This window comes from Argopecten irradians, chromosome 13 (genome assembly GCF_041381155.1).
Source record: "Argopecten irradians isolate NY chromosome 13, Ai_NY, whole genome shotgun sequence".
NCBI lineage: Eukaryota > Metazoa > Mollusca > Bivalvia > Pectinida > Pectinidae > Argopecten > Argopecten irradians.
This window is the reverse complement of record NC_091146.1, coordinates 27,619,517-27,763,695: the sequence shown is the minus strand read 5'-3', so window position 1 is coordinate 27,763,695 and position 144,179 is coordinate 27,619,517. Positions and strand designations below refer to the sequence as shown.

General features: G+C 34.9%; 2 protein-coding genes across 3 annotated transcripts in view; both read right to left on the bottom strand.

The window, feature by feature from the left end:
* Positions 1-33,682: 33,682 nt before the first annotated feature.
* Positions 33,683-99,244, bottom strand: LOC138305556 (uncharacterized). Its single transcript, XM_069245847.1, is given in 50 exon segments — positions 33,683-34,474; positions 35,248-35,280; positions 35,682-35,708; positions 35,991-36,023; positions 36,803-36,826; positions 37,327-37,350; positions 37,805-37,837; positions 38,377-38,418; positions 38,684-38,704; positions 41,893-41,913; positions 42,773-42,871; positions 43,113-43,781; positions 45,084-45,170; positions 47,044-47,061; positions 48,524-48,559; positions 49,623-49,640; positions 50,615-50,659; positions 51,892-51,942; positions 52,201-52,242; positions 52,541-52,741; positions 53,939-53,980; positions 55,199-55,222; positions 56,340-56,393; positions 56,945-56,986; positions 59,208-59,228; positions 59,683-59,760; positions 60,732-60,767; positions 61,552-61,605; positions 63,958-64,017; positions 64,327-64,377; positions 65,604-65,657; positions 66,362-66,406; positions 66,739-66,831; positions 67,404-67,448; positions 67,913-68,032; positions 70,179-70,232; positions 71,485-71,655; positions 72,318-72,595; positions 72,597-73,374; positions 73,377-74,066; positions 74,786-74,845; positions 77,555-77,620; positions 77,980-78,072; positions 82,302-82,442; positions 83,355-83,444; positions 84,562-84,840; positions 85,572-85,613; positions 87,152-87,226; positions 96,863-96,880; positions 99,089-99,244. Coding segments are annotated over 50 exon segments (5,211 nt in total). The 5' UTR covers positions 99,117-99,244; the 3' UTR covers positions 33,683-34,469.
* Positions 99,245-124,625: 25,381 nt separating this feature from the next.
* LOC138305481 (NAD(P)H-hydrate epimerase-like) overlaps positions 124,626-144,179 on the bottom strand; it is a 125,675-nt gene continuing 106,121 nt past the window's right edge. For both annotated transcript variants that reach the window (XM_069245720.1, XM_069245719.1), the window contains exons 5-6: positions 137,975-138,239; positions 124,626-127,150 (exon numbers count right to left, since the gene is read on the bottom strand). In XM_069245720.1, the coding sequence (XP_069101821.1) occupies positions 126,885-127,150; positions 137,975-138,239 (531 nt within the window). In that variant the 3' untranslated portion in view covers positions 124,626-126,884. The remainder of the gene's footprint in view (positions 127,151-137,974; positions 138,240-144,179) is intronic.

Genomic DNA, 144,179 nt, shown 5'->3' with positions numbered 1-144,179 from the left:
TCTACCGGGCACTTATTAGATCAAAGCTTGACTACGGCTCGATTGTCTATGGATCGGCTCGCAGCTCCTATCTACAGATGCTTGACCCTATCCAGAATCAGGGACTGCGTCTGGCACTTGGAGCTTTTCGAACAACACCTGTGAAGAGTCTCCATGTGGAAGCTAATGAGCCATCTCTAGACGATCGACGAAAGAAATTATCCTTACAGTATGCTGCCCAACTGAAATCCAATCCCAAAAACCCCGCATTCGATCTTGTATTTAATCCACAACACCAGGACATATTCAGACAAAATCAAAAGCTCATACCAACATTTGGCATCAGAATTTCAAAGTTTTTGCAGGAACTAAATATAAATTTCGACGCCATTGACGAGTACACCATATCGGATGTACCACCATGGCTCATTCAAACACCTGATATCAATTTATCTTTGCATGAGAGGGCAAAGTCCAGTGCATTACCCGAAGAACATAAATCCTCCTTTCGGGAGTGCAGCAGAGCTTTCCCTGATCATGTTAAGATCTACACTGACGGCTCAAAAGATGGTGATAAAGTTGCGGCAGCATGCTGTACATCTAATCACTGTTCCTCTATCCGACTTCCAGATGTTGCATCCATTTTCTCTGCGGAAGCTTGTGCTATCGGTCTGGCTCTTGACCACATCGAAGAACACCGCATTGAAAAGGCAATCATCTGTTCAGACTCTCTTTCGGTTCTTCAGGCTTTGAAATCAAGATGCCCTAGAAATACTCTAATCCAAAATCTTTTAATCCGAACATTTCGATTATCTTCTAAAACTCAAATTACTTATCTCTGGATTCCCAGTCATGTGGGTATAAAGGGGAATGAACAGGCTGATAAAGCAGCTAAGACTGCTCTCGCCTAGCACAAACAGATTTGAAACTACCATACACCGACATCAAACCTTCAATTCAGTCAGCCATCAAACACCATTGGCAACAAAGGTGGTCTACCGAAACAAACAATAAACTGTTTAAAATTCAACATACACTTAATCCTAAACTGTCCAGTCGGAGAGACCGCAGAGAGGAAGTTGTTCTCTCTCGGCTCCCAACTGGACACACATATTTTACACATTCCTATCTATTGAGAGGGGAGGATCCTCCCACATGCCATGCATGTGATTCTCCTCTCACAGTGGAGCATATTTTAGTGCACTGTATTGATTTTAAGCACATACGAGATAAGCACTACGATGTCTCCGACATGTACACTTTGTTTCATGCCGTGAGACATAATCGTATTTTTAATTATCTCAAAGAAATCGGTATTTTAGATAAAATATGAACGTTTTTCTTATCATATCATCGTATCAACTCAACATTTCATCGTGTCAACTCAACATTTCATCGTTTCATCAACTTTTTGCATGAGTTTTCTCGTGTGTTTTAGCCGAAACTTTTATCCCATGCAAACCTTTTTTATCAAATAAACGTTTACAATCTGTGTTTTAATCTTTACTTGCCTTTTCTTACCCTGACCTTTTATCCTGACTTGTAGTTTGGCCCTAAATGACCTTAGTTGTCGATGGGCCGTAAAACTCAAACAAACAAACAAACAAAATCAATGGGCAGAAACGCACATTTGCTGAGGAAATGATTTTCAGGTCTTCCTGCAGTTTTGCATAAACAAACTTTGGTAGGAAGTGTATTGTTTGACCTTGTGCTACGCTCGTAGGTTTGCGTGATTGATTAGAGAAAACGACTGACAGCAGCTCTCATGACTTTAGCATCATCAGACGCTTGGGAGTTCTTCTAGTAATGATGAGAGTGCCTGTGAAATTTCAGGTTTGATCGAAGCGAGATCGGAGTTCGGTACCGTAACCATGTTAACATGACAAGATTTTCTAATGTGGGAGACAATTCCTCATCTTCAATCTAGATGCTGGCCATGATGAGAGATACCCATACCTTGACGAAGTAAATTATCGTCGACTAAGGCGACAAGCCGTTGACACAAATCCTCAGGTCTTTCGCCTGGTTCAAGTCAAATAGAACTTAAGTCAATTAAATGTGCACCTGTTGTTTTGATAAGTAATTTGAGTTTTAGAAGATAATCGAAATGATCTTTTAATCCGAACATTTCGATTATCTACTAAAACTCAAATTACTTATCTCTGGAATCCTAGTCATGTGGGTATAAAGGGGAATGAACAGGCTGATAAAGCAGCTAAGACTGCTCTTCGCCTAGCACAAACAGATTTGAAACTACCATACACCGACATCAAACCTTCAATTCAGTCAGCCATCAAACACCATTGGCAAACAAAGGTGGTCTACCGAAACAAACAACAAACTGTTTAAACATTCAACCTACACTTAATCCTAAAACTATCCAGTCGGAGAGAACGCAGAGGAAGTTGTTCTCTCTCGGCTCCGAACTGGACACTTATATTTTACACATTCCTATTTATTGAGAGGGGAGGATCCTTCCACATGCAATGCATGTGATTCTCCTCTCACAGTGGAGCATATTTTAGGGCACTGTATTGATTTTAAGCACATACGAGATAAGTACTATGATGTCTCCGACATGTACACTTTGTTCAATGTCGTGAGACATAATCGTATTTTTAATTATCTCAAAGAAATCCGTATCTTAGATAAAAAATGAAAATTTTCTCATCATATCATCGTATCAAGGTCTCCATGAAAGCTGGGTCCACGTCCCGAGACTGGGTGCACTGGTCTCTTGCGGATGCACACCACTTTTGGGGGTGTGATGTGCGTCCGCGTGATATCAGTGTAGCTGAAGGCTTTCACAGTAGCTCCAATTTGAGCCAACCTGTTTGCCGTGGGTTGCATCTCGTATCCGGGGGAAGAAGGTCCTGGTGGTTGAATAGGTTTTGCTCTTTTTTCTTCCTTTTTTTACTGCTACACACTACTTTGGCTTCAGACTCCGGTTAGACGAGAGGTAATATGGGCCCTGTATTATCAATCGGCTGGTCATGCCGAGCCCTTGGTTCGTAGATTTCCAAGAAGGCGGTGGCTTAGGGTCAATCGTGAGTTTAATTTGGATTGTCTTGATTCTGATCGAGCTTGTGGATGTACAATCTTACGAGCGTGCTGTCGCAAGCTTGATTTGAATTATGTTTGTTCGAAATATTCTTCCGAGTATACTATCTGTGTAACCCTGACACTTTGACATTGGATATCCATGTCATCATGAGTGTCCCCCTGTTGGGCTCCGAGGTGGGTGGGGGCACAGCTAGCGAATTGTAATTAACTCTAAAAGATGGCTTCCAAAAACAAACAAAATGAACTACAACCAAAATCTCCCCAAAAGGAATCAACCACAAATCAACAAACAAAAAGCGGTACAACAAACACATTCCCACAGTTTCTGGTCATGTCCTCTACACAGAGTGGCAAGACCACTGCAGGTTTATCACCCTTAATATTGCGAAAGGGCATCAAAGGCATTGCTGGAGATGTCAAATCTGTGAAGCCTTTGGGATCGGGTGATCTCCTAATAGAGGTTTTCCGCAAGCAACAAGCGGAGAACCTCCTTGGAACCAACAGTTTTGCCGGCCTCAGTGTGTGTGTAAAACCACACTCATCATTAAATTGCAGCAAGGGGGTAATCAGGTGCCCAGCCTTGCGCAATGACAATGAGGCTGACATACTGTCATACTTCCAAGAGGAGAACATTCCGGTCTCTCATGTTAAACGCATCATGACGCGAAAAAGTGGGAGCTTGGTCCCAACACACACTTTTATCTTAACATTCGCTACACCAACATTACCACAGAGCGTAACTGTTGGATACCAACGTTACAATGTCACTGTCTACATCCCTAATCCATTGAGGTGCCGTAACTGCCAGAGGTACGGCCATCATGAGAACAATTGTAGACGGAAAATGGTATGTCAGTACTGTGGCCGTGAAGGTCACGACGAAAAAGACGAATGTGACATTGTCAACCGTCACTGCGTCAATTGCGGGGGTGACCATGCTGCGTCTGCTCGCACCTGTCCCGCCTGGACTCGGGAGAGGGAGATATTACGGGTCAAATATACCCAAGGTGTCTCTTTCCCCGAGGCTAGGAGGATAGTCGAGCGTTCAGACCTGAATGTGGCAACCTATGCTCAGATCACCCGCGCAAAGACGCCTGTTGACAGTGTCACCGTCAAACATGCGTCGGTCCAGGCCTTGGTTGACAAGCCTAACTGGGACAATGATGTCCCAGATATGGCTGATGCTAAGACCTGCAAAATAATCATGGGGGACCCGAACAGGTTCAAGTCTGGTCCATATAAGCCCCAACACAAACCACAACAAAAACCACAACAAAAACCACCTGGAGCTAAAACGCCAATCCCACCGGCGTCTCCAGAACTTACACAACACCAAACACCGAACATTAGAAAAAAAGTTACCGCCGCTCGTCATAGACGTGCTACATCTTCACCGTCTATTGACGTAAAAAAAAAAACCTGAGAAAGCCAAGCGACCAGCAAATACACCACCGCAGGAGCAACGCCAGACAAAAACCACCAAGGTAAAGCTGGCGAGGCTCCCTGCACTAAACAACAAACCCAGTAAGGGATCAGATGACCCTATCCTTGGACGGAACATCTATGATGTTCTATCGGACGACAGCGAGTTTGGTGACAACACATTTATCGCCACCAAACAACCTACTTCAAGTAGTCCTGTCGGTCCGACAAACTATCCTCAGGGACCAACATAGAGACAAACACTATCATACAATGGAACATACGCGGATTTAAAGCGAACATAGAAGAATTAAAACATCTTATACAAACAAAAAACCCATCCATATTCTGCCTTCAAGAAATAATGCTGAAAGACACCATCAATCTCCGACAATTTACACTATACACCAAAACTCCAACAACAGGTGGCCGCCCATCAGGTGGTGTGGCGGTGGCGGTGCATAAAAACGTTCCTCACAGACACATTCAGCTAAATACCACCTTACAAGCTGTTGCTATAAGCGCAACTCTTCACCGAAAAATAACAGTCTGTTCTATATATTTACCTCCAAATACTCCATTTAGTTGTGATGAACTGAGTAACATCGTATCACAACTACCAGTGCCATATATTATCATGGGTGACTTTAACGGTCATAATAGCCTCTGGGGCTCCCCAGGCACTGACGATAGAGGTAGACGTATCGAAGATTTTATTAATAAAAACAGCTTATGTCTTTATAACACCAATGCCCCAACATATTTACACCCTGCCTCTGGCTCGCTTACCCACATTGATTTATCGTTGTGCCATCCATCAATTCTTCTGGATTATGATTGGATGGTCAACGGTGATCTCTGTGGGAGCGATCACTTTCCAATTATACTTAAAAACATAGGGTCACCAAAACTTGAGGAGCCTATTCCTCGTTGGAATCTACATAAGGCGGACTGGGTTCAATTTAAAAATTTGTGCGCAGAGGAGCTCATTGAGGATAAATTTTTGAACCTCGATGACCCCATTAAAATTTTCACAGAAGCGCTCACTTCTATCGCTACAAAAACCATACCAAAATCCGTGCCAAAACCTACAAGTTTCTTCTCTCAAATGATTCATTTATCAATAGATCTGGTAGAAATTCCGCTCTGAGGCGGTACTTGGCTTCGCCAACCGTCTCAAACTATAAAATTTTAAAATTTGGAGAGCAAAAGCTCGAAGGTCTATCAAATCCGACAAGAAAAGTACTTGGAAAGAGTACGTCTCAAAAATTAATTCCAATACATCTTCGAAGAAAGTTTGGGAAATGATTGGAAAAATCAGTGGGAAAAGAAAAGCAACACCATCCTCCCACCTCATTAACAACAATAAAATATTTTCTTCAAAATCCGAAATAGCTGACGCCTTTGCCAAAAATTTTGCTAAAAATTCATCCATCAAAAATCATTCCAAAAAATTTCAAAAATTTAAAAAGGAAAAGGAAAAGAGACGTCTTAATTTTAAATCCTCCAATAGTGAAAGTTACAATAGGCCTTTCGAGATACCAGAATTGCTCGAGTCCCTTGAGAAATCAAAGGACTCGGCAGCTGGACCAGACGAAATTCCATATATGTTTTTAAAACAATTACCAGACTCTTCACTAAAATGTCTTTTAACTATATTTAATCAAGTTTACTCTTCTGGCAAAATTCCCGAGTCTTGGAAGGAATCTACTATTATACCCCTTCCGAAGCCCGGGAAAGATGCTACTGATGCCAATAACTATCGTCCTATTTCATTGACGAGTTGTATTTGTAAAAACTCTAGAACGTATGATAAGTACTAGATTAGTTTGGTTCCTGGAATCAAACAATATTTTAAGTCCTTTGCAAAGCGGCTTTAGAAACCGCAGGGGAACGGTAGACCACTTAGTTAGACTAGAAACATTTATACGAGAAGCATTTGCCAAGAAAGAACATCTTGTGGCCGTATTCTTTGACCTTGAAAAGGCATACGACACAACTTGGCAATATGGAATCATGAACGATCTCCATGATATCGGTATACGTGGTAATTTGCCAAAGTTTATATCAAATTTTATATCTGACAGGCATTTCAAAGTTCGAACGGGTTCAACTTATTCAGAAACAGAAACACAGGAGATGGGCGTCCCTCAGGGTGGTATCTTGTCCGTCACACTTTTTGGACTAAAAATTAACAGCATAACCAAATGTCTTGGCCAATCTACGGAAGGGTCTCTATTTGTGGATGATTTCTTGATCTGTTACAGATCAAAAAAACATGCACACTATAGAACGACAACTACAACAATGTTTAGGCAAATTACAAAATTGGGCTGACGAAAATGGCTTCAGATTTTCAAGATCAAAAACTGTCTGTATGCACTTCTGTCAAAAACGAAAACCACACAATGATCCTGACCTCACACTCAATGGAATTAAAATTCCAGTAGTTGAACAAACTAAATTTCTTGGACTAATATTTGATTCGAAACTGTCCTTTGTTCCACATATCAAACATCTGAAGGATAAGTGCTCGAAGGCGCTGAACATTCTACGAGTTCTTTCCCATTCTGATTGGGGTGCAGACCGTGAAATGCTTCTACGTATCTATCGGGCACTTATTAGATCAAAACTTGACTACGGCTCTATTGTCTATGGATCGGCTCGCAGCTCCTATCTACAGATGCTTGACCCTATACAGAATCAGGGACTGCGTCTGGCACTTGGAGCTTTTCGAACAACACCTGTGAAGAGTCTCCATGTGGAAGCTAATGAGCCATCTCTAGACGATCGACGGAAGAAATTATCCTTACAGTATGCTGCTCAACTGAAATCCAACCCCAAAAATCCTGCATTTAACCTTGTATTCAATCCACAACACCAAGAAATATTTACACAAAATCAAAAGCTCATACCAACATTTGGCATCAGAATTTCAAAATTTTTGCTGGAACTTAATATAACTTTCGACACCATTGACGAGTACACCGTATCGGATGTACCACCATGGCTCATTCAAACACCTGATATCAATTTATCTCTACATGAGAGGGCAAAATCCAGTGCATTACCCGAAGAACACAAATCCTCCTTTCGGGAGTGCATTAGGGCTTTCCCTGACCATGTTCAGATCTACACTGACGGATCAAAAGATGGTGATAAAGTTGCGGCAGCATGCTGTACATCTAATCACTGCTCCTCTATCCGACTCCCGGATATTGCCTCCATTTTCTCTGCGGAAGCATGTGCTATCGGTCTGGCGCTTGACCATATCGAAGAACACCGCATTGAAAAGGCAATCATCTGTTCAGACTCTCTTTCGGTTCTTCAGGCTTTGAAATCAAGAAGCCCTAGAAATACTCTAATCCAAAATCTTTTAATCCGAACATTTCGATTATCTTCTAAAACTCAAATTACTTATCTCTGGATTCCCAGTCATGTGGGTATAAAGGGGAATGAACAGGCTGATGAAGCAGCTAAGACTGCTCTTCGCCTAGCACAAACAGATTTGAAACTACCATACACCGACATCAAACCTTCAATTCAGTCAGCCATCAAACACCATTGGCAACAAAGGTGGTCTACCGAAACAAACAATAAACTGTTTAAAATTCAACCTACACTTAATCCTAAACTGTCCAGTCGGAGAGACCGCAGAGAGGAAGTTGTACTCTCTCGGCTCCGAACTGGACACACATATTTTACACATTCCTATCTATTGAGAGGGGAGGATCCTCCTACATGCCATGCATGTGATTCTCCTCTCACAGTGGAGCATATTTTATTGCATTGTATTGATTTTAAACACATACGAGATAAATACTACGATGTCTCCGACATGTACACTTTGTTTCATGCCGTGAGACATAATCGTATTTTTAATTATCTCAAAGAGATCGGTATTTTAAGCAAAATATGAACGTTTTCTCATCATATACATCGTATCAACTCAACATTTCATCGTTTCATCAACATTGTGCATGAGTTTTCTCATGTGTTTTTAGCCAAATTTATTTTATCCCATGCAAACCTTTTTTTTTATCAAATTAACGTTTACAATCTGTGTTTTAGTCCTTACTTGCTTTTTCTTACCCTGAACTTTTATCCTGATATTAATGCATGACTTGTAGTTTGGCCCTAAATGACCTTAGTTGTCGATGGGCCGTAAAACTCAAACAAACAAACAAACAAACCTCTGTTGCCCCTATTTGGCTTTCAACCCTCCTCCCCAAGGAGTTTCTGACAAATTTGATTGTAAGCCATGAAGAGAACTCTACAACTATAAGCAGTTTAAAGGACGGACGAACAAACGACAGATGTAACGCCATGGCATAAGCTCACTGGCACTTTGGACAGGTAAGCAAAGGATAAAGCAGATCTTATTTTTTTCTTTCATTTGTGTGTTCTCAATAAAAAAGCATTTTTACTTAGTTAATTTCAAGTGCTTGTTATTTCTTTTATCTTGTGCATTTTTTTTTCATATTCACATTGGACTTTACATTGTGTGTTTCCATCCATTTCAAGCTTATTGTTTTCAATGACACATTGGAATGTAATGATAATATATGCTACATATATCGTTTGCATGTCTCTCTTATTGATTAAATTACTGTTAAGTTGAAAAGTCCAAGTTTGCCGCATGGTTTTTTGCAAAATGTAAACTGAGTTCCCTTCAAGATTCCAAGGAAAACCTGTCCTCCATTATATTCAACAAGTTGCACATGTATAATTTTGTTGAGTCTTGGTGTTTTCTGCAGCAATCTAGAATGCAAAAAAAAAAAAAAAAAAAAAAAAACAATGTCTATGTTTTCAATTTAATTACTGTAGAATAGTATGAATCATTTTGTAAAATGTGGAATTGTTGATTGTTACCGAGAGTGATTAAAATCAAGGAATCCATTTGTTTAGTGCTAGAGGTTGGCGACCAACTGAATTGTATTGTGTAACCCAACTTACCTTTCACAGTCTGATAAGAGACATATAACAGTCCCATATAATACAGTTTTAAAGTAACATATAGGAGAGTTACAGGTTATGGTCCAATAATCCAGGAGTTAACAGGTTATGGTCCAATAATCCAGGAGTTAAAGTACCAAAACAATAATAAATGTTTATCACAGTTTTAAGTAATGGATAATTTCCGAAACCTGTCCATTATTAGAGAGAATGGATAGTACCGAGCCCGCAGATTTGGTTCTCCTGGGATTTTTCCATATACAACAACATCATCAAAGATACTTTTGACACCTGGCAGTCCTTCAAACATTTATTGTATCACTTTATTGTACATCTCGGGTGCACAACTCTAAAATTTAAACGTTTATAACGATAGGTACCCTTGTGTTGCATTAATGTCGTGAGTGGGACGACTGGATTTGCCCGTTGTCAGTATAATGTGACCGGGTGGGGTGTGTTGCTTGGTGTCTTCGGCCGCATGCTTCAGTGATATAGCACTATAAAAAAGGGCAACAGTTCCACTATACAAGAAGACACAACACGAACATACGCAGTCTCCCAGTACACTCACCTCGCACAACATACACGCAACACACCGCATACAGGGGAGGCCGTCCTTACATGACCATAGCTGTTAATAGGACGTTAATAAATCAAACAAACAAACAAAATGATCTCGCGTGACTCTGGTGTTAATTCCAGTTGATGGTATGCCCATTTGATATCTAGCTTGGTGAACACCTGGCTCTGGTTAAGGTCCTTTAGAATCTCGTCGATAATTGGTATAGGATAACGTTCCCTCGTATTACAGCAGAATTTGCACGACGCATATCTACACACAATCTGATATCACCATTAGGTTTCGGCACGACAACAACTGGTGAAATCCATTCATTTGGGCATTCCACTTTCTCTATGATGTCTAACTTTTCCAGCTCATCCAGCTTGTTTTCTAATTTCTCCCTTAAGTGGTGTAAGGAATTCTTCTGACAGGTTGAACAACAGGTGTTACATCTTTGTTTATAGGAATGTTCAATTGGAAATCTTTGAGTTTCCCTAACACCTTTACACAAATCAGGATATTTTTCCCAAAATTTGTTACTTTTTTTTCTTGGTCATTCTTCACCACGTTGATCTGTGGCACTGTAATGTTCAGAATTCCTAACTTTTGCGCAGTTTCCTTACCTAATAAAGCTTGTCCGTTTTCCACCCACAACATAGAATTCAGCTCGTTCCTCTTCTACTAGGAATACAAATGTCAGCTGTGAAACAACCTGCTACTGTTAAAGGTTTCTCGTTGCCGTAAGCAAATATGTTTCTTGTTTGTTAAACGTGTATCACCCTTAATATCTTTCTGTTTCATACTTTCCCATAGTTCTCAATCAATCACATTCACTGATGCGCCTGAATCTACGACAACTGACTCCTCAGTATCGTCATGTTCAAAAACTGCTTTCACTGATGATTTTCGTGATTTTTTTCCGATGAAATTTTGGTTTTACACACGTTTTCAAAAATGTCCAATCTTTTGACATCTGTTACATTTTTTCCCTTTGGCTGGGCAATGTGAATCTTTTCGGAAATGTCACATGCTTAGCATGACCGCTTCACCGCGTGCTGTTTGTCACGTGACCCTGTGTTATTTTTGGAATAGCCATTGTTGCCTTTACGTTTTTCATATTTGTGTTTCGCCGATTTTGTTGACATTTTCTCTCTCTGGCCCTGCAGGTAGGGCGTTAGAATTGTACCTGCTGCCCCTATTGCATAATCGTAAAAGGCGACTAAATTTAGGATCTTATCTTTTCTCTTCTTCCTTAATGACTTTATCTTTCCTAATGCCTCCCTTGGCACCGCCTCACTTTTGGCCTTGATTTGAGCGTTCGCCCCTGTGAGGAAGGCTCTGGGTTCTGTCCCCTGGCCGAGACACACCAAAGTCTATAAAAGTGGTAGTTTCTGCTCCTGCTTAGCGTTCAGCATACAGGGAGTGGGACGACTGGTTCGCCCGTTGTCAGTATAATGTGACCGGGTGGGGTGTGTTGCTTGGTGTCTTCGGCGGCATGCTTCAGTGATATAGCACTATAAAAAGGGCAACAGTTTCCACTATACAAGACACAACACGAACATACCGCAGTCTCCCGGTGCACTCACCTCGCACAACATACACGCAACACACCGCATACAAGGGAGGCCGTCCTTACATGACCATAGCTGTTAATAGGACGTTAATAAATCAAACAAACAAACAAACAATGACATTTTCTCTCGGATTTTGTTCAATAGACATAGCTCTGGTTTCCGATATTTCCAGTGACTGTGCTAGGTTCAATTAATTGTCGTAGATTGACATTTTTTTCGCTCAAAATTTTCCTTCTCAGTCGCTGCTATGCACATTTTTCAATGACTTGGTCCCTAATGCTCTCATTAACGTTATGAAATCCACAATGGACTGCTTTTTGACGAAGTTCAAAACCACGCCGCCAACGTTCCCACCTTGTTCCGACTGTGTTTACGTCTCCATACACATCACATTTTGCAATGCCACCCACATCCGTGTTAACGGGAATTGCCTACGCCATCCTCGTCGCCAATATGTGGTGTCCCCGTTCTGGGATGTACCGGATTTAACACTATGAATCCCCAGCTTCACAAACGTGACAACGCCATATTGGATTTACGAATTTAATAACAAAACCAAAGTGGGAGTTACCTCCCTTGGATCAGTACATGTACACTACAGGGACGAAATTGTTTGAAAAAGATGTAAGAATTATTTTCGTTTCGAAGTCATCTCGCCCAAAGAGTACAATAAAGCTAATTGCATATGTATAGTGGGACGAAATGGTGTTGTAAATTGATTTAGCAAAGTGTATCTGAAGTACACATGGTACAAAGGTCATCTGAACATGACCCCTTATGGCATGTTGTCGGATCCTCCATTGAACGGAGTGGTTATAAAGATCTATATTTCAATCAGATTTGGTGTGTGTTGATTTGGCATCGTTATTGTGATCAGCTGTTTCCTATTTCTCTGAGAGAACGGGGTAGAGTGCGAAGTCCGTGAACAAAGTTGCCACGTGTTTACTTTGGAAATTTCCTATGACCAGACTTAACTTGTCAATGAAAGATCATGTACTACTAAGTCTGGTCATAGGAAAAACTTTAATGTTGCTGTCCCTAAGAAATTGTAACCACATTCAATGCGAACTGACATTGATAGTCATGAAATTTTGGTCCGTAAATGTTGGAAATTTCATTGATGTGGGCCACGTATGTGTCTAATTCTGTCCTACTTTCCCGATATTTAGAGCACATTGTCCGTTTGTACTTTCAAAAAGCTGTGAAAAATTCAGCTACGGTCAACGATTTGTTCAGACGTTCATCTTTTTGGTCGTTAAAATTGATGAAAATCCATTTCCTAATGTGCTCCTCTGACCTCCTTGCTGTCATAATCTAATAATTCCTAAAATCCTCTTTTTATTGTAATCTGATACAATATCTAGATGAGGCACATTTTCAGGGTAAATCAGTAATGAATAATTGGTTTGTGTTGGCGCCTAGTTTCTGTTTACACTGTCTCATGGCAGCGTATGTTGTTGAAAAATAGAATTTGCCATTGTCACTTGGTTTGATTTTCACGACTGTTATCAACGTCATGACTGTCTGTTGATATCAACGTCATGACTGTCTGTTGATATCAACGTCATGACTGTCTGTTGAATGCCCATGGCTGTTTGCTGCATAAACTGTGTCAATGGCAACATGCTGTGTCACTGTTGTCAATAGGTGCCATATTATTTACCTCTGGCACCTCTGTCACAGGTTGCCCACGTACTCAATTTATCGAAGTGCATTGACACTGGCAGACGGAGCTTCCGGTGCAGAGCAGAATGTAGTCTGCTTGGGATTGTAATTTCATTAACAATCGAACTAATAATTTCGATGGCCGATATGGGCCCTGGCAAAACTTGTATCATAATTACAAAAATGTCAGACAAATTTCATAACCAAACAAATGTGTCCGACATATTGGTATTACTAGTTTACAAAACTGCCCAGCATAGATTTTGGCAACAACAAGACTACCTGGCAAAAATATATTGCGGCAATGCAAAAGTGTTCGGCATTCTTTCGACAGAAAAGCTGCCTGGCAAAGTATAAGGAAGACAATGTGAAAAGTGCTGGCATTTTTTATTGGACAAAAACTGTCAATGATTTTTTAGCCCACCATAATCAGATCCGGCGGCCATCTTGGATTTTGATAAGTTAAAGTCTGTTATCGCTATTACCCAGAAAGTACTGAAGGGTATCTTTCTCAAATTTTCTTATTGTTAGTTCCCCTAGGACACTAGTTATGCATATTGCATTTTGGAACAGATCGGTAAACCAGATGGCTGACCGGCGGCCATCTTGGATTTTGATAGTTAAAGTTTGTTACCGCTATTTCTCAGAAAGTACTGAAGGGGTCTGTCTCAAATTTCACACGCAGGTTATCCTCTAGGGCCCTAGTTGTGCATATTGCATTTTGGGACTGATCGGTAAACAAGATGTCCGACAGAAACGCCATCTTGGATTTTGACAATTGAAGTTTGTTACCGCTATTCCCTCAGAAAGTTCTAAAGGGATTTGTCTCCAAATTTCATGTGCAGGTTCCCCTAGGTCCCTTGTTGTGCATATTGCATTTTGGAACCAATCATTGAACAGGATGGCGGACAGGCAGCCATGTTGGATTTTGACACAATTGAAGTTTGTTACCGCTATTTCTCAGACAGTACTGAAGGGGTCTGTCTCAAATTTCACACGCAGGTTCCTCTAGGCCCTAGTTGTGCATATTGCATTTTGGGACTGATCGGTAAACAAGATGTCCGACAGAACGCCATCATAAGTTTGTTACCGCTATTCCTCAGAAAGTACTGAAGGGATCTGTCTCAAATTTCATGTGCAGGTTCCCCTAAAGGTCTAGTTGTGGAACAAAGGACAGTTTCGAATCAAATATTAGTCCAAGAAATTTAGTTTGTTCAACTACTAGAATTTTTTATTTAATTCCATTGAGTGTGAGGTCAGGATCATTGTGTGGTTTTTCGTTTTTGACAGAAGGCATACAGACAGTTTTTGATCTTGAAAATCTAAAGTAAAGCCATTTTTCGTCAGCACCAATTTTTGTAATTTGCCTAAACAGTTCGTTGTAGTTGCCTGTTCTATAGTGTGCATGTTTTTTGACTTCTGTAATTCTGGAAAAAAAAAAATCAAGAAATCAACCACAAATAGAGACCCTTCCCGATAGATTTGGCCCAAGACATTTAGTAATAGCTTTGTTCCACATATCAAACCATCTGAAGGATAAGTGCTCGGAAGGCGCTAGAATCATTCTTACGAGTACTTTCCCCTTCTGACTTTGGGTGTGCAGACCCGTGAAATGCTTCTAAACTTATCTAGTCGGGCATTTTATTAGATCCAAGAGCTATGACTACGGCCTTCGATTGTCTAATGAGGATCGGCTCGCAGCTAGCTCCTATCTAACAGATGGCTTGAACCTATCCAGAATCAGGGACTGCGTCTGGCAACTTGGAGCTTATTCGACAAACAACCACACTGTGTAAGGAGTCTCTCCATGTGGAAGACTAATGAGCCATCTCTAGACGATCGACGAAAAAAATTAACCTTACAGTATGCTGCCCAACTGAAATCCAATCCCAAAAACCCCGCATTCGATCTTGTATTTAATCCACAACACCAGGACATAATCAGACCAAAATCAAAAAGCTCAATACCAACATTTGGTCATCAGAATTTTCAAAGTTTTTTGCAGGAACTAAATATAAATTTCGACGCCATTGGACGAGTACTCACCATTAACGGATGTACCAACCATGGCTCATTCAAACACCTGATATCAATTTATCTTTGCATGAGAGGGCAAACAAGTCCAGTGCATTACCCAAGAACATAAATCCCTCCTTTCGGGGGAGTGCATCAGAGCTTTCCCTGATCATGTTAAGATCTACACTGACGGCTCAAAAGATGGTGATAAAGTTGCGGCAGCATGCTGTACATCTAATCACTGTTCCTCTATCCGACTTCCAGATGTTGCATCCATTTTTCTCTGCGGAAGCTTGTGCTATCGGTCTAGCTCTTGACCACATCGAAGAACACCGCATTGAAAAGCAATCATCTGTTCAGACTCCTCTTTCGGTTCTTCAGGCTTTGAAATCAAGATGCCCCTAGAAATACTCTAATCCAAAATCTTTTAATCCGAACATTTCGATTATCTTCTAAAACTCAAATTACTTATCTCTGCGATTCCCAGTCATGTGGGTTATAAAAGGGGAAATGAACAGGCTGATAAAGCAGCTAAGACTGCTCTTCGCCTAGCACAAACAGATTTGAAACTACCATACACCGACATCAAACCTTCAATTCCAGTCAGCCATCAAACACACAATTGGCAACAAAGGTGGTCTAACCGAAACAAACAATAAACTGTTTAAAATTCAACATACACTTAATCCTAAACTGTCCATTCGGAGAGACCGCAGAGAGGAAGTTGTTCTCTCTCGGCTCCGAACTGGACACACATATTTTACACATTCCTATATATTGAGAGGGGAGGATCCTCCCACATGCCATGCATGTGATTCTCCTCTCACAGTGGAGCATATTTTAGTGCACTGTATTGATTTTAAGCACATACGAGATAAGCACTACGATGTCTCCGACATGTACAAACTTTGTTTCATGCCGTGAGACATAAATCGTATTTTTAATTATCTCAAAGAAATCGGTATTTTAGATAAAATATGAACGTTTTTCTTATCATATCATCGTATCAACTCAACATTTCATCGTTTCATCAACATTGTCCATGAGTTTTTCTCATGTGTTTTAGCCAAATTTATTTTATCCCATGCAAACCTTTTTTATATCAAATAAACGTTTACAATCTGTTGTATTTTAGGTCCTTACTTGCTTTTCTTACCCTGAACTTTTATCCTGATAATGAATGCATGACTTGTAGATTGCTGGCCCTAAATGACCTTCATGTTGTCGATGGGCCGTAAAACTCCAACAAACAAACAAACAGACTTGGTCGAAAAATGGTTAAAGCAATTACGTGATTGTGTGACTACAATGTGATCCTACCAACCAAATTGATTAATATTATTGCATAACTCGTTTAAATTAAAAAGAAACAACCAAATCTACTTACCGAACACTTCTCTGGTATATTTAATGAAGAGGCGTCTGGTAATATTTAATGAAGAGGCGGTACATTCTTTCCTGTTCGGCCCTTCTGGTACTCCCCTCTGTCGCTGAAAGAGGAAAAAACAAACATACTAACAAGTCGATTAACCGTCATAGTGTTGTCTCACTGAGAGTGACCTTAACAGAATACTTTACAGATTGCTTTCACTCTATTAATGGAAAAATATATAAGTGCAAAAATTCATATTGTTTATAAATTTATAAATCTTGCCTAAAAAAATAGCTGGTTATTCATATTATTCTTTTATGTATACCTGTCATAAATCCCAACGCGTATGAAACTCCATTCTTCAATTGGTCGGAACACAACTCCGTTATACCCTCACTGAGGATCCCTTCCACAAAGTTGGACATGGCCCGAAGTGCAGTATACTCAGTCCTTCAGATATGTGATAAATGTATTATGCATTGCCGGTACTTGATGCATTACCATAATTTCGGCGAACCTCAACGCCATTTACATTATCGAATTCAAATGCAAATATATAAGAATTAATATATTATAAATTCCGACTTAAGAGACTTAAGTGATTTCAAGACAACCCCAACATATACGTTTTGAAATACATGTAACTTTTAAATGAAGGATTAGTTATATTTATTTAACCATGCATCGAAATAAAACAAAAATTAAAAATAAGAATACTAGATGTAAATGGATTGAAAATTAAAAACTTAAAAATATAGGCGTAAATTATTTTATGCATAAACGTACCCAATTAATAAGTCCACGTAGTAGTACTTAATGTTGGACAAGGTTTGGCAGAGTTTTGATCTATTCGATCTCGCCATTATCGTGCTCCTTGATGAGAAAATCTTTGATAGACTTCAAAGCCGCCCGAAAAAATCTCCATGCAAGTTGGACTCTGGGGAATCTGATAATTAATCGGCCCTCAGACAATTCCCAGCGATTGCATCCGTCAAGCACCATATCTCTTGAAATGAAAATAGAAGTAGTTCTCCCCTTCCACCACGTTTCATTTCTCGGAGACAACATCCAATGCTCTTCCTCTGTTAAAAACATCCCGCGTTAACTTTAAAGGTATTGGTTTGGTATCCCTCTGAAAATGACTTTATCTTTTCCTAATGCCTCCTTGGCATCGCCCACTTTTGGCCCTTGAGTTGAGCGTTCGCCCCTGTGAGGAAGGCTCTGGGTTCTGTCCCCTGGCCAAGACAACCAAAGTCTATAAAAGTGGTAGTTTCTACTCCTGCTTAGCGCTCAGCACACAGGGAGTTTGACGACTGGTTCACCCGTTTTTCAGTATAATGTGACCGGGTGGGGTGTGTTGCTTGGTGCCTGTCGGCAGCATGCTTCAGTGATATAACACTATAAAAAAGGACATTTCCACTATATCAAGAATACACAACATGAATATACCGCAGTCCTCCCAAAAACGTACTTCGCACAACACATACACCGAAACACAGGATGCCGTCCTTACAATGTAAGAACTGTAATCAAATATAAAACCTAGGCTGAATGACACTAGGGAATATCTACAAATTTAATGACATTTCAGCTAAATTTCACCTTCTACGGAATTTCCCATGTGAAAAAATATTATGGCAATACATGTACATTGGTATTTGATTTAAAAATATTATTAATACATTTAAATACATATATGTTTGTTTTTTACATGAGAAGAGACCAGCGACTTTACAATTATCTCCAAAGTGTTTTGTGCTTTGGTTTCTTAGCTTCACTGGCCCAAAGGGCCGGTGAGCTTATGTCATGGGGCCACGTTCGCTAGCGTCCGTCGTCCGTCAACATTTCCTTTAAATCGCTACTTGTCATAGAGTTCTGCATGGATTGTAACCAAATTTGGCCACAAATATCCTTGGGGGAAGGGGGGAACAGATACTTGCATAAATTTTAGGCTCTGACCCCCCCCTCCCCCATCCCCCGGGGGGGGGGGGGGGGGCAGGAGGGGGGGGGGCCCAATAGGGGGAAATAGATGTAAATCCTATAAAGTCGCTACTTTGTCCTAGAGTTTCTACATGGATTTGTAACCGAATTTTGGCCACAAACATCCTTGGGGAAGGGGAGAGCAGAAACTTATATACATTTTTTGGGCTCTGATCCCCTCAGGGGGAGGCAGGCAGGGCGGGGGGTCTAATAGGGGAAATGGAGGTAAATCCTATAAATCGCTACTTGTCCTAGAGTTCTGCATGGATTGTAAACCAAATTTGGTCACAAACAAACCTTGGGGGAATTGAACAGAACTTGTCATAAATTTTGGCTCTGACCCCCCGGGGGTCAGGAGGGGCCGGGGCCAAAATGGGGAAATAGGAGGTTAAATCCTATAAATCGCTGACTTGTCCTAAGATTCTGAGCCATGGATTGTAAACCAAATGTGCCCACCATACAACATTCTTGGGGGAAAGAGAACAGGAACTTGTATAAAATTTTGGCTCAGATCCATCGTTGGGCAATGGAGGGGCGGGGCCCCCCCACTATGGGGAAAATAGAGGCTAAAATCCTTCTAAATCCGCCTTACTTGTCCTTTAGTTTCTGCAAGGAATTGTAACCGACGTTTGGCTCACAAGACATCCTTGGGGGGAGGGGCACAGAGACCTTGTAATAAATTTTGGGCTTCTGACCCGGGGCGCCGGGGGCAGGTTGGGGCGGGGTTCCAATTAGGGAAATAAGAGGGTAACAATTCAATTCCATTCAGCAACAAGAACACACTGAAACCCTGTTATTCAAGAACATTGAATTTGACATAACAAACCAGGAGAGCGATTACAGGCCCTCTGGGCCATTCTTTGCATGCTTCATGCGGTACATATTCATGTAGTGTTGTTGCCCTTTTAATTAGTGTTATATCACTGAAGCATGCCGCCTGAAGACACCACAGCAACACTTTGTCACTGATATAGTTGCACTATAAAAAGGGCAACAGTTCCACTATACAAGAAGACACAACACGAAAATCACTGCAGTCTCCCAAAACACGCACTTCACACACGCTGTCACAATGCATACATGGGGAGCCGTCCTTACATAACCCACCAACTGTTAATAGGACGTTAAACTAATCAAAAAACAAACAAAATTTTCCTTTTGTTCATGTTCGTAATTATTTTTGTTCTGTTCATGTGCCACACACGTTGGTGAGTGACATGTAAGCATCTTTTAAATGTTTTGTACATGTATATGTCTAGGTTTTGTATGCATGTGTGTGTGATGTTGTTTTTGTTTGTTTGTAGTCTAGGTTTATAGTATAAATGTGTGTCATTATAATACATGTATGCAAGTGGTGTGATGAATGAGAGCCCTCCTGTGGGGGGATATTTGTTTATATTTTTGAAAAGCTGCCCCAAGGCCCCACCCTTGGCAGACTTCAGATGAAAAAAAGGTATAAAATCACATATATATCTGATCGCGTATATTAAATTCCGGGAAAAACTATAAAATCATACATATATCCTATTCCGCATAGAAGGAAAACACGAAAAGTCATATATATCTGATCGCATAGAAGGAAAACACTAAAGTCACATATATCCAATTGCGTAGAAGTCCAGGAAAACACTCAAGTCACATAATATCCGATCGCATAGTTGTCCATGAAAAACACTCGCGTCACATCTAAAGCAAATCATTGTTCCAACGCGGGTCGCGGTGCATAAATGTGTCCGACTCTCCTGAGGAAGGCTGAAGTGGATAAAATATCGGCATCATAATTGTCCCACAGCGCGGTGATCCTTCCTTGGATCCTGCGATATGTGGTCCTCTGGTGGCGTTGGAGGGCGTTCTGGGAGACCAGGCGCATCTTGATCTTCACCAGGGAGGCTTCTTCCAGTAGCAGAGGGACCAGTATGTAGAACGGCAAGTTGGCGCGTCCAGCCTTACCGTTCAGCCTGAGAAGCAATCCTGCAACAAAAAAGGTAATGTGAATAATCTAATAATATAATACTAGGAATAAAACTATTTTCTTGACTTATTATAAGGCGTTCTTTTTTCTTGACTTAGAATATCAACTCTATATGGACGCGTATTACTGATCAATATACGCTGTCGGGTCTCTCAGCTCCAAACATTCATAACTTTGACTTATACCAAATTATGTTTGTAATATTTATCGTACTTTCATATACAAACATTTATATTTGGTATTTGGAAGGTATTTAGGTTTAATGTACGTCTGTGTAACTTTATATAACTTGAACGCTAATCAGAAATAAATTGTATGGAAGCCCATAGGTAGCATACGTTGAAGTAATGAGCATCGACGTTGTGTTTCTATCTGCAGCAAACTGATGCTGGACATTCGCTCATTATAGTCATCATTTGTGTCATCATTACATGTATATTTTACTTTTCACATCTTCAAAGAGAGTTTCTCTACTTTCAGACAACAGTTCAGAAATTGACATACCTTCGTTCTTGTCGGGACATTTTTCCCGTTCAAAGTATGGTTAACACAGTTCCGAGTTGATACGTTCAAAACATCAAATTTCAATCGGCTGTTCAACTCTCTCCACACAAATATTCAATTTCACAAGTCTGTGAATGCTGACAAATTTTGTAAGGTTAGGGCACTTCGAAGTAGAGTAAACATCCAGAGTTTGTTCCGCTCCATACTTCTGCGTGTTACCTGTTCGAAAACTAGTTTTACCACAATGTCGATATCCTTTGTTCGTTAACAAGCCAACGCTTATAACACACGGCTTGGATAGAATCTTGTTACAATGATCAAAGGAAAGAAATTACATTCAATAAAGCTGACACGTATGTATCTTGAGAAAGATTGTATCCCATACTTTCTTTGTGTAATTATTCTAAATTCTTGAAATATTTTCTTCGGTGCATTTTGATTTCTGATTCCCTTTTCTTACTTAATATGACCTTTTATTTACAAAAACAGAAAATTATAAAGAAAAATCTAAAATGAAACTTTTTACAAAAATCATTGATTTTCACTATGAAACAAGCTTGCATCGGCGCTTGTTGGAACCATACTCTACGATATCATACCGTATGGGCTGGTCCTCTTACACAGAATCTGTAGGGACTACGTCATCAAGGGACCTATAAATCATTTAAGAAATCATTAACTGATAAGCAAAATGTCATCTCAATAACGCGTAATTTGGATGTAGAATTATCGCAGGTACTTTAAATAGTTCTGAATTTACGGGTAGTGATTCCAAATTCTAAAACAGAAAACATCAATGAATGGGATTAATTAATGTACACTTATATTATCATTGATACATACTGATCTAAAATGGGAGGGATGTTGCGAGGCCGGTCCGGTAGGTAGATCGAATGTATCATCCAGAGGGTCGATATCCATAGCTGGATCCATCACATTCCTCACGTCAAATGATGTGTCAAGTCTGTAAAAAAGTAGATGTTGCAATAATTTTTTCCGTTTCCAATTTTATTCAATTCACAATATAATATTACAGTCAAATTCTGCTGTTTTTAATTGCATTCAATAATAATTTTTATATAAGAAAAAGAAATATCAAATGCATAATCAATATGATATTTTTGCATGCAATACTCATTCGGCACTCATCGCAGTCGCATTAGTAGCAGAGGCTGAGGGTCTCCCCTCTATAGGAAAAGTAGCATCCTAACGAACAGGGGATAGGCCAAAGCTCCTGAAGATTTAAATAATAATTACTTAGATAATTATAGTAACTCGTATGCTATATGTATGTTGTAATATACTTGCCATTATTAATGTTAATTTAAATAGACTACAATTTACCAAACAATGCAGTATAGTGTGACCGGGTGGGGTGTGTTGCTTGGGGTCTTCGGCGGCATGCTTCATTGATATAGCACTATAAAAAGGGCAAAAGTTCCACAATACAAGAAGACACAACATGAATATACCGCAGTCTCCCAAAACACGCACCTCGCACAACATACACGCAACACACCACATACATGGGAGGCCATCGTTACATGACCATAGCTGTTAAAAGGACGTTAATTGAATCAAACAAACAAACAAACAAACAAATACCAAACAATGTATAAATCATCATAATCAACATTATACATACCTAGTAGCACCTCTTTCGCCAATGAAGGTGAAATCAAATTTCTCAAAGGCTGGTGGTGGGAAGGGGACAGACAGCTCCAACACAGACGGCTAATAAAAAGATACAAATAATAAATAAATTTCATATTCGTTGTCAAATTTATATAAAACGTGTCTTCGTGTTCAGTGAAAAATATGTATATAACACACACACAAATAAAGCTTAAGGGTCAATTACAAATGCTTTCTTTGTGTTTTGCTTTTCTTACCTCGTCCATGTGCGGTAGAGTTGGCTCTACGGCAGCTGAAAGCTCCAAAATAGAAGCCCTTCACAGTCACCTCTCATGGTCGCGCGGTATATATTATGGTACATAAATGATATTTTTTAACTATCTAATAAATTTCCCAAATGAACAAAGTGATATAATGATGTAATGAATAAGTTTTATAAAACTGTTTTGAATATTTCAAGTTATTCCCATCAACTTGAAACGACGTTTGATTGGTCAATAGCCGTACTATCCATATAAGTCAATTATACATGTCAACGCTCTGCTAAACGTTATATATATGGTATTGTTAACGTCTATATAATTATAATGTTTTATAAATAATGTTTTATAAACTTAAGAATATATCCGAGTATCTCTCGTCAACTTTCGATCTCTAGGCATATATTGTGTTTAAGCTTACAAATGAATGTCATCTTTCCAGTCTAACAATAAACATTGTTTATTTCGACACAAATTAACATTAAACTCATAAGACATTATATATATCAGGTAACTCATAAGCCAATATATATCAAGTAATAGGTTTTAATTAAGTGCCGTATTTCATTTAACACATATGTCTAGACTGTAATCAATTGGCGGATCGCCAGCTGTCAATCAAACCGCACGTGACTTTGTATTTTGTATTGTGTGTGCTACAATGTTTGCTCCGACATTGAATAGAAACACATGCGTTTGTGAGCACGAGGCGTGGCTATATTACACCTGGCTATCGGTCAATTCTGTCGGTAAAAAGCAATGATCGATTTGTTAATCGAATGACAATGACATTTTTAGCTCACCTGGTCCGACGGACCGAGGTGAGCTTATGGGATACCGCAGAGTCCGGCGTCCGTCGTCCGTCGTCCGTCAAACAATCGATCTTCTTCATAACCGCTGGTCGGGATTTCAACAAATTTTGACTGGTAGCATCCTTATGGGCTACTAACTGAAAATTGTACAAATGATGGGGCTGATCCCCCGGGGGCCTGAGGGGCGGGGCCAAAAGTGGTCAATTTGGCTATTTCCATATAAACGACTTCTTCTCTGAAACCAAGCATGAGAATAGCACCCATAATGCAATGAGCATCCTTATAGGGTGGGGATTCAAAATTGTACAAATGATGGGACTGTCCCCCCGGGGGCCTGAGGGGCGGGGTCAATTTGCTATTTCCACTAAAAACGACTTCTTCTCTGAAACTAAGCAAAAGATAGCACTCATAATGCAATGGTAGTATCGATATAGGGTGGGGATTCAAAATTGTACAAATGATGGGGCTGACCCCCCCGGAGGCCTGAGGGGGCGGGGTCAAATGGGGGTCAATTTGTCTATTTCCATAAAAACGACTTCTTCTCTGAAACTAAAGCAAGAGATAGCACTCATAATGCAATGGTAGTGTATCGTTATAGGGTGGGGATTCAAAATTGTACAAATGATGGGGCTGGACCCCCCGGGGCCTGAGTGGCGGGGTCAAAAGGGCCAATTTGGCTATTTCCATATGAACGTACTTCTTCTGTGAAAACTAAGCATGGTATAGCACCCATAATACAATGTTAGCATCCTTATAGTGCGGGGATTCAAAATTGTGCAAAATGATAGGGCTGAGTAATATATCCTAAATAAAGGGGCTGTCCATTGTGGTATTATAATTGTGTTAAATGACTTTATTATCCCCCGCAACTTAACGAAGGGATTACGCTCATAATGCAATGGGATATCCAAATGGGTTCCGTCCGTCCGTCCGTTATCCAAATCCGTCCGGGCTGTCCGTCCGTCCGTACGAATGGTTATCCGGAGCATAACTCTAAAACCAGGGGTTATTTAGATATTTCCACGAAACTTCATACGACATATTGGTATTATGCAACTAAGTAGTGAGCCTTATAATGCTAATTTTAGTGTTTTATACTTGGGGATTTGAAATTGTTTAGGGCCCCCCGGGGCCTTAGACGGCAATAGATGCGAAAAAGTCAATTAGCTGAAAACTATCATATTTTTTACTTTGTACTCAGATTCTATGTTTCCGATAGCCATATTTGTATGGTATCAAGAGCATCGTTGTATGGTTGTGATTCAAAAATTAAACTTTGGGAGTCAATTTTGCTTATTTTTCTAATTATCAAACTCTTGTGATAATTAACTAACAGAAATCCAGGTGAGCGATACAGGCCCTCTGGGCTCTTGTTTATTCTCATAAACTGAAGTTTACGGTACAGAGAATTACACATATCAATTTTACAATTAAGTCAATAAGTAGTAATTTGTTTTGCGCATGCATCTCTATACAGTTACAGTATATATGTATATGTTAGTTTACAGATATGATACAAAATGGTAGACAAGATGGACATAAATATTGTTACCAATAGCCTATGTTAGAATAATAATGAATTTAATCAGTGAAATGAGCTCGTTTTCTGTTACAAAATTGAATTTAAAAGTGTTTGGTCTCTCGAAGTAATATCTAGACAGTAGTTTTCCTCTATTTGCACGAATAACTTTCTTTTTTTACATTGAAACAAATAATTGAAGAATGGAATTCGTCGCCTAACTTCATTTTAGTACATGAATTACATATTCTTTTCTTTCTTGGTATATTTTGCTATATTCCATATTCAACAGGAAGTTTAACATTTGTACATGTTCTAAACTTACAATAAGATACAGCCAGTTTAGGAGGGAGTTCAATCAGATATCTTTCTAGAATACGATCTTGTTTATATATTCTATAATTTGGTCCTTTCTGTGAATCAAATACCTCTTGTCTCCAATTGTGTATGAATTTAGTTTTTAGTCTTTGGAAGACTGATTTGTTTTAACCAATTAACACTTTCGAATTCAAGAGAATCAAAAATAATTCCCAAATCAATTTCATTTAATATATCCTAAATAAAGGCTGTCCATTGTGTATTATAATGGGTTAAAACTTTATTTAACTTGTTACTGAGTTTATTTTGTGTCCCGTCAACTACTCTGACCCAGAAACTGATCATTCTAACTTTTATATCAATACTCAGTGGGTATCTCCCAGGCTCACCATATATCATAATTTGGTGTTGAAGTTGTAACTTTCAAAATATGTTTACAAAATTTGAGATGTAATCTCTCTAATAATTTGAAGTTACAATATCCTCCAAACCTCACACCAATACAATATTACGGGTTTCATCACTCTCTCAAAAATATCAATTGAAAGGTTATGCTTTAAGGCCCCTTGTATGTAATTCTTTAATATTTTTTTGTGTTAATCCGTTTCTTGAAAAAATAAACCCTAGAAACTTGAAATAATTTACTATTTTTATGTAATTTCCATTGTACACAAGCTGCAGGTTATCTGGTACATGGCCTCTACCAAAAATCATTACTTTAGTTTTATCGATATTTAAAACATAACTATTACATCATCCATTGTTGTTACAGTCCATTATATGTAATAATGGACTGCTGACTGTCTATTATTACGGTTAGCAGTCCATTATTAATACGAACTGTCCATTATTTTTAGATTTTTGGACAGTTTTTGTATAACTGAAAAAATAATCCAAACCAAAAATCTGGACACCCATATTTTAATAATCCAATGGCATTTGCAACAGTAACACATATGTAGTTAAATCCGACAATTTTGCTTTTATATTGAGCAAACACTTCTCAGTATTTAACATGTATCTTGACAGCACCGGTCTCGATATTTATTTCAGTGTTCCCCTCCATTTGCACTTTCCAATCTGGAAACTTTGACATTGTTAGAAATTGTTCACAAAGACGTTTTACGGTTTGCTGAAGGATGTGAACCCCAACTGGCGCATCCTGATACCATACATTTCCTTGAGTGTATTTCCTAGGTCTGAGGTAAAAGGCATCATTGTTACAGTTGTCAGGTCTGAAAACAAAAGGCAGATGTATTTCAACCATGTATTTAACTACAAATTTTCAGAATATATATAATTACTTATCTAGGATAGTGACATATGTATGTGATAAGGATGGAGGAGTTAACATACCATTTTAACAAATATTTACAGCTATATAATTATGATATACTTTAAATCGTTTTAGAATTAAACTGAAAAACGAAATAAACTGCAGGTTTCAAGTAAGAGATGGGAATGGTATATAACTTACCTGGTGGCAATAAATTTTGTGTACATTTTCACGATGCACTTCTCTGGTTGCTTTTGATTTTCATATGCCCGTGTAACTTTTGGATCCGGTTTTCTATGCACGATACCGCCATGGTTTGTTTTGGATACATCTTCAGTAAACTGTATGTACGGTTTTCAGTATCTGTTTTCACACAGATGTGAGAATGTTCTCCATATCTCAAGTTCCTGTGTTCTTGACCTGCTCGCAGAGCAAAATTCAAGCCTATCATGAAAATCATGGTATCCAGTAGTTGTTGAGGACTATCTGAACCCAAAATATTTTCTGTCCACAGTTTTTCCTCCTGTTCTTGGGTGATTATATCTGCTTGACGTCGCTGGAGACCGATTCCTTTTTTTGATAATTCCTTCATTTTAGAATCTAAAACAGCTTTCAGTCCGGAGAATGTTTTGTCGTCTAAAAAGCTTACGAATCTCCCATTGGTGCGGAAATGGTGTTGAATCGATATTAACAGTTCATACATGGTGTTTGGTCTATAATCTGAGCCGGCTTCATTTCTTACTTCACCAATAAAGAAACTAAGGGCTTCATTCAGGAGGGAATCTTTCATTTCCAGAATTGGACTCGAATACTGTTTGCTCTTCGTTACACGTTCGCGCTCCTTCTGCCAATTTGCAAACAGGTTAATAGCCCAGCGAGTCTTGTTCTCAGTTTTTGCTGACTTGCCACTATCAACCATATTCTGTAGATCCACAGTGTTTAAGGGAATTCTAAAACGACTGTCCATTTTCTCCATTTCCATTGAGCATTGAACAATACTCTCATCATCGGCTGAAGAAATATCGGAAAAAATGCTGTTTCTTAAATTGAAATTTGGTTGCGTATTTTCCTGCATGTCTAATATATCACTTAGAACAGCATCGGTATCGGGATCTGTAGATAATTTCTCCACAAATGTTGACTGGGTTATGAAAATCGCATTAGAATCGGAATCAGACATGCTGTCCCTTCAAACTTCACCTCAGAAATGGGCAATTGAAAACTCTCAGTTGCAAGTCACAGAGTGACATTGCATGAAATACTCATGCAAATACTATATATAACATTTGTTACCTTTACCTGTCCAAAAATCGTCATCGTTGATTGAACACACTTTGATCCTAGTTTTACCTATACCAGTCTAATATCATTCCAGACTGGTTGCTCATGGATTGTTAGCTTTCAGTATGCTATGTGTTAATGCAAGAGCGATTTATATGTTAAGTAGGAGAATGTCCTCAAGCTGTCTATTCTTTGAAATAATGGATTGGACACGGCCTACGGCCTCGTCTTCATAGAAATTAGTCAATTGTTTTTGAAGTTCATTTGCTGTATCAGCCAGTAGTATGGTGTCATCTGCATATAATAGCGCATATAATTTTAAAAATATGTGCAATCTGATTAAAATACAGATCCTTATAACCACTCCGTTATATAAAGGATCTGACAATATCCCATAGAAGGTCACGTCCAGATGACCTTTATACCACGTGGTCTTCATATAGGATACATTTTCTACACCTGTCACATCCATTGTCACGATATTTCGTCACAGTATACATACACAATTAGCTTTATTGTGCTCTTTGGGCGAGATGACTACGTAAACAAAAATAATTTTGACAGTTTTTTCAAACTATTTCGTCCATGAAATTCACTGTCAAAATTTTGCAAGTAGCAATTTGATTTGTCACCTGGACATGACCCCTAATGGGATTTTCTCAGATCCTCTTATCAAACGTAGTGATAATACGGATCTGTATTTTAATCAGATTAAAAATATGTGTAGGTCATTTTCTAATTTACTTGGTATGTTTGACAAACCCCGACATCCATTTGCAATTAAAAAATCGTCCAAGTCATCTGAAGATATAGAGAACAAAAAAGGGGATTGATTTTCCCCTTGTCTTACACCAGCCTTGCATGTGAAGATATTTGAAATTTCTCCATCTTTAATGATTTTGGCTTTAATACAGCATACAAATTTATCATTACTCGGAAACATTTTCCGTCAATATTATTTTTAATACGTTTGTTCCATAAACCAAGCTTCGAAACATTATCGAAGGCTTTTTCGAAGTCAATGAATGCAGCATATATTTATTATCCCCCGCCCAACGTCTGTACGAATGGTTTCCGGAGCATAACTCTAAAACCAGAAGAGATATTTCCACGAAACTTCATACACACATTGGTCTTATGGTCTAGTAGTGCCTTTTGCTATTTTTAGGTTTTCATTTTTTGCATTTTTTCCGTAACCATGGAAACATTGCTGAAAATATCATATTTTTGTACCAGGTTCGTTTCCGGAGCATAACTCTAAAACCAGAAGAGATATTTCCACGAAACTTCATAGACACATTGGTCTTATGGTCTAGTAGTGCCTTTTGCTATTTTAAGGTTTTCACTTTTTGTACTTTTTTCTGTAACCATGGAAACATTGCTGAAAATGGCAGATTTTTGTTTAAGAATCGTTTCCGGAGCACAACTCTAAAACCAGCAGAGATATTTCCATGAAACTTCATAGGCACATTGTTCTTATGGTCTAGTAGTGCTTTTTGCTATTTTTAGGTTTTCACTTTTTGTGCTTTTTTCTGTAACCATAGAAACATTGCTGAAAATATCATATTTTTGTAGCTGGTTCATTTCCGGAGCATAACTCTAAAACCAGCAGAGATATTTCCACAAAACTTCATAGACACATTCTTTTCTTGGTCTAGTAGTACCTTTTGCTATTTTTAGGTTTTCATTTTTTGCACTTTTTCCGTTACCATGGAAACATTGCTGAAAATATCATGGTAAATGGTAAATGTTACTTTGCAAAACTCCACCCATCTTTGTGTATATAGTCTAATATAAATGTCAAGGCTGTATACCTGATTCAACAATTGCAGCCCCGCTCTACTTGAATTATACTCCATCTTTCTTAAGCTCAACTTCCTTTTTCCTGTTTTTTTCCGTACACATAAGTCTCCACAATCGAACTTACTTCAGCTTTGATATCTCCATTGGCAGGGGATCTGAATGACTATGTCCTTGTTTTAAATTTGTTTTGCTAGTTCAATTAATGAGTATAAAGAGAATATTTGATCAATAGTTGAATAATTCCATCGAAATCCAGCTTTGTTCTCCAGAATAAGTTCAAAATGCTCTGCATATTTAGTAAGTCTATCATTAATGATGGAGGTAAAAAGTAACGTAATCGGTCTATAATTTTTAGCATCGTACATATCACCTTTGGTTTTGTCATGCAGAACAGATGATCACCGATCTCGGCCATTTTTTGTCTGTCGTCTCCGATTTGATACAAGCTCTCTGATTGGTCCACTCGCTCCTAGGAGTCAATCAGAGAGCTTGTATCAAACCGGAGACGACAGACAAAAAATGGCCGAGATCGGTGATCATCTGTTCTCCCATACAAGTACTTCACAGGGATATCCCGCGGTTGCTAGGGAAAAGATATCTCTATCTTACATGGGGGTGTAAGACAGCTCACACGCGCTAGACAATGACGTGACGTCATAGGCATGAGAGAGTGTTATGTCATGTTTACTACTCATCCAAGTGAGATGTGTAAACAATATGGCGACGTCTGAAAATCCTCGACGATTTAAGATTGGCGAAAGTGTTGCTGTTGATAATAATGGTCAACGGGGTAAAATTGTCGACATATATAAGCCTCTAGGAACGTATGTTATGTATAAAGTACAATTATTCAGCGACGGAAACATTGTGTCTGCTGCTAACCACGAACTAGAGAAAGGCCTAGCAGACGACGAGTTTGATTTCCTTGGCTTAAGTAAATTGAAAATGCTGAAGCACAGGCTCATTATGTTAACAGTCAGTCTATTAAAACACCCTCCCACCTCTCCAACAAGATACAATCAAACCTTCATGTACTACTACGATCACCGAGTCGAGATTTGTATATATGAATGAAAAATATGTCAATCAATTCGTAATTCGCACGTCCGTTTGTTTCAATCATTTTTAAAAACAGAGAATGAAAATAGAAACATTAAAAACATTTCTCCCGTCGAGCTTGATAAGTATTTAACGAAGTACTTATTATGTGCTCGACAAAAAGATGGTAGCGAGTATCAACCAAGTTATCTTAGAGGAATATTCGGATCACTAGAAAGATATCTGAAACGTCACCGTTACGGTACAAGCCTAGTCACGGACTATGAATTTGCATGTTCACGCGAGGGGCTCAAAAGTAAACAAAAAGACCTTAAAAAAGAAAGGTCTTGGAAATAAACAAAAAAGAGCAGATCCAGTGACAGAGTCAGAAATCAACATATTATACGAGAAAGGCCAGCTGGGGAGAAAAACACCAGAATCAGAAACACCAGGGCCTTACGTCACAGAAAAATACAGAGATCAGAGGTCATGGTGACCTATTGCGACGGTCTTTTGTCCGTCGTCGTCAGTTTACATTTTGTGAACGCGATGACATGAGTAAAGATAAACCGAACTAATTGAAACTTTGTATGTAGACTAACATTGGTAGGATCTCGGACAAGTTCGAAACGCTGTGTGATTCGAAAGTAATTTACGGAGTTATTGCCCTTTTGCATTAATAGATTATTTGACATTGTGAACGCGATAACTTGTGTAAATATAAACCAAGCTTAATGGCACTTTGTGGGTAGACTAACATTTGAAAGATCTCGGACGAGTTCGAAAATAGGACTTGATTCGACAGTTAATTTATTGTAGTAATTGCCCTTTGCGCCACTAATAATTAATATTGTTCATTGTGAAAATGCGATAGCTTGAGTAAATATAAACCAAGCTTAATGGCACTTTGTGGGTAGACTAACATTTGAAAGATCTCGGACGAGTTCGAAAATCAGCGTGATTCAACAGTAATTTACAGAGTTATTGCCCTTTGTACTAATAATTATTATTGGACCTTGTGAACGCGATAACTTGTGTAAATACAAACCGATATTAATGAAACTTTGTAAACTAACAATGAAAAAATCTTTGAAAAGTTCGAAATCAGCATTATTCGATAGTAATAAACGGAGTTATTATCCTTTGCACTAATAACTATTATCTCGGACGAATTCGAAAATCTGCTTGATTCGACAGTTATTTATTGAGTTATTGCCCATTGCACTGATAATTAATATTGGACCTTGTGAACGCGATAACTTGTGTAAATATAAACCGATTTTAATGAAACTTGCTATGTAGACTAACATTGCAAAATTCTTTGACCAGTTTGAAAATCAGCAAGGTAGTAATTTACGGAGTTATTGCCCTTTGCACTAATAATTATTATTGAACATTGTGAACGCGATAACTTGAGTAAATATAAACTGATCTTAATGGAACTTTGCGTGTAAACTGATCTTGGACCCGAAAATTGGCTTGATATGACAGTAATTTATGGAGTGATTGCACATCGCACTGATAATTAATATTGTACCTTGTGAACGCGATAACTTGAGTAAACATAAACCGAGTTTAATGAAACTTTGGATGTAGACTAATCATTGAAAAGATCTCGGACAAGATTGAAAATCAGCTTTATTCGACAATCATTTACGGAGCTATTGCCCTTTGCACTAATGATTATTATTGGACCTTGTTAATACGATAACTTGAATAAATATGCACTCAGATTAATGAAATGTTGTCTTTAGACTAAAATTGGAAAGATCTCGGACAAGTTAAAAAATTGAACTGATTAGAACGATACTTACGGAGTTATTGCCCTTTGAAATATAATTATTGAGTCTTGTGAACATGATAACTTTAGTAAATATGCACCGAGCTTAATGAAATTAATATGTAGACTAACATTGGAAAGATCTCGGGTGAGTTTGAAAATAAGCTGGATTAGACGATTAATATAGAGTTATTGCCCTTTGAAATACTTATCGAACCTTGTGAACACGGTAATGTGAGTAAATATGCACGAAGCTTAATGAGAATTTGTAAGTAGACCTATCAGATGTATGTTTCTATTCCGTGACATCATTTGGCTAGTAAATTACATAACTAATTTGTATCAAGTATCTGGTGACCGTTAAGACCGATGGGCCTCTTGTTTCGCTCTTACTTGCCTAAGTCTTATCCTGATCTTATGAAATCTTTATATTCTCTTTAGATTGTTTAAAGTAATGCATTACTTGAAATGTGGCACTTAATGAACTTTGTTGTCGATGGGTCGTAAAACCTAAACAAACATGCACTGCAGAATTCTTGCTTAGAATATATTATGTTTAGATAGAAACCTACCTGCATACATATGTTTTAATAATTACTAATAACAATTATAAATGTGAAATTAAATTGTTAACCACAACTAGGCTTCATAGCATGATTTATGCACTGTAGATGAAAGTGTGATTGGTTTTGGCAAAATACTGCTGAAAAAATTTAGCTCGCATTTACGTTTTCTAAAATAAAAACCTTTGCATTGGAAATGTTCTAATTTTCAAGGCGTTTGTAACTTTATGTGTTGAATAATATATGAAAATGAGTATGAAAATGGCGACCCATTTAATTTTTAGCCAAATCAACTTCTTGTGATTAATATGACAAAAACATAACACATGACAATATATAAAACCATTTATTATATAAAACATTTTTATTATCATTAATTAAATAAGCTGAACAGAGTTCTGTGTAATCTGACTCTCGCCACCGTTTTACACCTGAAATTATTAATTATTTGTTCATTCAAATTTAGGTTAACAACTTATTCTTTTCCATGTAGTAATTCATTGTCACTTTGTCCTGCTTGACTAATACTGAAACTTCTTATAATGAAATGAGAATCCGCGTAACACTATTGCTTCTTATTAACTTGTTCCATTTGTGTCACTTTGTTAAAACAGGTTTACAAACTTACTTTCTATTAATAAAATAATCTTTTAATTGTTATCTTGTGTGATTCCCTCATAAGAACAAATTCTAAAAATTATATTTATCTCCATTTAAGCAACATTTGAAAGTTCATTCAAATAACCTGACGTTTGATATTTACACAGTTCTGTGACATGACAAATTGTACTAAATCAATTTCAAAAATTTCAAAAATGTACATTTATACATTAAATTCCACAAATTATCAATATCCTTACGAACCTAACTATAATGGATTAATCGAATACTGAAGAAAATATAAATAATTATTTTGGAATTACAGCGTTATGTATAGCAAACTGAAAAAAGAGTCAAGTGTTTAGTGACAAGGGAAAATAGCCCGTGGTTGTTGAGCACCCGATTCGCCGTGCATTCCGTTATATCATGTGATTCCACTACATACATCCACTTCGTCTCGTACATAAGCTATACTTCCACTCCGAATTTCATTCAATATTTAAATAATGGATAGATCGATCAACCTGCAAACCAAAATAACATTGTAATGAAATGTTGTATTTTATTATTAAGTTACATGAAAACCTTGCAGATTTTAATTTCTCTCACAGTTTTATTTGATTGACGAAAGTACTTGTAGATTTCATCAAACAGCAATACTTTGAATTATCTTTTTCGTGGGAACTTGATCGCGTTTTTATTCTTAAAGAAATTTCACGATTTACAAATAAAGATGCTCCACCGCTATTTAGTATTTTTCTTCAGTTTCGAAAGTAACACACTTTACCCCATTGCCACCATTGAAATGTTTGAACTTCTAATTTTCCTTCAAGCTTAAAATATTAAACATGATTAATTGCGTTCCGAAAAAAAAATCCGTTGCATTATATCATATATGAAATGAAATACCGATTACACATGCACCAAAAGCAAAATAAATTCCGTAGTATTTTCTTTGTTAATCAGGCATATATATATATGTATTACTTGATTAATCATCAGCTATTGTTTAAATGATGAGTATCGGTTATGCCCTGTCGGTGGTGGAGCATCCTTTAATGTATTATCATCCTTCAATTTCGAGGTGATTTATCTTTGCGAAATCTTACCGGCGCGAAAATAAGCAAGTTTCCAGAACACGTAAATTGACTGCTAATTTATTATTAGAACGAGGTTGAATTACATGGAACGATTATTTCATCCGTGGGTAGAGAGAAAAATATATCTCCTTTATTATTTTGATATATTATATCATACATATATTTACTTCATTCGAATGTTACTTATCCGAACTTACCTCTCTGGCCTAACATCACAGCTGATTGCATAGCTGAAAGATGAAACGTTATATTGTATATACTTTGATAACTTTATAATTATTGAAGTAAGCCATATGATTGTGTAATATTTTACAGATTAATTTGACTTTGTGCGACTTTCAATATATATATAATATAATTAGTATATCATATTATTATGTAATATTTATAAGATGTAAATGTGTGACTTTTTAATTAGCTGTATATGTTAGATGCTGGCTTTAGATGACAATCCTCAGTGATTATACAATGTATTCTAATTCTAATTGATAATATTAAATTATGATATCCATTATATATATTGTGACTACTGACGAAAACGTTAAATGATAATATCAGTGATTGCAACATTATTTTCTGTGTTTAAATGATAATATCAGTGATTGCAACATTATTTTCTGTGTAAACTCACCTTTCATTCTCATGGCAGTTGGTGATGCTGAAAGTATAAACAACAAACATTTTTTTTACTATTTCCTGTTCTGTAAGTTCATGTACTAGATATAATGATTTCTGAAGAAAATGACACGGTTAAGCATTTTTTTGAGAGCTGAGATTCCAAATGAAAATTTTTCTTAAACAATTTTGTTACATTGCTTCTTTTTTCTGCTCATAAAGAAAACATTTAAAAAATAATTTATTGTAAACTTGTGAGATATTTTGCATAATGAGACGCCAAATATGCAAAAAAAAAAAAATAATAATCTCGAGTTGTACTTACTAGCTGCTGCTACCATATCTCCTAATACATCGGCTGAATAAAACACAAAACATTATATTATACATATCATATAACTAAATACAATAAAGAATGCAGTTATAAAACATCAGTTTATGTTTATTTTTAAATCCATATTATATCTCGAATTGCTATATAACTGTACAGCTGTTAATTTCGCGTATGTAAAATATCGCGATTTACTGTTCGCGGTGGTTTATTTTCGTGATTCACCTTCATACTAATTGTTAATTTCGCGGGTGTACGATTTCGTGGTTTACTGTTTGCAACTAATTCGCGGTGGGTTATTCCGTCTTTGCATATTACAGAGTTAGCTCCCTTGCGGGTAGGTATCGATTGTTACGTCATTGTGTTTTGAGCGCAATTCACGTCGTTTTCTCCGAAAAGTATGACGTTACGCTCGCTAACACATGACGTCACAATCAATATCTACCCGCAAGTGCAGATAACTCTGTAATATGCAAATTCGGAATTGTCGTGAATCATCTTCGTAGCCTTAGAAAATGTCATTAACGCGTAGTATCTAAAGCAATGATTTTCTAACAATTTCGTGAGGTTTAAAATTTCGCGGGTTAGGGTTAAGGTCGAAATTATACCCAACCGATTCATTTCCAAACAGTATATTTTGAAACTGTAGGCCTTCAAAATTCAGTTAAAACAGTATTGTATTGAAGTAAATGCTCATACATACACTTACAAATATTATTTGAGGCTAGAAAGGCAAAGAAGCTTATGTATCAGCTGCTCTCCATTTAAGAACTATACAGAATATGATGACTACTTCAGTTACTCACCTATTTGATCTGGCGTTCTACCCACTACAACAAAAATACAAAGTTTCAATATGCAATATAGATATAACGAATAGTGAAATATAAATGTTTTAATAATTGATATTTGCTCTTAGTGACTATATTAATGACAGGCATGATAGCAACATTTTTAAGGTATATGTAAAGGGTTAAATTCAGTGTATTTCCACCATTTATTTATGTATTATCTGAATGAAGGTTTTTTATTGTGAAACTTTAGTCATGTTTATTCTAAGATATTCAGTAATTTTCCTTTATCTTGTCAGACGGTGGATACTATATATTTATTTACTTTTTGGACTATACGATATGTTGTATATCTTAATTGTTTGAACACATTTTGTAGAATAAACAATCTGTTAAAATACATATCCTAATGATAACTCCGTTAGATAGTTTTTATTTCAAACGAAGTGATCAGTGGTCAGTTTCTAGGAATAATCTTAGGATTGTTGGCAATATTTTACTTTAGCAATTAAAAGCGAAAGGTGTCGCTGTATACGTACTTGACCGCAACATGATTGCTTTGGCTGAAAAAAAAAAATAAACATCATATAACACAAACTAGCATGTCATCAATTTCATCTTGATAAGATAGAATATCTGTCTAATATGCTGAGTTCATTAGTATGATTATCGAACAGTTTGTAAGCAACGATTCCAAAGTCCACAAATAACGAAATCTGGGATACAAAAAATAGTCCGTCTTGACCTATTACATGATTACCTCCCTTACGGTATATATCCCGTATAACGTCATTATTATTATTATTTTGTGTGTGAAATTCGCGTCGTTTCCTCTAAAAAAGTATCACGTTACGCTGGCAAACACATGACGTCATAATAAATACCTTCCCGCAGGGACAGATTAATTTGTAATATGAAATTACAGAATAGCTGTGTTTAAATCCAAAATCAACTGCACGCATAATATCTTGTTCGCAGCAAACATACATTTTTAAAATGCAAAGCTGAAATACATACCTTCAACTTTCGGAGGTAGAATGATTGGATCTCCTGTTAGATTAGAAAATACGTGATATTAGTATAGTCATGTCGATTTTATGGTACGTAATATAGTCAAACCTGTCTATCAAAACCGCCTAAGAGATAAAGAGCACTGTAAATTGATCTTTTGATGTTAGCTCAGTGGTCTTTTTAAGTAGGTGATCATATTGTTGGGCGCTAACGCAAATTGACCGTAAATAAGTATATTTAATATTAGGAAGATGGAACACAAACGCGATTTTGTATTGATTCATTAAAATATTCATTGATAATTACTAATTATAATTTTCATCTTGATAAAGGAGAAATAGTTATGCACTGTATATAAACAGTGTTTTGGCAATACTATATGTATGTATAATATTATTAACATTTTAATAAGAAAATATTGATAAAACACCATATTATGTTTGTTTTGTCATATTTATTGAATATTCATTCTTTTATGCGGACAGAGACGAAACAAATACGTAGAACACTTTAAATACTTTTTCTATTACAAATAGATGGCGAGTCATAAACTGAAAACAATTATACAGCATACACACCTGTGCGTGTTCGCATGTGGGCAGGGACATCCATTATGTCAGCTGAAATGACAGTAATATTTCATACTAAGCATCTTATTTAAACACACTTAAATATCCTAGAGATTAAGCTGCCTTTTGTAATTAAAATAGAGTAAATTATGATAAGGAACCTCGATCTTATTTAAAATATGTGAAACTTTTATATCAATTGCATTGCGAATTCATTTTGGTTTTCACTATCATTTTTTTCTAACAAGATTTATATTCATTTGGATCAACCATAAATAAATAATTGATACAGAAATTCTAAATGCGTTCTACTTACCAAGAATATCTCTTGTAAGACCTTTAAGGAAACAAAAAAATATTTAACATTACAGCTCATGCTTTATTAATAAAACCCTTCATTAGTATCATCAAGTGGATATTATGGAAATGCAGAAATGACATCAAATACAACAAAATACTTCCGAACGCAGAATAAATAAAAATACTATTGAGGAAGCAACTTAAAAAATGAGCTAAAAAAGACAACATACCCTTGTAATGAATATTTTAATAAGTATGTCACATATGTTGCCTGCTACATACAATATATGCAGTGGACTTTTGTTAGCAGGCATGCATCTAAAGGAAAATTGTGTGACAAACTTTGAATAATTATGTCATATGTGTAGCCTGCTACATGCACTGTGTGCAGTGAATTTGTGTGTTTAGCAGGCATGCATGCTAAAGGAAATTGTGAAATATATTAACACATTTCAATTTGACGTAACTCGTAAACACCTTAACTTAAACATATTATATTAGGTGAACTTTTGAATTATTGTGCCAGAGGTTTAGCTTTTAACTATATATTTACATTCGATGCGGACTTTGTATAAACAGGCATGCTTCAGGCAGGGTTAATGAGAATAAAAATGTATGTATGTGTATGTATTAATATGTATGTATGTGAGGGTATGTATGTATGTATGTATGTGTATGTATGTATGTTTGTGAGGGTATGTATGTATATATGTTTTTGAGGGTATGTATATATGCATGTGAGGGTATGTATGTATGTATGTATGTATGTATGTACATATTTATGTGAGGGTATGTATGTATGCATGTGAGGGTATGTATGTATGTATATGTATGTAAGTATGTATGTATGTATGTGAATGTATGTATGTATGTGAGGGTATGTATGTATGTATGTATGTATGTATGTATGTATGTATGTATGTATGTGAGGGTATGTATGTATGTATGTATGTTTGTGAGGGTATGTATGTATATATGTTTTTGAGGGTATGTATATATGCATGTGAGGGTATGTATGTATGTATGTATGTATGTATGTACATATTTATGTGAGGGTATGTATGTATGCATGTGAGGGTATGTATGTATGTATGAATGCATGTATGTATGTATGTATGTATGTATGTATGTATGTGACTGTGAGGATGTGTGTATGTGAGAGTGTGTATGTACTTATGTCTGTATGAATGTATGTATATAGTGTGTGTGTACTTATGTATGTATATAGAGTGTGTATTGCATGTTTGCTTGCATGTATATTGTGTATGTGTATGCATGTAAGTATAATAGATAAAAGTAAGTTTAAAACAGAAAATTTGTCAGCTGATCGTTAATTGATTCTCTGAGTGAAAATAACCAAAACATTACAGCTCATCAAAGGCAAAAAGTTCAATATAGTAGAGGATGTCTTATTATAAATAGTTATAAGCCATGTTTGAAAATAACACTTATTAGGAAATATCTTGTCTTGTGTGCCTTTCTATCGAGACTAGTGACTCTAGTGCGAAAAAGCAAATATTCGCAAATTAACTTTTCGCATTCTTTGAAAAATAATGATATTTTACAATCTTAAAACAAAGGTATGTTGAACTAATGTCTTTTTAGGTCATCTGACCCGAAGGGTCAGGATGACCTATAGTCATCATGTTTCGTCCGTCGTCGTGCGCCGTCCGCCGTGCGCCGTGCGCCGTCCGCCGTGCGCCGTGCGCCGTGCGCCGTCCGCCGTGCGTTAACTTTTCACATTTTGAACTTCTTCTCAAGTTTGACCAGTGGGATTGAGCTGAAACTTACCTGAAATGATCCTGAGATGGTCCCGACAAAGTGTTGTTATTTTTCGGGTCGATCCGAAATCCAAGATGGCCGCCACAGCCGCCATCTTGAAAACACATTTTGAACTTCTTCTCAAGTTCTACCGGTGCGATTTGGCTGAAACTTGCATGAAATGATCCTGACATGATCCCGACAAAGTGTTGTTATTTTTCGGGTCGATCCGAAATCCAAGATGGCCGCCACAGGCGCCATCTTGAAAACACATTTTGAACTTCTTCTCAAGTTCTACCGGTGCGATTTGGCTGAAACTTGCATGAAATGATCCTGACATGGTCCCGACAAAGTGTTGTTATTTTTCGGGTCGATCCGAAATCCAAGATGGCCGCCACAGCTGCCATCTTGAAAACACATTTTAAACTTCTTCTCAAGTTCTACCGGTGCGATTTGGCTGAAACTTGCATGAAATGATCCTGACATGGTCCCGACAAAGTGTTGTTATTTTTTGGGTCGATCCGAAATCCAAGATGGCCGCCACAGGCGCCATCTTGAAAACACATTTTGAACTTCTTCTCAAGTTCTACCGGTGCGATTTGGCTGAAACTTGCATGAAATGATCCTGACATGGTCCCGACAAAGTGTTGTTATTTTTCGGGTCGATCCGAAATCCAAGATGGCCGCCACAGCCGCCATCTTGAAAACACATTTTAAACTTCTTCTCAAGTTCTACCGGTGCGATTTGGCTGAAACTTGCATGAAATGATCCTGACATGGTCCCGACAAAGTGTTGTTATTTTTCGGGTCAATCCGAAATCCAAGATGACCGGCACATCTGCCATATTGAAAACACATTTTGAACTTCTTCTCAAGTTTTACTGGTTCGATTTGGCTGAAACTTGCATGAAATGATCCTGACATGGTCCCGACAAAGTGTTGTTATTTTTCGGGTCGATCCGAAATCCAAGATGGCCGCCACAGCCGCCATCTTGAAAACACATTTTGAACTTCTTCTCAAGTTCTGCCTATGTGATTTGGCTGAAACTTGCCTGAGATGATCCTGACATGGATCGACAAAGTATTGTTACATCTCTGGTTGATCCCAAATTGAAGAAGGCTACTATGACACTATATCTAATTAATTTCCTACATGTTAAGGCCCTTGGGCCTCTTGTTTGAAATAAAATTTGTTGAAGGAAATGGAAAATGATCCTGACATGGTCCTGACAAAGTGACACCATATGAAATTAATTTTACTATTGCCAAGGTAGTCAGATGACCGTTAAGGCCCTTTGGGCCTCTTGTTTAATTAAACACAGATCAAATTTTCTTGCCTATAACAAAAGCATTGAAAAAGCGATATTCCACATTTAATATTTGGTCATAAATACAGTAATTTCATATCGTGTCTATTTTCATGGGTTTTTTTTAATTAATAGTGATTTTTTTCCAGAATCTTACCCATTTGTTGATACTGTGCCACTGAAAAAGAAAGTAAAAAACGTATTTAATATACAATGGTCAAACTACTGTTTCATTTCAGGTTCAAACATTTATCTGTTACCTCTCCCAATTCATACTGTATACACTTCATACAGCGAACCCGCGATAAATCGGACGCGCCGATATTCCGGAAAACTCACAATCCACACATGTACAATTGGAAAATATCAGTATACATGTTGATAAATAGTCAAGTTTTGTGATCTCACTAGAACAATGACCTGTAATGATATGATTTTTTCTCTTTCATATTAGATTTCCAGTATTTCTGTTCTCATTACGTTCAATTCATAAAGATTCTTGATGTATTATATAACAGCACTTACATATGTAATAAGTTTTATGTAAATGCTGATGATTGGGATGCCATTTTCTCATTGGCTTGAAGGTCTATGTGCTCTATATAATATTGACTTCTATGATTTATATCTTTTTTACTATTTCGTTAGATTTTTTTGTAATATCTAACGCGACACTGTTCTTTACGGAACCATCGATAACATTGCGCTACTTGTACGAAATGATGTTGTATTTTCAACCGTATAACCATATACATGAGTTTGTTATGATTTTAATTAAATTGTGCTTGTTATTTTTATCTTATTACCGACATATGCTATTTGAGACCTTAAAGATGGTGGAAAGCCGGGATGCACCCAGTAAAAACCACAGGCCTACAGTCATAACCTTGCATTCGCCCCATTTAGCATTTGAACGCGAAACTAAGATGTTATTTAGAATTGTCCTTACAGTCATACCTTTATTTTACAATTAACAATATTCGACATAGCATATAACAGACTAAGTAGGATGTTGTCGACCTTTAATATATTCTTACTTTTTGTAATCATCTGTGATGGAGTGAGCTTGGCCATGGCTGCTGTGGAATCCAGTGTGGATGGTAAACGGTTCACAGAAGTACCCATCAATGTAGAAACTAAACAGAAATACAATACAGGTTCATGTTAGTGTGAACAGAGCTACCCATTAATGTGGAAACTAAACAGAAATACAAATACAGGTTTATGTTAAATGTGAACAGATCAAGTCCCCGATTTCTCGAAAAAAAAGGATTTGTGTGAACATTTTAACCTTAATTAGGAGGTAAAATTTATATACTTAAGTCATCTGTCACAGTTTCAAAAATGTTACCTTTTTGTGTAGCACCAATAACTTACGTGTTAGAGGGTTGGGTACTGCAGGAGCTGGTTTCGCTGCTGGGGTCGCAACCCCCGTAGCTGCATTAGCAAGTGTTGCGAGGCTGGCAAAATTGTTTGTCGTTGAGGACGGGAATGTACTAGGCGATCCGCCCATTCCCGTCAATCCAAGTGCACTTAGAGCAGCCAGATCGCCACTTAAACCACCCATCGATCCACCCATGGAACTACCCATGGATCCTAACGCAGAGGCCATGGATCCAAAACCATTATCTACTCCAGGTGTTGTACCAGGTAACTGGCCACTTCCAAAGCCTCCTCCCAGACCGCCCAGTGCAAACATAGCTCCGAAACCGCTGAGGCCTGTACCGGGTGTGGGGTTAAAACTGCTTGCTGGAAGCTGTGGTGGAGCGTACGGCGTAGGTGCGGGTTGATGCGTGAATGGCATAGGTGATTGTGCGGAAGGCAGCATGGTGGGTACAGGTGCAGGTAGGATTGCAGGCGTAGGTGCTGGCTGGATAGGAGCTGGAGTAATTGCCGGCCATATCTGGTGACTTGCTGGGGGAGCTGGCGTGACAGGAGCTGCTGGTTCTTGGGATACTTTCAATAGCAGCTGCAGCATAACTTCAGCAGAAATGTTGTTCTGTCCCATGAAAGTCGTGAGCATCTGCATCATATCGGAACTTGATCCTAGATAAACAAGATTATCTATTGAAACACTCGAAACGATAAAGGACGGCAAGGGTATATTTTATAATAACATTTAAAAGAAATTGTTGTTTAAAACTATAAACATTATTTCCGTTTTGTTTGAAGGGTAAATTATAAATTTCGAAACAGCTTTATGTTACATGCATTTTTTCATGATCAATAAAGATTGATTAGCAATTTTTTCATATTATATTGTAAAGTATTTCCCATCACTAGAATACCTCAATATCGTTTTTAACTGAATATAATTGCATCAAAATAATTCGTCCTTTCACTTGATAATCAGCATTAAATAAATTGCATGAGTAAACAATTTTTTGTATAATTTTAATAAAGATCTTGCTTTTAGATGCGTTCTTTATGCGTTGGTATGCATCTTGTACTAGTTATATATGGAAATATTTAGCGACAAAAGGTCATTATTTGTGTGTTATATTTTAGTTCGATTATCTTCTTGTTTAATATTCAGTAAGCACTTAAGATATTTAATCGGGCAAAGAAAACCAGTCTAAATGCGTTCATTGGCCTTTCAGAAGTTCTCACATATTAATACGACGGTCAAGTTCTGCTTAGTTTCCCAGTTCTGACCATTTAAGTAAAGAAAATTTGAAAGCATTGAAAGCGAGGCTGCGTGGAAATGTAACCACGGACATAGTGAGCCGGGAGGACGTTTTAGAATTTCCATACTTTAAATTAATTTCTTCGTACGCAGGCAGATTTTGACGAGAGATTTTATTGTTCCATTTCATAAGATTATATACTGGATACATTCACGCAATTTTTGCCGACTTTAGCCATCCTTGCCTGACTGTTCACTTTAAGATATCTAATTTATAAAAGTTTTTATTTTTTTTATATTGGAAGTTATTTATGATAATATTTTTTCAATCAATATCTTTAAATTAATAATAAATATTTTGAATAATATTCTAACGATATAAGTATTCTAATTATACATACGAAAAGAGCTAAATTATTGTATATATTTTAGTATTATGTCTCCTAGAAATCTCGTCCTCTTTTATTATTTTACTGATATATTATGATATATAATCATATGTCTTATAATAATAATGCCATATACAAATGATATGTTTTTACTTTATGGTGTATGCTAATTACGCTAGAAATATATTCGTATGTTGTTCATATATGTTTATGTATGTTCATGAGAATGCACTGTTGAACCATAATTATACTTTCCTTAATGATAATGAGCGGTACTGAGTATATATTATTATGCTAATGGTACATTTTCATATAAATGCATATGCTATTCACCTGCAGTAGCCATGCGTTTCTGTCTCCTATGTGAACTATCTGTGGATCTCTTCTTGCGAAGTCCAAGTCCTAACATCCCAAACGGATCTTCAATTTCAAATGATACAAGTGTTATGTAGAGTAATGATCATATAGGCTAAATACTATATATATTGACTATATAGGTTAAACTTAAACTGATTATGTATGTAGTACTAGCTTATGATATATGGGTAGTAGATATTATAAGATATTATTAATGTTGATGATTTTACAGGTTTAATTCTGTACTATAAGACTCTTTCATATGTGGATATGAAGGATAGGGATATACTACCCGAGAGTCACAAAATGTAGTAAAACCCGAGGCTTACCGAGGGTTTTGCAACATTTTGTGATCCCAAGGGTATACTATCCCTATCCTTCACATCCACTTATGAGTATTTTTCTTTCATACCTCGACGTTCTATTGCAATTTTACAACTATAATATCCCGCCATTTTGAAATAAATTCGAAGAAATCCACGACTGAAAGTCAATTGTTCATACATGAAAAAATATGTGATATTTTCAACAAAAATTCCGTTGTTTGCATCTTTTATAGTAAAACCAGTCGAGTTTGAGAAAAAAAATGTTAAACTTTTACCGAGGAAATAGAAATTTTGTTGACGCCGTGACGTCACGAGGCTTTATTGCATGGGTAGCCATGCAATACAGCCTCAGGCGACATGAGTGTATTGCCCTAGACCAGCCAGTATTACATGTGTAGGTATGAAAGAAATAATGATGATTTGATAGGTTATAATGGTATTATATATGGATAAAATGATTTATTACTTTATCATGTTGATGATGTTAATTTCATAAAAATAAAATGAACGTGTAAAAATTATGGGTTAATTATTATATATGACGATTATATAGGTTAAGTGATGTAGATATACTTGATAATTGGGACGTTAATTTATCAAACAAACAAACCAAAAATATATATATTGATGGAGATACAGGTAGCATGCTCTATATATAGATTAAATGTTAAAAAGCAATTCCAACATTTTATTTAATATAGATTAAATACAAATGTATTGATGTTTTCACAGGTTACATGCTATGATTGTTTATATATTTATGTTAATGATTATACAGAATAGATGATATATATGATGACGATTACATAGGTTAAATATGATGTATGATGGTGAAATTTTCTATGGTAATGATTATATGTCAATTATTTATTATGTACGAGTACGTATTTATGGCTAATCATTTTCTATCTAATTAAACGATAATGTTTAGCCACTAAAGGAGTTACTGGATGATATTAAAACAATGGTTATGGATGAAATGGTTTAGTAAATGATGCCACTACACAAATTCCGTCTTTGCATATTACAGAGTTAACTCCTTTGCTAGTAGGTATCAATTGTTACGTCATTATGTCGTGAGCTCAATTTCTACTACAAGTATGACGTTACGCTCGTAAACACATGACGTCACAATCAATACCCACCCACAAGGACAGACAACTCTTTATTTTGCAAATACGGAATATCAATTACGAGTATTTCAATTGAATGATTGTATGTAACATTTTTTATACAAACAACTCACTGTTGTTTGCATTTATTTCTTCGAAGTATTATTACAACACGCATAGATATAGGAATGCATTTCAATTACAATCTGATTGAAATACAGATCCTTTTTTCACAAGTCACTAGATCTCCGTTACTAGTGAATATTCTACCAAGTGAAATAAAATGGAAACAATAATTCATTTGTATATATTGTACTTTCTCGCTATATGAGTTATAAAACACAATTTGAATTATACTATTTAGAGAATTCTTTTATAAATATATAGAAATGCTGTTATAAATGTATTGAATCAAAGAATTTCAGAATAATTCTCAGTGTATTCATATTTGTTTATTTAGTCAAGTTTATAAAGTTAATATGTAAGACAAATACTTACTTCCACCACCTCCGAAAGCTGAAACAAAATAAAATAGTAATTAATAATATATTTTATAGTAAAGTGTTATGTCAAAGGACTTTCCGCACTGTTACGTCTCCCTATATCCAATTTTTTTTTTTTTACATTTTTTTAATCAATTTACCTGGTGTTATGGAGGAACTTATTTTTAACGTCATCAAATTTTTCAATTTTCATTTTTTTTTTAAATATATTGTTTTGTGTGTGTGTGTGTACTGGATAATCTTTTGTGGGCTGTTTTTATGATTTTTGTTCTAATCGGTTGATAAAATAGTTTTCATAGTTAATGGGACACAGTTATCAATAAATAGGTTCAGGTAAATGCAAGGAACAAGTTGTAAAAAATCTAACTCTACAGATGCTCCACCACTGACAAATGGTATTTTTTCACTATCAAAAACAGGAGCAGACGATTTAGTATTTTTCTTCAGTTACAAAAGTTACTTACTTTACACTATTACCACCATTGAAAAGTTTGAGCTTCTAATTTTACTTTAAGTTAAAAATATGCAAAATAATTAATTGCATCCCGAAAAAAATCCGTGGCACTATATCCTATATCGAATGAAGTACTGATTGCGCATGCACCAAAGGCAAAATAAATTATTTCATATTATTTTTTGTGTTAATTAGACATATATATACACGATTAAACGCTAATTATTGTTCAAATTATAAATATCATTTATGCTCTGTCGGCGGTGGAGCATCTTTAATGTTGATAGAGAAATTTAACAATGCAGAAAGACTTGTCCTATACTATAGTAAATCTCACATTGAGAAAAAATATCATATTGTCTGTTATTTTCGCGCAGTTCCTAGGGATATTGTTTTGGCTCTTGAAAATTTTATCCGCGAAAAAAAATGAGATATCAATGAACTATGTATCTCAATAAAGGCAAATCGCGAATTTTGTTTAATTAAATTAAATTTAATTTTGTCGTTTCTATACCGAATTGCGAAAGTTTCACACTCAAAAATAACCGACTTTACGGTATCACCGTCTACATAACGTTAGTCTGGTTACTAAAATTGTTATAAAAGCCTTAACAACATGTTTGCAAACTCTCATACACCTATATCTTTACCAGTTTTTTTGCTTATAGTTTAAATTGATATAATTTACTGTACATTTTCCAATGGCATGATTATGTAAGTATAGGTAGTACATTCCTGGTACAGATTATACGTTTCCCGTCACCACTTTAAGTCTTATTTTTGTACTCAAACATGTTATCAAGGTTGCTGTTATTTCATTTCATTGCAAATGTATGTTTCTGTTTTATCATATCATTCTGTATTTGTACATGTGTGTGTGTGTTTATATATATATATATAAAGTGTAAATTTAAAACAATTGCTCCTAAAATCAATGGATTGCGATGAAACAAGTATATAGCATAATTATAAATTTTAAGCCAATGAAGATGGCTGTTACAATCAGTTAGTCGTTCCGTACCTCCCATTCCGCCGCCCATTCCTCCCGACGTCGTCTCTATCAGATAATAATCAAATCAAGTATTACTTAATTGCAGTACAAGGGTTATTTAGCATAAGTACAGCATTACACAAAGCGAAGACTATATAGCGAAAACAAAATTGCGACATAGAGAAAACATGATTCCAACAGAGTGAAAACAAAATGTTGACATAGCAAAAACAATATTTCGACTAAGCGGAAACATGATGTGAGTTACATAGAAGAATTGGCAACACGAAATATACGTAAAGTAGGAAGCCTGATATTTTATTTTTCCTCATAGAAAAGCAATTAACTTTAAATTGAATCTTACACAATCTCTTCGAACCAAAGTAAAGAATATATCTTGTCAATGACCCGTATCAGATATTTTTCAGCTGGACCCCAAATAATGAACACATAAATCCATAATCTGGTTTGTAACGGTTTCCATGCAAAAGGCTAGAAACATACATCAAGTTAGAAACAAAGAGATGGAAGTGAAAATAAATTATATAGCAGTCATTTATAACTACAAAGGAAAAAGGAGGACATATTCCAATAAAGTTTAGACACCATTATATACGTATAGATCAGACTAAATACACATAGGTCACTCAAAACACCAAGGAAGGGAGAGAAGGGCGTGTTCTAAGGAAAAAATAAAGACAGAGACAAGACGATAAAAATAGATACATAAATTACATAAAGGTCATTTCTGCAAGGAGGAAGTAGAAAAATAATGAGACATTGCGATAGAAATGAAGAGGAGTTGCATACAAACACCCAGGAAAACCACCAAAGGTAATAAGATATATGTATTGAAAACTAATGAGATTGTTAAATAAAAAATGTAATTCAAAACGCATTAATGGGGGATGATTCTAAGGACGATACATTCTATATTTGCATAATACACAGGTATCTCCCCTTGTGAGTAGGTACTTATTAATATGATTGTAACGTCATATTTTTTCAGGTAAAACAAGTATTGACGTGACAATCTAAACCTTCCTGCAAGGGAGATAACTCTTTTATATGCTATGACGGAATAGCGGATCATGTGTTAGTGGTTTAGGTTATCACTGGGTATACACACCTCCTGCTTCTCCAGTGCCTGCAAGAAATTAGTCGTACTTCCTGAATCATCCTCAGGGATATTTGGGATATTTTATGCTGATCATTATTCATATTATAACTTACTAACATAACTATTTGTCCTCGAAATATTTTATTTCTTTTTTATTGTGGCGGAGGTAAGTTAAGCAATTAAATAACGTATACTCCTTACGCAGAGTATCAATCTAAACAAGTGAAAAGTTTTGGTTTCTGACATGAAGTCACACATCTTCTTATTTTAATATCATATTAATTGCCTGTCCTGCTTGTAAAATATTTTATCCATGAGCAGAGACTGATTTGTAACTGGTCCGCAATGGTAAGAAGGTATTTTTTGTAGCTCTTTAATAGTGTAGAAAATAAGTGAACAGCATTTTCTATTACTTCATTTAATGCGCATTACATACATTGATATTCTGGAATTAATCAGTATTTCAAATCAAGTTTACTCAGTTATTCCTAGGTCAAGTGACTGTATATATATCCATATATTTTTAACATAAAAAAACATCCAATTATTTTCGATAAAATGTCTATATTGACAAGTGATCTTTCTATACAGGTAAAATCAAACATGAAGACAACGAAAACCTTGTTTGTTTTTTTGTTTGAGTTTTACGGCCTATCGACAACAAGGTCATTTAGAGCCAAACTATAACGATAACCTTGTTTGTTTGTCTGTTTGAACTTTAAGGCCCATTGACAACATGGCCATTTAGGGCCAAACTACAACGATAACCCAATGAACGAAAACATGTATATATCTATATATATATATATCACAGGTCGGTTTACACAGGTCACAAAGAACCTGACTATAAAGGAAAACGAAAATAGTGTTTATGTGGTCTGAAAAATATCGTTTTGAAATGGGCCATTGGGACTCAAACAATTGTGTTTTACGACGCAGGTGGTATTTATACAGAGGTGGTCGTTAATGAAGGTTTGTTCATATTCTATATATAGTCTTACCTCCTCCTCCGCCAATACCTCCTCCCAATAATGAATCGAAAAGACCTGTAAGACATTTAATTATTGTGTTATTGGTTAGTGGTCCGAGTAAACAAGCAATAATTAGTGAACCACGTGACATATTACCATCTTATGATTGGCTGCACACATGGGAACTCTGTGTAAATAAGCAATAATTAGTTTACCACGTGACAGAATCTGTCTTCTGATAGGTTACTCCGAGTAAATGAACAATGAATTGGTAAGAGGTTAGAACATTAATATTTTGAGTAATAAACCCCATTAGCAGATTAGAAAGTAAGTTTCTTATGAGCAATAGTAGTACACATCGATCCAGAAACAAATTGATAACTCCAATGTATTGATATTGTGGTCAATGCCTTGATTTTACTTTAGTATGGCTACCTACGTGGTATGTCTTTTTGATTTGCATTTAGTTTTGAGCAATCTGATGTTACCCAATTCAGATTCATGGATGTCAAATGTACTTTGCATAATTACGAACCTAAAATTATCGGAAGAATATATTTTCGAGGTATTTTTTTCAAAACAAAAACCATCACTTCTTTAGTCGAATTATTAATAATAGCTACGAAATGCGTTAAGGTTATATGGCTGAAAATGAAGCAACTATTACACTACAGCTGTATATGCGGTTGATAATAGTAAAACTAAATCTACAGCTTACAGGCATACATTTATAGACTATCCTTCTTGCACGAAATATCCAACACAAGCAAATGACTAGAAATCTTAATACACAAGCAAATAGCGCATAGGCAAAACAGTTTTGCGAGGGATTAAATTTTGATATTTTCTGCTTCTTTGATATATACGCGGTCAAATTAATTTCAGCGAACTTTGATACACGTGAATACAATGAGAATCTGTGTTAGCGTGAAAAAAATGACAATGCACGACTCGCAAATACTTATCAACGAGAAAAGCTCGAAATGATCTCGCGGCGAAACGAAAGTTAAATTTTGCGAATACATTTTGTTTCGTTACTTTCCGTTTTTATTTAAATCCGCGAATTCTAAACACCAGTGAACTAGATAGAATATCATTCATCTACATATGTATAGGTTTATGAATTGTAGAGGAAAAACCGTGAAATGTTGACCCCACAAAATTAGAGCACTATACAGCACAAAAGAAAATCTCACGTGACTTTTTCTTTTGAATGAATTACTAAATGAGTCAGAGCCTGAACAAAAATTATATAAGGAATCGTATGACTGTTTATGGTTTAGCGTGTATATTAAAATCTGAGTTACCTCCCATGCCTCCTGCGCCGCCCATTCCCATCATTGCTGACATCATATCTCCTGAAAATCAAAGGGAGATAACCAGTCAATTTAATCTAAAAATGTTTCATAATTAGCCGCCTTTACTACAATATATATTAGAACTATCAATGGACACATATTTAAGTGAGACTTCAAAATAAAAGACTATACAAAATATAATGATATTTTTCTATTACGACATCTTCATTTTAAACATTACATTTTTCGCAAATAGTACTACTTATTATTTTTTACGATTACGTTATCCGATACATAATAGTTTCTATATATTCAGACCTCCTGCTGCTCCTCCTTGACTTCCGCCTTCTGCTGCGCCTCCTACAAAAAATATCAAAATACAATTTGCCGGCTTTCCTTGTTTCCATATGTATCTCAACGTGTCGATCAGAGTTTAAAGGTGAAATATCACAATCGTGTGCTTCGTTATATGTAGGTCGAATTGTGCATTTACCTTTTATATTCATTATACATTCCATAGACAAAAACAAAAATTACAATTTCAATAACTCATGCGAAAATGTCAGGTAAATCATCTCAGTATCACATAAAACATAAAAACTTCCATGAAATATAATCTGTTATAATCCTACCCTCAGGTTATATATGTTTGACCTACCCTCGGGTGGTGCCGCGGTGGATCCACCGGCTCCTCCACTTCCACCTCCGCCTCCTCCCATCATCTGAGCAAACATATTCGCCATGCCGCCTCCTCCGCCGCCTCCCATTAAGGCGTCTAGTCCGCCCATACCCCCCATTCCGCCAAGGGCTCCCATCATATCTCCCATTCCGCCACCGGCTCCGCCGCCCATCAGGTTCCCTATATTGGAGTTATATTCAATTAATCTGGACCCTATGATCCGATTTTTAAAACATTGACTTTTTCATTGTTTTATGTTATTTTGGAAATTTCATCCGTAAAATTATCCGTATTAGATAAACCATTTGTGTTGTTGAGGCTATTTTTAATTTGTTATTCATAAAAAATGTATTGAAAAATAGGTTTGGAAAGTACAATTATCCGACAGTACAGTAGGTAGCACATATTTTAGTTGTTCTGTTATAATGCGTTAGTCTTGATCAGACAAGCGACAAGACAAAACATCTCATGCCAATGTAATTAATGATGAATATACAATGTTGAACAAATAAAACAGATATACATAGACGTATATACAACAAAATATTTTACGATATGAAAAGTTCATTCGCTTGTTTTCTCTATTATTTTTTTATATATTTCTTCAACGTTATAAGTTGTGCAGATATATGAATAAATATCAAGATATAATTTTGAATCGACAATTTTGCTCAGATTTTCCTAAGCATTTTGAACTTTTCACACGATTATGTATATTAGTAAGGCATTAAAGGAATATTAATATGTGGATGATATATTTTTTTTCATTAAGGTGAGTTGGTGCATAGCATACACATGACAATGAGACATATATATGATTGGGAAATGAGATATCAATTAGAATTTTCACACGGTATATATGTGCGCCAGAAAAGAGTACAAGAACCGTCATATATGTGTTATTGTTTTCCATGGCGTGCAGATTAAATAGCGATTGAAACTATAATAATATAAGTTATGTTAAGGTGCAGTTTTGTAACGTTTGTTGTTTCCATGCTATAAATATTTATACTTTTGTGAGCGTTAAAAAGAAATTATGTTAAGGTGCAGTTTTGTAACGTTTGTTGTTTCCATGCTATAAATATTTATACTTTTGTGAGCGTTAAAAAGAAACTAAAAAAAAATTAGAATTATACACAGACGCAAAGACATGCCAAATAGAATGATTAGAGTAGAAATATCATTAGCATCAAAAGTATTTTACTGCAAACCCCACCAGTGTTCTGGACAAACATGTTCCAAAATCACACAGAAATTATAGAATATACAGATATCCATTTACAGATTTCGTTAGCCAGAACACCGAGGAGTTCAGCAAATGCAGTCAAAAAGCCTAAACCACAGAGAAGTACCGATTTATCTCTCTGGTCCACTTACCGGCACCGCCAGCCTCGTTTTGGCCCATTCCCGACAACAGACCTAAACAATACAATGACAGTTGAACGGAGAGGGTCGTTTTAACTTCTCCATACTAAATAATTTATAGAAAGTATACCTGATTTATATTATTCTTTGACCTCGAGATTGAAGCCAGTATGGTGTAGTTTCGTGTTGCTATCAATCATGGGGATTCCCTTCTCAGGGGGATTTCCTAATTAGGGGGATTCTCTAATCAGAGGGATTCCCTAATTATGGGAAATCTCTAATCATGGGGATCCTCCAAAATGTCCAATTCCGTTTTGTGGGGTTTCTTACTTTGAAACTATCTTATTATATCGTAGCTGTTATAGCAAATATAGGATATTAGTGCAAACTTGATGATATTTGTATCTATTTCTTAGCAGATGATTTCAAAGATATATTAGTACACCGAGGATATGTATACAAAGGAAACCATACAGGTAGAGCACATACATTGGAGAATGGAAAAAAAAAACATTCATGGTTGATCAAGATTTTGTATCAGGAAAATTTTGACATTCTGGTATCCAGGAAAATAGTTTTTGGTTTATATTGTCACAAAATTTATTCTAGGAATATTTCAATCTTAAAAAATAATTCGCTAGCGCGAACAATTTCTCATATTGATACCGAGCTGCCGCATTGCGAGTCATTTAAGATATCTTTCGTATATCTGTATACATATATTGAGCTTATATGCGAATTTGCCATTTATAAAGTTGTTTGAATTACACAGGTAGGATAGGTATCGATGAATAATGGAATTTGACAGCAAACAAAGGATTTATTTTCTACATACATAATATTGTCTTGCTTTCTAATTTGAGTGGTGTCAACTACTCATATAACGTAACACGAAGGACTACATGTGATTATGAAGGAGTGGTACTAATAACAAACAACACGGATATGATTGACGTATGGATAAGCACCTACAGAATCAATGAGCGGGTAGGTAATGACATACACTAAGGTAAAACAAATTTGACATTAATGTAAATCTCCATTCGCATTAGTTACATAGAGAATCTTACACCCGTAAGACACATTTACATTTGACACTATTATGACACCACATGTATTTTTGATATGATAAGCTATATATGGCGTCGCAGGATTCTCAGTAAACGGAAACGTCTCATTCGAGCCGGAATAATGCATTTTATATGGCACAGTGTAAGGGTATCTTTTTCGAAATTCGAAATAAGACATTTTCGTTCTTAAATATGTACTTACTCATCATCATCATAGAACCAAGACCTGGAAAATAAAGATAATAAACATCAATATGATAAATGAAAATTAATAAAGTTCGAGAAAAGGAGAGAAAAACAATATGATGGCACTAGATAGTCTATATCAGAGATAGAAAAGGGTGACAACATTATATATGTGACCGAATTGATCAATCACAGTACTGCTTCAAGAATTTTGGAAGTAAATTATTTTCGTGTAAATTGTCATCCAGCGTAAAGAGTACAACAACGCTATATGTATATTGGGGCGGCATTAGTTACTCGCGGTCATGTTAATTTCATTGCAAATAAAATACAAATGAATAAAAAAGGAAAAATTGGCTTAAATCATAGACTGTATAGATGCTAACATCTCCCAAAAAAAAGATAAAAAGCAAGAATAGTAGAAATTTCTTCTGCGATATTGAACAACTAAACAATGATTCAACAAGTCTGACGACAAGCATAAGTTGCTTTCAGTTACCACTATGGCTTTTTTCTATTCATTCCATGAATATGTCGTTATGAGAGAAACCCGACGTTTTCACTTATCCCAATCTGATTCCAAAACAGATCCTTATAACCACTCCATTCAATAGAAGATCTGACAACATCATATAAAGGGTCATTTTCGGATGACCTTTTGCCACGTGCACTTCAGATCAAAGACGTTTTCTACACATTGCTACGTCAATTGAAAACGCCATTTCGTCCAATTATACATATAATTTAGTTGTATGTAGGTTGTGCACTTTGTGCGAGATGAGTATTAATACGAAAATAATTCGGACAACTTTTTCAAACTATTTCGTCCCCAGTCAAGATTCTGACAGTGCCAATTTATTGGTCATTTCCAAAGGTCATCTTGACGTAACCCCTAATGGGATGTTGTCAGATCCTTTTATCAAACTTAATGATAATAGGAATTTGGTTTTTTGTAATCAGATTGTACTTACCCAATCAAAATAAAGCATTTTAATGTCATCTATGATTATCCAATAAAAACTATTGTTGGACTTATATTAGCTTAAGGTCGCTTCATGATCTAATGGCCATTTCTATATATGTCTGTGATTTCGAAGTGTACAAATGATCGTTAACTATTTATGATTTCATACATTATTAATGAATGTATAGCGTACCTCCTTCTCCAAGACCGGGTCTCTCGCCTGGTTCAGGAACCTCCAGACCACGTGCTGAAGGAAAAAAACAAACAATAGGATTCAGAATATATCATAAGGAGAAAATTTCGGATATGTAAGTATATAAAGTAAATCTAAAGTTTCTTTGCTATGAAAGTTTTGACGATTCCTGTCATTGGTGAAGAAGGACATTATTCATAAAGCGTCCTGTTATAATATCAGCATACATTGGAAGATTGCGAATTTTTGGACCGGAGAATTCCGTCTAATTATTCAATTATCCATTATTCCATGGAATTATGAGTTGCCCGACTATCGACGTCTATATTATATCGCAGGTTAACAGTAATACAACCTATATATTTCTATTTTCTTTTTGTATATGTCATTATGGTGGCGTCAACTTTTAGTTAACCCTATATCAATATTTTCTTGAATTAAGCATTTTTTCTAAATGTGGAAAGAAAATTTTGAAAAGTGATGACATCGCCATTGTGAGTTTAGAGGTCCAATTAAATCATGCATTTACATATACTCTTCTGACTTTTAATCATAGGTTATAGATTTTAGCTAATAATGTTATGACCAAAACATATATGGTTTACCTCTCAGCATACGGTCTCGCATCTGTCTCTGCATCATCATGTCTGTATTAAAGTTAAAAAAATAAAACTGTATACTGAAGGTTTAGATAGGGTTAAGAAATATTCCAGTCGCATTAGGTTCTGTTATTCCGTATTTGCATATTACAGAATTATCTTCCTTGCGAGAAGGTATTGATTATGACGTCCTCGTTTCTTGGGCGAAACTCATGTCATTTCCTATAAAAAGATGTGACGTAACCCTCGTAAACACGTGACGTCACACTTCATACCAACCCACAAGGGCAGATAATATGCAAATACATCATAACTCTATCCGGAATTACTTAGAGGATATTGTATTTATCTATGAATACACTTACTAGGAGACTAGTTTATGTTACACCTTACAGATTTTTCTCCCTTTCTCCGATAGAAAAACAAATTTACTCATTTCAAAAGGAAATACTAATCTTATATTTTGTAATAATAAATTATAATGTACGTATAGATCATATGGGATTTAAACCTCATAATCACACATATCGTATGTACGTTATAACCTATTTATAGAAACTATCACCCATGCAAATGATGTCGCTATTTTTACTCAATAGCAATAAACTAAATATAGAATCTGTTAGTAAATCAGATAATTAGTACTCATACTGATATAGTACTGAGCAGACAAATCAGGCGTATAATTTGGAAGTATTGCTAATATTTGCAGAATTGCAACCATTTTCGGTATTAAAGCACAGTTCATAAGCATTTGCATTTTCACGTATTTTTATTTCTCAGGAATACAATGAAACAGTTTGAAACTGTATAAATACATACATTTTTCATTTGTTACAACTAAAAGGAAGTAATTGACTTATTCTGCCTTTTTGTAATTTGCTATCTAATTATAATAAGGAATACTTGACAGTTAATTGAATAAACATGTTTCTTCTCCGGCGTATGCCAATTATATAGAAAACAGGTATGACATAGAATTTGCGAAAAATGCTAGTATCTGAAACATTGCTACCACTTGCGTTATTTAAATACAGTCAGTAAGCATTTTAAACATTTTTCATATTTCAAAGGAGCCAACATGTTCCTCCTCCTGTGAATGTCAATTATATAGAAAACAGGGAATTGCAAATAAAAGCATTTGTAAAAACAATAACCATTCGTTATTGTCCTAGATATTTTTATCTCTTTCCTTTCCTTTAGCGATATCTTGCTTCAAGAAATACAGCGCGTTATTTTGTTAAAACTTCAAGTTGGTGGTTAAATAACGACTAAAGCGAGCTTTTTTGTTTGTTTGCAAAGGTATATCGATATATATTGCTACATGTACCTTAGCTGTAAGTTTGGTAAATAATTGCATAATGATTTGTGCGCTTTTTTTATTTGCAAACGTACATATATATATTGCTACTTTAACTGCAATTTGGTTTACATTAAAATAAAAGCGCTTTTTGTTTACAAAGGTATAATATATATGTATTGCTACCTTAAATGCAATTTGGTTACATTATAATTTAAGTGCTATTTTGTTTGGTATACATATTGCTACCTTGGATGCAAATTTGGACTACAGTACGACTAAAGCTTTGCTGTGTATATGTACATTGTTACTTACTTCGCCTCATTTGATAAGGGTTAAGAGGTCTACCTGTTGTGATATATATACAATAATTAATTAAGGTGAATTACATACATTTTAACCTCGTTTACTCGATAAATTCACTTAACTTAACTCGAATTGTTTTCCCAAAAAAATGTTGAAGCCACGTTTACCTTGTTAAAATATCAAATTTTTCACGGTGGACTAATATCTAGTAAACGAATTTGAATATATTCAACGTAACCATTCACTATTTTCGAGACAGAAAATAATTGACCCGAAAAAGATTATGTATACATGTGTCTGATTAAGTCTGTAGTATATTATCTACTGTCTCAACAAATGTTTATTTCGATGTGTTTTTCTCCCGATCTTACATTTCACTTTATATTATAAAGTACATTTATCTCGAATACTTCGATTCTTACATGTTTTGAGATAGTCTAACATGTTTCGAGTAAACGAGGTTTACGCTGGAAGGGAAATTTAACTCGGACCACAATCGTTAAAGTTCTATGTGTTAAGTGAATAGAAAATGTGAGTGGGTTGGGTTCGGCCATGCAAGGATCTGTCTTTATGAAAACCATATTTCGTGCACCAAGAGAAAGGCATTTCCGTGCCAGAATCCATGGAATGAATCTACAGGAGATGAGAGTATACCATACTCACTTCGCCTACGGTTCAATGGACCTATTAATGTTGACGTGAGAGCTATACATGCAGATCTAGTTTATCGTGGTATTAAAACAACAATATAAAAACCCATGACAACTGTACACCAAAACTAACATTTATGTAAAAACATTCTGGAAACATCATATGAATTTCCCTTTATTTGTTATCATATAACATGATGGAATAATATTATATAAAGTACATATTACTAATCCCATGTTGTTTGTATTTTCAACAAGGCATATGTATAAATCTGATTAACAACATGCATATTCTGTTGAAGAGAGTATTTTCCGTTGGTTGTGGTTGTGTGAGTGTGATTTGTGTTTCTTCGTTTACCAGGCAGTATACAGTTAGCTACAACATCAATGTATATTTCGACAACTCTAAATCAGACGGAATCTAGAATATCTAGAATCAATTAGTTTAAAATTAATTTAATTAATTGTAGATATAGCACCATCCTTACCCCTTCGTCCTCCCCTTCGGCCTTGTCTGTTAGGCCCTCCTGGTCCTCGTCGTCCGCCATTAGGACCACGTCTTCCACCTAAAAACATTCGATACAAACAAATCAACAATGCCTCTTTGAAAAAACTTGTATCCGGATATGTTTCATGTATTGGCATGTTTAGGTCTCCCTCCTTCGTTGTTCAAAGTATCAAAATTAAAATAAAATACGACTAAGTTGTTGACATCATTAAAATGTGTTTAATATCGGTTATTGGGTATCTAATGACTTAAAAAAATAAAACAAAAAAACATTAAGGCTTCTACATATTATCAACTCTTGACATTGAATTACAAAAAAAACAAGTTGATTTTGTATTTTTTCAAATAATTCCATTTACGCTATCACGTCTCTATTATGAGGTTAATATTGTTTTCTATGATAACTGGTTTTCGATGTTTTTTTCGAAGTGTTGATATTTGTAACATCGTGTTAGATTTTGATACTTCATATATTACATTAGATTTTAGAATTATTTCCTTTCATAATACACATCATTGTGTTATAATTCCATAATCTGTCTTCTTCATAATTATACATATTCATGGTTTTGTTACTTAGGTTGTGTTTTTTTGTCATAAGTCAAGATATTGTTAGTGTTTGTCCCTATGTCGTTGTGTTTTTATTTTTCTTTTCTTTTTGTCATGCATTGTCAGTTTGTTGTATATACGTCCGATAGACACTACTTCCGCAAATATAACAATGCTGCACAGTACTGGGACATCATTTTATATATTTTTAACCAATTAATTTGCAATGTGATATTTGGTTTCTTGATTGTGTCGCTATTGATGTACACATTTATCCAATAGTGTGATTATTTCCAACAGGTTCCCTAACATGTTAAGTTTTCGCTATTGTTAATTTTTTCTGGATTATTTTTTATAGTTTCAATTTTTTTCGATTTGTTTTAGATTTCGGTATTTTGTCCCAATATTGGTAGGATTATTGTGCTTATTCCGTAAAATGCATTATAAGACTACGTGAATTAAGGTTTTAAACAAACTAACCTTGCTCTCCGTTTGGTGCTCCTTGACGTGGACCACCTTTAATTAAAATAGGCCTGACATATATCACATTAGAAATGTACAAACTCTACCCAACATACTCTGTTTATTAACAGGAGACAATGATATTTCCTCATCACTTATAATAGTCTTCAGTAAAATAGCACTATATTTAGCCATAGGACATATACCTCATGAAAAAAGAGACCGAAATGCGCGAATGTTAATAATATAACTGATATTAATAGGACAACTGACAGGATACTGTGAGGTCTTCAATATTTCCCATACATATATTTAGTTGTGAGATTTTTTATTAGCGAAAATAAATCTTCTCATATCAGTTTTATACAAGTAATTGCGAAATTTTACATCCTAAAATTAACAACTATCTAGTATACAGAATGTGTTAAATTACCGAATAGATTACCTTTGAGATTTTGGTATTTGATAAATATAAGCTTAGTTTTTTGTCTCATAGACAGCTACGGTCATTTCGGGCTGAAAAATAGCTTTTTAACTATAGCATATACAGTAAAACACAGATATAACGAACCTCTAAGGACCAACAAAATCGCTTCGTTATGAAAATGGTTTGTTAAACACCTATAATAACCATCTTTTACGAACCTTTACGGAGAATGACAAATATTACGCTATAACCATGAATTCGCTGTTATAAACGAGTTTTACTGTATGTTGGGTGTATTCAGAAACACATGGTTCTTCTGAGTTCATAATGTAAAGGGCTATCTTGCTGAAACATACTGTTATATACAGGCAATTATCATATATAACTGAAAAAATAAACATATTATCTTACCATTAGGGCCGTTTCGCCTCGGACCACCTCGCATGTTTCCACGTCGCATATTTCCTAAAATGCAAATTGTGATAATTATAAACCTGATCAAACTTCATGATTACAATTTTCTAAAATAAATTGTCCAAGCATCCGCCCTCTAGAGGGAGAAAACAACTAATTTCTACAGTACAAATGTCTCGTTCTTAACAAATTTTCGGCTTTTGGCCATCCTCAGGTACATGGAAACAAATACCAGCTATGTAAATTCCATCTTGTGTTTATTGATATGATGTCATAGCCTACGAAGAAACAAGATGGGTTTTACATAGCTGGTTACCTGAGGTGTCCAGGAGGCCATAAAAGAATATGCATTTATACTGTAAAAATAATCTACAATGATTTTAGTTTACAAGTGGTTTTTTTTTTCAATCAAGAGTTTTAAATGCTTTACGTATACTAATCCTTATTATACAATCATATTTATTTACAAATTATCATTTTTATGAAAGAAACAAAGCTGATATGAATCGCTTTTCAAAATGTTTCTTGATTCATGATAGCATTACTCTATGGCATGCTTTACACATTGAAATGTAACATGCAGTCACATGTATGTCAACCATGCTGATTTATTGTCATTTGTTCCAATTGTGTTAAGGTTATATAAAATACATTAGTATATATACTGTATATAACATACATATTATAGACCTAATTCCGTGTCTCGTTATAAGGAATTTATCGGCTGAACACTTTCAACTAACAATATACTGTGTACATATTTAGTGGTACTCATAGTTAACCTACGAATGCATACAATATGAACATACACTATAAAATCACAATGAAATCTATTTTTAAGAGAGATAATCATGTTGTGTGTGTAATTAAGGTATTAAGATATATGTCAATTTACTGAACAACTGGAGGACACGGGGATAAAAAAGCTTAAATAAGAAGGCATAATTTTAATATATAATATACAGCTTGGGAATATGATAACTAAGTGAGTAATTGTATAAAATGTATAAATGAAAACACGATGTCAATAAGAGCCTTAGATCGCGAAATTTTGTTTGGAAATATGTTGTTGGGTTTTTTCGTGGCGGGGAAGGATGTGTGTTTTGTTTACCATTTCTCTTATACACAATGTATATAGAAATGTTAATAAATAAAATTATACCATGCTCGAGTAGTACACATAGCAATAAACGTCACACTTCAGTACGTTAAACCACGCCATCAATCATGTGGTTGATTAATTGCGCAATTAATGTATAAATATAAATATGCATTAATTATTCTAGGTTTTAAATTCCATTGGAATAAATGTTATTTAGTTAAAACGTTTAATCATTAAGTAGTATGTTTATTGACCTTCACCCACTTGCTTTAACATATACTGAATTTATTATTTTTAAATAAGAGTGTTATTCACTATTTAGTCTTTGTTTATAGTTGTAATGCAAAAATGCATCAATGTAACTATTTAAACAGACAAACAGTCACATCTATGGTATTTTAGGATGACGTCATATCATGGACATTATAATACTAAATATAACTAGCAGTAACTTGGTATAAACTTTTTTGTGTAAATAATATATATGTGTTGCTGCCTTCATTTTTGAGAAATTTGATGAAATACCTGTATGGAGATTAAGACGTATAAATTATGACTATAACCAATATACAAAAAACTGGAATCAATTAGTAGATATTGACTGTGATGCCATGCGTTTGCGAGCATTACATGATACCTTTCATGAAAAAAACGACTCACAAAATAACGACGTCACAATGAATACCTAACCACAAGGGAGGTAACTCTGTCATATGTAAAGACAGAATGAAACAAAAGTATACAGCAACTAGCCACAACGTAATGATATGCAATTACCACGGGATTTAACGATATGAATAATTTGAAACTCTTACTGTTAAAACACTTCTGTATTATACCGCATAAAACGGTACGTGATGTAAAAAACTGAAAGTATAAATATATCAGATAGATTAAAAGCATATCCTTACATCTTTGTATCAGGGTATTTTGAACATTGTTTTGATATAAAGATAATTTATATAATTCACAGGCGTGACTGTTTAAATTAAAGTGTTACAATAGTATCATTACTATACATATCATACAGTTTATACCTACGGAGTATCGGATTAAGGTGTTACAATTATAGCATTATCATACATATCAGTATAGATAGAACCTACAAAGAATCGGATTTAGGTGTTACAATTATAGCATTATCATACATAACGGTACTGATGAAACCTACGAAGTATCGGATTAATGTGTTACAATTACAGCATCATCGTACATATCAGTATAGATAGAATCTACGAAGTATCGGATTAAGATGTTACAATTATAGCATCACCATGCATAACGGTACTGATGAAACCTACGAAGTATCCGTCGCTCACTTCGACTTAGTTCCCCACTCATCAGCCGGCCTTCACCTGTAGCTGTTATGTCAAATCGATATGTCAAAACGAGACTGGAAAATGCCGTGGGTCGCTTCTCATATATAGGTTTTATTTTATTTTCAAATATGAATTTTATCAATGCATTAACTTTACAAAAATAATTGTTGATATAACTTGATAATGAATTAAAGGAAACATACTTTTACAGCGATTAGTTCCTCTGACAAATTTGGAATGTTTTCTTTTAAATTTACCTCGTTGAAATAATATTAATTAAAACATTGTAATTGCACATTTGGAAACATTTTAAACATTTATTTCATATCAACTAAATTTCACTTTTCGTACCTATTTTCTCGGCCATATTCGCTCGCGCCATAGTTTCCAGTACATCCCCAGCTAACGTAAATATCAAATGAAACTCAATTAATGCCTTGGTTATTTCCCTTTGTGATGCTTTGACGTTACCGAAATGTTTGTAATGCATTATCTATTTATTTGTTTTTTTTTCCATTTACGAAGAAATATTGTTTCTGAATAGGCAGTGCTTGCTAACATTCAATTCGTTACCTCATCATGTGACAGGGTTATAATTCATCTATCAGTACAGCAAATAAAAACTATTATAGAAATTATCACAATTTTACAAAAACAATATTGTAAAAGTGCAATCAAAACGCACTAACGCGTGTTATTCAATTTGTCTGCAATCCTTGTAGAATTATAGGACCATAAATCCCCCAAGGAGGTAATTTAATGCTTAATTAGACACCAATTATTGTTTAAATGATGAGTATCTTTTATGTGCTGTCTGTGGTGAAGCATTTTAATGATCAAGCGTGAATTTATTTCTTGGGCTTTGTAGACAAGTGTGACTGGTTATTGAATAATTAGAAATCAGGTAACAGGTTTTTTTTTTAAATCAGATGATGTACTTGCTGAAACAAACCATGAAAATGACTAGGATTAAATATGTTTTTTCCGTTTATATCAGAGATAAAGAAAGAAATGAAATATGTTTTCATTTTGTATTAAGTTCATACTTCTAATTTCATTTTCCATAATCAGTTAAATTTCAATAAAATGGCATACGAATAAAAAAAAAATATAGAAATGTGTTATATTGATATGTTACTTTTTGAGAGCTTCTAATATCTAAATGATCAATGATAGAGTAATGTCCCCATACACACATATTTCATATCTTTCAATGCATTATATCGATCACCAACAATGCGAAGCAAGATTGAAACTAACCTTTTGGTTTCCTATTTCCTAATAAAATGGTTTAAACATGAAAACAAATTCAAACAAATTTATATGCAAACTCATGATATGTTTTGACACGTTCTTGGCTGCTGTGATTCAACCTTTGTTCTGCATTGAGCGATATCAGAACGTTTAAAAATCCAGACGGCAAAGTTTCTTTAAAGATATCGTGCATGTTTGTCATAAATGATCATTAATCAAACAATACTAGAACCTGAATGGCGAGATTCTTAAATCTAAATGATAAATCAATGTAAAACATCGTTTATTTCGCCAAGCATGGCGAGGACATGATATGTACATCATGACGTATACCCACACTAAAACAAGCTATTCTACTCTACCAATGTCCTTACCTCCCATTCCTCCGGCCATATTCATTCCTCCATTGCCGCCGCCCATGAAGGAATCTAAAACAAAATCACATGAACGTTTCGTTATACATACTATTTATATCAAATTAATATCAAATGAAATGTTAAATTACAAATTAACACAGTTAGTTCCCTTAAAGAGTGTTATATATCGTATGGTAAGCATTTATCGCTTGTATCAATACAAAGAGTAAATATCTTATTCTGAAAAAAGCAACTTTAGCGTCTAAAACAAAATCATATCAACGCTGCGTTATGCATAATACGAGATATGAAATTAATATTTTTAATGAAATTTTTAATTATAAATTAATGCAGTTAATTCGCTTAAAGGTTTTTATTATCTTATTGTAAGCATTTATCGCTTGTAACAATGCAAAGAATAAATATCCTATTCTGGAAAAATAAACTTTAGCGTCAAATTTAATATGTAAGGTTTCAACCATTAGACCGTCAAAAAAATGGATCCATTCCAATCAAGCAATGGTGGCTGTAACATGTTTTGAATGTGATGTTATACCTTAGCAATCGTAACGTTATACTTTAAGATTACAGTTCCCGATAGTGTATAATTTACTAGCGCAGGTATAAATTTGTGTAATTCGGTGGTTTAATATTGGAAATACCATTTTACCATTTCTTAAAAAAATAACAAAACATCCTTTCAACGAGGTATGAACCAAATGAGTTATTTTCAGAACGTTACAAAATAATGCTAAATATGGCCATGTCTTACTTACCTATCATGGCTTGCATCTGATTTCCACCGCCCTGGCCGTTATTAGCTACAATATAACAGACAGGAAAAATTATTGAAAGACTAACATAGAGAAGTAACAGTAACGATGACACCTGTTAAGTCAGTTATTCAAGTTTTGTTGATAGTTTCACGGTGTTGCAGAACAAGAATGTGGTCCGAACATATCAAACAAGTAATATGCTACACGAATTTTGACGTTTTCACTATCAACCTGTTATTACCTTCAATCACGTCTTTGACTCTCTTACCTACTATTCCATCGTGACTGTTCTTTATCACATTAAACTATCCCAGCATTATCCACTGTCTCACCTTTAATCGATCTTACTCATTATCCACTATCCCACCTGAACTTACCTAACATCCTTGTCATCATCTGGTTGAACTGCTCCTGTTCTGTGAGGGGAGCTGGAGTGGTAGTTGTGGTGGGCGCAGTTTCCTGTCCTCCGTCTGAAATAAAGAACACACAAACAAACTTCAGTCATATTACTACTTCCGTATTTAGTGTAATCTGTTTAAATACAGATCATTATTATGCCACTACATGAAATCAGCTAGGCAAGGGGATAAATTATATATGTTTAATTGTTTATGTAATCAAATATTTAGAAGAAAAATAACTAGTGTTTGACGATAATGCACTGTATTTTGATATAAGGTTTAAATCACATACGGTAGGTTTCTAATTATTGATACAGTGTCGTAATTCAGCAAATCTAATGTGAAACATGACATAAGAAAATTATCAAAAATCTTAAATCGCTTTCTTTTCTTTTTAGGAGACACCTTGATGTTATTTGGTTTATAATCGGTTGTAAGTCCAAACGGAAGGGACATACAAACAGTTAATTTATTAACTTAAAAAAGTGTTGTTCATAAATACAAGTTTGTGATTAAACCATAAATATGATGCTTACATTTTCAATGAATATGCAAATTCACGTGAACAGAAACATTCATCAAAAGTATGTTTTTTTCTTGGTATATTTTTATTCATTTATTGTCAATGCCTGGATACTTACTCAAAAGTCCTTTCAATTGTTGGCGCTGTAATGGGCTAAGGCCTCCTTTATATAAAAAAAATATAAATTATGCTTTATTGATACAACCAATTGGTGACAGTTAGTCAAGTTACGTACTGTACATCCGGTTATTTTATAACATGATCGCGTTTTGATCTAAAAATCTAAATTTTAGATTATTCAATTTTCGCATACAGTTTTAGATAAAGAATATATTAGCGTAATGGATAATGCGTTGTTATGTTTAAATTGAAAACAAAATGTTAATTCATGAAAGATACTATATCCTTCAGAAGTATGTATCTGCCTTGCATAAGTGAGACTATTTACTTTTAACACTTGCATCGCAAAATGTAAATTTGTTAATATCAAATAAAACCTGAAATATATATAAAATAAAGGATATGAAATTAAACAAAAAACATATTAAAGCTAACTTGCAACACCACAGAGTTGACAAGCAATAAGTTCACGACTGATAAATAAATCACATCTATAGAAAAACATACGAAGGAAGGATTGGAATCCGCCACCAGACTGATCTTGCTGTACTGGTTGTGGAGTTGTAGGCCTTCTCGGTGGAACAGTGGGTGCGGGGGCGCTGTTACCGAAAGATGATAACGATCCAGCTGTAAATATAAGAATAATTAAACATCAGAATATTAGAATCATTGAATTTTCCATTTTTTGAATTTTACAATTATTAAAGATTACAATTATGAAATATTTGGGTTATTAGAAATTAGCATTATGTAATTTTAGAATTAATAAATATTAAAATTATTAAATATTGGAATTATCAAATATAGGAGTTCTAAAATATTTATAATATTTATTAAAATAAGTAATATAGCCACATTCATAAATAATACTGTACAAGTCAAAATGAGAGTATCGTAACTATTTACATGAACCATGTCGATTTATATAAACGAGCTTCATTTTCACGAAATAATGTATAATCAGAGAAACAACGATCGTCTTTTTCCTTCTTCATGAATATATACATGCGATAATATCGGAATAATTTAATTAATCGAGGAGCTATAAACGTGCATGAATTATCATATATACCAAAAGTAATAAATGATGTTTTACTGCCTATGATGCGTTAAGACGTTATTTTAAATAAGGAAGTATTAAAGCATTAATATACGTGTAAGTTTTGGAGCAAACCTTACGCAGAATAAAAGCTATATACTGACCGTTTTAATGTATTAGTTGATGATCATAAGATGGTTTAAGCAAAGTGTATGATGTGTTTTCAGAAGCATAAATGATTTTTGCCAATACTTATGAATAATTATAAATGCTGTTTTAAAGATCCAATGCGGTGAAAATATGCTTCAGTTTATACAGCATGTGTTTATTTGACCAATATGAAAATTAATTCCAATACAATTTTTTTAAATGGATCGAGGTGTTGGCTAGATAGGTGTATATCCGATTTATCTATTGATTTACTAATAATGCTAAGTCGGTTGGATATGGTAACAGCCGGAACGACCGGACCCCAATAAATCACCGACTATTTCATCGAATAATATATTTCTCTATATAAAGATTTATAAGTTATATCTTCTAAGATATCAGTTTTCTAAACTGAAATAATAAGTTGAATATAAACTTTATTTATATTGAATTCTTGATTCAACAAGATTATTTTAAAGCCCATCATGGTAGATATGAGATTACGAACCAATGTATGTCAAAAATATGAAACTCAATGCGCTTATTGAATACTTTATAATAATATGCCTTCATCAATAAGAAATATAATTGTGTTATTTAAAATTATGCTTGTATTATTAACATAAGTGCATAGGTGAAATAAGCTTGATAAGCGTATATGTTACACAAAAATGTTCGTCAAAATATGACATCGTAATTACATTATGACAAAATAAGCTTGATAAACGTATATATGTTTTTAGCGTAGTCTCTGCTTACCAATAGGCAGTGTCTTTAAAACTTCCTTAAGTTTATCCATAATATTTGGATCTGAGCCTAAGGAAAATAATTTATCCCACTATGTATTTATCTTGATTTTCAATATTGAATGTTAAAATGTTGTTTATTTTTCATATGTTTGATTACCTATGACTTCATTTCTGCTCGAAAAACAAATAAAAAGTTATGGCTTTGAATATTACTTTGTCCGTTCAATCTTATGCACTACGTTATCAATGCTGACGTAGATCACGTAATTATTACACAACATTATTGATTTAACTATTTCATTTTTCGCAGTGGCACACGAATTCAGATAATAAAAATAGAATATAATTATGCCGTCTTTTATTGTGGATAGACATATGTTAGTATTAGTATCATCATAGCATTTTTAACATCAGTATATAGTTGAGCTAAAACATGATTTCGTTATTTTCCGTACATTTATACGATTTATAATACCGGTATGGTGACTACGCGGTTCATCGTTGCTGTAACCAGTTCGTGATTGATTTTGTGCATAATAACTGCATTTACAGCATATAACAGGAAATTCATTTCGATGTAATAATTTCAAAATTTCTGTTAAATTTCATATCATCTGCCTTTTTTTAATATAGGGAAAGGAAGTAATTCTAACAGAGTGGATGAATATTGTTGAAATTTCGAGGCGATCCACCCCTTTTTCAAGACACAAAAAGAACAAATAAAAATACATATTAAGGATGGTCGCGAATGTTCGCAAAAACATAAACAATGAACACATAAAGAGAGAATTTGCTTCTTTTTAATGTTATAGAGTAAAACTTTAAAATCGCTTACCACGATCCAGTCCTTGTGACATCTGACCATTGTTGGCTTGTTGTGGTGCAGGTACTAGATAAAATGAATTCGTGTATATATGAAATAATAATCAAAGGACACTTTTATACAGGTTACCATACATGTACAACACATTATTTTTTTCAAGGTAAATTATCGTGTCAAAGTGAAATTTATGAGTGAATCTTCGACCCGAATTTTAGACCTATTCATGTACAAAATGTTGCCGAATATCTTTTCATTATGCATAACGAGAAGATTTTCTTTACAACTTGCAGTGAGAATAGAACCGAAATTCGGGTCGCAAATTCACTCAGCAATTTTACTTTGACAGGATAATTTTCTTTGACGAAATAATATGTTTTAATAAATGTCATGAAATAAGCATATATATATTTTTCATTTAAAAAATAATTCTTGCGTTTATAGAATTTAATATTTTTTAGAAAATTTAAAACGAAATATAAATCAAGTCAATGACCGATTAAAATACATTTTTTTCAATATATGTCAATGCACTATGCATTATGAATGCTGTTGCAGAGACAAGAGAGAATAAAGCAGTCGTGAATTTGCAGCTGGGGCGAGACAAACTTGCAACTTATATCGGGATCAACTTATTTTCTAATCACGGTTGTTGCGTTTCACTGTCTGACATTTTCAGTGCGTTTTTTATGTAATTTAGATTTCACTCTACTTCTAGCAGATACTATTTGTCGCAGCGATAAATCTTAATTTTTTATCGCTCGCTTAACACCCCAAAAAGTTAATTTATAGTATAAAAGAAATATTATGACGTAATTTACTATATTTGTTTCATGGTATATTATTTTGAAACAATACATCTGTAATAAAAGTTAATCATCACAAATGAATTTTAGTGATATTTCAATTACTTTGAAATCACAAACATTACATTAAGAGCGAACTTGGAATTCTATCAAATTTGATAGTACTGTTTAATGTTCAAAATATGTGTAGAAAATGCAATACAATTAGGATAAGCACATGTTTCAAAGTATATTCAGCTATTTGAATCTAAGCTTCGCTTCAAATTTCTTTTTCCCTGTTAAGCCTTAAATAATTTAACTCACCTGAATACATTTTTAGAGAATTCAAACGATTGTTAAGATATTTAAATAAATGTCGAATAATGCGCAAATAAAGGAATAACATAAAGCAAGCAATCAACTTTATTGAAGAATGCGTACACATACAATCAGAGCTTTATCAAGCACGGCACATTGTGTATACATACGCAAGGCACACTGTGTACACATACGCAAGGCACAATGTGTATACATACGCCAAGATTTCGCAGAATCAACACGCGATGTAGAAACATTGGCGTTTCGTTGTGCAGGTGTTTGCGAGTCGGTTTGCAAGCCAAGTTTATTAAGTAATGAAGAAAGTATCCGATGTTGCTCTTTCAGAGACGATGTTGATTGTTCTTGCTCAGGGTTTTGAGACGTTACTTCTGTTAAGAGAATAGCATGAATTTATCATCATTATGCTTGTTTACAACATGTACAACGGTTTTGTATATCCCGGTACCTTTCATTACTATTATATGCATATAGTTTTTTCTGTTAACTTCATTTGAGAAGGTTTTTATTATAGATATTGTGCAATAAACACGGATATATTCGCGAAGGTTTAATTTTGCGATACGCTTGCTTAAACTTCCTTTGCGTAATTAGCATAAATTTCGCCCTCGCAATCATTCCATGATTACAGTTTATTTGTTAAGAGGTGTCCGAAATTGAGAACATTGTGTGAGGTTGATAATCGTCATCATCAGGAGAGGCTATCACATCATTAATAAAAATACATTTGATATACCCGAATACATTATATGTATGGAAATCGAAACATACATATTTGAGTACAAAAATGAGTTATTATCGTATAAAAGCAGAATTTTACTGTATGCTTAATGTATTTATTTTTTTCCTAAATGATAAATTCTCCGATGAAAGCTACGTATTTGTCGTTACTATGATTTGTATTGATGGTTTGTAAAAGGTTTGTATAATAATGCAGCGCATGCTATTGGTAGTATTCGCAAAAATGCGTTTCGTGTAAATCCGACACATTGTCATTCAATGTGGCTCTTATCTGCACCATACGAAAACATACCATTGTTCTTAAGTGGCGAAAATGACAGAGTTTGGGGGACATTTGGCTGAGCATTAGTTCCTTCATTGACTTCCACTCTAGAGACTTGTTTGTTGATTTGCCGCATTGCCGCGCTCATGGCTAGTTCATTTAGCGACGGGATATTAGGGTCGGCATTTCCTTGTATCTGAGAGAAGATACTTCCGGGACCTTGTACAACTGCATCTACAGCAAAGTCTTGTGGCGGCAGTGTTGTCGATGGGAGTGTTGTGGTTGGTATCGGTGTTGTAGACATGGTGGGTGGAAGTTGTAGTTGTAGTTGTCGGAGCAGGAGTAGTTGTGGTTGTAGTTATAGTTGTGGTTGTTGGGATTGTAGTTGTGCGTGTGGTTGTCGTTGGTGTCGTTGTTGTTGTTGTAGTTGGATCCTCAGTCGTTGTAGAAGTTGGCTGCGTTGGTTGCATTGTTACGGCAGTTGTTGTGGTTCCTGCTTCTATACGATCCGTCACGAATTGAATGTCGGCATGACGCCTTGTGTGTCTATTCAAAAACGGCTCTTCTGACAAAAATGTAGGTAGTCGAGTAGGCGCGGTAGGCTGCGGAGATGAAACAGTTGTTCTCGCTGCCGACATTATCTTATTCACGATACCTCGTTCGAAAAATGTTGTCAATGCAGAGAGCATTTCTTTTATCTGTTTTAACATTTCCTGCTGAACTTTGAGATTATTAGCGGCCTGTTTTTGTCTTTTCTCTAATTCCTCCATCGCCTTTTTCTGTTCCTCTAGCTGAGCATGGTCTACAGTTGTGGAGAAGGATGGAGCCATGCTCACAAACGTGTTTGTACCAGACGCATTAACTGGCATGTACATACCTTCTTTATTGTATGTAGTCGTTGGAGCAGGATCGGTTGGAACATTTCTATTTCCACCTATTCTTCTTGAAGGTTCTGGTCTACTGGCAGCCTGAAACAACGTGTTTACACCTGGGCTAGCTGTAAATACCGACGTCGGGTACATTTTATTTGGTTCAAGTGTTGTCCTTACTGTCATCGAGGACATCGTTACCGGTATCCCCGGCATCTTCTTGTTACATCAGATGTATCCATTTCTTGAGCTGCCCTGTGTTGTTCACCCAGAGTTGATGGCGGGTATGCGTTTGTCGGTGAAGGCAGCGTAGGTTCAGATCGTTTACGTGTAGCTGTTGATGTGGACTGGTTTTCCACCATCGTGGTTATAAAGCTTGGCTGATTAGTCGGAGAAACAGAGATCAACTGATCAAAGAAACTGCGAGTTGGAGATGGCAACAAAGAGCTAAACATATTGGAATTTAACGGAGGCAAAGTGCCAGAAGGGTTAAACAATGAGGTGAATGAATCTTGTGTTGGTGATGGTTCTACTAGCCCCGTCTGTGATTGTCTTGCCCGGAAGAGATCTAACCAATGATTTGCATCGGTTGCGGTATTCATCGTTGCTCCTTCAGGATTCTCCATAATTGGTGCTAGGGTTGGCCACTGACTCTGCAAGGTCACAGGTGGCCATTGAGGTGAAAGGGTTGGCTTGTCGCTCGTTGATACTGTTGGCTTGGCGCTCGATTGTACTGTAGTCTTTCTGTTCGGAGGCAGGGTGGATCTAACGCTGGGAAGCTTGGTGAGTTTTTGTGTTTTTTCGCTTGATGTTTGTGTTGGTTTTTCGCTTGGTGGCTGTGTCAGCTTTTCGCTTGGTGGAACGATGAGATTCTCGGATGGGCTGGTCACAGTTTTGCGTTGTAAATCTTCTGTTAACAGAGATATATCAAAATAAGTTATTATTAGAAGATAACAAACAATTGTAGAAGAATCAACTAAACCTAGATAAATAGAGCTAATATTCGTAAATAATTCTGCGTATATTTACATCAGTTTATGTAACAAGTCTTTTTCTTTATCCTTCAATATATCTTACTGTATCGACATACATTGAATTCATGTTTATGGTACGTATTTTTTTAGAATTATATACTTTTTGTATTTGATTACATTGAATTAATAGAATTGATCATTCAACTTATCAAAAATAGTATTTAAAATTGTCAATCCGAACACTTGTCTTAATCTAGACTTAATGATTTTGCGACAATTACACTCATGTTTTAGATTTAGGAGAATATTATCTATATTACGCTAAACGTTCGTTTTTTTTTTTGTTTTTTTTCTTGTATTTGTTTAAATAATCGCAAGGAATATATATTTTTAACGTTAATTAACTTAACGTTAAAAGTAATGCTTTTACAGTATCGACAGATCGCCAGGTGTCAATTAAACCGCATGTGAGTTATACATTTTGTAGAGTGTATGCTACGATGTTTTCTCCGACATTGAATAGGTGCATGTGCGTTTGCGAGCACGAGGCATGGTTATATAACACATGGCGATCAGTCAATTAAATGGATTCTCGTCAGATGTACACTGATAACATACTATCAGGAGCTGAAGTACTCTCAACTAACATACGTACTCTCTTCGAGCGTGTTGATTTCATTAACATCTCCTGTAGATGCAGGTATTGTTTTTAAATCTGAAATATTCAAATATATTAAGAAAATTAAAAAAAAAACCATTTTAACATTATTTAAATTGGTTTAAACGCTTCCCGGTTATTTCTTATCATTAATCGAAAAGAAAAAAAATGCATTTGAGGTTTTAAGAATATTTCTAAACGTATCGTTATATTAGTATCTAAAGTCAATATGTTAAATCTAAGTGTTAAGTATTAATAACCATCTATAAATTTCTGGTTATATAAGTGAAAGCGAGTAAGGAGCAAGAATACTTACGTTCATGCAAACTGTTAGAGAAAGCAGCATTTATTTTTTCAGAATGTTAAAAATTATTAGTCGTTTATTCTTCTTCGAAATGATGAGATTCTACATCTCCGCGCAAATTCACGATTTTATGAAGTCGGAAACTACGGTTTTTCAATGACAGTATTTTATTCCCGTCAACGATAGAGAGTTATGGTATTCATACACCAACGGAACCATTCAGAAATTTGAAATCATTAATGATGCGGTTTTTGGTTTAAAATACCAAATAATCATATAAAAGAATCAATTCTGTTTATTATTGTGAGAATATTTGTGTCATTGCTAGAAGTTTATTTGATTTGTTTAAAAAATGTACAAGAAATAAGCAGTGAAATATTATTTGTTTCGTTAATCCTAATTGATTTCCTTTCTTTGACAAGCATGTACCAACGTATTAACTTTCAACGCTCGGGGTGAAGTAATTTCCACTTTACTTAAAAATCGGAGGCGAATGTTACGGCGGTTATAATAACTGATAAGCAATTTAGTATATAATGTCAGGTAATATACTAAACACATAATATTACGCAGGCATCTCTGTTTAATATACTGATATATTCTGGAATACGTTTGTTCACACTTATACTTCTGCCACTTTGTCCTGCCAATGCATCGCATTCCATACTGCAAATTCAGACTGCATTATTTTATAAGAGAGAAAAATATGAATTTAGATAAAATTCGTCGAAAGCGATAGAAATTACTTTCACGAAGTGTCATTCTGTATTTGCATATTATAGTGTGCTCTTACGGGTAGGTATTGATTGTGATGTCGTTTGTTTGCAAGCATAACGTCATGTTTTCAGGAGAAACGAAGTGCATTGCGCCCCACAAAATAATTACGTCACAATGCATACCTATCTGCAAGGGAGCTAACTCTGTAATATGCAAAGACAGAATAGTGTTTCACTGGACGCACCGATTAAGGCACCTCCTTGCGCTCGGAGTTGATCCAGTAGAGTTTGTGGTACCGATAAAGAGGAGTGTACCATGGCTAACGGCTCCGGGGCTGGAAAGAAGTAAAAATGTAATATTATAGAGAAGAAAAGGAATACGACTGAAAATAGAAAAATAAATGACGAGGAGAAACAGTTGAGCAAGCAAGTCATTTGTAGCCCGTTCGTTTTAAAGCATTATTTTAATAATTACGCGCTCGGCAGCATTTCTATATCCATATATCAAAAACTTTAAGAACGATCTTCAAGTTTGTAGTCTGTTTTGTAATCTCAAACATCACTTTAGAATGAAATCATACTATTTCACAAATTAATTTGATAAGATAAAATAATAATTAATTAAGATAATATACTAATGTAAATAAAGATATTGTAATGTTTTTTTTTTAATTATTTTAATTAATACTTTTTTGTTGGCATATATAATTTCAGTATTCAATGCCATGAATTCTTGGGAATATTACAAAAAAAGATAAAAAAAATAACGACATTTTTGGAGTAGAAATTAAATAAGAATTTTCTGTATATGTTTACTGAGTAAAACTATCACATGTGCCATGGTCAGGATTCTACCGAACTGCGCCATATTTTAACCTTATTTGGAGACATGGCAAGGCTATTGTAGATGTATACTTAGTCGCCATTAACAAGGAAAGAATGTTAAGCTAGTATGGCCAAACATTTAGTCATTTCTACATTAAGATGAGTCATTTTAAAACTAAGAAAACATAACATGTTAAAACAAAAGGATAATATTTCAAAACAATCACCAAATTAACCTAGAATTATAACAGATTGATTTCTACTCATGCACAGAATGAAATGGTCACTGTAGAAAGTCATGCACTAAAGAATTTCATCAGAATAGAAAATAGAAAATAAAATCATTTGCATTAAATATTTTGTAGTTATTATTGAATACTTTGTAGGGAAAATCGAAAGTGTATCATTGCATTTAAAACAGGTTCTCATTCCACTGACCTGACCCCACAATAATATACCAGGTATAATAAGGAAACAGGATTAACTTGGTCGAATATTAAAATGTGAATAACTAAAAGGAAATTAGGGAGTAGCAGTTGTCGTTATTCTTTAACACTGGTAATTCATATTGTGTTGAACTTAGGAAATGCGGTATCCTACATTCCGAACTGGACAAGGTGATAGGGAAAGGATTTGTTTGGGAAGAGGAAGTCGATCTATTGTAAATAAACTCGCATACTAATCAAGTAAAAAATAGAATATGTAAAACGAAGATCTACATTTAATCAATCTTGACCAGAATGTTCTGTTCACTTTCAGTGTATGCGAATTTATTACGTCATTTTTGAGGTTGAACATTGGATCTGGAAGGAAAGACAGGGTCAAGGGTGAATACATTAGTACGTGTTATTCAAATATGGGAAGACAAGGGAACCGGAAGCACTTAGGGAAATCACATGACTGCTGGAATCGTGGTCATACCTGGAGTTGTTGTAGTTGTTGTAGTTGTGGGAGTTGTTGTTGTTGTTGGTTTTGTTGTAGTTGTTGCTAGGTAACAGAATATTACAAACATAGTTGATAATTTGTATCATTGATACTCGGATCCTCTTTGTATTATAATCAAATTTAACCTGTATGGATATTCGATAAAATGATAGATACAAATGACAACAAAACAGAACATGCGAAATACTAAATTAATTTCTTATCAAATACAAATACGCCCACAACTAAGGTAATATGGATACTATTTCAAACGTACATAGATATAATATGAAATATCTAATATATACATTTGTGTACAACAGCAACTACACAAAGGTCAAACTACATATTTATATGTAAATACGATATACGATATAAGTAACTATATATGTAAGAATAGTTTCTCTATTTATAATAAATACCTCGCGTGGTTGTTGTTGGTTTGGGTGTAGTCGGAGGTGCTGTGGCTATTTTAGGTGCCGTGGGTGTAATCTTTTGAGAAACTGACGCTCTCGCTGAAAGTAGAATGTAATTTTGCATGCTAAAATAAGAAAATAATTATTTTGATTCTAACATTTAATTTATACCACAAATTTTCTTTACTGAAACGTTTGTAATAATATGAGAACAAAACTGTAATTTTGGTATTTAATAATTATATTGTAACTATGTATCTTCTTTAATATCCTGGAAGTACAATATAAAGTTATTACCATTCCTGCTGTTGCGCAAAGTTTCTGTAGCCATACTTTATTTTAGTTTTCGAAATAATACATAAAATTTGATAACTTCTAGAGAAAGAATACATGGTTTCCATGTGCCTTATTCTTGAAGTCTTTGCTTTTTATACCTTATCCTTATACCTTGTTTTCGCTATCAGAATATTTGCCAGTTTAAAAAAAACCCAAGAAAATCAATTAAAACGAGTGGTTGTGAATTTCGCGATCTGGATTTAAAAATGTTAACCTGATTCAAACGACGTACAATTTAACGTCTATTTGTCCCACCTTCTGGTGATTATGACGCCACAAAAATCGCTTCAAAAGATTTAAGAATCACCGGAAGGTGGGACGAATCGACGGCAAATTGCACTGTACTAATGTCTTTTTTTGGATCTGGAAACCATCGTAATGGTCATAATCAATTTCGATTTTAATATCAGTCGGCGATAAGGTGATATTTTTTTATTAAAGTAAAGATAATATGTATCTCATATTGAATCTAGCGTAAAATCGACATTATATCTCAAACGGAAATTGTTTTGGTATGAACATAGTAAAGATCCTTCATTTTGCTTATTCTCAGAATGCAATAGAAAAAAAAGTTATTTAAAAAAATATATATATCCATATTATTGATTTCTAATCTACATTCAAAATATATAAAGCATGCTTAAGATGTAAGTTGCAAGCTAGATCAGACAACTACATGTTTGCATATATTATTCTATACTAGTGGTACCAGCTAAATTGAAAATACAGTAAAGAAATGCTGTAATTAAAATTTTAATGTTATGATTAGGAACATTTATGAAGCGTTCCAATTGTCAATTGCTTTCATCTTATCTCTTAGCATCTAAACTGGCTTTGTTCTGTAATGAATATTTACATGTTTCTGAGAAAATACATTTTTTTTTGTAACATAAAGCTAAAATACTCCATCTTGTAAATCAAAATGATATCGTGCTATTTATTAATGAAATCCGACAACAACAAATTTTAGATTTAATTTAGATAAGTAGCTGAAACGCAATTTCAGAAAGTCTTTATATCAATTTCAAAGACGTTCTGATATCAAATAAATACAAACAACTTAAAAGGTTAGTGAAAATCATAAAAATACACACCCACAAACAAAAAAACAAAGCAAACATTGGTACGTATCAAGAATATGCATTCAATTCATATTGTTGATAAAACTGCATTCAAATTTGACAAAACAAAATCAAAACAAATCAGGAGCCGAAGCAGAAACAGGAATTATTCGGCTTCCCTAAAGATATAACGTGTGATATCCGAATACAGTGGAACCCCGATGATCCGGAAACCGATAATCCGGAAACTATTGGAGAGCATATTTGATTATTACGTACGTAATCAGACTTAGCAGTCCTGAAAGTTCGGATAGTTTGGCCTAGGGACAAAGCCAGACTGAGAAACGTTCGGATAATCGAGAGTCCACCGTAATAAAAACTTCTAAAGTCACACATGCAATAGTCTATGTGATATCTCATTTCGTTTCAACTTAAACAGTTGTTAGTTTTTGTCAAACACATAAACATTATTTCTAAATATCATCTTGTGGAAACAGAAAGTTATATATACTGTAATGTTCTATTTCTACTGTAGATATATAGGCGTGTATGAACATAATTTTATGTACACATATGTTCATTAAATCTGCCACATACATGTCGGTTTTACGAATGTTTATTTCGTCGACCTGACAATATCACGTTGAAATCGAAATGAAATGAACCAATATTTAAATAGATTTTTACATAGCACTCTTATGCCATCACAAGTTTAGAAATCGAAATTAGATTCATTTTTGTTGGATAGGTGAAAAATAAAAAAAATGCATTGTAAGCAATCCAAATACAATAACAAGTCCAGCAATGCAATATAGTAAGCATCAACAAAAGCACTAAAAGCATTGATGACCTTAAATGAATCGGAAATATTACTCACAGCATAGAGTAAAAAATATCGGGAATGATGTTTGAGTCAAACACGGATTTTATCCAAAAATAATTATACAATTGGCAACTAAATGCAGTTGAAGCATGCTGCAGATGACGAAATTGTATCACCTTTACTCCCAGGTGTTTTGTTCGAACTGTGTGGCGTTTTGTTGTTAATTAGGAAATTCATTGTCGTACCCGAACGGAAGTTGACAAAGGGTATGGTGTCGTGTAAATCACCCGAACCTTCATTGGATCGAAAATTAAGATAGCAAAATGAATTCTATAAAAGCTATATCGAATATCGTAATATTAGAGTTATCCCCTCTTTAGTAAGAAATACATTTACTTGTGTTTATGAATTTTTTATTTTAATTATCCAAAAGAAAAATGACAATTTGTATATCCATGTTTAAATTGCTGGATGTATTATATATTAATAAAATCTTGCCGTGCCGAAGGAGTGTTTCAAGGTGAATATTCCACAGCTTTTCTCTTTCCAATTTTATTTAACAATCTTAAGCAAAACTATCAGGTTTTTTTTATCACATAAGCAATCTAATAAAATACATATTCTTAGTATCACCCCGTGAAAAAGGATCGAACACCATCAAATTAGGGGTCACGTTCTGGTGACCTTTATAATCAACCAATCAAATTCAATGTTTCTGATCAGTAATGGCCAAAATGGTTGGGGTAGGTATTTACACTTGACTGGTACCAAGGGATTACATAATTTGAATATAAGTAATCACCTTCTTACAATCACAGTGTAAAATAGTTATGAAGTTATTATATATATATGTTAATTATCTACGACCGGTGCATCAGATGTAAAATTATATTTGTTAAAAGATATCACAATGTATCAATTCAACTACAGAATACAGAAGAATGTGTCTACTTCTAATATAATCATAAAGCTATAATATGCGAATGTTAGTCGTACAGAAAGGGGTAGACATAGCTTGTTTATTACAAACGACACAAAGTGAAATACTGTGAAATTAAGGTAATTTTATCACAAGATTAAGCAAGAATCCAGGGATGTTACAACCGAAGAGAGTAAGATAGGAAGGGGTTGATAGCAAGGATTGGAACAGGAGCTGGGAGCAAAGGGGTTGATAGCAAGGATTTAATCAGGAGCTGGGAGCAAAGGGGTTGATACCAAGGATTGAAACAGGAGCTGGGAGCAAAGGGGTTGATAGCAAGGATTTAAATAGGAGCTGGGAGCAAAGGGGTTGATAGCAAGGATTGAAACAGGAGCTGGGAGCAAAGGGGTTGATAGCAAGGATTTAATCAGGAGCTGGGAGCAAAGGGGTTGATACCAAGGATTGAAACAGGAGCTGGGAGCAAAGGGGTTGATACCAAGGATTGAAGCAAGAGCTGGGAGCAAAAGAGTTGATACTAAGGATTTTACCAATAGCCGGGAGCAAGGACGGCAACATTTGTAAAAACGGTCGGGAAAGAAAGAAAAAAGATTTCATAAAAGGCAAGGAAGGAGGGTGTTAATTGAGATTCAGAAGAGGGATCATGTCCGTCACAACAAGATACACAGCAAATTATCATAGCAGGTTTGAAACCTGTGTAGACCACTATAGCAGGGCAGGAGGGGCTGAATATAAGTTTGTGAATTATATGATATAGAAGACATTGATTATTATTCACAGAATCATGAAACGGCAAGGAAGGGGAGGGCATAAAAAAGTATCATGAAATACCTTTGATAACGGCTTCCACAAGAGACGAAATAGCTAAAGAGGAATATTTATAACATCATTACATTTTAAATGCCCCGAAAAATATGTAAATATTGTATATCAGGTTTATAGGTGTATGTGTCTTAAAATAACGATTGAAAAGGGATTAATTGTCCTTGAGATAAGTTATATTAGTAGCAACTACAAATAGTCTTATACAACTAAATATGAAAGTGTCTATGTGAGTGCGGTTTTTTCTAACAAACATACTTTTAAGTTTAGCTAAACTAAATCTATAAATAAATCCATTTTCTGTGTTCCTCTAGTATACTCTATCCTATTCCACAGCTCCGAATCTTACCTCCGGCGAAAGAAGCCGATTGGTGGTTTGTAATGGTGAAGGGGGGAGGAGGTGGGAGAGTACGAGATTTTTGGACAATAGGGGTGCGGCGGGTGGTTGTGGGGGAATCGATTCGTACTCTCTTATTTCTGAACATACTCGCTGCGAAGGAAATAAGAAAATTTAGTTTGTTTCATAAATAAAATTATTAAGGATCACATTGCATATAATTATTTTATACAAGTACAATATATTTAATTGAAAAGGGATATGTAGGAAAAGTCTATGGCATTGATTTTTACTGATGCTGCACAACGCAGGTAATTTATATCAAGTGCATTAATTAATTATTTAATTAATTAAGATACTGTGAAAAGTTAACACTATATGATGAATTTTGAATACATGTCTGACACAAGTTCGATTATTTATTTTCAGTTTGTGAATGCGATTGCTTAACTATTATTATTAATCATTATTTCCTCTGGTTTACTATTTTGTGTTTGCTAGCGTAATGTCACACTTTCCAGAGACAATGACGTAAAAAAGATCCAAGAAAGGGGATACCTGCCCGCAAGGGAGATCACTGTGTTATTGCAGAGACGAAATATAGATTCTAGTTATGCGTGCAGTGTACTTTTATTTTTGTAATTACTAATATAGCCAGTGGTTGTTTTCCAATTGTCTTTGTATTAACATTTTACAATAAAATATTCTAAAATGCTACTATGTAAACGATGTACAGGTGAAAGGAGTTTATCTACGGCTTTTAAATTACAGAACAAAATACATTTTGGTTACTTTGACACATTAATAATTCTGCGTTTGAAAGTATTTGATAAAAACTTTTTATTGATTTATTATGTGAAATTAAACTTTTTTAACACATTTTTTATAATATATTTTCCCGATTTTCAATAATGACTTAGAATTTCAGGTACTCAATTTCTCTACATCTGAACCACTGTGAAACAAACACATTCTTAGAAAATTGGAACCTTTACCAAGAAGTTTATTTTAACATTTATGTAATGTTACGGACTAGAATTAGTTCTACGTGTTAAGAAATCACACCTTCTTGTGCAGAAATTGTCCGCCGTCTTGATCCAAGAAGATTTTCAAATTGTTGTTTCCTTGGTTCAGGGAGTTTGGGAATAAACACACCTGTTTGTATATATAAGTATATATGGAAAAAATAAGTACGAATATTTGTATCGTAAACAAAAAAAGCAAAAAAAAAAAAAAAAAAAAAATATGGATCAATGACGAAATAGCATAGGTATGCTCCCGGTTGCAAAAGATAGTACAAACATATATATGTAGGGTACAAATTAGTAAAAATAGCACATAGCGGCTAAAACAATTATTCCATACCATGTGAACAACACATATTGTTCAATTGTCGAGGCGTTTCTCCCATTTAACAGGACGCATATCACACAAATACGGTCACATAATATAGAGCTAGCAATTGAAAATAAAAAAGGAAATGAAACATATTACATTGATAATAAATAAGGGACAAAGAAGTTATTCCAACAGCGTAAAAAACGGCACAAATACAATTACATCTAAAGGACGGTCATAAATTTTCATATCAAAGAATAGACACATGCATGTATAGTGAATATAAATAACCTATAGAAAATAATACAAGAACATAAGGATACGCACAGGCATCAGAGGAACTGAATTAGTCAGCAAGATTACTCAGTTATTGTTTTTTGGTGCAATTAAGATCCTGCCCCTATTTGTTTATATCAGTTTTCTCACGATCTGATTTAATCCTACAGTACACATTCCGCATTTTGTTCAAACTGATTAAAATCTGGATCAATATTATCACTCTGTTTGATAGAGGATCTGACAACACCCCATATGTGGTCATGTTTGAAACTTCATGTACTGAAGTTCAACTGCATTTCCTCAACCTATCTACATCACAGAGAACGGTCTTTCGTTACAACCCACATATGTTTCGTTTCCTAAAGTTTACTCCCCAAATTCCGAAAATGGCAAGTTGTATTTAAATTCCAAAAATCAGATTGAAAGACACATACGACGAAGAGAGGAATACATTATAACTTCTTTAACAATTTTCCCCGTCGTATCTTTTTAAATCTGTCTACACTCAAATTGTCAAATGAAATATATGTGTTTCTTTCAATTTGCGTTTTTGGAGGGAACCTAGCCACAATACAATATGAAGGGTTCCGAAAACTGAGCAAAACCGTTGATGGACATTTATAAAAGTACTGTATTCAGCAAAACTGAACCCTACCTGGAAGATTGACGCCAGAAATCCTTTCAGATTCCGCTTGTTTGGTAGAAGTTGACGTCGACACTTTATTCGTCATTATGTCTTTTGCGTTTGAGGATGTTGTCTTCTTGTTGTTCTTGGGAGACAATAGGTTCTCTTTCTTGGCTGCCTCAAGTAGCTGATTGATGGCTTTTTGTAGTGGTGAAATAGTCGTTGTTCCTTTGGTGTCTGCATTTTTCTTCTCCGATAAATCGGAAGCAGGGAGTATTTGCGGTAGGTCACTTCCGGTTGTTTTGTTACCTAGTACATCCGTATACGAGTTATGCCAATGTACAATAGATCATGCAAAGCGGCATTTTGTTATAAGTCAATGTTATCTAAGCGTGTAATGATTTTCTATTTCAAAAAATATATCAATCAATCAATCAAACTGTCATTGGCAAAATTAAGCTAATAAAAATGCAAAATCAATATTTGGTTTCTCTAATCTTTCACATAAACATAGATTTAGGAAAGGAAACATAAAATATTGAATGTTGAACCCCCCCCCCCCCGTTTTTTTTATTTAATATACCTTATTTATCTTGACTCTACATAATATATCACGCTACTTTTAACTACCTTTTAGAAAATTAATTTCTTTCTTCTAAATAAAATAATATTGATATATAATGAGTATGCTATGTATGAGAATACTCAACACATGCACTATACAGTATATCGAAAGAGCTCTTGAATAAATGAACACATGCATTAATTCTTATACAATTTCTCTATATATGCAAATTATTTTATAGACTATACCTTCTGATTTGCCTATTTCTAACCGAGCATTTGGGAAGCGCAAATCTATTGGCTTATATTTAAAAATTATTTAAAAAATAAGGTAATTGTATTGTGAACAAATCGTACAACTATGAAAAGGATCAATAAAAAACATTCATTTGCATTATTCAAAAATATTGTTGAAAGCGCTAAATAAAGCTTCCCTCAGCGAATGCTAGCTATGTATACCGCTAATATAGTCTTACCACGTGACGACACTGGCTTGCCCCAGTGTTGTATAGGAATACCTGTAACATGTGACGTAACAATACAGATGACGTCATTATAAAGTGACGGCATACACTGATGACGTCACTTCTAAATAACAAATACCTAGAGTTTAATTTGGATATAAGTTTGGTGTTATTCATTTTTCGATGCAGTTGTATATTCTGTTGATACACTGTATAATTACTTTATTTTCTTATTCACATTTATCAAAAATAACTTGTTGATAATTTTTTTAACTATCAATTATCATTTGAAATAAATGATAAAAGGTTAATTATTTCCTTCGTATTTTGTTACCTTACATATATGATTGAACGGAGAGATATGTAACTAACGATAGAACATATCAATTGGACATTAGTACCACATATTTTCATTCTATGGAATTGAAAATAAGAAAATAACGGAGTATGTTAATTTCGGTACAGTATTAAGCTTGCAGAAAGCAGCAATTGGTCCCATATGTATTAGAACATTGTCAATCGTATTTTGTAACCTTATATATAGATATAAGAGTGGTATGATTGTTGATATATGCATGCATATTGGCAGATTTGTACAGTAAAGGCCGTCATGGTTAGTATAACAGGCTATGATCAATATTATATCTCTTATATTTAACACAGTATAACGTTTTTTAATGTAATGCTTCTAAGATGACTTTTGTCACTCTTCATATCGAACAGTACAACAGATCAAAATCAACATTTTTTCTTTAATATATTTAACAGAATAAAACATATCAGCCTCCATGTCTGATATTTATTACATTGTATATCATCTCTGTGTTTAAAATATCTATCTCTGATAGTTATCACACACAGTAAAACGTTTTTTCATTGTAATGCTTAGAGGGTTACTTTTGCCTTCCATTTATACATTTATTTATCACACCTGTTATCAAAATTAACAATCTGCTGTCTACACAGATTTTCAAAATAATACCTCATTTATATGTCTGATATTGACACTATTTTTAGATTCCAAAATTGTTCACCAATAGTATGATAGGAGTGTCGAACCTTAATAAGTTAAATTTAGGCAATTTCAACGAAAAATTGTCAAATACTTTTAATTTTATGATAAATGTAAAGACATACAAAAAATGTAATAATACTGATTGCAGAGCAGCAATAACATGTAAATGTAAGATGTAAATATATTAGTTTAGAATAAACTTTAATAGATTGTTTATGTTATGGAGATATAACAAAACATCCGAGTGCACTCTAAATAAAAAAAACAGCATTAAGCGGTTAATGATGAGAGTACGCTCAGATATTCTGTGTTATTTATCCATGCCATAAACCAAATTTATTCAAGCTAATCCTTATTATTAAGTACTACAAACAATTATCGAAATTCTTAATTCTTTAAGGAACTACTTTTGCATGATATTATTTAGCCGATGTGTACACGTATGAAACAATGCTAAATGTGTTTGTTCATTGATGGGCTGATTCAGAAATTTTTTTCATCCAATGAAAAGGCTCGTTACGAGCAGGAATGAATTATATTTTTTTTTCCACTTTTGAATCAACAAAAATTAGCTTACCTGGTCCGACATTATCAAGGCTTGCTGACCATGCTACTTTTGCTTTTGGTTTGGCTGTTCCGTCTTGTGATTTCACTGAAATGATTGAAAACACAAACTTTATTAATTGAAATTCTAAAACTGTGTGAAAGCAAATTTTACAGCTGCATAACACGCAATGTATTTAATGTCCGAATCCATTTCTTGAGGACTGGGAAGGTTGAAGCTTTGGGGCCACCTTAAAATATATTTAGGGAGGGAAGGGGAGGCATCATTAATCACACACTTACACAAGACATTTATTTTGAATACTATTGAATTTATATATCATCGTTTTTATATTAGTACGTCGGATGTGTACGCTTTATTACGATGCTTTTAAGAATTTATATACTAGACGCTTACTATCAAATTTGTTGGAGATATTTTATACTTTATTAAAAAGAAACATGGAGTAGCATGTATTGGACACAATATGCGATGAGTGCGGTAAAAATAAAAAATGAAAGATTGCTTCACAGTACACAAATTTTGGGCTAACATTTCACTAATTATTATACAGAGTTAGTCATTAATCAATTCACAAAAAAACAATAGTTTAAACTACACAGGTTTTATAGATTCAGTGTATAATTAAGTCAACGTAAGGAAATTTTGGGTAACTTTTAGAAAATAAAATAACACACACGGAAAATATAAATAAGTTGTAATCATGAAAACATTTACAGCAAAGAGCAGTAAAATACATAATCCTGTCACATTAACGACTTTACAACATATTTGGAGTGCGGAGATAAGAGATACTAATTAGGCATGAAAGATAACTTCCGTATAAGGATTTCGTGATGTCACGTGTGAACTGGCCTTGTCTTCAGAGGTTACATGGATTAATGGGGCTGACAGTGTGTACAGATCCTACAGGTGTCAGACTACAGAGTGGAAATATATTGTAACCTTTCCAGTTAAAAAAACTGTGTCACGTGATTTAAAGATGACCCACTGACGACAAACGATATTTTTTTCATTATCAATAATAGGAAAAGAAAAAAATGCGTTTTTCTTCAGTTACAAAAGTTCACAATTGCAAATTTTGAGCTTCTTTTTTCATTTCAAGATCAAAATAACAAAAATAGTTAATTGCGTCCGGAACAAATTCCGCGGTACTGTGTCCTATATGGAATGAAGCACTGATTGCGCATTTACTAAAAGTTATAGAAATCATTTAATATTATTCTTTGTGCTAATTAGACATATATGTTTATACTCATTATCAAACAACAATTATTGTTCAAATAACGAATTTAGTTTATGCTCTGTTGGCAGTGGAGCATAATTAAAAAAATATTTGTTAGTGCGGTTTCTGTCAGACAAATCTTTAATCATTTTACAAATACAAATTTTATTTTTTCACCACACAGAAATTACATTTATTTCATTTTATTTAATCCCAATTTGGACATGCAAATACTTGTATGTATGCAACATGGAGCTCTTAAGGCCGCACCTTCATTCAAAATTCTTTTCGATAAATCATTTTGGTTAAGTCAAAATAAATATATTTCGGCCATCTCCATAAAAGGTGAGCCAGTTTTCCGCCAAAATTCTTGATGTATTGTTAATACTTGATTGTTCATAGCTTGCTGGTTTAATTATAGAGTATGTCGAATTGAGGGATGTAGTGAAAGTGGTCTTTTGGTATCTGTATACGAATAAGGGGGATAGTGTATACTTGATAACGATATTGAATTACAACATTATTAAGCTATCCTGTCCGTGTTTGATTGGTACGTCACAGCGGTCAATCTCGCAAGACATGTCCAGTAACGTGCTCTATGGTCACTACATAACCAAGCAGTGGCCAAATGGCTAACGATACGTGTCACTGGGCACAAGGTGTGTAGAAAATAGCTAATTTATTGACACGGATGACAGATATGTGACAGACGGTGTCCCGGCATGCACTGCACCTCTGTCACACATCCCATATTTGATTGATAACAAGTTGTTGACAGGTTGTATCCTTTAGGTGTGGACAGAGGTCACCATAAAACCAATGTACTATCACCTTATGTATTGTCTATTGACGACCGTTGTTTTGGGAACAGATAATATGAAACACAGATCCTGCATTTTTTTATTTATACCATGAAGAAGTGGTGAAGATTTCCCCTATGTATCCAACATTGTATTTTGTTAAAGGAGGAAAGATACATATTCTCGCTAAAATGTCCCTTACGCGTACATAGTTTGTTCACAAAGGTTTATTTAATTGCAAAAATGACACCATCGCGAAAGGATGATAAATCGCTAAAATAAGCACTCGCGGAAATATCTGTGTTTACAGTACTTAGGTCAGTTCAATTTGATTAAATGTCATACAGAGTTACTATTAGAATAAGTTTTAAGTAAAAAAAGAATTATTTTGAAATGTAAGTCATAGCATACCTTATTATACCCTTGTACTTATTTTGGAGCAACGTCAAGCGGGTAGTACCAGAACAACAGGAAGGATTCCATTTTAGTGTTTTCTTCGTTATTATTTTTATATTATATTTTTATTTATTTCTAGTCATTTCCTATTATTAATGATTAAGTAATTTGACCTTGTTAAATGCCAGCTGTCATATATCTACCATAATAGTGTCTATTTACAATTGTAGTAGGTTCAGAGTCATTCGCCTGGCCCTGACATTATAAAAACCTGTAAAATAAGTACTTACAGGACATCAAGATCAGCTTGAGTTTTTACATCCAGACGATGACAGCCTTTAGTCAACATTCCGAATATTTTGATGGTGAAAGTCTGTTTTTGATGGTGGATTTTGGGGGCTATCGTACATATGTTATTACAATTTGATGATGTTATATAAATAGGTATACCATATCTAGAATCATGTGTCCTGACCTTGGGTACTCTTTTTGAACCTACATAAACCATTTTTGTTTGAACGTTTCTGTTCTTCCCTTTTTATTGCAAGATATTCTGAGTCAAACCTGCCTTTGCGACCACCTCTACTTGCTTATCAAGACCGCATTTTCGAGGTCTCGAACGGTCAATTTCAACACAATCGAGATATTTGTTAATTTTTTATTAAAACGTATTAGGTTAAATAGCGAAAAGTTATATCGGAGCCAATGAGTAAAACATTGTTATCTAGTTTAAACTCTGATAATGAAACAACAACCACATTAGAATGTCATCTTCATGTGGGTTATACTCTATAACATCAAATATTTATTTGTACATTAAGTCGTCGTTTTGGTTTCATGAATAGATATATTCAAAGCTAATTAATGTAGTAAAAATGGCAATAAAACTAGTTGTCTTTATCAGAAACATATATATATAGAGATTGGCAACTTCGCCAATTTTACGATAGGCAGATGTACCTCTCTATGTCCCTAGGGGCTTTTAGATAAACTCTTAAATAGTTAAATACAGCAGAATAACTTTGATATATTATAAAAGTTAAGTAATTTTCAGATGGTTTGAGTACGATTTTGGAAAGAAAAAATAATATTTTAACTTATATGTTAATAAAACAAAATGCAATTCCGGTTTTGAATGCCTGGTTTTCGAAAAACCGGGTAAAATTGCTCATTTTCATACTTTCAAAAATCATATTAAATAACATCAATTGGGAAAACTGATCACATCAAACCATGATATAATGTTTAAACTTTGTGTTGATGCAAAAGTATAATGTTTTAAAGGATACACTTAAATGTAGTTAGCCAAGGGAAAATGCCTATAAACTGGAGGTCCCTCTGCCTGTCAACATAGACAAAGAAAGAGTTTCCAATCTCTATGTATATATGTTTCTGTCTTTATCATTGTTATATTTGTGGTTAAATTACAACAATTAAAACATAGAGAGTTTCCACACAATACAGTATACAACTGAATATATATACACACATTTCAAGCTTCAAGAAATATCTTTACCATCTAAGACGTCCACACCATTACGTGTACGATTAATAACGTTTTGATGTATAATACCACATAAAAGAACATATTTAGGCGTTTATACTTTCCCCTATTAAATTCATTAATCCCAGTCTAATTTAGGTCACACACTAACAATGAAGGGTTGTCTGGTTTTGACGTGAGTAATGGCGGTACTATAGCAAGACACGTTTTGTTTCTGACTAGCTATTTTTAGTTCAGGTCACACAACCATTTCTAATGTTACAGTAGGGGTTTATTCGAATGGATTATAATTTTGTTGCACTCTTCAATTTCCACATATGATTCAATATTTAAATATTTTAAAATGTATTGGTCATTTGTGAAAGTATCATTCCCTCATTGTCGTTCTGTATATAATTTTGTAAAATATAACGGTATCTCGTTTTGATTTCTAATACGCTTTTAAAACAAATATCTCCAGATCTGAGCGTAGAGGCACTACATACACTTAGACGAGCGCGGTGTGGTTCGTCTCAAACGTACACCCAAAATATGACCAATTTCATGTACGTTATAAGCATTCCAGTAGTGATGAAATTAGTGAAGAACTACAATATTTCTGGTTTTTAAAGATATCTGAAGAGGTACTGTTGGTCACTTTTGCATGAACATGAATATAAAAATTATATTTATAATATTTACAAATATGCTTTTATAAGCGGCATCATCAAATTGTTTTTATCATCGATCTACAAAGTTTTTATATTTTCATTTATATTCTTACACCGTATTAAATGAAAAGCAATTAAGACCCATCCTATACTTTGTCATTATAAAATTCAACTAAGATCTCCATAGTAACGACAAAATTAACGAGTTAGCGTGATATTTCAAATAACCCTTGTCCTCGAAAGGTCATAAAATATCTCCTGCCATCCGGAAAAACATTCTGGCCGGCATGACGATACTTAACTACGATCCACACGGTAACGGAAAGATTAACGACTTAACGTGATATTTTACATCACCCTTGTCCTCAAATGGACATAAACTATTTTCCGCCATTAGAGGACATATCCTGGACAACAATAGCCTCTGACAGCAACATTCGTCTCTAGAGCGCGTGAGGGCCGCGAGCTTGTAATGGTCAGTCGGGTTACAATGTTTATTATTCAATATGTCATATTCCTTGGTTCCTTGGTAAAACGGCGGTGTCATCATTGACCCGTAGTGTGAACAATCGGAATATTTATTAACCCTCATTTATTACGTCTTGTAAGTCAAAGAGATAAATGGGTAACACATGACGTTAAATGAAACATTATACCAGTCTTGATACTAACAGATAAACGTATGAGTCATGTGATCCATTAGAAAGGAAATCTGTTGTAATATTTACAAACAAATTAAATTTTACCTAGAAAAAAACCAAAATCTGTTTTACGATCGATCAATTGAATTAAATATCAAAATATCTTCCTCTATCTAAAAACTGGTATAGTTCCACTTGGTTTGTATTCATTTAAACCATTGATTTGAACAAATAAGCTGATATATTCATTGGAAAACGATTTTTTATTAGTAAAATGTACATACACTCAAAGAAAGAAGAAAAAATGAACGGTTAAGACGAGATAATTTGACCTATTTATCATCCAAATTAAATGATGGTACATGTATACTAATTATTTTTGTTTTACTCAGACCAATCCTTGTACGTCAAATGCTAGCCAAATTATCATTGTCTATAGCGCTCTGATGTCCGGAAAAGCGGGGAATCATATGACTTCATTTTTTAATTAACACCTCCATATGGAACCAAGTTAATGACTTGTGACGTTTATCAGCCTATGAACCAGCACCAAAAACAAGCTTGATTGATGATACATTCTAATAATACGATAACAAACAATATTAACATCGTCCATCTGTACATGTATATCTTGTCACAAGAAATGTCACAAAATTTCTCTTTGGTCATTTGCGTGACCTTTGACCCCTAGGCAAATGACGCTGTCATTTGTTGTTGATCGCAATCGTGAGTGTTACGCGGAGATTATATTCACGGAAATTTTCGTTGACGCCCCGGGTGACAAGCAAAACACGTTTTATCGTGTTACACAATAATAAGCCGTTAAATGTGCGAGGGTGAAAGGGAACATATTGATATCTATTTCAAAACGAAAGAAAATTGTCATTTCATTCCTCAAATCCCGAAAACATTATTGGAATATTAATCAGATTTTGGTTTGATCTGATAAGAATATCTCTCCGTCCAACTCTTACCGTTAACAGACCAAATACAAAAAGATCTACCACCCCACATATATTAGATATGGATTTGCACTGTTAATGATAGTGCAATTTCTTTTTCCATAGACCTTACTCACTTCTGGTCAATAAACGATTTACCTTAAATGAGTATAATGACCAATAGGGCATATTGACATTTATTTGTCATTATTACTAAATAAAGTAACGAAACCAAAGCAAGGTTTATGGGGGTACAATTGACAACCAAAATAGCTAATGTTGAAGTAAACTCGTCAATTGACCACTACAAAAATAGCTGTTCTATCGTATGAATTTAATTATCGTTCATAAACAGTTTTCTTGGTCAAAACTCAACACATTTAAAGTAGAGTGCGTTGTGAAGATTGTCTAAAAAGCTTTGGCATAAGAAATATAAGGATAATAAATTGACAAACATACTTCAATTCCGCTATCGCTCTGTTGACAAGAGAAATGCCGACTTCAAATATAATTGACATATACTACAGATCATCTATTTAACATCCTGTCCACATGTCCCCGTTTAATGACATAAACTTATTCGTGGGGTTAACTAAACGTCAGTTTGATAGCGTTATCCCACTGAAATGTCAAACTAGACACCAGAGTGACATATCTGCGGTCAATATACAACTGTACAATATAATTCACCGGAATAAGAACGGTATACTTCCTGATGTGTCCATCGGACGCTTCTGTTCTTGCCAGACGTTCAATTACGAGACTATCAATAGGCATAGTAATGTAGATGATAAACTAATTAACTATCCAATAACGCGATGTTTTGGACGACCAAAAATGACCAAGCCGATTTAGGTGTTGTTCTTGGTATTTTGATAAATGAAATAGGACATCATTTTCGCAATCCAAAATGGATTTTATAACAGAGCGCAGGACTTAACCTTAACCATCGCCTTCGCTGGAGATCGAACTTGGGATCCCTGTCTTATCAGTGTGACGCTCACCGATTGATCAAAAGAGAATATCTCTTTAGCTGAGAGGTTTATTGTAGTAAGTATTCACCAGGGTTACATTTATCAAACCATCAATGACAACATGCAAAATTGATTGTTACTGGATGTATCTTGGAACAAGAATTGCCGCATCTCAAAGGCAGGTCACTTGGTCAATTTTACATAACAAATAAACAACTAAGGTCGGACTGTGTGTGTCTTTACGCCTCCCTATAGTAGTGGAAAGTGTCGTCATTTAAGTGCTATCTCAATGCACACTGTTAAAGAAACTTTCGAGAAAGGCTATTGGTTCTGTCACCTGACCGAGACGCATATTAGTTTACTGCAGGGGTACGTTATCAATATAGATGTACGACTGATGTGTTAAGGTACACGACTCATATTTTTGTTGTCTTTGAATGGTTGTGAGGGCCATATGTAGTAGCATTAAGTTACTTAACAAGGATAAACAACACACACTCACATCCCCCATTCCAACCGAATAAAAATGAAACATTTATAAGCTACTACATGTTAATGTCAGGACAAGTACAATCTGATTTCATCCTTGCGGACTTAAAGGCCCACTACCTCTCAGAAACGGCTTTTAATTTTTCAAATGGGAATGTAAAACGAGATCGATAATTTTGTAGAGTCACAAAAGTTATTAACTTACCGTTTACTTACACATATCATCGCTTTCTGAACAACTTGATAAAACTAAATAAAATGTTAGTTTTCATAATGCGGGTCGTCTTATGTTTCCCGCCGTCGTCCTAAATACCGCACGGTAGTTGAGTATCATTGCGTTAGACGGCAAAACAGCGAAATGACTCGCCACTGTTACCATGTATTAAGCAGAAAATGTTTGGTGTTGTAACCTCATCTTAGGCCATCGGTATATATGTTCTGATGTTATTAAGGTTTTTAAGAAACCTTTATGTTTTGCTCCGGGAAGGTAGTGGGCCTTTAATTGATTTGAACTAAAAATAAAATAACGCGCACAAATGATTAAAAGATGACATGATATATAACTTAGTATGATCATATAAAATAATCTCTAATTTAGTCGCCTCAGTCCAATCATACAATGCGTTGGGACTACCATTAATATCCTGACGGCCTGAAGGGCTTGTCTTGATCGGTGTAATATAGGTAATAAATCACACTAAATCTGCCTTGTCCCAGAAACAACTTGTGTGACATCAGTCGTATTGTATTGGTTACTTTTTATCATCTTTTATGGTACCAGTTACATGTTTATCGGATCCCTTGCTTCCATTTGTGGAATCTATGTACTGTAAAAAAACCTTTTTTCGTGTCTTCATAATTTCGCGATTTCCTTTTCAAAACAATATCGCTGGGAATAACTTTCGCGAATATAAGATTGAGTGAAAATACATTTTAAATTAATAGTTCAAGAATTTTGGACGATATCGATTTCGCGGGGAAAAACTTTCGCGAATTTACCTCAATCGAAAACCCGCAAAAATAAGTTGGTTTACAAAAGTCACTAATATTCGTGGGTCCAACCTAAACCATGAAATTTATTAAAAGCTTAGTTTCACGTATTATAACATGAATGTTCATTGCCTTATTTTTCTAATTATGTTTCCAAATATCTAGTCGTTTACAATACATGATCTGAATTAAGCCTTTTAAAAGTTATATTTTTACATGTAACCTGAGGTAGACCTTAAACCCAGGGAAATCATTACTGAAAACGTTTATAACATTTTGAAATAATTAAGTTTCATGGTCACATTCATTGTCTTTATATACGCCTGTTTAGAGTTTTGATTTACATACGTAAGGTATTGGTTAGATGGGAAATTTATATAGATGCTACAAATAGCATGGAAGTCCAGTACCGCATGTCGAGCTGTCCAGAAATGGACTCCCTCCTGCAAATTTGTTATACCTCCTTTAAGCAGTAATGTATGGCATAACGGCAGATAATGGCTATATAGACGTGCCTCTTATCGTTTTGGTATGATATATGTACGTCCACATCTACACAATCACCCCCGGGCCAGTTCCCAATGCCATCAGACTGTCGACGTACTGGATAACAATGGGTATCATTCTCACGGAAAAGGCCTTATGAAGGACAAACGACAGAACATATTCACATGATGTCTTTCGGTGTTTGTCATTTAGCTATGTGTTCTTACGCTTACGAAGGAAACGTTCATCCCAGGGTGTTTTACGCTTTCAACACAATTGTTTTTAATGGTGTAGTAACAAAGTACTCTTCATTCTTTATCATGAACATTTTTGAATTTTCATCTGTTATCGACATAAAGAGCACCTCCTTGCGAAAGAAATATTATAAATTTGTATATGACGGATTCACGATGATGTAATGTTAAGTATGTTGTTCAAAGGGCATGTAACTCCTTCATAACGTAAGGATGTATTATTTTTACTTTTCTCTCTCTAATACTTTTATATATCAAATACATGTATAACGGTTTACGGTTGGTATGACGTATTCCATGTAATTCATATATATATCATATACATAACATCATCAGAATGAAAGGAAAATAAATAAAAAAGACATGTACTCACCATATTGAACACATAAAACTGAAAAATAAACAAAAACGAAATAAGAAAACATATATAACTTGAAATAAACAAGCATTTGGTAATTAAGAAAGAAAATAAAACTAAGTGCGCAAACGTGTAATTTTCTAGTGTAATTTAATGACATATCGCGTAAAATAATCGAGACACAATCCTTATCATTTCGAAGTACTGTTTCAAGAAAGAGAGAAAATTTAACATAGACTTGTATTTATTTCAAAATAAGAAAAATAAAAGAATTTGTAGCGGTTGAAAGAAAAAAAGAAAAAAGAAATAATGAATCTTTAGAAATTCAGATCGATAATGTAATATGGATAACAAACGTTTTCATGTTATTCATAACGCACATAGCAATGCTTTAAAACGATAATATCTGACCAGGATATACCGGAAGTGACGTCAGTAATGCGGTGAACATGAACTTAACAAGATCAAATGTTCATAAATGATCACAATTAAAACGTTGAATTTTGAACAAAAATTATGGAGTTTCAAATGTATAGGTAATGATTTCCACAGAAAATCAAGATATTCTGTTCCATTTATCTTATAGGAATGCCCAATTTGATATTCTTCCGCTCACCATGTGCGGACTAACCAGAATTTTGCTTATATTCTGAAACACTCGACAATTTACTTAGGTAACGTTTTTCCATTTAGTTAATTTCATCATTGCAATTGTGTCGAAGCAATTAATTTTTTGAAATATCTTAAACATCCGTACTAAACAATGAAGATTAAAATTTATTATCTCTTGCGCACAGTGAAGTAACTTCTGCATGATGTCACACACAAGATTTATAGGGAAAAACTTAATGAGTTTAATGTTTAATTGTTTACCATATTATGTGGTCCATTTTTTTACATTTCAAAAGCAGACATAATTATTTATTACGTTGTGATATGCGAGAGAAATGAAAGATGATATCATGTCCCACAGTTAAAAGATTTCTTATGATGACTAAAAGCAGTTTTGCCCGTGCTTTACAATAACGAAATCTGCGTGCATTATGAATAGTTGTCAATAACTATTGAAGATAACAGCGAGCGAAAAAGGCTTTTGAATTTTTAGTGGTTGGTCTAATAAACATTTATTTATTTTTATAAAAAATAAACGCTCGTACAAAAGCTTAGTTTCAGCCCTATCTCGAAATTAAAACATCGTCATACACATTAGCAAAGCATGCATAATAATTGTATTATAGTTTAGCTATATATGTATATTGAAAATCAAAATGTTCAAAACAGTTGTTTCAAACGTGTTACCATAAGTCAACGTTATACTGTGAAGATAATTTTTTGAGGATGTGGGAATCACGTTTAATTTGCGTTTATCAAATGTCTACGCTGTAAGATTGACAATTATGATTTAGGCATGTAAATTTAACTTGAATACCTATAAATATCAAACGTAGAATAATTAAAAAGTTGACAAAGCGAAAAAATGCCACACGCGAAAAATTGTATTCCTGTTCACATTTCATGTTCAACAAAATTATCATTTACTGTATCTCGTTTTTATACATTGCTTCTATTCATTATGTTGCATCGCCATGGGCGTATAGAAGCATGTACCAAAACAAGGTAAATTTACTCACATAGATATATAAATAACTTATCTTATGAATGCCTATTAATAACACAATATTAGCAGTCTTAAAACACGGCTTGCCAAAACATTTATTTTGTAAAGAAGACTTGCATAAAACATTGCTAGATATTCTATTTTAGATGATGTTTTATTTGTGATAAATTGTAGTTGAGATTTTTGTAAATTGATGAATATCAAATCTGTTTCAAGTAGATATGAAAATTTTATAGATGCTCCATCGCCGACAGAGCATACACACTTTCTATCATTTAGAGAATAATTTATGTTTAATTATGTGAATATATATATGTGTTTCAAGTTCACACAAAAATGCATATAAAATAAGTTATACTTTTGATCTCAGCGCAATCAGTGCCTTACTCCATATAGTACATTGGATGATTTGTCAAGATTCAATTAAATATATTAATACTAATATTCTGAAGAAAAATAAGAAGCTGAAACCTTTACAAAGATACTAATAGTGTAAAGTAAGTAACTTTTGTTATTGAAGACAAATAATAATTCGTCTGCTCTTGTTTAATAAATACAAATTAATATTCGTAAGTGGAGTTGCAACTAAAAAAAACTAAAAAGAAAAAAAACAGAATCGTTACCTGTTGTAATTAGTAATAAGATCCTCATGATGTAAACATAAAGTCTATAAGATGGTATAAAAGACTTGAGTATTCCACTACACTGTGAATTATTTGGCTTCCAGCGCCAGTTATTCCTACCACTTCGGGGGCCAGCCCTGTCTCTGACCGTCTGTCCCCTCTATTGTAGGGTAACCCTATCGGGGGCCACCGAAGGGAATCCTCAAAATCAGGGGCCCACGAAAGGGAAGCCTTGGCCGGTATTGTCACAGGTAAATATTGCACAGGAAGTAAAGTAAAGTAAAGCAACAGATAATAAACTCATGCAATATACACCTATACGTACTGCTAACTGACGTCATTACTTTCGTTTTACACATATATTGTATAATATAATTAGATTGATGCATTCTTCTAATGATGAGTCCCCTTGGCCCATTGTTTTGCCAATACCTTCACCACAAACATAAAACATTTTACTTTTCCATTTGCAACATATCTTTCTGGATAAGACGCCCATTCATTCCCACGCATACTTCATTCTTTAAAGTGTTGTTAAGTTGAAATTCTTCTGAAAATAATAAAACTGAATGTTTTATTACCATTATACAGTGTTATGTTACATTTTTTATGTCAAGGTATTGTGTGTTTGCTTCTTTCATAAAGCATATGTATATATAGAAAGCAGAAATAAGCAACGTGTTTTGTTTCCTATATATTTAATAACATAAATCGTATATAATTGCGATAATTTGAAACTACATAATTATGTACATTTATTTGTATCAGTTAGACGGTTGATTTAGATAGATACCAACATTTACTAACTGGCGTCTTTATGTGATTTGGTTATGAATCGATGTTAACAACATGTTTGTAATTCATAACACCAGTGGCCGGTATATTTAAGTTTGTTTATTATTATCATTATTTATGCATATAATGTTATTGAAATCAAGTCGTATTATGTTAGCACTGACAATCAGCAACTGCTGAACAGCGAAAACCATGTCAATAGAAACTATGAAAAATATAATAAAATGACTCCTGACGAAAAACGGCACCTTGTTGACATCTTATTACTATGTTTAATTAAATTGACACAGTATTGATATGATTTTTTCTGTTCACTAGGGTGCTATTTTGATCATTTTATTTGTGTTCTTGTAAACTTGTTTGCATGCAAGGACGGCCTTTCGAGTATGCGGTGTCTTGCGTGTGTGAAGTGCGAGTTTTGGGAGACTGTTGGGAGAATGTGTTGTGTCTTTTTGTAAAGTAGAACTCATATCCCTTTTTATATCATAAAGCATGCAGTTGAAGATTCCCATCCTCGATATTCCAGTGGTTGCGATCACTTACGATCTCTACACCCCTGGACTATATCATAGTAAAACTGGAGGCAATGGAATAGAACAGGTAATTTAGTCATACGATGTACATCAAAAGAGCCGTATAACGGTACACTGTGGCTGACTGTGTGGCTTTGATGTTAGGCGTCGCTTTCTCTGTAGTCTTCAAAGGAAATCTTTGCTGGCCTGTCATTGATCAAATGTTTTCCGCTGAGCTGCCTTCAATTTCACTATGGGATAGTCCATGGGTGTAGAGATCGTAAGTGAACGGAACCCCTGAAATATCGAGGATGAAGATTCCAAGCAACACACCAAACCCAATCACATTATACTGACAACGGGCGAACCAGTCGTCCCACTCTCCTGCGTAATTCGCGTAGTTATGATAATGGCATTATTTTTCTTGCCATTCCATCCATTTTCCTTAAAATTTTTAAAAGGAGTGATTTTTTTGTATGCCTAAATATTTATCACTTTTGTACCTAAAATTAGCCCTGATGCCCACATTTTATTAACTGATTTATGTTCAAATACACCTACGAATTGACGTTTGGTTTTTTTTCTTGATAGACAGTTTCTCGTAAATAGAAAAAAAAACTACAGTGTATAAAGTAAAATATCGTAAAAACTCGTGAATATGTGGTGTGGATTACATCAAACTCGTTAAATAATCTAATGTGCCACTCGCTAAAAGGCTCGAAGCAGATCAAATTATTGAACTCGTTTGATAATTTCTATAGCACATAGTCACTGATGTAAGATTCTCTATTTATTACATAACTGATCCGTTCAGCCATGTCACGGATATCATAAGACACACGTGTAATAACACTACTGTGACGTCACAGGTACATTCTGTAATAATGTCGCCATGATCAAAATATGACGTCGCACGATTGTCTCGGTAGAAACGTCAACCCAAGCCTGATTCTGCCATTCTTATAAAGAAACGAAATAAAAGTTTTGTCTATATTATCCTTACACTCATTGCTAAGTAATATTAAATTTATTAAACGCGTTGAATATTGTGATATGCCACGAACCTAAGGGTCTCATGTTTGATCCTCTATATATCGTAAATGTTTGTCGTCATAAGTAAAAGCCCCTATTTAGGGGTATTTTATGACTATTTTTAACTTCTTAGGTGAACTTAAACATGATTAAGTTGATAAAGCATTATCTAAGGCTGGGCATGAGACACACACACTTTTTATCATTTTAGTTATGTTAAAGGTGCTCCACCGCCAACAGTGCATAAATGATATTCATCATTTGAACAATAATTGGTAATAAACACAATAATTGTAATAAACAAGAAATAAAATGAAATAATTTATTTTGCCTTTGGTGCATGCAAGCAGTACTTCATTCTATATAGGATATAGTGCTACAGATTTTTTTCCGGGATGCAATTATTTTTTTAACGTAAAGTAAAATTAGAAGCTCAAACTTTTCAATGGTGGTAATGGTGTAAAGTAAGTAACTTTTGTAACTGAAGAAAAACACTAAATCGTCTGCTCCTGTTTTTGATGTTGAAAAATTACCATTTGTCAGCGGTGGAGCATCTTTAAAGTACACCTACAATGATACATCATCACACAGAATACCACTACTCTAAACAGGGTCTAAAACCTTAATTAGCTAAACGCGTGTTGGTGTAAGGTAGAATTATAATTATCAACACTCGTGTGAGCTCTCGTTGACCCATCTCACATACTCAGAGAGTGTTAATGGGTACCATTAACCTTAGAGGATGAATTTACATAAAATGTGTTATAATTTATTAACAGTGTGACATAATTAACAGGAGTGACAAGTGCTGGTCTCCTTGTAGGACCCACAGTAAATCACATTCACGGATAACACAAACAGTTTGCATATTACAATTTACATTTTTAAAGATGCATGTTCCATAAATGGGCGAAAATTTGAAGAAAAAAAATCAGTAATATATTAAAAACTCTAAGGTTTCGTTACTTAAACTTTGAATTCCATTCATATTATTGGCATATAAATACGTGTAGTACCTTATAAACATTAATTACAACACACTATTTACACTTTTGTGAACCCTTTTTATATTTGATCTGGGTATGTCCTGTAGAAATTCAATTACCTCAACGATTGATTTGTGCACAGTGACTTTTATTCGCATATCAACTCGATCACTCCATTTTTAGAGAATCCGTCACAATATCACGATCTCTAGATATATTGCCCAAAGATTGAGAGTTTTCCAGGGTGGTGTCATATGGCTAGCATTTTTGTTGTAGTCAAAATGCATATGAGATAATCATTTAAACATTATTTAAGACCCCTATAACGCCCTTGTTCTCTATTCATCTACCAGGGTGGTATAACACTATACTGACCTCGACAGAGGTAAATGATAAACACGTACTAAACGAATTTTGTCCTAATTAACACAAAATGTCACAGTTCATATAATGTCGTCATTGTGACGTCACGTTCCCCCCGACATTTACATGTTATGACATTTCATTTAAAAATGCAAATATTTAATTATGTATTTCAATGATTTACGAAAAAAAACCCATGAGCAATGACCGTATGATTTGATTCTGCTATTTTTTTATATCAGTAGTATGAATCATATACATTAATAATTCTAATAAAATAAAATATAGAAAAAATCCTCAAATATGAACACTACCAAAAATGCGCCTGGCGAAACCACGGATAGGTTCAATGCCATAATGTCGAGGTAAATGTTCTATGTTTGACGTCATATTAGTATCCATACACATCGGAATGTGTGAATACACTTTACGCCTCGTCTCATGTATATTTCGTTGGGAACAAAATGTGCATAAACCCATACACAATACACTAAGGCAGATCATATCACACCTCTCCCAAAAACGTCATCGCTTTGTTATAGTATCGCGTCATAGGTAAGTGTAACCATGCAAAAATGCGTCTAAGTCATTACTTATAAATACGCTAGGTTTGTGAAAATAATGGTCACCCGAAAGTATCTATGGCACGAAAAAGATAGTGAAATTACTATTAACAATACATATATATGCCCCTTGAACGTGAACCGCAAGCATGTGATCTAGTCAAAAGTTCCATATTTACGATTAAATAGGGGTATCTTAGGCAAGAAGTTGCTAATTGCTTTTCGATTTCTGTAGACAATAGACATATTAAATAATAAATTAACTGATAATTCCCATAACGCGGGCCGTCTTATGTTTCCAGCCGTTGTCCTGGTTACCACACGTTAGTTGACCTTAAAGAGCCATTACCGAAACGGCTTTAGATTTTAGAATGAAAATGTAAAACGAAATTGATAATCTTATAGAGTTACAAAAGTTATTAACTTACCGTTAATACTACACTTACCATCACCCTCTCATCAGTTTTATTTAAATAAATTAAATGCTTATTTCATAACGCGGGTCGTTTTATGTTTCCCGTCGTCGTCCTAATTACCGCGCGTCAGTTGATTATCACTGCCCCAGACGGCAAAACAGCGACATGAATCTTCACTGATTAATATATTTTACTTTGTGAATCTTGCATTTCGTTGGTGTTATAACATTCTCTTAGAACTTTACTATAGATTTTCATATATCATGATTGTTTTAAAGAAATTATAATTTTTGTTTCGCAAAGGTAGTGGGCCTTTAACTTTTTCTCTGGTAATATAGATTACACTGACATGGAATCTTGCATTTGTTTGGTGTTGTAACCTCATCTTAGAATATCGATATATGTATTTTCTTAATATTTTACTATTGTTTTTAAGACACTTTTAATTTTTATTTCGGAAAAGTAGTGGGCCTGTAAATCTATAATGATTTGATATATAAGGTAAGAACATTAGCTGCGGTGAATGTGATTAGCTATCTTTGTTCACAGAGCTAATGAAGTTAGAAATTCAATATTATTTGATAATTGATTTATTTGATGTGTGGATCCTTTCGCTGATTTCTTTTTGATTTATATATATATATTGTACATCCTTTTCCAGAAAAGTCTGTTTACCATTGTCATGTCTGTATTTGTTTTGCACAAAGGCTTTTTAGCCTATTTGCTAAATGAAATAAAGAATAAAGAATATGATTGAATGCCGAACTCGAATAATTTGATAATGATTAAAACTGATAGAGATTCCTATTTGAAACAAAGGTCGATTGCATCGTTGATGTTCATAGTATTTGCATACATGACTTTGACTAGGACACCACCCTGCAGAACGGTAGCATCGCTGTTCTGACGAGAAGATATTTAAAGGATTTTCAAGAATTCCTTTATGCTGTTAAACTGTTTTTACCGTTTGTAAAAGAAATCATTTCAAGTATAAACACTGACGAGGTTAAGGCTAGACTGTTAACAATATAAAATCACCCAGTCTAGACCTGCTATTTAATTAAAATTCGAACGATTACGTACAACGAGCCAAGGCGTACGAAACTCAAAATCAACTCTTACGCAACTACGACACTGTATTAACCTATGAGGAAATTGAAAACTTAAAACAGATTTATAATTCATCAATTCAAAATATTTTAGTGGATGATAATTACAATGCATAGTGTTATACCGTCCTCAGTCCCCGATGAAGTGATAAACGAAGGCTATGCATATTTTAGTGGAATTAAATAATCATATTCGACCAGGTCGGAATATACTGTAGGTTAATCCCATAGTAACCGAATCAAAGGTTCGTAATGTTCATATTAGCTGTGTAATGGATTTTAACATTAACTATAACAACATGTGATATTTAATTACAAAAACAATGGCCTTAGGATAACACCCTGGTGAACCCAACGTTTGTGACGCCGCGAAATAGTAGTGTTAATAATAGAACACGGTACTAGTAGAATTGTAATATCACAGATGTAAATATCGACCTCACGTGACCACGTATTTGCCAAAGAGGGTATTATAGTAGAATATCAAAGAAATTATATTACCGCAGGTAAGGGTTCTTCTTTTTCTACGACATTTGTAGACTTGTTGTTCTCTCATACATGGCCAACGGGTGTAATGCTGATTAATCTCCATTATTACAGCGAGCGTATTCGCATATATTATTTTGCATGTCGGGTGTGGAGTCTGTGTATACCCGCTATGCGCAGATTCCAACTGCGCACGTGATACCGGAAGTCAGTGTCTTCGATAGAATAATATATATTTCGCCGTGATTTAGTGACACCAACCTTTCAAAAACATATACTAAAATATACTTGTCAGCGATAATCTACTATAAATTAACAAACGTAACATTACACAGTACTAAACACATTCGTTTTGTGTAAACTTCAAGCGACGCATCATACAAACTCTTGCATCGGGCACGATATTCTAGGCATCTGATCGACTTTGGAAACTTCGAAATGATACAATGCAAATCAGGTTTATATAGTCAATAAAAGAAAGTGATAAAACGGATAACTCTTAGTACCGGCCAAAGACATGTACAGCGTTATTTAGCAGATTATATTTATTTCAGATCATCTTACATATGTAGGTTCTAGGTGTACGTTGCACTATCGCTTACAAAACCCTGTGACCACAGACCTCATTTGCTGAAGTTGTAATAAATATTGATAAAATTATACAGTCTTGCGTAAGAAAAATAGAATACAAAACATAAAATATCAGCATGAGCTCCAGATCTATAATGTACCCCTGCAAGGCATTGAAGTCACCTCGTGCATAGAGAATGGAAAGTGTTCTAGCGGACGACTATTTTGAACAGTGATACATTCTATCGTATCAATATCAATATGATAATAAACGCACTTTTATGTAACAAAGAACACACTTAACAAAGTCCAAAGTAATTTCACATTTAAAGTTCTGATGAAGTAAAGGAAAGTATTTATAACAATACACCAAGGGCGTAAACCATCTCCTTGCAAAATTCCAAAGGAAATTGAGCGAAAGTGCTACATACATGTACATCTGTTGCCGATGATGATTTCTTAATGAAAATGAAGGTTAGGAAGTAGTTAGCGAGCACTTAATGTCTAACAGACATATTTCTAGTTCATATAGGGATATTTGGCTTGCAGTCGCAGATTCTTGGAAGTGGATTTGTGAATTATTTTAAAATGGCGTGATTTTATTATTGTAATACATGTATTGCAACAAAATGTTTCGTTTCATTCCATGTCGTTCCTTTTCGTTCGATTTCGTTCCGCTTTGTTTCGTTTTGATTTCGTTTCGTACTTTTCAGGTTCTCTGTAAATTATAATCTGTATTGACGAACAAAAAATAAAAACTTATCTTTATTCGTTTATGATTAAAACACGAATTCAAGATTCGTATTCTACCTGTCGTATTTACCGATTTTTGATCTAGATCCTTAAAACGTTTAAAATGCGATGCTCTTGTGGTTCAAAATTGATATAAACTGTAACTAATTATCAGATCTCTGTGACACACACAGCCTAAACTGATAATTGTCAATTGCTCAGACAAACCCCTGTGGGATGTTACATGTTGCTGTCAGATTAGGTGACAAACAGCTGATAAATCGACTTGACGTCTTACGGTCAACACCACGAAATATACACATGGTCAGTCCAATCACATTATTGTTCTACAGCGTCATCGGAATCGACGGGAAAGCCGGAAGTGCAGAATCAATATTCAGGTATATATATATATATCATAAGTTTACGTGGAATGGAAGTTCAAACTAATCCATGTACAAAATACTGTATATACATTTAGAAATAGCTACGAAATCCATTGGTTTTATACGATTTTTGTTTTCAAAAGTGTACGTTACTTTGGCAAAAAAAAAAAAAAAAATGCCACTAATGATGTTTCTGTGAAGGGACATGTGGAAAACAAAACTGAAAATATTCCGTGTACAAGAAATGATATTACAATATTCTCTTATGTCCGTTCTGAGTCACTATAACATGAGAAAAAAATATGCTTTCATATTTGACCCTGGCTGTTAATAGGACGTTAATAAATAAAACAAACAAATAAACAAACAAACAGCCTTCACATTTTTATTTATTTATTTTTGTAATTTGATGGTAATTTTAATAAGTATTACACTCAGACTTGACATTACAAGTCCGTCTTCTTTGATATGTTTAGATGTTACGTTGAGGACGTTATATTCGGTCCAAAGCACAGGTATAGCCTAGTTAACGACAGTCCAACGAAGGCATTTTTTGTCATATTTTCCTAATGAGCCACATATCTAATAAAAATGTTACCTGAACATAAAACAGCACTTAATGCCGCGCCTCGAAGGTCATACTTATATATATATCATACATACAACGTGAAGACAGGGCGAGAATGGTTCGCTTTACAACAGTACACTGATATATAGCATGTATATATGGCAGAGACTAACAATAATGTTTAGATTTGCTTCTGTAAAAACAAAACCATCCATCTCTACAAAAAAAAAAAAAAAAAACAATATTGCCAGATATCGCAAGAAACGGTAACATATTTTGGGTTGATACGTAAACCAAGGCAACAGAGTTTTTATCGAAGGCTAAAAACATGATCAGGCCACTATATGATAGTCCGACTTTGAATAATACAGAGTTATCTCCCTTGCAATTGTTATAAGGTAAAGATTATGAAACAATTAGTTTGCGACCGAAACTCGTGTCGTTTTCTCTGAAAAAATAAAATGTTAAGCTCGCAAATACGTCATAATGAATATGCAAATATTGAATACAATAAGGGCGTATCCCTTCGTGCCCTTCTTAGGTAGCACATACGTATCAGAGATTTTGGGGTTTTACTTCTTGTCGTCCGGATTATATTCCTTAAAAAATACTAATAAAATGGCTGAAAAATGATATCGAGTGTTTTTGAGTTGTCTTCAGAAGTGAATAATCACAAGAAGTCACAGAATATGTAGTGAAAGAAGGATTTTTTATGTTGTAATTTCAAATCGATTCGAATATGTGTCCTAAGGTTTACGAAGAACAGAACGCGGTTCCCCTTAGTCCACTAAACCTGTCTGTATTATCAAGCTTTTTTTAAAACATATTGTCAGCAGCTCGCGTTACCTATAAAACACGAAATCGTAGGACAAATTTTGCCTACGCTACTTAAGCGGCGTATGTCTAATGCATCGTGATTAAAAAGACGTACACATACTTTGTCATTGGGATCTTATGTACTGCAATAGCCCCACAGATATGGACATGTTTAGCGGACTAGGTCATCTTGTATTAAAAATTTTGTTGAATTTAATGTTCAGCCCTAACAAAAAATAAAATAATGAGGACTATACAATTTTTGCCGAAGAAAACAGTGAAACTAAGCTATCTAGTGGACATCAATCATTATTTTAATGAACTCTCTGATTCTTACGTTTTAAACTTGCTTTCACGTTTATGAAATAAAATTAAAATAAAGCTCCTGATTATAGCCATGTATATATACATATATTACTATATATCGGTGTTATGCTGTTCATATCAGTAAATTTTATTGTTATTTTAATTAAAGATGCTACACCGCTGACGAATGGTATTTTATCTCTTATCAAAAACCGGAGCAGATCTATAAAACGACTTTTCTCTTCAATCAATTAGAGTTGCCTCCCTTCAAACAAAATTCAATCCAAATCGGCTTGCTTAAAATGAATATCTCGACAAGTCTAATGATCTCGGTATATCGAATTATACTGTAACGCGACTTAAAGTATCGAAATAACGCGACCTACATATAATAATGGCGAATGGATATATCCACCATGATATATCAAACCTTTTAAGCTCGAAATTCGACAAACCATGGTGACACTTTCGGATATCCCAAGTGTAATGGTGTGTTTATATTGTATATGGATAGACACAAGAATTCGAATTAAACATGACATTGAGTTAGAACCGTGTGCTCGATTTCTTCGTTGAAATAAATGATGACTATCAAAGTATGAGTTAAACATGGTAAGATAAAATAATCAACTTCAAAATGGAATATCTGGGATTTAAAAAAGAAATCCTATGACGTCATCCATTGTGAACAACAGATTTAAAGTTTCACTACCCAATGATGGCAAGTTGGATAGGTTACCATCTAACAGTATTACCGTTTGATAGCAAAACGTACTTATTGCATGCTATATTAACTTAACTAATCAATAAATGTCCCATGGTCCTTTTTATGTGTTCTAAAATGACGCTTCGTGTATAATAACACTTATCAATAATTTCAATATGAAGTCACCTTCATTTTACATTTAGAATAATCCTGGTTTTAAAATCCTTAAAAAATCCTTTGTTTGCATGTGTCTTCCCAAATAACAGTGTTTGTTAATACTATTCACATTTTCGCCGTAATTAACGCCCATCCCCCAAGTTAACGCCCTAATGCCATACATTGAACAATGTTTACAACTTGTGATGCCTCTAAAATCAGCATTGTACCCCATGTTACATGAACTTGCGAATTCTTTACATGCGATTCACGAAATATCAATGTGTCTTAAACGATAAAAGAAATATGCATGTTTACTGTAACAGATCAATTTACCATAAGTAAAGAAAAAAACTTACATATATGGCTGACTTTTTTGCCTACAACTTACATTTTGATTCATGAATAAGCGTCCCTTCTTGTTACAGTTATTCAAGCAATCGGATCCCCTCGGAGAAATTTCCGGTAATCTTCGGAAATATAACCGAAGATTCACGGAAATTACTCCGAGATGTCGCGATTGTTATTCAAGCGCACTGGGCGCTAATTACGACAAATACGGTAAAAGGTACAAATCAAGCTTCTTACAATAAACCTAGTCTATGTAAAAGATTTTTATTTTAGTTTTTACGTTCCCAAACAGTTCTCTATTTTAGAGTAAAGAATGTAAATAGGAGTGTTCAAAGGTTTTGCTTTGTAAAGTTATTTTTTGCATTACAGGGCGATAATTTTGACATGTTATTTTTTCTTCGGCTATCAGTAATATATTAAAAACTATCAGGTTTAATGAATGAAGCTTCGAAAACCATTTAAATAGACGACACACGCGTATGATGCCTTATAAACTTTAATTACAACACAGATTTTAAGTACCTTAAATTTTTTGGCTTCCATATCCTATTTATAATGAAATGGAAGCATACCTGCAGAGATCACTTTTACAATTACTGATGAAAATAAAATGCTTTTTGCCAGTATTGTCAAAGCTCATTTTCAGCTGTTACTTGTTCTTGTAAAATAAAAACATATGCATCGTAGTAAGTATTGCTATTAACAAAATGTTTGTAATATTTGGTGTTTAAAAATGTTAAAAGTTCCTCATGATTCGGTGATTATGAAAATTACGGCACATATAACTCTATGAATTTTATTTAAGTGTACTTGACACGGGTTATAGAACCGAATAGACTAATATTCTATCGGTAGTGAACCGGGGGTGGGAAAGATGGAGAGTTGTACAACACCACGTTAACCTCTGACCTGTGTACATTTGGTGAACATATTTTTTGTTTTAATTTTGTAAACTTATTTTCATAATACCGGTATACGTATGTATATGTATGCAATTTTCATCACTTCATGCCAAAATAAATTTCATCAGTTTTTTTTCCACAGCCAGTATTTCCATAACCCAGAAAGAATTCACTTGAACAAATCCTTCTTAAAAAGACTATGTCTGTTGTTTAACCCCTTTTCAAATAGTATTTGAAATAAAATTCCCCCCCCCCTATATTTTGTATATTCCATAAAAATGTCATCGATCAAACAAATTTACATTCCAACACCTTTCAAGAAGATAGTAATTCCCAAGGAATACTTTCAAGAAAAAAACCACACACTCTTTTGCTACAAAAAATGGGGAATATTCTTTTTTTTTTTTGTGAAATTAGCTCCCCCTAAGGCCTGTGCTGCTTGGGAAAGATTTTTGCCCAAATCACCTCAAATTTATATAAAAAAATCATTAACAATTTGTGTTTTAATTTTTACTTGCCTTTTTTCTTACCCTGATCTTTAAAGATGCAGTTTTGTTTGTATCCTGATATTATTGCCTGCTTTATAGTTTGGCCCTAAATGACCCTAGTTGTCGATGGTCCGTAAAACTCAAAGAAACAAAAGCCATTTCTCCATGGATTTTTAAAGATAAATGAGGATGTATTTCCGACAACATGCTAAAACATGCTCACCAGTCAATACACTTCAACTGTGGAAAAGTTACCTTTTCCCGTGGAATAGTTCACAAACTATTCCACAGGAAAAGATAACTATTTCACAGTAGTGGGTGGTGATAGTAGACTTTGCAACGACTTTACCTCAAGATATAACAATAGATGACATCACAGCCATGTTTAAAATACAATTAACGTATTCTTATGTTTTAAAAAAATCCAAATGATGCACGATTATACATATACTGAGCAGTTCTGACGTAGAACGTCTATAAATAATTCTTGCAATGTTCTATAATGGTTTATAGTGTCATTACTGTTAAGTGTATACTTTAAAAAAAAATATGAGTCGACAGTACTTTAGATATGAATACAGTTAACGCATTCTTTTGTTCTAAAAGACCAAACATTTCGCGATTACAAATACACACACGTATATTGACCAGTTCTAACGAAGTACGTCTATAATGTGACCGGGTTGGGTGTGTTGCTAAGTGTCTTCGGCGGCATGTTTCAGTAATATAGCACTGTAAAAATAACACGAACATACCACAGTCTCCCAAAACACAAACGGACCACACACACGCTATATACCGCATACATGGGATACCTTCCTTGCATGATCATAGCTGTAAATAGGACGTTAATTAATTAAACAAACAACGGCCGGCAATAAATGTTTCTTTCCATTTTTTATTATACGTTATACCTGTAACAATTAACAGATGAAACAATACATATAAACGAACAGACTGCGGTCTACTGGGAAAAGTACTAAGTGTAGTTTATAATCTAACAGTAAAAACGATACATTACACAAGCTTGTGTAAGTACGCAAGGGATCCCGCTGACATATGGTTTTGCCCAGGCCTCTCGTGGCATTTCATCTAAGTGATGTTTTATATGAAGAGAAAGCAACCATTCGGAGACCCTCGGGCCGACCGACTGGGCTATGTGCAAAGTATGGCATAATATATCAACATCGAGACATAGCGGGTTGACTCGTTTTCACGAATTCCGAATGCTTGACATATGGAATAAATGAAATATAGTCGCTGTTGTTAAGTTCTATATCCAGGATCTACAACTGACAAATCGCCGCATCACATAGATAACTAACATGGGATGTCATTAAAACTTGTCCTGGAGGTAGGGTGTAGAATAATACCTGCTGTCCAAATTGTTGAGCACGATTCTAAAAGGTGACTAAACTGAAGATTTTCTCTTTTTTTCTCTCTTCCCAACTAAACGCCAGTGGGACCGGGACGTATTAAATTTCGAAAACAATTGTTACGAAAATTCTGTGTAACATGGAATGTAGTCAGTTATATCAATTTCCATCAAGCACTAAAACTCAGTCATGTTAATGTTTAAAGATTTTCACTATCAAAAACAGGAGCAGACGATTAAGGATTTTTCTTAAGATACAATAGTTACTTACTTTACACCATTACCACCACTGAAAAGTTTGAGCTTTTAATTTGACTTCAAGTTAAAAATATGAAAAATAATTAATTGCATCCCGAAAAAATTCCATGGCACTATATCCTATATGGAATGAAGTACTGATTGCGCATGCACTAAATGCGAAATAAATCATTTTATAGTATTATTTGTTAATTAGACATATATATAAACAATTAAACACCAATTATTGTTCAAATGATGAATACCATTTATGATCTGTCGGCGGTGGAGCATCTTTAACTGTTTAAACGACACTATATAGGATTATCTTCCCTGACATAAGTTTACGATACATAATTAATTTGAGTATCAATTTCATTAAGACTATTGCCTATCCTGATCAAACATCCTAGTATGGCATTCGTTTTGTTCTATATTGTGAGCTGAGAGGACCAATATCAAAATCGCCGTTATAACGTCGGAATAATTAGGACTACTATTCCGAATTTGCATATTACAGAGTTATCTGTACTTGCGGGTAGGTATTGATTGTGACGTCACACGTTTGGGAGCGTAACGTCATGCGTTTCGGAGAAAACGACGTGAATTTCGCTCACAAAATAATGACGTAACAATCGATACCTACACGCAAGGGAGCTAACTCTGTAATATGCAAAGACGGAATAAACGCCCGAGGTACCACACAGTTATCGTCCTAATTTAGGTACAGTGTGAATAAAGGCACTACACAAGGGACGGTGGGAATTGTAGTCTACTGGGAATGATGTGTCTAGTCTCTTGTACGGTCGTAATAAACTCCAAAGGCAGTGTAAGTATGTGAGGGGATCCGATAAAATGTCATATCGTCAGGCAGGAAGTCCTCATGGCATTTAGTACGACTAATAATTTAGCAAATTATAAGAATCTCAAATGAGGCTATCTCTACTGAACGATTTTGACAGCCAACACGGGGCTTGCAATCTGATTAAAATACATTTTGTGAATAATACCATATACTGTGTATTAAATTGTATTCGTTTCGTTTCTTAGTACGTTCATAATCAGGGTCGTTCCTATGTTTGATTTGGTTGAAGACTCTTCAAGATAGAGAATAACGATTGTTTAAGATTTGCTCGTTATGTTTTGGTGTGAAATGTGTTTATAAAGACATGCAATCTATCGCATTGATATAACCCCGTATTTATAAGAATATGTATTTCAAATTTCAATCAAATTGTTAGTCTTGCCGAGTGTTGACGTGTGTTGCCGAGTGTTGGTGGGTGATATTCAAACGCGCAGTCACGTATTCGTGTGTCAAAATTAATGACGTCATCGGAAATGGGCACCCGATGCTTTGCAAACGTCACTTCATTGTCTACCCCATAAAATACAATTGTGATACAGAGCATCTCAACCAGAAGAGGAAGTGTAAAGTGTTGTCAAGCACGAGGCTTGACATTTAATCTTACAAATCTGGTTTAGATTTCCATGCTTCACCCTCAGGTGAGTGTAAGATTCTATTAATCATTTCCCTGGCAACTGCAGGATTCACCTGTCAAATACGGGATAAAACATCTGCCACTTCCTTCGCTACTCTCCCACTCTAATCATGATTCATTGTGTATCGTATCGATGTAAAGGTCCTTTTGATGTGGAAGCCCCAATAAACCTGTAATTTGATAATGGATTGTTCCACCTATAGAAGTGGACGGGTCTAACTTTGTTTTCAGGGATACTGAGGTTAATGCGAAACACACTGCATCACATGCAATTACGGGAAATTTGTGGACAGACTTTTTAACCTTTCGAGTAATTTGGACAATTTGAAGCCGTGTTCATAAATAATCAATATTATACCTGACCTGAGTTTTTTTTCTGTCGAAATGGTGTCTAAGCTGAAAAAAATCAACGCAATTTAAAAATCATTTTAAGATAGCATTGAATATTTATTGTTATTAAACGCTAAAACGTTCGGTTTAGCCATACCACACAAGAAATATTCCATCGAAACACACCTGACAGACAGGTGGCTTCGGCGTTAGAATTGTACCTGCCGCCCACATTGCATGAACTTATATTATATTATATTTCTCTTCTTCCTTACTGATTTTTAGGTTTTCTTACCCGTCCGCCGTGCGTAAACTTTTCATTCAAACAACTTCTTCTATATAACCGAAAGGCCAAGGGTACTGATATTTGGCCTGTAGCATGATGGGATGAAGGGTTACCAGGTTTGTTCAAATGAATGACCTTGACCTTCATTCAAGGTCACATGGGTCAAATAGGCTAGAATCTTTCAACAACAATGTTGTACTAATAGTCAGATGACCGTTAAAGCCCATGGGCCACTTGTTTTTCTTCCTAACATTAACATCGCCTCAACTTTAATCTCACTTGAGCGGTTGGCAATGTAAAAAAGGCTCTGTGTTCTGACTCATGGAAAAGATACTATATTACATTGTCTGCAAAAGTGGTAGTTTCCTCTCTTGCCTAGCGCTCAGCCTAAGGGAAGTGGGACGACTGGATTGTCTGTTGTCATTTTATTATGACCGCATGGGGTATGCTTGTTCGGTGTTTTTCAACCTCACAAAGCATACAGGCAATCGTATTCTCACACTGCGACACAATGCATAAATACTAGATCGTCTTCAAATGACCCCGCCTGGGAAAAGGGCATTGAATCTAATACACCAAACATGATAATTAACCTGATAAATGTCTTAGTCAATTTCATTTTAGTTTAGGAAAAATATTACCTTGAAACCATTTAGGATTAAGTTATCGTTATTAACACAACTTATTTGTGTGGTTGTTAATTTTGATGTAAATGTCTGCTCAAATGCGCCGAAGTTTCACATTTGAAAGACCATTAATTTATGTTTAATTGCTCCAATTAACGGATTTTTACAGAGACGTATTTCCATTTCACAGAAAAAAACATCTGGATTATTAAGGGAAATGAGTCTCTATCTTTTTTTTCCATTGCTAAAATCTGTTTACTTATCAATAATTAATTAATTTCATCGCCGTCAATTTGATTAAAAAATATCACGATTATATATCATTAGCAAGTCAAGTTTTGTTTAAAAAAATCGAAGAGTGTATCATGTTTTCCTTTTGACAAGATTCCTTTTTTTGTTTCTATTATATAAGGTATAGTATAAACCAAAGTAACCCAAACCTTGTAATACATCAGATAAACTTGATCGTCAAATTTTAGGAAACCTTTTTAATTTCCGGATTAAGTTGAAATATGATTTAAAGAATTATTTCATCAGAAACTCAAAATGCATTTTCAATATTAATCCGTTCATCTTTATCAATTACATGCATTTACAATGTTAATTGTTATGCATGCTAAAGAATGCTTATCTTAAATTGATATTTTTATACATCATATTTCTGTAGCTCCTGATTAATCGATGATATTGATTGAAATACAGGTAAATCTCAGATGACTATACAGATGAAATTAACATCCACATGAGTCCAGTTTCACAAATATTCCTTAACTTTACTTAAATTTCCCTACAGAAAAGCTTTACAAAACTATGGGAAAAAAACCTTAAGTTAATTAGCCTTCTTTAAAATCTGTAATGCTTTTCTATGGAGAATTTGAAGTTAAATTTAAAGTATGTTTGGTTTGTGAAACTGGACCCTGTTGTTGAAAAAAGATATGTTGGCGTTGAGAGAACATCCTAAACAAACACGAGCACGTTTTATGGAATTAGAACTAGAAATAACACGTTATGGGAGTGTTTTTCTTCTCTTTTATTTCATATATATCAATGTCTGGTGACATTACAAACAGAATTAATATCAGTTCTTGCCTTTGTTGTTTATTATTAGTCATTACGTATATATGTTGTGGGCTGATACAGTGTAATATGGTCTCATATTAAACCTGTCTGGATGCCATATACTAAGTAGATTATATTCCGAATGGAAGACGGCTAATATTTGAAATCCAGACGGGTATAATTACATCATATTACCTACCTGATATGATTTCATATTACCCGCCTCCCACCTGAATAACAAATTTGCTTTGCTGCAAAACATATTTAAAAAAAATCAATTAGACATAGCGTAGTTTTTAATGAAATCACTGAAAATAAAACCTGTAGTGTAACAAAATAACCTGTTTATTTCTGTTACAAAAATGAAGTGGGAGTTGTCTCCCTTGTATTCAGGAGGCATCATAAGCTGCCTGTGACAGAAAAATTGTCTTGCAAAACTCACTAATGTATAAGAATCACTGTCTAACACAAAACCTGCCGAAGTAACCAATCACAATCCTTGTCTTACAAAACCTGCCAAGATAGCCAATCAGAATGCCAGTCTCACAAAACCCACTGATACAATATATGGGAAAGATATTTTGATTTTAAGTCTATGTTCTTAAAGGAACAATTCAGTCTAAGAGAACATTAGAATTTGTACATATATCGGAAAAAACCGAGTTCTAATGGAAATTAGATCAATCAGTTTTACTGTGATATGCCAGAAAAGCCCATGGTGGTGAATTGCGTGTGAAATGTTCAAACTCGCTCGCTGTCCACCATTACACATTGTGGTCGAACATCTTGTATGCCGAACCCTGTCCCTTGCTCGTAGAGTAATTCAACTTTTGTCTAGAACTGCTTAAATCGCTCTGACAGTAGTGTGGTTACCTTATTAGGTAATTATCTTGCCTAAAAATAATTTTATCACCTCCTCAGTGGTTATGTAGTCCATTTGTTTAACGTGCGTGACTTTGGCTCGGGTATGAGTACAGCGTACATATTATACCTGCTTAATCGTATTGATCAACGATTTGTAATAACAACGGTATCAATCAAAATATTAAACAATGACGTGACATTTGTTAATATTTTATGTTATATGTTTCATAATGAATGTAGAACAATACATTTATGCCATAGTTTGCTTCTTGGTTATGTAAAATAATTAACCTGAGTGAATTGTCTCTTTAAGGGATTTGTCAGATATGGAGGGAATTCGAAGTGACAGAAGGAAAGAAAACCATTACATCTTAGAGATTTGAACATTTAAATTTAGTTTTCTTCATTAACCAAAGTTACTTAATTTACACTATTACCATCACTGAAAATCATTTTTCTTCCGAATAAAACTTTGTAAAATATTAATTACATTCCTAAAAATCCATGGAACTATGGCTTATATTACATACTGATTGCGCAGACAGCACAACAAGACACAATACATCATACGTATTTTTGTGTTCATTAGAAATACACGTATACTAACTAATTATCATCAATTATTGTCAAATCGATAAGTATTGTTTATGATCTGTCGGTGATGGATTATCTTTAAGAAAGCACACACCAAGATAGGAAGGATCATGTTATTAAGTACTACTCAGCCAAAAGATAAAGTCCTGCCAAAACCGACAGTTACATTTAGTACTTTTGGACGCATCTGCTAGAGCCACCCTATGAAGTGATTTCCATCTCGTTAAAACCAATCTCTTTTCCGATTGCGCTGTATGAGTTGCTACCACACCACCCCAGGCGGTATATAATTATCAAAATTGTATATGGTTATAGATAACGAAGAGTCTGTCACTTTGCCATGTAATATATATCATGAACATCATATGCTGAGGCTCTGGGTGTTGTCTCCTGGCCGAGACACACCAGTGTTTCGAAACCTGCTTAGCTTTCAACATAAAAGGATTGGGATGACTTGTTTGCCCGTTGTAAGTATTATGTGACCAGGTGGGGTGTGTTGCTTTGTGTCTTTTGCTGCATGCTTCAATGATATAGCGCTATAAAACTTTGGCTGCATGCTTCGGTGATATAGCGCTATAAAACTTTGGCTGCATGCCTCAGTGATATAGCGCTATAAAACTTTGGCTGCATGCCTCAGTGATATAGCGCTATAAAACTTTGGCTGCATGCTTCAGTGATATAGCGCTATAAAAACTTTGGCTGCATGCTTCAGTGATAAAGCGCTATAAAACTTTGGCTGCATGCTTCAGTGATATAGCGCTATAAAACTTTGGCTGCATGCTTCAGTGATATAGCGCTATAAAACTTTGGCTGCATGTCTCAGTGATATAGCGCTATAAAACGTTGGCTGCATGTCTCAGTGATATAGCGCTATAAAACGTTGGCTGCATGCCTCAGTGATATAGCGCTATAAAACTTTGGCTGCATGCTTCAGTGATATAGCGCTATAAAACTTTGGCTGCATGCCTCAGTGATATAGCACTATAAAACTTTGGCTGCATGCTTCAGTGATATAGCGCTATAAAACTTTGGCTGCATGCTTCAGTGATAAAGCGCTATAAAACTTTGGCTGCATGCTTCAGTGATATAGCGCTATAAAACTTTGGCTGCATGCTTCAGTGATATAGCGCTATAAAACTTTGGCTGCATGCCTCAGTGATATAGCGCTATAAAACTTTGACTGCATGCCTCAGTGATATAGCGCTATAAAACTTTGGCTGCATGCCTCAGTGATATAGCGCTATAAAACTTTGGCTGCATGCCTCAGTGATATAGCGCTATAAAACTTTGGCTGCATGCCTCAATGATATAGCACTATAAAACTTTGGTTGCATGCCTCAGTGATATAGCGCTATAAAACTTTGGCTGCATGTCTCAGTGATATAGCGCTATAAAACTTTGGCTGCATGCCTCAGTGATATAGCGCTATAAAACTTTGGCTGCATGCCTCAATGATATAGCACTATAAAACTTTGGTTGCATGCTTCAATGATATAGCGCTATAAAACTTTGGCTGCATGCTTCAATGATATAGCACTATAAAACTTTGGCTGCATGCCTCAGTGATATAGCACTATAAAACTTTGACTGCATGCCTCAGTGATATAGCGCTATAAAACTTTGGCTGCATGCCTCAGTGATATAGCGCTATAAAACTTTGGCTGCATGCTTCAGTGATATAGCGCTATAAAACTTTGGCTGCATGCTTCAGTGATATAGCGCTATAAAACTTTGGCTGCATGCCGCAGTGATATAGCGCTATAAAACTTTGACTGCATGCCTCAGTGATATCACGCTATACAAAGGGCAACAGCTTCAATATACAAGAAAATTCTGTAGTCTCCCAATCACACACCGCAAACTTCATACACATAGAACAACAATAGATGTTTAAGTTGGTAAAGGTCAGGTCGGGATGTTCAGATGACATCAAATATCATCACTCTGTCATATAAATCAAAAATCGTTGCCATGCCTGTCGGTCGCCATGTTTTCGATGTTCTTACGGTTTTTCGTCGCGATAACGATAAATTCCAAGACAGTATTATGAACCATCGTCACTTTTAAAATTATGTAAGTTGCAGTTAGATTGCCTGAAGCAAAGGTCATGTTGTCGGCCACCGGCGTCATATCACCATTTGTAGTATTATCGTTTTTTATTACGGTGACTTAATATATCAAATTAACTTGGATGACCTAGAACATCATTATTGCATGTATTTTTCAATGGCCACGTGGTTAGGTTTTCTACCGTTTTGAAATATGCCTTTCATCTGAAGGTCAAATTTAGATAAATAGAAATAAATAAATAATGGAAAATAAGAAATAGTCTTAATAAAAACGTCCGTGTGACACATTTGTTATTATCATAAAGGGGGAAACTGACGGTGGTACACTGTACTTACTTACACGTTCATGAGCGTTTTCAAATGTCTTCATAATGAAGTTCCAACGAATATTTGTTTAGGAATTCTGATACTAGTATAATGCTTTTGTCACTTCGTACGTGTCATTTCAAAAAGTTCATCTGTATTAAGTGCGAAGATTTGGTTTTATAATTTTCCCGATTTATATCAACTTTAAGTTTGTATGTAATAGATCGTTCTGTTATTATATACGGAGGAGAGCATTCTATTTAATCAGTTTAATTTTTCAAGATTCCTATCGTTTTAACCATATACTGTATAACGTCTGGCGTACTTGTTTTATACTAAAATGTATCTTCTCGTCGAGTCGACTCATGTATTCCCTTGAACTAGGCGTGCGTTTAAGGTTACTTTATTCGATTAAATCGTGGGTGGTATCTTAATAGGGTATCTGTAAATTGCGAAACGAAAGTAATACGAAACAAAATAACACAAAAAGAAACCTAATCAAACATAAGAACACAATATTTTTTTCCGATTCAGAAACGTGACGCAAAATATAAATGGATATTTTTTTCTACGAAAAGGATTTACATCGTTTGGTTTCGTTTCGTAACTCACAGGTATCCCTTTTAAACCCGAAAATAAGATATATATTGAAAATTTCAAGTGTTTTTTTAACCTTTGTGTCATTGGCCCATGCATGTCCACTCATATGTATTGGTTTGGTTTGTTTATTTTTACGTCCTATTAACAGCCAGGGTCATGTAAGGACGTGCCAGGTTTGTTGGTGGAGGAAAGCCGGAGTACCCGGAGAAAAACCACCGACCAGCGGTCAGTACCTGGCAACTGCCCCACATGGGATTCGAACCACTCATATAAATAATATTTTGTTAATTTACGAAAACGAGAGAAAGTGAATTAGACATTTTATTTCTTGTTTGAATATCATTTCTTTTTTTTCGATTTGTGGATCCATTTCTAGAACCATGATACAATTACTTGAGTGAATAAAAAGGTCGTGACACAGAAAAGAACCCCCGAAGAATTCCTAAATTCATTAAAAGAATACTGGCATCAGAGAAATATTGATTCTGTTAGAAATAGTTGAGAATGGCAGACTATTTGAAATGTCACTTCAACGGAAACTGTCTGGAGATGATCAAAGACTTTGCTTTATCAGAGCTTCACAATTGAATGGGATATGCCGGAGGTATATTGCGGAGACCGGTACAAATATCATTTGTGATGTTCTGTATAAAAGACAAGGCACTATCCCTTTTCAAATCTTGATCGATAAAGTATGTCATAAAATGGATATACTACTATATAGTGACAACAGAAATTTCCGACAATCTTCGGAAATTATCGTGATATATTTTCCGAAGAATGATGAAATTTTCTCCGAGATGTTGCGCTTGTACAATGTACATGAATGATTGGCACCGTAGACTAATAAAACCTGCCTTAGCGACAACCTCTTTATAAAGACTGCTTGTTTAAAGTGGACAACGCTAGATTCTAGTTAAATATTATTATATTGCGATTTAAAAAATAATATAATTACACTTTTACTTTCTCCATAAAATGCTGGATTCAATCAATATGACATATGTGTTAAAGGGCCACTACCTTTCCGAAAAGGCTTTTAATTTTTAAAATAGGAATGTAAAACGAGATCAATAATTTTGTAGAGTCGCAGAAGTTATTAACTATACGTTTACTAGCACACTTATCATCACCTTCAGAACTGTTTAATTAGAATAAATAAAATGTTAATTTTCATAACGCGGGTCGTTTTATGTTTCCCGCCGTCGTCCTAAATGCCGCTCGGTAGTTGACTATCACTGCGCCAGACGGCAAAACAGCGAAATGAATCTTCACTGTCATCGTACATTAGACAGGAAATCTTGCATATGTTTGGTGTTGTAACCTCATCTTAAGCCATCGATATATATTTTCTTTTGTTATTGATGTTTTTAAGAAACCTTTAGATTTTGCTCCGGAAAGGTAGTGGGCCTTTAAGCCCATTTGGATATCAAGACCGGTCAGTGTTCCATATGGATTTCGAACGCGCGATCCAAAAGTGGTTGACTAGTTGTTAAATATCTGGATTTCTTCACCATTCTTTGTTGGCACAATAGAAAATACGCTGATAGAAATTATGAAGAATAAAGTTGTATTTACAATGATGGAAATTATGAAGAATACAGTTGTATTTGAGTTTTCAATATCTTATTTACATTTTTTTTCATTTTGAAAATAAAAATGTAACCGTGGATAGTTTTACTGTATTATAATGTGTGATCGTTTAGTGACCATAACAGAATGTACTACTGTATATTTGTTAAATTTTGCGGGTGTAAATTTCGCAATTTACTGTTTGCAACAGGCAAGTCGCGGGACTTTATTTTCGTCATTCACCTTCCTAGCCTTTGAAAACGTCATTCATATGATATAATGTGATAGTAAAACCATGACGTTTGAACAATTTCGACTGATAAAAATTTACTAAATATTTCGTTTGATCGAGACATAAATTCATATTTCGTCCCAATGTCTTATGAATGTGGCAGAATATTTTACCTGATAAAAATATTTTGTTCTGAAAATATACAGCAATAGCTAACGAATTGTGTCTTATATAAATGTGACGATACATAGATATGGGTATTTCTGCCGCATAGTCCATCAGCTAGCTTTTGTGGCAGTGCAGATTTGTATCATATATAGTTAAAGCTAACAATGCAAGATGAAAAATATACTTTTGAATTAAAAAAAAAAGTTTTTTTTTTCAAAATTCGTTTCTGAGACAGCCCCTTGCATTTCTAAGGACGGGCAGTCGCCATTTTGTTTGAACTCTGCTTGGATACAATACGCCTACCAACCCCTATATAAAGCGCGTGAATCGAAACACGCGCGCTCAGTCATGTACATATACACCTAGCAGTTGTCCACTGTGTATCGCCTACTAAAACATAAATAAATCACTAACCTGTAAATATGTGTAGGGCTTGTTTTAGCAAGCAAACGTGTCATCTCCTCTAAGATGTCATTTAGATGTTTCACAAATTGAACTTTCAACACAAATGAATAGAAATCCTAATAATAACCCGTCCATATATTTTCCACGTATACCATTGTACCCGATGTACTGGACTAGCCACGTGCACGTGACCACCTGTCCTGAACAATTTAAACTACCGAAGGTACACACGTGTAAATGTGCGTGTTATATCTAATGTATATTGAAGTGTTTTATTAGCTCGTATTTGACATATTTTGGGATTTAGCTGATAATATTACTTCAATGATATTTTGTGAGTGCAGTATTTAATTTAAGTTTGACAATGTTATCTGCCATTAGAATTTCCGAGTTTGTTTATGTTATAATCAAAATGGATCTCGCACATGGAGAGAATATACGGATTCATTCATTACTTTTTATTCAGCTGCATAGATCTATATATGGTTCTTAAGACTTTATTTGGGAAAATATTGACCGTACTAACCATTTTATTCTTATGGCACGGCCTAAGGTTACACGTAAATACGTCTTGGGTATATAGTGCAGTAGCTATATAGCTGGTCAGGTGTTAGTTGTTGCACCTTGAACAGCGAGCGTTCGACTGATTGCACGCGTGTGTGGTTCATGCGCTTTATATTGGGGTCGGCACCCGGTGTTGTGTCCGAGCAAAGGTAAAACAAAATGGCGACTGTCCGTCCTTAGAAACGCAAGGGGTTGTCTCAGAAACGAATTTTGAAAAATAATTTTTTTTTTTTTTTTTAATATCAAAGGTATACTTTTTAACTTGCATTGTCATCTTTAAGCAACGGTGAACGCAGCGCACTCTGGGATTGGTAACGGCCTTGGTACGTTACATTTGGTGGCAGCGGTGGGATCTCGCATTTCTCTCATAGAAGTTATATCAATTCATATAGGTAATATAGATGGTTGTTCATGGTTAAATGTTTTTGATATTTTACAATTAAGAAACAAATGAACTCCGCGCCTGAAGGACCATATGGAAACAGTTTACAAACAAAAGAACACAGACTCTGGATTATATACTTTTATTGAGTCAATGTTATTTCGAGCTTCAATGGCTGAGTGGCAAAACTTATCAATATTAGATACACTTTCATATAACACATAAACATTAAACTAGAACAACACCCGGGTATACAGGTGTCAAGTTTTCGACAGAGGACCAGAAGGGAGTACTGCCTCCATAACTTATAGTCTCCTCTCATAAGGCTATAAGTAACAACTTTTTTCCACTTTAAATAAAAGCGATTCAATACATCAAAATAAACTTTAACATGCCGTTATTTGAACATAAACACTTCATTCCTGACAGATAGATATACAGATATATACCTGATAATTTAAGCAGGGATAAATCAATAAAAAGCAACAATTGGTGCAGTTTATCATACATTCATTTCATACATTCATCTGTTGTCAAAACAAAAACAAACATGATTTCATCATTATCAGCCATAGCAGTATTACAGCGATGTCCAATTTAAATCTATCGAATTGTCCATGATTCGTCTCAAAGAATAAAACGTTGATAAACGCTCGTATTCAGCATTTCCATATTTCAGAGTTACCGCCCTTGCGGGTAGGTATCCATTGTGACGTCATTATCGTGTGATCGAAATTCACATTGTTTTCTCTGAAAAAGTATGAAGCTCGCAAACACATGGCTATGATAAATAGAACCCCGCAAATACACATAACACTTTGACGTCATTATTGTATGAGTTCGCTAACAGATGACATCACAATACCTCCCAGCAATGATAACGCTGTAATATGCAAACACAGACTATGATTCAATTATTAATTAAAATATAATTTAGTCCACTGATTAAATTTCATAAACTATTTTATTTTCGCGCATACATTACTCCAAGTATAACAGTAAATTGAAGGAGGCCTCGATTTCTCAATATTTACTTATGTCAGTTTTTCATACAAATTAGACATAAGTCTTTCCAGAAATCGAAGTCTGCACCCAGGATTATGTAACAGACTTAATTCCAATATTGTCTTAATTTTAGACTTAGCTAATCAAGGCTGACGTTACAAAAAGTCACATCTTAAGTGTTATATTCTTGCAGGACTTTGGGGCCCGGTGTTACGAAAATTAACTTATATCTTTACTACTTCCATAAAAAGATTATTATTTTATTACCATAATATTCGGCCAAACTTGTGTTTTTGTGTTTTACGTTCTCATGCTGGTAGATTTCAGGTCGCACGAGTGAAAACAACACAAACATATATCTATTTTAGGACCTCAGCTATGAACGTGTGGCACAGTGAGGGTAACTATCCCTGTAAAAAGATGTCAAATCTATAAAAAAATCGTCATTTTCTTCAAGATATCTTCAAATATTATCAATTGCAAAGAAATAAATTCATTTTGGAAAACAGATACAATACAGGTGTCAATATGAAAACCTCAAAAGATTTTGGCCTTTACTTTCCTTGGTGTGTATTTTACCATCTCTCTGACTGATAGGTTTCAGGAAATCAAAAGATCGCATAGCGGACAAAACCATAACGTTTGTCTTAGGTTTTGATATATATAATACAATACAATACATACGAAATCGCCTACTTCTGATATATTGTTTTGAAATGTACATATAATTGATATTGTGGAGGATTTTAAACATTTATCAAAAATGACGTCATGATTACGCCAGGGTTAGTAAAGCATGAGCTCAGGGAACAAACGCATTTTCAATCAACACATGTTAATCCATTCATCCCTGAAAACAGAATTGAACTCTACCTACTCAAAGACTGGAAAAGTTTATTAGCAGTTTTCATGGGTGAATGAGTTAAATGAACCATACACACTGTTAAAACGCAAATATTCTTTCCTGGTAAGCTTGAATGTCAGCTTGAAAACATGAACTTTGAACTCCTCGAATATGAGCATGACAGCATATACAAGCCGATATAATTACTTTTTCTTAAGATGGAATTTCTCATCACACTGTTTTTAGATTTATAAGAATTACAAAAAACGTGTTCAAATTTTTTATTAAGATTAATGTTCAATGCTATTTCTCTATTACCCTTCTTCTACTAACGTCCTGGGAACAAGAAACATTCACTTTTATAAGAAACATTTATTGTTTGATAACGTATCAAAATTACCGAGACGTTCCAAATATTTTCATATTCATTTGTTGTTTGCCCAATATTCAATAAAACTGAGGAGTTCCGAACACATCCGATCATTACCAAATCAAAGGTGATCCGAGTCATTATGACGTCATCCAAATTACGTTATTTATGATGAATGGTTTTCTTTATCCTTTTCTTTATCCTCGGCTTTCTGTTCATGTGACGTTTGGGTTTTGAGTTCTACTACACACTCTGTGCCGGGGTACGCGGGGAGACACAAGCCGTATGATTTCTCCAGAGTTTTCGGAACAAATCGCCCTCCTAGATAATGGTACTTCCCTCTGAACAGCTTGGCGCAGAGTTTTGGCGCTGTGAGAGAGATTAGGAATTCGGGCTGCAGTCCATCTGGGTTTCCATTCTCCACGTCCCAACCTTTCAAAAACACAAATCAAAGGTTGATAAGGTGTAATATTGACATCCATACAGCGTCTGGCCAATACCTTACCCTAATCATCACTTTCAGTTACCCTAATCATACGCATTTTTGCATACTTGATTCCAACGTCTGTGGATCTCTGTTCATATAACTTAAACGCCTCCATTTTACCTTACTGTTAAATGACACAGGGGACGTAACTCTAATACAACACATATCATAAGGTGTAACACTACTATTTAGAGTCAACCTACTATTACATAAATTAATTTAGGTTTCAGCTATCGAATGTTTGTGATATTGTTGACTGGAATAAATAAGGTGAACAATAACTTTTTGTGAAAAGATAATTTCAACGATCACGTACGCATCCAATGTTTCTACACACGAATTTCGTGTGAACAGGGACAGAAATAATTTTCACTTGAAACTATTCATGTGAATTTCAAGTGAAGTTGTTAAAGTATATTTCACGCGAAATTCGTTAAGTACGATAAACTTGGAATTCATGTGAAGTAATTGTCATATCATCGCATAAATTTCCGTTTTCCCAAAAGGAAACTAAATCTTTACATGTCGTTCAAATATCACGCAATGTGATGGCCATTATGCAAAGTATTTTAAAATGGGATAAACACATCGCCAAATGCAATTATGTTGAGATAATGTTCACGACTGTTCTAGCAATAGCTTATCAAGATATATACCACGCTCAAATACAGATAGGGTGTGAAGGTTTTTGAAAATATGTCACGTTTTTGCAAATAGTAATAGTCATATTTCCATCAAATATATTTCATGAAATAATTTGAAAGCGTTAAGTAAGATGAGTATAAATGTTCTATCTCTCGAATGTTTTCATGGTGTCATGTATGCTGTAGAGCCTCATTGATTATCTTCGTTTAACACTTGATGTTAAACCGCTGACAAAATGTATTTATTCTCTATCAACAACAGGAAAAGACGAATTAATATTTGTCTTCAGCTACATACCCTACTTGCTTTACACTATTACCATCATTGAAAAGTTTGATCTTCTAATTTTATTTAAGGATGAAAATGTAAAAAAATAATTAACTGCGTCCAGAAAAACCCCATGACACTATGTCCTACATGGGATGAAGTACAGATTGCACATGCACCAAAAGCAAAATAAATTATTTTACATTATTATTTTTTGTAAATTGGACGTATAAAGACATGTTAAAACACCAATCATTGCTGAAATGATGAGAATTGTTTATGCTCTGTAGGCGATGGAGCATCTTTAAACGATATTTACACTAAAAATGTGAATGGAATACCAATGGTGCCAGATTACATCATTAGAACCTTGTTACTCAAAAATCATCAGCTATCAGAAAATAGCCCGGGAGGAATTTTGTATTTGCTCTCAAGGCCTTTACACAATTTTTGTTTTAGTCAAAACAATTTTGTTGACTTGGTTAATTTTCTAGGCAGGACATTGTAATAACTAAATAAATACTACATGATATAATATCTAGGAAATGACTTGAGAGTGATACAAAGTCGCAGAAAATTAGTGAAGAAATATTGAAGAACAAATCATTATGATTTTAACACGGAAATCATTATCCCAATACATGATTGGAAACTATACCAAAGCACGACCAGAAAACCATTCAAACATGTAAATAATCTCTGGAAAAAACACTATATACCTAAATAAATAAAAATAAAAATAGATTAACAACTCGTTTTGTAGCCGATCTTAAAAATTGTTGTTTTTTAGTTTAGCTAAGAAATGAAATTAAAGGTACTATATAAAGTGGTTGAAAAATTGAAAAAAAATATCACAAACTGAATACTGAGGATAGAAACTCGGTTTATACAAACGTAGACGTCATTATCAAAGTGACAATCGTCCATTAAGCTATAGGCTTTCCATTAAGGAAAATTAACAGCTGAAATTGTGATGTGGAATGTTGAATGATGCTTATGTTGCGTGTGTAGCTAAAAGGGAAATAACTCTATCCGTCCATTATGCTGTTTCCATTCATCTACTCTTGACCTTAATGGTGATAACAGGAGATTAAGGAAGTCATCACACTCGACAATAATACATATCCCGTCATTGTGCTCATATAGTTATCTTTTATCCTCACCACAAAGAATGGGCACGTTCGTACAGGCAAGGGTACTATCTAAAGGCGCATTCGTGTAGAAAGCTTTGGCGCTAATGGTAAAATTGCAAGGGTTTTCATAGAATAAGCATATGTTCGTCCTCGTATTCGAAGCTTTATTTTTGTATATGCATTGTATATTGTACATGTGTATATATATTTATTGAGCGTGATTGTGCCGTCTTCACGTAAAATCCTACAATACTTTAAATATATGAATCATATCAACTTTCGTTTCTGCAATACATATTTCACTTTTGATATTCACTAAATGAGTAAGAATTAGAACTAGCGCGACACGCGTGGGAAAACGTTCTGCCGACACTAACACATCTTCGGCAAATATGAAGAAATACGCTTTCTGTAAAATATCCTGCATCAAATGGCTACTAACAACTACGAGTGGAAACGATTGTCTGTTTCACCACCAGATTCAACAAGATCTCCTGTTCGGTAAGGCTAATCAGTATTCCAAGACGGACCTGACATATTTAGTTAGTGATAGGGAGTGGTGCAATACTAAGGTAATGACACCTAGATAAAGACGATCCGACACAATCATACATACAAACTAGGAGAGCGTCTTCTGGTGTACAAAAATAGAACATATCTCCGAGCTGTATTGTGTAGCCTTTCACTACTGTATATCATAATGGACTTGACCAGATCAATGCATGGTAGAGTCTACATATGTTACATAGGGATGAAAGAGTTAACGTCGATACAGACTTATTATAGATGATAACGAAGCAAGGTGATAATCGACAGAGGCAAAATGCTTGATATAATTGATTTGCTGTTCTTGTGGTGACGTATTTATCGGACGGAATTAATTTTGATATTTTCGTGTTAATTAAGGATTAACTTGAATAGATTTTTTATGTTATGGAGATATAACACAAAAATCTGAGTGTATTCTAAAGAGTACACTCAGATTTTTGTGTTATATCTCCATAACATAAAAAAATCTATTCAAATTAATCCTTATAATTCAATTTACTAAAGATAATCTCTTCAATATTCAAGATTCATTTTGGGACTCTTTTGTCTATGAAATCATTACGCCGTCATCTCAGCCAATCAGAAGCAACGTTATAAACGGCGACGCCATTTTTTCCTTTATGGGCTGATAAAGTAAATTTTTAAGCCAATGAAAATGCTCGTAGCAAGCAAAATTGAATTATTGTTAGATTAAAAAAATACTGTAAATTTTAGCGTGATTCCATGGTTCAATACCAGACATATCATTATACAAATAGTGCTGTACATAAACTAGCGCTTCAAAGACATCGCAAAAACCAATGAAATAATATAACGTCTAAAATAGATACGTTTACAGCATATCAAAGAAAACGCTATTTCGAAATCAGACTTTCTTACAAAATTAGTACATTAGAATTTTAGAGTTACATTGGAGTTTTTTTTGTTTTTGTTTTTATTTTTTTTTATTTTAGCGCTTTTTAGTTTTTGAATTGTTCGCGGTTCTTATAATTTGCGCTGAACTTTCACGTCAAGATTTGCACTTGTTGATACATTCGCGGTATATATAAAGACTACCGGCGGGACAGGTCGGGGCAAGACGTTACGTGGACGACACCGGAACGGACGGGACGGATGAGATGGGAACACCAAGCATCACAATGTGTGTCATGTGTGAATATATCTCTAGTCTATATGCGGGCATCATACCCAGCGAATTAATAACAGTATTTGTGATGTCAACGGAATCTTTTATTCAAAATCAATTAAAGACAAAAAGATAAATGAAATGTAATTACTATACTGACAATAATCAAAGACATGTTTAAATTCTGGTTTCAAAGATGTAGATAGTCAGGAAATGCAAAAATTAAAATTTGATTGGAAGAAATGTTGCGTGGAACTAAAATTCTCTAAAATTCTGTGTTTAACCGAAAAATACCACATCGGAATTAATGTTGTTTTTTAAGATGCAAAGAATGGGCTGACAGTTGACAATTGTCAGTTTGGTCGGATGTGACTAACTGTGTCACCCCAACCCCCACTGCTGGCGAAAAAAACCAGATAAGTCTCGCTTTCTTTCATCGAAGACGTTACAAAACTGTTTAAGCAAAAACAAATCGACACGCGAAAGATTTCATGTTTACGGTATATATATTTAGGCCACAATTCCGGACGAACACTTCCGACATTGGTAAAGCATATAATTCAGTTAGTAGGATACATCAATGATTGGCAGAGCTAACCATTAATTTGTCCATGAATGCCGTTCTGAATAGATAGGCAGAATAATACCGTTATTTGATCGTAGCGACTCGCGATTTCCTTTATTGGTGTTCTGAGGTGTTAGTGACAGGTAAATTGTAGACTTGACGCATAAAATAAAGCTACGGAACACCCCATAGACGCTCTTCAACATTTGTACGTAAATTTATGGGAAGACTATATTATCTCGCATGAAGTTTCTTCAATATCTATCATCTTAATTGCATTACATGGAAAGCATTCTATTCCGAAACCATATTTTCAGCAGGACACATTTCAACACTAACACTACAGACAGTTTTGAATAATTTAATTAATTTTGGTTACATGGTACGTATATGGTTAGGACAAATTTTTGCTAAGCCAATCAAGAATGATGTAACATTTTGTAACATCATCTATGATTGGTTATTTCTAAACTTAAGGCAGTTTTATACTTAAGTCTTTTTCATGATCTTGGGGCCATATTTTCAGTATGACACATTTTTACACTACTGACAATTTTGAATTATCTTAATTTGTGCTTGCATTGTATAAATAGGTCAATAGCCATACATAGCATTTGTATTTCTCCTTTATCCTGGAATGGCAAATCGGAATATTGTGTTTTTATTCCCGAAGTCACAGACATATTGCGGAGAATTAACTTAACCTTTTAATTGTGCAATTCTCCTTTCAGACAAGGGGAGAGGAGAGAAGGATTGAGTATGGCTGAAATTATTTTATATTTCAAACCCCACCCCCCCCATCCCCCCGGCAAAAAAATAAAATTATGGTTCCATACAAAACAAATTTTCCAAAATTTCCAAAACGTATTAACCAATTTATCCCCCCAAGGCACATTTAGACTCTTCTACCTCAAAGGCTAGTAAACAGTAGAATTGTTTTACGTGCCCCTATTCCGTCTTTGAATATTACAGAGTTAGCTCCCTTACAGGTAGGTATCAATTGTTACGACATTATTTTGTGAGCGCAATTCACGTCGTTTTCTCCGAAAAGTATGACGTTACGCTCGCAAACCCATGACGTCATAATCAATACCTACCCGCAAGAGCAGATAACTCTGTAATATGTAATTACAGAATTGTCTGAACCCAGCAGGATTATCAAGAAACAGGAGTCAATGTCCACAAAAAAATAAAAACTAATGAAACGTGAAGGTCTTCAAAATACGTAATCGATCTAGTTTGTAAGCATATGACAAAATCCTACAAACGCTTGTACTCCTGAACAACCATAGTTACACAATTTGTTAATTATGCCTCGTGTTAAAATGTTACCATTCAGTCAACAACATAACGAATTACTATGCCTTTACTTTGATTCCAATATTCAAGCAGGGGATTGCAATATTACAAGGGCTATTGATTGTTAGATAAGGCTTGTTCAATAAACGATATACTTTAAACGGTGACAATTTATCGCAAATTCAAGAACAAATATATTAAGATAAGCTTTGTACTACAAGTAAAACTAATTTGTATGATGTTGTTATTGTTTATTATGAACTTTGATATATTTTTGATGCTATCGACTACAAAGATTATTACTATCATATATTTTTGATTTGGTTTATAATAATACTTTATCTAAATATCATATGATCCGATATTTAGTGCGGTTTGCACCACTGTACATCGCTTATACAATATTTCAGTACTTATATTCATTCCGTAATGCTAGTTGAATAGTACTGTAACACCAAACCTTGATATTGTGTAATTCAATAACGATTATTTTACTACTGAGCAATGTGTTAAACGGTGCTATAGTTAGTTTTGTTCTGACATTGTTACGCGAGTTGAACGACCCGACCCGCAGACTACTTGCATCAACACAAAACCTCAGAAAGAATTAAAAAAAAAAACACGAAAGACATGTTTGTAGACTGTTTGACGACATTTCGTCTCTAACTTGTTTCTACTGACTGTGTTTAGCTCCCAACAGTGACATATAACACTCAGTTAAATTGGAGCAAATAATACATCACAAAGTTTCTACACAAGGACGAAAACCACTAAGCTTTAACTTCCCACGAATAACAGAGAATACACTGGCTGACATCGTGGAGACCACAATCTGAAATCATGTCTCCTTTCCTTTAACACCTCAAGTGTGAATTTATGATATAAACACACATATGAATTAAAAGGGGGATGATTGAAACAAAAATGTTGTAACCTTATAATACAATAAAAAAACCTCAGAAGGTATCCAATGTCTTGCTCTTTAGTATAACTAAATAAACATGTTTCATGAAGATCACATAATTTTATCGGGTTTACATGTATTCCTCTATGCGCTCCTATGCAAGTACGGCTTGTCTCTTGCACTTCGAATATTATCGAAAAATAACGTTGTGTGTACTTAACATAGATGTGTCAATGATTTGTAAGGAAAGAAATCCAGAATCTCCTAACATGCCTAAAGGAATATTCTTTAGAAAGTTTGTTGTGTAAGCCTATCACATAACATTTTATTTCGTGAATGCACGGAAAAATTCGTGAATAATCGGGACTGTTCGTAAATGCACGGAAGAATTCGTGAATAATCGGAAGTGTTCGTGAATGCACGGAAGGATTCGTGAATAATCGGACGTGTTCGTGAATGCAAAAAAGAGAGTACCAATAAGGAATAGACTGTCCTGTCTAGGAAACAATTAGATATATTAGATTATCACATTGGATGTGAAACCTAATCCAGTTTTGACTGAAGCTTTCATTGCCAATATAACTACAATATTGGTTGATGGAGTAGTTGAGGAAATCTAATCAAGTACCTGAATATACCGAGAAAAATAGAGAAGTTGTGTCCATTTTCTCTCCTAAGCTCCTGTGGTATTATATTAGGATTTATAGCTATGTATAGCTAAATATGTATGCCAATCATCTTGACATATGCTGAACAAACCAAACATTCTGAGTATTGCTGAAGCACCTTCACACGAGAGTGACTTAAACCTATTTTCCTCAGTATTGGTGACCTTTGTAGTTGACCTTTTGACCCAAAATAAAATAGTATGGGTGACCTTTTCAGTTGACCATTTGACCCAAAATAAAATACCTAGCTGTATAACCTCCTAAACTATCAATATCTAAAGATTCAGCACAATTAAGGCATTATATAGAAACAATAGTTTCCCAAAACAATCTAATTTAGCAGCAATGACCAACTACCAACATAAGCTGCGTTATTCATACGCTTCATTTGTATAAAGATTCATCAAAAGCCATCAATCCGTTCTCAAATAATAGAAACCAACATCCGGACAGACAAACAGATAGACAGACAGACGGAGAAAAACACTACACTTCTCTCCGGTTATATTAACAAGAGGCCCAGAGGGCCTGTATCGCTCATCTGTTTTTTATTGCCAATTACTCTTGTGAATACAGGTTAATTGTTTCTTTTTTGAAGGAATTTTAATATTTACCTCTATTTCCCCTATTGGGCCCCGCCCCTCCTGCCCGGGGGGGGGGGGAGGGGGCACAGGGCACAGCCAAAATTTATACAAGTGCTGTTCCCCTTCCCCAAAGGATGTTTGTGGCCAAATTTGTTTGCAATCCATGCAGAACTCTAGGAAAGTAGCGATTTATAGGATTTACCTCTATTTCCCCTATTGGGCCCCGCCCTTCCTGCCTCCGAGGGGTAAGAGCCAAAATTTAAACAAGTTCTGTTCCCCTTCTCCCCAGGATGTTTGTGTCCAAATTTGGTTACAATACATACAGAACTCTAGGACAAGTAGCGATTTATAGTATTAACCTCTATTTCCCCTATTTGGCCCCGCCCCTCCTGCCCCCGGTGGTCATAGCCAACATTTATACAAGTTCTGTTCCCCTTCCACCAAGGATGTTTGTGGCCAAATTTGGTTACAATCAATGCAGAACTCTAGGACAAGTAGAGATTTCTAGGATTTACCTCTATTTCCCTTATTAGGCCCCGCCCCTCCTGCCCCCGTGGAGTCAGAGCCAAAATGCATACAAGTTCTGTTCCCCTTCTCCCGAGCATGTTTGTGGCCTAATTTGGTTACAATACATGCAGATCTCTAGAACAAGTAGAGATTTATAGGATTTACCTGTATTTCCCCTATTAGGCCCCGCCCCTCCTGCCCCCGGGGAGTCAGAGCCAAAACTCATACAAGTTCTGTTCCCCTTCTCCCGAGCATATTTGTGGCCTAATTTGGTTACAATACATGCAGAACTCTAGGACAAGTAGCGATTTATAGTATTTATCTGTATTTCCCCTATTTGGCCCCGCCCCTTCTGTCCCCGCTAGTCAGAGCCAAAATTTATACAAGTTCTGTTCCCCTTCCCCCAAGGATGTTTGTGGCCAAATTTGGTTACAATCCATGTAGAACTCTAGGACAAGTAGAGATTTATAGGATTAACCTCTATTTCCCCTATTGGGCCCCGCCCCTCCGGCCCCCGGGGGGTCAGAGCCAAAATGTACACAAGTTCTGTTCCTCTTCCCCCAAGGATGTTTGTGGCCAACTTTGGTTACAATCCATGCAGAACTCTATGACTAGTAGCGATTTAAAGGAAATGTTGACGGACGGACGGACGGACGACGGACGCCGCGCTATGACATAAGCTCACCGGCCCTTCGGGCCAGGTGAGCTAATAACGATCATGTGAGTTCTACACGTATTTCACATGTTTGCCATATGTATAAAATTGATATCTTTGGTCGGAGATTTCTAACAAAGTATGTGAAATCTTTGGTCGGAAATTTATAACAAAGTTCAAAGAAATCGGATGATGTCTCCGTTTTGATAGCTTTCTAAATGCAAAACAAGTTTAAAGACGTGCTTAGCCATAATCTTAAAATTTGAGGGGCGACATTTAACGACAATTAAACTTTAAACTAGTCTGCTTTCATACGGTTTGTTTGTATCTAAAATGATGACAACCTGATAACTCAATATTGTTTTCAGACAAGCTTCGACATGTGTTTCCTTTGAGGAATGTATTAGAATTACAGTTGGAAATAATTGCTTTGAAAGAACGAAAACGTTCCTTTTTAGGTTTTGCTTACAATCACTATAACATGGTATAAGTAGATTAGACAACACATACTTTAATCAAACTTTCTTTAATACTATAGTTCATGAATGATTGGAAGTGTTCGCAAATGTGCGGAAGAGTTCGTAAATGATCGGAAGTGTTCGTTATTACGCGGAGGTGTTCTTAAATGCACGGAAATGTTTGTGAACGATCGGAATGTTCGTGAACGCACGGAAGAATGCGTGAATGATCACAATGTTTGCGAATGCTCATAAGAAAGTACTATTTCAACTTGAAAACCTTTCAGCGGGAAAAAACTTTATATATAACCACATGGAAAAAACTACCTTCCACTATCGACATGGCAGATATTAATTCCCGTACTTAGACTATGGCGCATTTACCATTTTGAATTAAATGCCTTCCAATATGAAAAAGGCAGATATAAATTCAAGTAAATAAGCGAACTTATATTGATCGCAAATACCTCGAAAGTAAATAAATCGTACACGAAAGAAAGCTTTTTTAAAGTAAAAACAGAAAGAACTGGAATAAGATATTTTCCTTTGAGTAAAATTGGGTCTTCTTGTCAGTGTTTACAACATGTCCTCGTTACCATTGCCATCAGGTTAAAAGATCGAAAATAGAAGACGGTCATTACAATATTTCCGGATACTGGTAAGAATGGGAACAAATTAGCCAGTCTAGAAAGAGTAAGTCTATTTATACCGGCCCTAATGCTAATTGTATAGAGATAGAGTAGGGATATATTTGGATCAGTATTCCCTTCCTATATCATCATGAAGTAATGAAAGATTTCGTGTTGTGTATTTCGGCGATGTCAATCTGATAACGGTCGTAAGTCTCGAGAGGAAACATCCAATTACTATACACGAATTACTGAAATGAATAAACTCTCAGTTCTTTCAGGAAAAACGATGTAGACTAAAATTAGAAATATAGTTGTAACGGAAAAAAAATCTTCACCTAGACATTAATCGGGTTCGGAACTGACATAACGAGAATGCACTATTGTATTTTACAGAGTTAGCTTCCTTGTGGGTAGGTAGTCATAGTTGCGTTTGTTAGCGCAATTTGCGTCGTTTACTCCAAAAAGTAAGATGTTATAATCACAAACACATGACGTCACAATCAATACCTATCCGCAAGGGCGGATAACTCTAAAATATGCAAATACAGAATAACTTTCTATCAACATATTTTAACACCTATATAACACCCTCCCCAAATCAGAGTTGGTGTTCACGTTAGCCCCCATAGACCCCTGAAAGAACTTACCCGCGATGACGTCAATTCTACATGAAAGAGGAATATACATCCATATCAACACAATTTTACCCTATTTGACATTCTATCCTATCCTACTCTACTCAGACTTTATTTTCCTGTAACTTTAGTAAGAACTTACCTGAGGGGACATCAATACTACAAATAGGAAGCTCCACTTTAGATAAGGTCTGCAGCACGTTGGCGAAGTCTGCCCGAGGTGGTCCCTTAAAGCTGAAGCCGAACAGGGCGTCCACAACGAGGTTATAGGATTGTGTGATGAGATGGGGCTCCGAAGGGAAGAAGGAGAGAAATGGCATGTCCATCCCCTCGCACTGCTTCATAAGGTTTGTGAAGATACTGTTCTTTGTGTTCTGTTTAGGATAGTAAATGGAAGGCTTGAAACCCTGAAACGATAGAAATACAAGTGTTGAGCAAAGTTTGAAACTCTGTAACGATAGAAATACAAGTGTTGAGTAAAGTTTGAAACTTTGCAAAACGAATACAAGTCTTGGGTGAAGGTTTGAAACCCTGCAACGATAAAGATACAAGTCTTTATTGAAAGGTTTGAAATTGTAAGAATACAGACCGCTATTTATTGGAAAGTAAGAACCCCTGCAATAATATAATTACAAGTATTTAGTGAAGGTTTGAAACCATGCAACAAAATAAATACAAGTATTCAACAAGTTTACGAAACCCTTCATCAGCTTTTTGCTCTGCAACTTTTGTGTTTAAAATGATTGTAAGAAAAGTACAGTTTCTGTAAGTATGCAAGAGGCCCAAAGGGCCTTAACGGTCATCTGACTACCTTGGCAATAGTAAAATTAATTTTATATGGTGTCACTTTGTCAGGACCATGTCAGGATCATTTTTCAATTTCTTTCAACAAATTTAATTTCAAACAAGAGGCCCAAGGGCCTTAACATATAGGAAATTAATTAGATATAGTGTCATGGTAGCCATCTTCGATTTATGATCAACCAGAGATGTAACAATACTTTGTCGGGCCCATGTCAGGATCATTTCATGCAAGTTTCAGCCAAATCGCACCGGTAGAACTTGAGAAGAAGTTCGAAATATGTTTTCAAGATGGCGGCTGTGGCTGCCATCTTGGATTTCGGATCAACCCGAAAAATAACAACACTTTGTTAGGACCATGTCAGGATCATTTCATGCAAGTTTCAGTCAAATCGCACCGGTAGAACTTGAGAAGAAGTTCAAAATGTGTTTTCAAGATGGCGGCTGTGGCGGCCATCTTGCGTTTCGTATCAACCTAAAAAATAACAACACTTTGTCAGGACCATGTCAGGATCATTTCATGCAAGTTTCAGTCAAACCGCACCGGTAGAACTTGAGAAGAAGTTCAAAATGTGTTTTCAAGATGGCGGCTGTGGTGGCCATCTTGGATTTCGGATCGACCCGAAAAATAACAACACTTTGTCAGGACCATGTCAGGATCATTTCATGCAAGTTTCAGTCAAATCGCACCAGTAGAACTTGAGAAGAAGTTCAAAATGTGTTTTAAAGATGGCGGCTGTGGTGGCCATCTTGGATTTCGGATCGACCCGAAAAAATAACAACACTTTGTCGGGACCATGCCAGGATCATTTCATGCAAGTTTCAGCCAAATCGCACCAGTAGAACTTGAGAAGAAGTTCAAAATGTGTTTTCAAGATGGCGGCTGTGGCGGCCATCTTGGATTTCGGATCGACCCGAAAAATAACAACACTTTGTCAGGACCATGTCAGGATCATTTCATGCAATTTTCAGCAAATCGCACCGGTAGAACTTGAGAAGAAGTTCAAAATGTGTTTTCAAGATGGCGGCTGTGGCGGCCATCTTGGATTTCGGATCGACCCGAAAAATAACAACACTTTGTCAGGACCATGTCAGGATCATTTCATGCAAGTTTCAGCCAAATCGCACCTGTAAAACTTGAGAAGAAGTTCAAAATGTGTTTTCAAGATGGCGGCTGTGGCGGCTATCTTGGATTTCGGATCGACCCGAAAAATAACAACACTTTGTCGGGACCATGTCAGGATCATTTCATGCAAGTTTCAGTCAAATCGCACCAGTAAAACTTGAGAAGAAGTTCAAAATGTGTTTTCAAGATGGCGGCTGTGGCGGCCATCTTTGATTTCGGATCGACCCGAAAAATAACAACACTTTGTCGGGACCATGTCAGGATCATTTCATGCAAGTTTCAGCCAAATTGCACTGGTAGAACTTGAGAAGAAGTTCAAAATGTGAAAAGTTAACGCACGGCGGGTCAGATGACCTAAAAATGCAAAAATTCATCACTCTGCTATCTCCATCTTTTTTGGGTAAATAATGAAAGATTTAAAGTCCTGCAACCCTAGAAATGCAGCTAATTACCGACTTATCTATTCTAAAAATGACAGGTAAATACTGTTAGCATACTTTAGCGGTGATATTATTTGAAGAGTTTTTTTTCTCTAGAGATTTGGTGTTTCAAAATGATTGGAAATACGTAAATATCATTTTACGACTGACCGATTCAAATGCAATGCTGAACAAACATTGCACCAAAATAAATTTAAAATAACTTTCGTATTAAAATTGTCGAGAATGGAATAAGTCATAATTATAATGGATAAAAGGCTAAGACTATCACACATATACTACTGAGGAATACTAGACTAAATCAATGAATTGATCAATTGTTCTAGAAATGTAAAATCTTTCTTCGAAGATGAAAAAAGAATCGCACATAAATTCACCTCAATGTGACATTAGAATAAATGATTTTGGTAAAGGAAATTACTTCTAGAACAAAACCTCACTTAATCATTTTGAGGATTTTTTTTAAATATCGTCGTGCTGTAGAGAAACTAATGTCCGTGACGTCTTTAACACTTGTGCTCCATCTTATAGAAGTCTTCTAAATCTGACATATGTTTCCGCTAGGGAAGAACTTCTCTATTTCACAGGATTAAAGGAGCTAAAATTAGCGTTTAAAACTGTTATGAAAACTGCTAAACAATAACGAAGAACTTGCTGCCAGCATGACTATGGCTTCTTGTTATCGATCTATCCCATCGCTACTTTCCTGGACAAAAAATGCTTCACAAAAAAATAAAATAAACGCCTCAAGCGAGTATCTTCAAACGGAATCTTAATCGATTGTGCAATCAGATAGGATGATGGCAGATTTGAGTTTTTTTATCGAATATGGTGTCAGAAACATCACAGCGATTTGAGTTTTTTTATCGAATATGGTGTCAGAAACATCACAGCGAGTTGTGAAGAGATAACCACGCCAATGTCTTACATAATGTGTCAAGTGCAGAATTAATTTTGTGAAATCTATCCGATCTAGTTGCAATACTGTTAATCTAAAATTTAAGTCGGGACAAAACCGTCGGTTTATGGTTTATGTAAATACATAATTAACAAGCAAATTCTGTCATGAATGAAAAATGTATATTTTACATAATTAACAAATCAGTCCATATAAAACGATTTTTCATCTTCTTTAGATGATTAGACGATACTTCGATAATACTAGATATTTCAATAAAACTGAATGAAAAACCACTGAAGATGTAAACATTTTTGTTCAATAGCAATTAACTATATTCAGAGAAGGGTCATACATTCATCAAATTGTCGAGACTTCTACAAGTTAATACTGTGAAAAGTGGAATTATTCGTAACCTGATAAATTTAGCTTAAGCCGTTTTCATTATATCTCTACATACACCCCCACTAACATATCAAACATATCAACAATACATCACCCCCACTAACATATCAACAATAACATCACCCCCACTAACATATCAACAATACATCACCCCACTAACATATCAACAATACATCACCCCCACTAACATATCAACAATACATCACCCCCACTAACATATCAACAATACATCACACCCCCACTAACATATCAACAATACATCACCCCCACTAACATATCAACAATACATTATCCCCCCACTAACATATCAACAATACATTCACCCCCACTAACATATATCAACAATACATCACCCCCACTAACATATCAACAATACATCACCCCCACTAACATATCAACAATACATTACCCCCACTAATATATCAACAATACATATACCCCCACTAACATATCAACAATACATACACCCCCACTAACATATCAACAATACATACACCCCCACTAACATATCAACACCCCACTAACATATCAACAATACATACCCCCCCACTAACATACAACAATACATACCCCCAACTAACATATCAACAATACATACACCCCCACTAACATATCAACAAATACATACACCCCCACTAACATATCAACAATACATCACCCCCACTAACATATCAACAATACATCACCCCCACTCATATCCCCACCCCCCACTAACATATCAACAATACATCACCCAACTAAACATATCAACAATACATCACCCCCACTAACATATCAACAATACATCACCCCCACTAACATATCAACAATACATCACCCCCACTAACATATCAACAATACATCACCCCCACTAACATATCACAATACATCACCCCACTATAACATATCAACAATACATCACCCCAACTAACATATCAACAATACATCACCCCACTAAACATATCAACAATACATCACCCCCACTAACATATCAACAATACATCCCCCCCACTAACATATCAACAATACATCACCCCCACTAACATATTCAACAATACATCACCCCCACTAACATATCAACAATACATCACCCCCACTAACATATCAAACAATACATCACCCCCACTAACATATCAACAATACATCACCCCCGCTAACATATCAACAATACATCACCCCCACTAACATATCAACAATACATCACCCCCGCTAACATATCAATACAATCCCCAACAAACATATCACAATCACCCCCGCTAACATTATCAACAATACATCATCACCCCACTAACATATCAACAATACATCACCCCCACTAACATATCAACAATACATCACCCCCACTAACATATCAACAATACATCACCCCCACTAACATATCAACAATACATCACCCCCGCTAACATATCAACAATACATCACCCCCACTAACATATCACCAATACATCACCCCCCCCACTAACATATCAACAATACATCACCCCCACTAACATATCAACAATACATCACCCCCACTAACATATCAACAATACATCATCACCCCCACTAACATATCAACAATACATCAACCCACTAACATATCAACAATACCCACCCCCACTAACATATCAACAATACATCACCCCCACTAACATATCAACAATACATCACCCCCACTAACATATCAACAACACAATCACCCCCACTAACATATCAACAATACATCACCCCCACTAACATATCAACAATACATCACCCCCCACTAACATATCAACAATACATCACCCCCACTAACATATCAACAATACATCACCCCCACTAACATATATCAACAATACATCACCCCCACTAACATATCAACAATACATCACCCCCACTAACATATCAACAATACATCACCCCCACTAACATATCAACAATACATATCATCCCCACTAACATATCAACAATACATCACCCCCACTAACATATCAACAATACATCACCCCCACTAACATATCAACAATACATCACCCCCACTAACATATCAACAATACATCACCCCCACTAACATATCAACAATACATTCACCCCCCACTAACATATCAACAATACATCACCCCCACTAACATATCAACAATACATATACCCCCACTAACATATAAACAACCCCCCCACCCCACTAACATGATCAACAATACATCACCCCCACTAACATATCAACAATACATCACCCCCACTAACATACCAACAATACATACCCTCCACTAACATATCAACAATACATAACACCCCCACTAACATATCAACAATACATCACCCCCACTAACATATCAACAATACATCACCCCCACTAACATATCAACAATACATACACTCCACTAACATATCAACAATACATAACACCCCCCCACTAACATATCAACAATACATCACACTCCACTAACATATCAACAATACACATCACCCCACACTAACATATCAACAATACATCACCCCCACTAACATATCAACAACACATCACCCCCACTAACATATCAACAATACATCACCCCCACTAACATATCAACAATACATCACCCCCACTAACATATCAACAATACACATCACCCCCACTAACATATCAACAACACATCACCCCCACTAACATATCAACAACACATCACCCCCACTAACATATCAACAATACATCACCCCCACTAACATATCAACAATACATCACCCTCATCCCCCACTAACA